At 35.5% G+C, this 144,179-nt stretch overlaps 1 long non-coding RNA gene across 1 annotated transcript; it reads right to left on the bottom strand.

Moving 5' to 3' along the window:
* Positions 1-66,628: 66,628 nt before the first annotated feature.
* LOC131048160 (uncharacterized) lies at positions 66,629-104,500 on the bottom strand. Its single transcript, XR_009106369.2, has 5 exons — positions 104,110-104,500; positions 103,420-103,830; positions 103,185-103,293; positions 102,568-102,712; positions 66,629-66,808 (listed from the first exon to the last, which is right to left on the bottom strand). It is a non-coding gene; the product is annotated as an uncharacterized LOC131048160 (long non-coding RNA).
* Positions 104,501-144,179: the final 39,679 nt, after the last annotated feature.

The following is a 144,179-nucleotide window of genomic DNA, read 5'->3' as shown; positions in this document are numbered from 1 at the left end:
AAAATCATCATTTTGGGGAGGGCACTTTGATTGATTGAGATTAGGGGGGTGTCTTGTGTTTTTGTGCTCGTGTTCCTTCATTTTTTCTGCTATGATTTCTTCTAAGTTTCCTCTCTTAACTCCTCATAATTATCCTACTTGGAAAATTGATGCATGGAATAAACTTATGGAAAAAGGACTAACTCATTACATTGAAGGAACTATTGTTGCTCCCGCTGATCCTAAGGCTGATCTTGTTGGTCACTTGGATTGGCTCACTAAGAATATCATGGTAATTGGTACCTTAAGAAAGTATCTATCAAAGGATCTCATTTTTCATATTGAGAAATGTACTCTAATCAAGCATGCTTGGCAAAAGTTTCAAGACTTCTATAGTCAAGTTGATGAGATTAGGGGATATTAGATTGATAGTGATCTCACCATGTTATATCCCGAAAAATCTACAGTCTTGGAGACAATATTCTGAGAAAAAAATAGTTTTCAGAATATGCATGATTAATCTATAAATACAAATATATATATATATATATATATATATATATATATATTTTAAAACAACCAATGCATTTCCAAAACCATATAACCAGGAAATGGTAGGGAGGATGAAAATAAGCAATCCCAGCAAGTTAAAATTGGGGAGAAATTAAACAGCATATCCAAAATGCTCAAATCTGATTTTATTTTTTTGACAAAATTAAACTATGAACAACCAACCCCCAATTTGAATTTTAAAACAACCTAAGTAACCAAAATAAAAACTTGAGGTTGGAAAAGAAGACAAGGAAGGTTGAATTGGAGATTTAACAACTCCTCCATTGTTTTCCAAAATATATGAGATTTTTTTTTAACCTTCCCAACCAGATTTCTAAAAAATCCAAACAATTTCTTTTAAACAAAGAAACCAATGAAATAAACCAGAGACCTACCTCATTCAACATTCCTAGAAGGTGATTTGATGTAGAACCCAATTGCCAGCTCTAGAAAATCTTCCTTTCCCCGAAATGCCCAAAAATTTCTCCAAATTTTTTTTTTTTCCAAAAAATCTCTCAAAAAATAATCCTCTCCATATTTTTCCAAAACCTAGTTTAAATGGGAGATTGTTGACCAAAATTTCATTTTTAGATTTAAAATATTTTTATTTAAAATAAAATTCCAAAATTCATTCTTTTCAACAAATCATATATATTAAACTTGCTTTTCTAATTAAAATTGATTTTCTCAAATAATTGAATTTACCCTTTCTGTTTCCAAAATGCCAAAGAAATTAACTCATTTCTATTTCGAATAAATTTACATGTTTCATTTCAAAAGCATACTTGAAAATATTCATCATTTAAAATTAACCATTTAATTGAACTTGCTAACAACTTGCATTGAGCAATTCTAATTAACGATTAATCGCATAAAAAGGGAACCTATTTAATTTAGCCCCCCAAAATACTAATGCGTAAACACACATTAAATCAAATTAAATATTAAGGATTAATTACTCAATTTAACCACAAAAACACACAACCTAAGAAAGCCAAACAGGCAGACGACCTCCATACCCAACCAAAGGGAATACCGACGATGCTCACTTGAGCACGACTATGGTCAAACGAGGGTCTTACGACCACCTAATCCAAACTCTAAGGGCCAAAGAGGTACACTCAAACCTACAAATCTATAGCTCTGCTCTGCGATTTTTCGGCACTTTCATCTACAGCTTGAAGATTGGATCGAGGCTCGCTCGCGGGAGTACTATTGCGTCTACGTGGAGGGGTTTATCTCCTCCACCTGGTTTGCACCTCCTAACTCACCCATCTACCTGTTCTTTTTTTGTTCTTTCTTTCTTTCTTTGCGTTGTATTTATTTCAATTTACTCCACCCTATCTACCCCACCCAGCGCGCACTAACCCTGGTCTTTGATGGAACCAGAGTCTGATGGTGCTAATACTTCTAACCCTAAACCCCATCCGCATACCACTCCAGCCCTAAAAAAATCCTTCGCCAAGATCGTCGCTCTGCTTGCAGATGGAGTCTGCACGTCGGCGCACTTCATTAAGGCTCCTGCAATCAAAGGATCCAATAAGGCAGGTATGTTCCCTTGCAACACCCTGGACCCCTTCGTTGTTTCACCAAATTCTGATATGATAAGTGAGATTGGTCTCGAAAAACAAAGACTATGTGACATTGCTATCTTTTTCGCTTGTGTAGACGCTCAAAAATGCCCACCTAGGAAATTTGTAGAGGACTGGTTTAAGAATCTATGGAATCTCAAACTAGGGCTTAAAATTACATTTTGTAGACAAATACAGAGGTTTTTTTCTCATCTTTTTCAACTCGCATGAAGCCCAAATGGCAGCACTTAATCACCAGTATTGGACTGTAGGGAACACCTCTTTTCGAGCCCTCGCCATGTCTCCAGAGGCGGTTAATGAGGAAGTCCTCGCATTGTCCTCTCTCAGATGGGTAATCCTTAAGGACTTTCCCCCCTTTTTTGTGGTGGTTCCTTCTGCAACTAAACCATTTGGTAAAATCATTCGTGTTGATGAAACTGCTAGGTTGGTGCCCAACCTAAACGCAAGAATGCTTGTCTCAATCAAGCCCGAAATTGACATTCTGCCTTCTTTAAACCTAGGTATTAATAGAGACACATTCGTCTGTCCGATTGAAATGCTTGGAGGCTTGAATGCTTGTTTTCTCTGCAAAAAAGAAGGGCACATTCACAAAAATTGCCCAATTATCAGTCGTAGGAAGCAAAAACATAATTCTGATAAAGCGGCAGTCAGCCCTAAAAAAGTTAGTGATACACATCCCCCCCTCCTGTTATTGTTAAACCTAAAGACGTGGTGTCCGCAGATCCTATTCCCGCTCCTGATGAGGCTATCCCTCTCATCCCCAACCTCGCACCCTTAGCCTCCGAGCTCCTCATTCCTAGGTTCGACCCCTCTCTTAATCTTGTAGAATCGACCGCTGATTGTTTTCAACTTGTTACCTCAAGAAAGCGAAGGCGTAAAATCACCCCCCTTAAAGCCCCAAATCTTAGCCGCTCCTCCTCCAGCCAAATGGCCGCTTCTCCTAAGCCCCAGGTTCCTGACCAATCCCCTCTCAAATCTGTGGTTAGAACTATGGTTAATAAGTTGGAAAACCCCAGTCTTGGTGTCGATGGTGCTAGCATTAGCAATAACCCTGCAATGATCCTCAGATCTGGAACCCCCATCCAATCGATCTCCTCTTCATCTGCAAGACTTATCTCTGATTCTAACACCATCGATACCTCGACTCCATCTTCGCTCAAGGAACTAGAGGACGGTCATATCATAGAAGTAATATATGCCAATAAGGGTCTAGATGAAATTAGGCCTAGCACTATGCTCCCTAACTTTCCAGGCTCCCAGTTGTTTGGGTCAGACACAGGCGGAAATGCAGTTGATAGAGTTGAACGTCCCGAAACCAGTGAAGATGATGAGGATTCCATGAAAGGGCACTCCCTTAATTAAAAATAAGGTAGGCTTGTGGGCTCCAAAAACAAGAAGAAATCTGGCGATCAACAACGATCTCCCAAACAGCCCCCCGTAAACCCTCCTCTTCGATGAAATACATATCTTGGAACATTCGAGGCCTTGAGTCGCCCAACAAAAAATTTGTTATCAAAAGGTTTTTGGACTTGCATAAAAACCTAGATTTTCTGATGTTACAAGAGCTTAAGTCTGTTGGGTTCTCCCTCGACACAACGCTTGACTTCATTTGGCGAGATGCTATTAAAGTTTGTACCAACCACCCGAGAGGTAAAGGAGGAGTTGGGCTCCTTATTGCCCCTAAATGGGCAATGTACCTGAAGGATAAGGGGACTTCCCCCTATAATAGAGCAGCCTGGGCTACCTTTGAAGTTAAGGGCTCTCGTTTCGGTGTATGCTCCATTTATGCATCTAACAATTATAAGGAAAGAATATCCCTCCGGAATTGGCTAACCTCCCTCCCAAATCTTCCTTGGGTCATGGCTGGGGATTTTAATATGACTGAATCCCAGAATGACAAGACTGGGGGACTTCCGTTTGAATGGAAAAGCGCAGAAAAACCTCATTGGGATAGATTCAAACAACATATGCAATTATTTGACGCCCTGGAAGGCTCCAAACTTGATACCCCCAAGCTTTGGCACACTTGGTGCAATTTTCAGCAAAACACTAATAGGATCTAATCTAGGTTAGATAGGTTCTATGCTAATAAAGACTTCTTCTCCTTTTCCCCCAATCAACTTGGAAATGTGGTTGCAGTATTACCAACTGCACTGTCTGACCATTTCCCCATTCTAGCCATTATCAACATCACGAACTCCATCACCCCTGGCCACCCTCGCAATAAGAAGTTCTTACTCAATACCTCTTTGCTGCAAGATGAGGATGTCCTTCATGCTATCAAATTAATTAAACACTTCAATCTGCAACCGCATCTCCCCCAATCCCCAACAATCAGATGGCAGAGAAACATTGCCTCCTAGCAGAATCTTCTCCAGACCATTGGCCAAAACAAAGCCAAGGACTTCGGACGCATAGAAAAAACTCTTACTCTTCGACTCCACTCCCTAGAGCATTATATTCAACTTCAACCTTCTTCCCCTACTTGGGCAAAGCAGGTCGCCGAGGCTAGAGATATCTTGAGAAAGCACCAGCAGGTCAAAATCAGAGGTGCCTTCATTAGAGCCCGCAACCACTGGCTTCAATTTGGTGATAAGGGTTCTAAAATATTCTTTAAATTACTCAAACAAAAACAAATCAAAGAAAAATTGATAGAATAACTATAGATGACAAGGAACTCCTAGATATCAAGGACATCAAAGAAGCCTTTGAAGTTTTGTACAAGACTCTGTCCATGCCAGGTGTAGAACCATTATTCCTAATAGAATCTCCGAGGACGAATCCACCCTCCTCAAAGCTAAGCTAACCGTCCAAGAAATCAAGGATGCCATTAAAACTCTTAAGGATAACAAGGCCCCAGGCCCTGATGGGCTCCCTGTTGAATTTTACAAAGCCAACATTGATTGGATCTCCGTCGACCTCTATGATATCTATAATGAAGCCCTTGCCATTGGCACCTTGGGGAATCCATAAATAAGGGTATTATTAAACTTATCCCTAAAGAAGGGGATAAAGCCCTGATTAAAAACTGGAGGCCAATTACCCTCCTTAATGTCTCCTACAAGATCATGGCCAAAGCCTTAGCTTCCCGCCTTGAGAAGATCCTCACCAAATTCATTTGCTCCACCCAAACAGGCTTCATTAAAGGCATATACATCTTGGAGAATCTTGTAACGAGTTGGGAATCCATGGAATGGGCCAGAACCGCAGACCAAGACACCGCCATGTTCCTTGTCGACTTTGAGAAAGCATATGACAGAGTAGAATGGAACTTCATCCTCATGATGCTCTCGGCCTTTGGCTTTCCTAGCGAGTTTTGTGACTATATTCGAATCCTCCTCAAGGATGCATCCACCTTGGTTCAAGTCAATGAAAACCTCTCCCGGCCTATTCCCTTGTCTAGATCAATAAGGTAGGGCTGCCCCCTTGCCCCTGCTCTGTTTGTCATCGCTTTTGACGCCCTGTACTATCTCCTTAGAGATGACAACTCTCCCCCCGTGTCCAAGGCATTACACTGCCTGAGGACTCTGAACTGATTAACATCCAGTTTGCTAATGATACCTTGTTCTTCTTGAAGCTCTCAAGACATAAAATATTGACTCCCTCAATCAAAAACTTGACATTTTCCGTATAGCTTCCGAAGCTCGGATATCCAAGACAAAAGCCATACTGCTTGGATGGAAAGATAATCCCCCGGAATGGCTTCACCAGTTTGGCTATGAGTGGGGAGGACCCACTAAACTAGTCCGTTATCTTGGCATCCCCTTCTCGATATCTCCCTCTCTTAAGGACATGTGGGGCTGAGTTAGGGAAAAAATAGATAGTAAACTCAACAAGTGGGACGATAGGATCCTATCGCTTGCTGGCAGGATTCAAGTTTGCCAAAAAATCCTATCTTCATACAACATCTATTACTCCTCGGTATGTATGTTTAATAACTACCAAATTTTTGAAATCCAAAGAGCTATGATACGGTTCCTTTGGTCGGATGGGAAGGGTAAAAGGAAAGCCCACGCGGTCAAATGGACCTGGTGCCACTTGGATAAAAAACTTGGTGGGCTGGGCCTTAAAGATCTTAGGCTGCAAGGCATCTCCCTTGATGCCAAATGGATATTTCACTCATTGGAAGGACAAGAACCCTGGAAAATCCTCATCAAAAACAACATTCAAAATGCTGTTCCTAAAAATGCGAAATCATGAAAAGCTCTCCCACTCAGCGACCTAATAGCTAGCAGTTTTCCCGTGGCTATTTAAACTTAACATTGTAGAACGGTTCTCATGACAGCTTTTATATTTGGATATGGATTTTTTGCTGCGCATTGATACATGTATCTAGCTTTGTCTGACACGTAACTACAACTAAAGTCAACAACATTCTGTTCTTTGCCTATTTATTTATTCATGCTTGAAGGATTATTTAAAGGTGGATATAGTTTCCCTTATTTTGATGCCTCCAGTTTGACCTGTCAATGTTAGTCCACCCAAACACAAAGATACGGATTTGAATAATTTGGATGTTAAGCTCTAAATCATGAAAAAAAATGGACCAATCTTAATTCGACTAGTGCTTTTACGGTATAGTACTGATATTTCTTCATTTCCCACATTTCCTCTTCTCCCAGTGCCAGAATCTCAAACTTCCCCTAATCAGATTTAGCAGAAGGCAGGGACTCTAGCTGTCTATCACAGCTCTTGTTTTTTTATGATTTTTTATTTTTAAATGTATGTTGGTTATTTTTTAGTTTTTATTATTTTTGTTTCTTGGCTCTTTAATAGTTTTTGTTAACATGTTCAGACTATTACACCTCACCTCTTACTGTCTAAAACTTATTGATTCAAAATTCACCATTAAACTGTGCACCTCCTCTCCATAACAGTTAATTTACAGCCATAGAGTTTCCTTCTACTATCAAATTGAACTGATTTTGAGAAACTGCAGCTACCAATCCAGTAATTAAACAGCTTCCAGTCCAGTAATTAAAGCTTCCAATCAGCTTTTCATTATATAAAGGAACACTGAAAAAATGGTGTCCACCATATATCATTTGCGCTGAAAGGTCCTTAATCACAAAGCCCCCTTCCAGAAATGCTTGGGATCTTCTTCGCTGCACGAAGTTAAAGTTTGATAAACCCCTTGGGAAGGATTTCACTTAATTCTTTGGAGGAATTATTGTAGTGTAAGTTGTGAAATTAATCTATAGGCTCTCTGTGGTACAATCATAGTAAGATGTACAAGCAATGCAATCTAATATCAATATATGAACAACTGTAGCCAAGTACAGGTAGATCTTTGTGCTAAATGTGAGGGTTTAACAAATAGGGTGAAAAGGAGTGACATAGCGATCTCCCTAGATACAAAAGAGGAGAAAAAAAGGTTTTCCATGTTTTGCCCTCGTGTTCTAGATTCAGGGCTATGTTTTTGCACCTCTTGAGTTTTCATGTTATTCTTGAAATGTTTAAAAAAAAATTGATGTCATAGTTCGTAAATATGAACCTGATCCTTAATGAATTAACCCAGGAGGCTGAACTGGGAGGTAGAAGTTGTAAATTATTTTTGAACTCTGCAACAATATGAATATTTGAAGTCAATAGAAGCCTTTATATTAATTGGGATATCCACACAAGATCTTCTTCCCTGCATTGCTTTCAAGCATCCTCCTATACATATTTCTTTTTATTTATCCAGGTAAACTTCTTATGGATTCCTTCTCCATGTTATCAGATGATTCTCTCAAATCGAGATTCTTTGCTCTTTGTCACTACCTTCCTCATAGTGAGGTTGTTCAATTTTATATTTCTAATTTCTCATCTCATTTTTCACCTTTAATAACTGTGGTTTGCTCACAAAGGTAGTAAAAGAAAAAAGTGAAGGGAGAAAATGGAAAGAAATAAAATCATAAAAAATTAGAAATCTCGCAAAAGTTTGAGAAAACTGCAAGATGTAATTCTTCGCAACCCTGGATAAAATGATTGGAAACTTACCTCCAATTATAAAATTAAATAGAGATTTTCGATACTTACTGAATGAAAGACTTGGTCACTCAGCATGGCCAAATGAGATAATTATAATTAACAAGATAGAAAGATTTGTTTTTATGATAGCTACTGATATTTAGGGAACTTGCAAGTGAAATAAAGACAATGCACACATACATACATAGAAAAGAGAGCAACATAATGCTCTATATTATCTTAATAGTGTCACTTTTAAGGGGCAACCTCCCAATGGAACATATGGGTGGCTTATAAAGCACGCACACCTAACATTATGCCATACTTTTAATAATGTTTGTAAAAGAAATCCACCATGACATTCTCTACAATGAAGACATGCATGACATAAAATAAGGATGCTCTTATATGAGCTTGTCATACTTCCCAACTTTAAAATTTGGAAAATCTTTTTGCTTTTCTTATAGTCAAAAAATGGAGTCTTCCTTACAGAATTACCATCTGTTGTAGTGCATGAGATTCGAGATATTTGAAATTAGGATTGACATATAACGTCATTATCTTGCAAATTACAAGATAATCCACAAATAAATTTATCTATATTTCTCACATATAGTAAGTCATACAAGTCACCCTACTAATATGTTAGTGACACAGTTTTTTAAATTATATATTGATACTGAACTGTATCAAATATGGCAAAAAAACAAAACGAAGTCCCTTTTGTTCCAAACAAGGTTGATTTGGGTGTTCACAACCCATCGAAAACCTTGATTAAGTTCTCAACCACTGGACACTGAACTTTGGAGCTGAATTTAGCACTACATTGTTCACCTTTTGTTCGCAGATTAATATTTATTGTACACTACTGGTATAATTAATTTTGTTGCTGTTATAGACTGACATGATGTATTTATTGCAATTTATTGCTTCTCTATTACTGTCGTTGCCTTAATTTTGATATCATTTTGCTCAATATCAGTTTCTCTCTTTCATCCCCCAAAATACCTCCAGACTGTTGTCCTTGAAATGCATCCACTGACATTTTGTTGTCCACATTTTCTCCCCAAAATGCCATGGAACATATACTAAAACACTTTCACTAGAATGAGCGTGAAATTGTTTGGCATTTCTTAAAAAGATGAATTTCACTTCATCTGATATGGATAGTTCTGTTCGGACTCTTGTAGCATACGCAATCACTTTATTGAGGTTTAATACACATGAAAAAATGGGTGGATATTTGAAGAGGTTAGGAGTAGAAGTTTTTATGCAAACTCACTAATGCATTGCACAACTTGACGAGGGCTAAGAACATTTTTGTCTCAACTTATGACACATGGGCAAAAAAAGGAACATGGACTATGGCACCACTTGACAAAAAAAACCACTTGCCAAGGTGCACTATGTCCTATGTTATTCGACTTGTTTCATGTGATTTTGTGCTCGATATTTTTTTTGTTTGACTCAAGAAAGCATAATCTATTCTCTCTCCCATTTTGCAAGGGAGCTGTCAATTGCTTCAAACTTGAAAGAACCCAGGGTTCGAGTAGCCAAAGAAGGTGGGGTGACCATAAGGGGTCTCAATGCGGTCATCTTGGAGGCACCATGATAAAATGATATTTTACCACTACTTAGTGATAAGAAACCATTTGATCCATTACATTTATAACTATTTATGCATTTGCTGACAACCTTAGTTTGACTATCAATCATGGGCTGAACTCAAGTTTCAATTTAGTGTCCAACAACTTAGTTAATTCTTGCCAGATGTTGGTGAAAGCTAGATCATGATCATTGAAAATGGAATGGGAACATTGTGAAGCTTGGAAGGTTGAGTACATGAAATATTAAGCTACAATAATGAGTGTGTAAGGGTAACACAATGCACACAATGAGCATAATTAATCAAACAATGCACAGAATGAGCATAATTAATCAAATGGTCAATGAAGACAAAAATGACTTGTTTACCACTCGACTTTAGACGTCCAACAATGAAATCCATAGAAATATCTAACCAAACCATGTTGTTGAAATATGGAGAAGAATGTTGGGAATATATTGATCTGCCCTTGCTGCATTAGCACACATCACATTTTGCTACAAAAGTTTTTATGTCCTACTTCAGCCAAAAGAAATCTTGCTTGACACTCATGTTTTAAAAAAACCTAAATGACTTGTAGTAGGAGAAGGATGAAGTTCCACGACCAGCCGAGGATTGAGTTGGGAATAAAGATGGTCATCATACTGTGCAATAGTTGTCCCATCCGTTGAAACCTTGACACAAATTGGCAACAGATTGGGGGTTTTGTTTCAATTATGATAGCTTGAATTAGGTGTCTTGACTAACATCTTAAATCCAAGAGGTACTAACATTGAAATAGAAAATAATATGTCTACCTCATACATGTGTGAGAGAGCATCAACTGCAACATTTTCTTGCTCTTCTTAACGATAATCTCATACATAGCTACAAGACTTGGACTCAAAAGGCTGATTTTTACTTGGATTTGGACTCGATACAAAAACTCCAGAAAGACATGACACATTGAAAAAGTCATGTCAAACAATCTTTTTGAAGTTTGTTTTTAAATTATACACTTGAGCATATCAACTTTAAAGACAATAAATTAATCAAATAGAAGTTACTCCACAGCTATACATCAATCTAATGAGTGAAAAATTGATTGCTCAAAATAATCGGATTAATTAATAACGAAAACATAAGCATATATGAAGGAATTACAAGATGGTGTTCTAAAAAGAACAAACCGTTAAACCAAACCTTAAAAAAGCTTAAAACGCTAACTAAAGCTAAAAGTCTTAAAACTAAAAAACAAACTATGCTTTCTTATAAAAGAAGCAATAGTTGACTAATGACTAACTAAATGACCATTAATAGAAGCACAAAAGAAGGTAACTGAGTAAAAGAATTAATTATTCTAATACCCTTCCTTAACGGTCATTGTATCGACTAATACTTTTCTTTATGTTGAGCATAGTATTCTCAATTTCTTTTTCGTTTTTGTTGTCTCACGATCTCTAGTCGTTGCATGATAGTATGAGTTTGTCGTGTGGAGAGATTTGCCATCTATTTTTATAGAAATACCAAACCAAATTAATAATGAGCACAACAAACAAACATTACAATTGTACATGGCACCTAGAAAACAAAGGTGAAGCTTGCAATGTTGTAAGAAGCACATTCTACATATTTATATATTAATAAAAAAACACAAACACTCATAGACACATTGTACGATCATTCTAACTGGATCTTTCTGATAGAATTCAACACACTTGCGCGGAAAGTTATTCTAAGCCATAAACATATAATATATTATTCGAGGCACCCAATTGAATTACGAAAAAATAATTAAAGGGCATTAATGTCCCAAGGGAAGAAGTCCAAAAAGAAAAAGCATATATTCAGATACATGGTCACTTACAGAGTTGAAAAATTAGCTTTTAAAATTAACAACTATAGATTACATCGTCTAAAAATAAATGAGATCTTCAATGTTGGAAAAAATCAATTCTCTAGACATAGTTTAACATGAACAAACATATACACATTTCTTAGAATTTCTTTGTTGGGATATAATTATTACGATTATAAATAGAATGTCCAATATTCAAGAGAGTAGACTTCACATTTTATAATAGTAGTGTATATTACATGTTTTTGAAAATGTAAACATAGCATCTTACATATTTCTATTTTGAAATACAAACTGGACGTGTTTGGAGCTTTACATATTTCTATTTTGAAATACACACTGGACGTGTTTGGAGCTTTACATATTTCTATTTTGAAATACACACTGGACATGTGTTTGGAGCTTTGCTCTTAGCAATCGGCACATATGTACTTGTAAGTAAACTTTTACATGTTTGTCGTTTGAACAAAATCATCTTCTATGGTATCATCATACACCAATATCTTCTAATCTTTGGGTTGGTCATTCTTCTCATTGCATATTTCATTGACGTTGGAAAAAAACATTTCAGTCTCTATACTGAAGTTGATTTGCTCAACGTTAGTGATAGTCACCTTCAATCGCTCTTTATTGTTGTATGTTTCATTTTTGCATGTTATGGTGAACAAATATTGCTTGTTCCACACGTCTCTAATTACTTGTTGAGTATCCCTTTCTACGTCATCCTCGAACTGCAATAAAAATAACTTTTCTACGGGCATCCCTATGAGTTGTCTTGCTCCATCATCAAATGCAACTGCCCATTGTATATCAGTGTGGTCCTGTAAGTTTAATTGTAGTATGTACCTATAATCACAAGAGGTAACTTCTACATGACACTTTGAGCAATACCACTTTTTATCTTTATTTTGCACCAATCTTTTCTTGTTCAGGGTAGGCGATGTGTTGTATGCAGGATGTGCCCTCGAATATCACTAATTGACATTCTTTTTCCAAGTGCAAGTGTGTCGATAATCTTTGATGAAGGTGATTGAATATTAGCCCCACTTTTCTCGAACCAAGCTTTTAATTGTTCTGTCTCTTTTACATCAAGGTCCATATATAAGTTTGAAGAGCTTGATGTGCTAAGCAATTTTCCATTGTATTCACAAACTCGAGCATTCATGATAACAAGAATAGTTGCTTCTTGTCGGTGATACTTTTCTAGAAGCTGGCTACCTTACTTATTTGTTATTGCACCCCACAGATTAACATGTCCAACAATGATATGGTACATCTCAAAACCTATGTTCCATGTCTTCTCCTAAATGTGGAGCTTGAATTGACGCAAGTGACAATGCCAGTAACATCGCTAGTTGAATTGCTACTCTTCTTTATAATTTCCTTGATAAGTGTAAATGAAAATTGGTACTTTGAAATGGAAAGGTCATCTTCACAAAGAGAGACCTTTGATTCTAATGATAAAGAAAATATCTATCCCACTATTCAACTTGTTGTAAAGTCTATTAACAGTCTTCACTATTCCTCCAAATAACGTATAGGTTTCTCCGATATGAATATTTTAGTAATGAAGATCAACGCCTTCATTGAAACAAGTAACACATGTTTCAATTCCTTCTTTATCCATGAAGTCAAAGCTAAAAAAGTGACGAGTACCTCTTTGGGTGTTGTATTAGCAAATTTTTTTTTCACAGTCACACAACCTTTGATAGTCCATCTTGTTTAAAATGGGTTCAGACTTTGAATATGTGTAAGCATGATTGGTGTCTCCATTCTATTTTGAGGAGGATTCACTCCAAATAATATCTTATGCTGAGTCACCACTTTACTATTGCTTCCTCTATCAGGTTCCACATGTGTACCCGATAAATTTCTATACCCTGTTCAATATGATGTTTTTTCCGATAAAATTTGGAACAGGTTCACCAATTATATCCTTGCATATAGAGGCTATCTGAAGGCTCATAATCACAATCCCCCTTTAATTCTGCATCTCGAGAGTAAGAATCAGAAATAGAAGATATAAATTGGTAAGCAAATAATGATTTTTGATTTAAAAAGTATTGAAGCATTTAATCACCGAGAACTGTTTGTTTTGGGACAATTATATTTTGTTAGTCGTATTATTGTTCCAACTGCAATCTCTTTAGAAACTATATAATGATTGTATTTTTGTGCCAATGATATCTTTTGTTTGTAGATCCCACCAGATATTTCAACCTTTTATCGACTTTTGCATTCATGCCCTTTGCTGAAGTTTGAAATAGATAGTATTTGCACGTGAGGTTGGATGCCCAAATTTCCATCATGGATAATCTCAATTGCATCTGCAGTTAATTGTGTAGTCATGTCCTAAAAAATTTGACTATTCCTGCAAAATGCTTTCACAAGTAAGTTTTCGGTCGACGTCAACAATTCTATACGACGCATTACTATATATACAGGAGAACCGTTTTTTTTATGAGAGCTTGACAATATTATACGCACGACTATAATATTTTTAAGAATTTAATAGTATATATACAGGAGAACCGTTTTTTTTATGGCTCTAAGTGATAAGGGTGAGGGCGTTCAACAACCGTTTACAAAGTTCAAACCAACAAAAAACTTCATAGGTTCAATATTACAATCAACAACCACAATGTGAATGCTACAACAGGCGTGCCTTCTATTACTAAATTTTTTCAAAGAGAAAGACAGTTTACTTACTTGAATGAATCTTTACATAGTATTATGTCTCAGTTGTTGCACATAAATGTTATCAAACTTCCTCCTATAAAATAAATTTATCCTTCTAAACTTGCATCTCTTTAATTTGATAGCAATTCCTTTTGTCAATTTCATCGTTAGCTTGGTCATGATACTAAGAAATGTTTCGCATTCAAGAATAAGATTCAAGATTTGATTGATAATAATACTATATCTGTGGCACATGTGAATGACAAAGAGAATAAATCAATAGCTCCTCCTAATCAAAATCTTAAGATTTTCATTGATCCCCTGGCTTCTCATACCTCTAACGTTATTGAGACTGTGCCTAATTCATTCTCTTCTGAATAATTCACCTCTATGACTCCAAACTTGGTTAATATGGTAGAAACACAAGATACGCCTAAGGATCCTTGTATTAAATTTGACCCTAGCGAGACCATTAGAGCACTTGATGGCCCTTTATACATAGTTACAAAGGTTAAAGATATCTCTTGTTGTTGTGCCCTGATTGATCGCTCTTGCATGGTTAATGTCATAACTGAAGAGTATCTTTTCACTTTACGATTGCATAAACCAATATATGATGCTTCTAAAGTGGTTGTGAAGTTATTTTATGGCTTCTCTTGTCCTACCATTAGTTCTATCACCTTCTTGTTGAAGTTCATACTAAATCCATGGATGTTGACTTTGTTATCATACCCTCTTATGAGCAATTTCCTGTGAAGTTGGGTTATCATTGGTTATCTTCCATCAAGGCTATTGCTTCTCCAATACACTAGTGTCTAAAATTTCCCCACAATGGGGAAATCGTAACCGTGAACCATAGCTTATTCCGTCCATCCAAAAGAAGCCCCGGTGTTCCTATTGATTTATTTTGGCCTAAACAATTTCAATCTCCTCCATCAAGGAGCGATGCTCTTTTTCAATCTTATCAAAAATGGAAGAAAGATATGATCTTATCCTTAAGTCAACCTAGATTCCCAACACTTGATATTCCTATTATTCTTCAAGATGAGGTTCTTCCACTCATGATGGATGTGGTCTCCTTCCTACACCTAATATTTCTCCTTTTTATGGGGCAGTTCCGCATCCTTCGTCTTATCAAGAGAGGATGTCTGCTTCCTCTTGTTCAACGAAAAAGACCTCAACCTAAACCTTTAACCATCAAGGAGAGAAACATTCCTACTTTTTCAAGAGTTCCTTCTCCCTCTCAACCTTCCACCAAGACTCGACGGAATCGTTGTGTGAGACAACACCGACAAAGACATTGTGTTGGAGCTCATGAAGCTATTCCTCAAAATACTCCATCTCCTCAAACTTTGACAGTTGACATGATTCCATTTTCTCCCAAGCAAGATGTTTAAACTGCATCTCCAAATCATAAGTTGCACAAAACATGTGGTGGTTTTACTCCTATTCGTGTTCTTGCTCCTCTTTCTCTAAACTTTGATGCAAAAATAGGTGAAAATGTTATCCATAATGGCAATACAACTCCTAATGCTTCCGATAGTGAGTATGACTGTGTTGATGTGGATACGCATTTATCAACTGAATTTTCACAAACCCTAATACTAGCTCCTAGAATCGAACAAAGTGACTTACAACATGAGCATAGTCCTTGTTGGATCTTGTGATAGCTCCATCTGTTATGCTCGATATCGCTCCTTTGGCATGTTACTTGCCTTCCCGAAATATTGATCAGCAAGATCAGGAGGCAAATGTCATGCTAGATTAGCAATATTAGCATTGTAGATCTTTTATCTCTCTCATTTCTTGCTCATTTGTGACCATTCTTTTATGTGTAGCCATATTCTTCTATTGTTCCCTTAATGTCAACTTGGGGACGATACAAAGCATTGAGATCTTTTCTTGGTTTCTTACATGTTGACTCAAAAGACATCTCATCTTCACTTTCTTCTAAGGTAGTGTCCTTTGGAGAATGACGATTTTTATATGTACATATACATACATGATATACATGAATTATCATACAGCATACTGACACCGAGGAAAGCAACACTACGTCATGTTTTGTGTTCATTATCCTTGGGTTTATTCCTCGATTGGCGGCTAAGGCGTGTGCAATCGCTTTAACATGGGGGCATACACTCTTTTCATATTTTCCTTCTTGATACTTAGAATTACTTATTGAACTTTGTTTTGCTTTGTAATCTTTGGTATCCTTGCTTTCATGACTCAATGAGGGGAACTTTGCTACTTGCAATCATGGTTCTCCCCTTCTCAATCTTCCCTTTCACTTTGTCAATTGAAGTCGTAAGACCCTAAGTCAATTGAGGGCTTGGTGCATCTTGCCTACTTGACGTGGTGAAGGTCTTTCAATCTTGTTTCCTTGTACCTTACCGACAATATTGGCATATGCTCATACTCCTGCTAAAGTGGGGATTGAATGTAGTGTCATAAAATTGTGACCCTAACAATTTTTGACTACATTAAGGTGCTCACACATGCAAGATCGAATCCTCTAGCCAGATCGGAGACCCGAGACTGCTCAACCCTCGAAATCAGCTTCTTTCTTGGCCTCCACACCACCCTGTCTACACTTTACCCTGGAGAAAAGTGTAGGAAAGGAGTGTCGCACCCTTGTTCCTACCCTATTGTGGGGCAAGACCCTTCCTAAGGTTGCATTGTAGGTTGTTCTGTGAGCTAGAAAACTCCCCCGATATCTACCTATCATGAATATCAAATTCGTTGACATGTATTTAAGGGGCATTTGTCCTCTCATTTGCATAGGTTGGATGAGTGGGAAGTTCACATGAGATCAAGCATTCAAGAGCATTCAAACATTCTTTTCCAGCATTAAACATTCTCAAGTCTCCCTTCAAGGCTAAGTGTTGCATTCAAGTCAAGGATTCAACAATTAAAGAGCAGATTGATTCAAACATTGAATTCTACACAAACATTACTATCAACATTGCTATCGCAACCTCCTTTGAGGTGATTTACAATCCCAACCCATTTTCCTCTCTTTTATTTGTATAGGTTGCAAGTGCACAACGGTACTTTCAGATTTGGACTCCATTTGTAGAGGCGGCAAAACCATTTTCATTTCACGGATTTTAGAGGACCGTGTACATTCTTGCTACGGTTCGAGCAACTATTCCTCAAATTCACAAGGTGACTTTGTCTCGACATATTACTATCGAATCTAGGTGCACAATTTCATCCTTATTCCGATCTCAAGTTATAATCAGTTCTTTGTCACTTTTTCACTACCTAATTCAATCAATTCCTTTTCATTTCAAATATGGAAGAGAGGATCAACTTATCATTCTCAATTCATTAAGAATTTAATATTCATCTTTGAAGGTTGAATCTAGTGAGTTCTCCTCTCCTCTTCCAATGTAACTAGGTGAAAAGTGTTCGAAGGGAAATACGTAGTGAAACTCTCATCTCTCCTTGGAAGAAAAGGGTAGTTTTCCTCTTGACCTCTCATTCACATTTCATCACATTACATGTACAAAAATAGAAACTTATGTAGAATGATAATGCATATATTGCACTTCATTTTAAGGTTGTAGAGTATAATTTTCAACAAAATTAACAATAGAAACAATGGTGCCAAGAGGAAATGTGTCCTTACATAACTTGAATTGCTCGTCTAACCATCAATCTGTATGTGTATGCATTATGTACTCATTAACTAGTTTCTTTTGCAATATTTTCATAAATTCAGCTACACATATATCATTTTTCACTAGTTCACATCTTTTCAAATCTTTTCCATCTTTAATTCAATATGTGACTGTCTTATATTTTCAACAAAAAAACTAGTTTCCTACCAATTTCATGCATTCTCTCCAAATGTACACATCTTGGTAAATATTGCAAACCACCACATATAACACAAGAACCTTCCAAACAAGGCATCTTATAATAAATGCAACCATCATGTCTATCACATAGCACACTTGAAATAAATTTTCCTATTGACTTAGGAGGTGTTTGTATATTGCATTCCTGCAAAACATCATTATTCTACAAAGTAGAACAAATATGACAAAAAATATCATAATGCATGGAAAATTCAATATGCATTCTACAACAACATGTGGTGCGTACATGATTAATCTTAATATAAAAAGGTTTTGTCATTTCAAAATATCTTTGAGAAATTCTTATTTAAGAAAACTTTTCAAGGAATTTTTTATAAAATCTTGTTTGAGTCATATCTAAATAGTGGTTGGCATGTGGCTTAGGATTTGAAAACTCGATTCATTTTTTAACATCTCTTTGGTTGGGCGAAACTCTTGTGTTATCATGCCAAAAAATTTCAATTAATGTTCTGAGTGCATCAAAAACCTTGTCTTTGCTTGGTAGTCTACCCAAGAATGCCCAAAGAGAATTATTGTTAGATTTCTCTATTTTTTATTGCCTATGTAGTGTTTTACTCAATGTTGTTCTACTAGCCTTTAATAACTTATTTTGTTTATCAAACGATCTTTTTTTTATTTTCTTGCTCATTATGGTTTATGTAATAACACCTTGAGTAGCATTAAAATCTTTAGTACGTGATTTTGAACCAGTACCTTGATATGCATCAAATAGATTTCTCACAATAGTTCTTTCATTGTTACTTTCAGATGATCTTAGGCCTAAAATTTTCATTCTCTCTAAAATTTAAATTTTTAATCATTGGAACAATTAATTGACATCTTGCGGTTTGATTTAAGTTTTCAAAATAGTTTTGCCATATTAGTTTATCCATTCTCCTACAAATTCGTTCATTCATTTTATCGAGCATTGGCTTCAATATATTTCTCATCAATGTCAATTTGATACTTTGGTTTCTTACGAATGATTCTAGGAGGTGCTAACATCGGTGCATTGCATAAATTCAATTCATCAAATAGAGCAAGTGTATGTTCATCATTTAATTCATTATTCAATGCGGTATCTTTTTCAATTGCATTAAATTCATACGGTGAATCAAATGTGTATACTTCAATTACATTAGGTGCAATATGTTTGTTTGGTAAATTGAATTGACATGTTTATTTCTTCTCTCATTTTGTTCTTATATTACGTAATTTCTTCATACGCTTTCCTCTCTTTCTTTTTCAACCTCTCGTTGTTCCGCCGTTCCTCACTTGCTATTTTCCATGGTTGATATCGATTGTCTTACATAGAATCATATCGCATATATATATGCAAATAAAAGTTCATAAACAAACAAATAACCATAAATATGCATCTTATCGTTATTTTTTTAAATCAGAACTATGAAACAATCACATTAATATTTACAAAACTAATAAGAACAACAATTCAATCATTTAAAATCATGCAAAAACAAAACAAAACTTACTTCTATGTATAAAACAGTGATAAAAGTGCAGACACAGTTGCCATGGGGCCTTCAACGACTTCAAAAAGTGTTTTTCAGGTTGTAAAGGCTCATGGGCAAATAAAACTATGTCTAAGTATCGCGTACACGATATATTAATAACCATGTGTGCGCTATTAGTCCCTAAAATGTTGGCAAGCCCAACGGTATTTTTTTTCACTCTGTACGCGCTTAGAAAAAGGGAGGGAGAGATAGGGAGAGAGGGAGGGACAGAGAGATAGGGAGAGAGATGGATGGGATATGGAGGAAGGGAAAGGGGGAGAGAGAGAGAGGGAGAGGAAGAGAGAGAAAGGGACCAAGAGTGGGAGAAATGGAGAGAGAGAGAGAGAGAGAGAGAGAGAGAGAGCAACAGGAAGAGATGGGAAGCGAGAGAGAGAGAGAGATGGATGGGGTATGGAGAGAGGGAGAAGGGGAGAGAGGGAGAGAGAGAGAGGGGGGTGGAGAGATGGAGGGGGAGAGAAGAAGAGAGAGAGGGATGGGGTATGGAGAGAGAGAGAGGGATTTGGTATGGAGGAGATAAGGAGAGAGAGAGAGAGAGAGAGAGAGAGAGAGTGGGATTTGACTCCCTTAACTATCTTTCTCTCAAAGGATTTGTCAAAAGACTAAATCTAACTATAACTTTTTTGATGCGCACATCAAATATTGTTCTATTTTTCGAAAAAAATCAGGGTTTGTTTTTCATGCGTGAAAGATTTGACCCCCTTAACCTTATCCAATTTTGAAAAAGTTTAGTAGTTTGGAAACTAAATTCAGAGTACTACAATATTTGTTCTTTGATTATCTTCATATCTTGAGTTGATGACTTTCAAATTTTGCCTCCGTGTTCAAAATCTCCTGATTTCTGGAAAAAAAAAGAAAAAAAAAGTGGCCACTTATACCCCTCTTTTTGACCATCTTTGTACACTTACCCTAAGAGGAAGCAGAACGTGTTTCACAATTTTAAGGTTTGTATTGCACATTAAAATTAGACTGTGAAATGAGCCACTACAGAAGTTGTTGAAATCTAATCTATACGACAACCTTTATTTCTTACATGTAGAAAAATGGGTAAGTACGGTGTTTACCTTACTAGTATACCAGCTACAAGAACCAACTACACGAATAAAAAGTAAAAAGAACACGAACCGTCTCCAAAATATATTAAATGTAGGTATTGGGCATTATATTGTTGTGGAGTGCACGCCAAGTTACCGCAGTCATCGCCTTCTACTGCACGGCCTCATATTCTTTAAATGGACAAAGCCAAACATATGGACTCATCAGATTAATAGATAGATTCTTTATAGTAATTGTATACTTGCATATAGACTATTTCATAATGTAATATTATACTTTCATAAATATCTCTTTAAGAATGAAATCAATTACTAAGCAACAAAACCTAATGAAGTCCTAATGGAAACCCTAACCCTAATAACCAACCCTTAACACTATCCTTAAACTGACATTTTAAAATATTTATAAATTAAATCTATTAAGAAAATCATCTAAATTATTATTTATTAAAAATAAAATAGCAAGACAGTTCAAATATTATATTGTAATTTTATATTGAATAGTATTATTACATTATATGATTTTATTATGTTTTAATTAATATTACTTCTTTATTATATGAATTGATTATACCTTATTACTAAAATAACATTTTAATTTATCAATTCCTGAATTTTTATAATTAACTATTTTAACTAATTCATTTTTTATTATATTCATTTATTCTATAGTCATATAAATAACAAAAACTATACCAATTAACAAAAAACTATATTCCCTACAAAAAAAAATCCAATGTATTTTTCCACTTCGCCTAAATATTTGTATTTAGTATAAAAGCTAAATACTTTTCTCCCAAAATAATATTCTAATTTTTTTAATCATTTCTGTATTAATCTATAAAATTGTCCTTATTTTTTATTTTTGTTATTTTAATGTATTATTGTTTTTTTCTTATTGAAATAACTTAAAACAAAACTTTTAAAATACAATAATTAATAAGTATTTTATTAAAATTGTAATAAGTATTCTTAATATTGTTAAAATTAATATAAATTTTTAATTATAAATATTAGATAATCAAGATTCCTAGCACGAATAGAAAAAGGAGATATTTTTTTTAATAGCCAAGAAAAAGTCAATTATTCCCTCCAAAAATTATGTAAGAGAACGAAAAATTCTACTAAAATTAAATAGAAAATAAAAGTGTGGTTGCAAAAGTTATTTTTTGTGAAGGCAATTAGTATGTGATGCAATAAAATAATATTTGAAAGATAAATGATAGTTGAAAGAGAGAGAGAGAATTGATTTAAGAATGATGTAACTGAATAAAATAATATCTTTGGAGATTCAAGTCGTGTGATTTTGTTGGACAATTAACAATTTCAAAATAAGTAAGAGGTATTTTCCACAACAAGTCATAGTTGCTATCAAAGTTCAACTGTTTAGTTTTGAGTCAAACTCATTGACCCATGTTTCATGATTAGTGGTTCACAAGAACCCATCTCTCATGAAAATGAATGGTCCACTTAGCACTCATTGACCCATGTTTCCCAAGATGTCACCGATTCAAACGTGCTTAACCACGAAGTTCCCTCAAAGGTTAAACCCACTTAACTTGCAACTCCATTTGTAAAACGTTCAGCAAGTGTTGTGCCTTATGAACCATTCAATATCATAATTTCAAAATAACCCATCCAATATACTAATAAATATCTTAATTAATTATCAAGAATACTCACTTCCATACAAGAGTACTCACTTCGAGAAAAGAGTGGCTCTCTTGTGAAACAAGTCTCTCTATAACTATTGTTTCAATCTATCCGAAGTCAGTCTAAAAATGGATGGGTTTTAAGGTTTAATTCTTAAGCTCGCAAGGTGAGTGAAATCCGATTTGATTTGGAGGATGGTGAATTTTTGCACCCTTTTCAACGAAAACATTAATTGCGAGTATGCGTCAAAACAACTTCAAGCATGTGAATTCAGTGCTTTCTACTACTCAGTAAAGTATAATTTGATACTTTTATTTCACATTTCATATAAACCCTTTTAGATATTGAATTTACAACTATGCGCAACAATCAAAATCATTTACAATGACAACACATAATTTGCAATCAGGTGTTGATTTTACATTATAGATTAGGGTTAGGGTTTCAAAGTTTCTATGACATTAAAGCTTTATATTGAACTTTTAAAAGTTCAAAAAGGAAAGAGAAACTTTTGACATTTTTTTAAAAAAGTTCCAATGTTTTTTTTCCAAAGTTATATTTTTTCTTTTTAAGATTAAATGTTAATTTTGACACTTTTCAACAATAATTTATCAATAGTTAATTAGTTTTTTTTTTTTTATATGATTAATAAAATAAAATAAATATATTTATTAATTATAATAAGAGATAAGATAAAACTTATTTTAAGCGATTAATTTTGTAATAATTGATTTTAAAATAATAATAATTGGTTTTAATTTTGTAAAATATTTGTAAGGAGATAATAATTCTTAAACATAAATTTTGTAAAATCAAATACACATAACAATTTTAATTATTTATTATTAATTGTTAATTATTCATTTTATTTATTTTTAATATATAAAACAAGTTTAAGCATATTTATATAAATATGACATCCATCTAATAAATTTTAATTAGTCATTCTAATTGATCAAAAACAATAAAAATAGCATTCTAAACGAATGTATTAGTAACCTACCTATTGGCATCAACTAATAAATTTTATTAAATATTTTAGATTGGTCAATAATTTATCTATCCAATATCAATTCATTTTTTCTACTATATTAATATTCACTAAATCTTAGAGCTAAAATAAATCGAATATAAGTTCCCCTTCATCGCTAAATTTTTAAATATGTATTTAATGATTTTCCAAGTCAGTGATCACCTCAAATAGAGTGGACTAGTATACATGTTAGTGGAATACTATCCTTCACCTATGCCCTTGTAGGGTCCTACCTCCATCCGTTGTCGTAAAAGTCAACACCTGTACTTAGCTCAACACTATAACTAGAAGAGAGTTTCCTAATTCAGAACAAATAGATCGTAATCAATTGATCTAGGATTATACACAAAGTCTTATAGGTCTTATATTAAATCATACAACTACATGAGATTACTTGGATCCAACACATGACAACCTCTACTCCATAGACAAATAAATCGACCATAAGGTGGTCTACCCTTTCACTATATCTAACTCATCATTAAAAAATGTGCAATAAATATTGAATATGAGTTATAAGGCTTTCTTAGCTTTTTCATAATCTTCTAGTGCTTATTCGACTCATTTGAAGCCTACTAAAGAGGAAAGTTCGATGAGTTAGGAACAACCCTATGCCTTGGAGTTATCCCCTATGGACTTGAAGTCACACGAGCATAGTTCACCCAATGACCGCCTACGTTCCCACTTCCTAATGGGTCAAAGTCACATGTAGTTCTCCTTACAAGGTTTCTTATTGGACGCCTACACTCAAGTTTCTCATAATCAAAGTTTCATCTTTATTTCCTTTCCCCTATTAACACTTAGCAATAAATAGGAAATCATAAATAAGTTCATAATTAGTAACTGGTACAATACCACTCCTCTAAAGATATCAAGGTTTGATTCAAAGTCCTCCATTACTATTCATTCCAATTTGAATGTTTGAAGGTTTGTTTTATCATCCTAGGGCTAACATTAATAATCAAACATTATCACCTTAGTTAGCATAAACCCACAAGAAAACAATGGCAATCAAAATTCACCTAATAGGTTTAGTATAGATGTTCTACCACCCGAGGGGTAAGTATATATGTTAAACCTCATAAGACTTACAACATAGGTGTATCTTTTCCTAAGCCACGATTCCTTCACAAACAAATAATCAACTAACACAACCATTTTACCCTTCCTTGGCTCCCATTATAGTCCCCCCCTCAATTTTATTGTATTTAACAAATCAATATTTATTGTGTGGTCATAGTATCAATATGATACAAGAATACTGCAAAACCCTCGATAAGGCTTTGAATGGCATCCCCTTTCTATATGATATCAAGCATCATAACAATATATGGCATCATCCTACTAAAGCTACATAAATTTCTTCTTGATCCCTAAGACATGTCCATAGTTTACAAACTTTCATCAAGCATGATCAGTGTTTGTATCGCACTTAGGGAAACCGGAACACTGTGCTTTGTATATTAATATAAGACATTTCTACCTAGTATTAGGGGTGATAACATTCTTAATGTTCTAGTTTCATCTTCCTAATTGTGTAACCCATGGTGCCTATTATAGCATGGTTCTAAGACTAGACAATTTGCACTTGACATTTATAATTAAATGCTAGTAATTTTAGGTACCACGTGTCAAGAGATGCACTATATCATAATATGTTTCTTTGATATATTTACCAAATATAGAGAGCTCGGGTTTAAAACTCAACCCCTAATCTTCTTTGATTGGTTAAACAATGTTTGTAACTATTGTCTTCAAGATAAGTATGCCATGTATATTCTAGTGTGTTATTCACCTATATAGAAGCATACATCAATAGTGGTGAAATTCCTTTAAGTGTAATTATTGTCAACTCCATGCTCAAGATAGGTGAAGGCACTATATTTGTTGTATTCATATAAAGATATAACCATCATAATAATCGATACTCTACACTTATGATTTTAATTACTGATAGAGTAGATCAGTAATTGTCGTAACTCATGGTTAGGTTCTACTAGATAAGGTTTAATGAAAAATAGTTGTAAAGATATTAATAATCAATACTATATTCAATTCTCATGTGTCGTAGTTTTCCTAAATTAAAGGACACATTGAAATTGATCCTAGGAAAGATGAATAATAGATTTTGGGATAATTTTGAGTTTAATATAACCCAACATACTTAGCATCGCATATTATGAAATATGGTTATCAGCAAGAATTTATTAAAGTAATGACATGCATTAGTATGGTTGTGGTTGCATATTTCGCAAGGCTGAGATCATGAATTGCATTATCTTCTTTAAAATTTATAAGTATTTAAGCTATAAATCAATTAATATCATATTTCCTAGTTGCCTTTAATTCTAAATAAAATCAAGAAATGTTAGTTTATACTCATTATTTCGTAGGTTGTAAGCTCCTATGTACAAATGATCCGATTTCATAATTGCTAAGTGAGGGACAATCACATAGTGCATTTCTCCGGGTCCCAATTAATAAGTCCATTAACATTACATTCAAGCTAGGTTTTCTTGGCCAGAACAAATAACATTAATAAATGATACTCATAATGAAAAGGATCACAATCACCCTATCCTTCTACAAACCGTAGAAAACAGTTTAATTATTAAACAACCGGCATCTTGTATAAGAACTCCATAAAAGTTACTTTAGCTATCATTTTTTCCAGAACATATTCTTCCCTAAAAATCCTTACATGACAGCAAGAGAAATAGATATCCTAAACCCAATAGTATTGAGAGATGTTTATACTTATATTTTGGGATGAAATTGTAGTTATTCCCAATTCAAGTGTTAAAATTTGCAATCTACAGCCCTTCCTTCTTGTATCTCTATCGCCATGTTTCTTCCACGTTGAACCATGAGGTAAGGTGGCACTGAGGAAATAAAGAAGCTGGCCTTTGAAATAAAAGATGTGTAACATAAACAAAACATCGGTGGATATAAATTCAAAAGCAGATTATTAAAAAGACAGAATTACAATGTCCTGACTTTAGAGAAATCTTATGTATTTGATCAGATACTCATTTCCAGATTGGAGGACGCATTCAAGGCTTGTTTGATGAAGTCTGGAGGTAGTTTTTTTCTTATGATTTATGATTCATAAAATTCTCTTTTCAGATTGAAGCTCAATGAATGGATAATAGAGCAGGGCATTTCAAAAGAAAGTCAGAAACAAGATACAAAATCAGATCTGCAATGCTAAACTCTGGCCTACAAGAAATCAAATCAGACCTGGAAGATCCGAGATCACACCTACAGGAGATTAAAACCAGACTTGGAAGTGAAAATTAAGTGAAAAGACATGTAAATCAAAATTGAAGTAAGGGTTTTAGATCTAGGAAAGCAGGTAATCAGGCCTAACGTAGTGAAGATAAAACCCAAATCAGAACGTGGCTGGAGGCAAATTCCAAGGGCAGAGAATGATTACAACATTGCAGAAGTGAATAGAAACAATAGGATGCATGTTTCAGATTACATCAATGAAGCCCTTAAGACCGATTTGAATGAGTTGCTGCAAAGTGACCAAAAGATCAAACGTGCTCATACAAACGAGGGCAAAAAATACCGATTGGAAATGAAAGAATTGATGTGAGAGGAGATAAGCAATGTGTTTGTAAACTTATGTTTGGTACAAATAAGGCTTCAAAGACCGATTTGTTATGTTAGGGAGAGGCAAGCAAAATTTGATTGATCAATCATCTGCTACAAATGAAGCCCTACTGACCTATTCAGAAATGAAGATTTTTGTTCATACAAGGATAAGTAATGTTTTTTTAGCAGATGACTTTGTGCAAATGATCCTATTAAAAGCCACCACTTAAAGTTTGGAATTGGCAAGATGAAAATGATGCAAATGAAAGACAAAACCCCACCTAGTTAGGGCAAATGATGGATAAGATGCCGACTTGCTGGAAGCATGTATTGGTACAAATAGAAGTGAAAATGCCGCCCATGATTGACAGTGTACAATTGAAGAACAAAACACCGATCTCTCATCAACATTTAATCAAAGGTATAAGCTAATACAAACGAAGACAAAATCACCGATTCTCAGAGAAAGAATTGATGCTAGAGGATATAGGTGATTTGTTGGACAAATTTTTTGTCCCCTGCAAACGAAATTCAATAAACTGATCTGTTTGATGAATGAAAGCAAAATAATAAGTATAATTGAAGGTGCAAATGCCGATCAAGATATTGAAGTACAAATGAAAGGGGTAAATACCGGTCAAGGTTTGAAGTCCAAATGAAGGAGAAAAGGCTGCTCAATGTACTAAGTCCAAATGAAGCTTGAAAGGCCGCTCAATGTACTAAGTCCAAATGAAGGTGAAATTGCCGTTCAATGTACTAAGTCCAAACGAAGCTTAAAAAGCCGCCCAGTTCATGAGGTGCAATCGAAGTCAAAAAAGCCGTCCAATTCATGAGCCGCAAACAAACCTTGAAAAGCCGGCCAATTCCTGAGGTGCAAACGAAGCTTGAAAAGCCGCCTAACTCATCAAGTACAAATGAAGCTTAAAGTTAAATACCGCCAAGGACATAAAGTCCAAATTTAACAAAAGGCCGCCTCAATCTACTAAGTCCAAATGAAGATGAATTTGCCACTCGAGTAAATTACAAACCAAGCTTGAAAAGCCGCCAAGTGGTCTAGGTGCAAACGAATTTAAAATGACCGCCTATGAGGATAAGTGCAAATGAACAACTATTTCGCCACCAATGAGATGTGAAAATTTGATTCGGCATAAGACCAAATGGAGCCTAAAAAAACCGAAAATGATGTGTAATTCAAAAGAGAATCAATAGGAAGGAGGAGTCAGCCTTGAACGACAGGCGCTCAGCAAAGGATGAAGTAAAATGTTTTATTTAGAATGGAAAGTCGCCCTAAGAAGAAGTTGTGGTGACTCTAAGCCCTTAGCGCCTATATAAGGAGGCATTTGTAATTCATTCTGTCACACACTAAAACATCATTCAAGCAAAGTCAGATCTGCATTTCAAAAGAACCAGCGATTTATATCTCCACAGCACAATGACATACAGCCAAGGTGATAATTTTGAAGGGCGACTTTCATCATCAAGACATCGATTTCACAAAGGGGATCAGCAATTTGGACAACCAATTTTAATTACCGCATTTGATCAAAATACCACTAGCAATTTGTTTATTATAAGTTTGCCTTGTGTGGTCCACTAGAATCCTTAAATGAGCTTAACTTCAATTGCTATTCGTAACATGATATGCATCACCTTAATGGTATCCTTGTTGTTGATAGTGTTTGGAACATCACTTGCTTTCCTTAGAAGATTGCATTAAGCTTTGCAAACTTGTTGCTTTGCATGTCGAAGCAAGGTTTAGTCGAGTTTCACCAAAGGTTGTTCATTGTTCTCAAATTCTTAATAATTATATAGACTTCTTAAACACCCTATTGTTTTGCCAATTTAATCTCCAAGCCAATAGTTCAAATCTAAGTTCCAGCAACATCCAAACGTTCAACATTCAAGTATTAAATGCAAGTCCCCTTGGGTTACCAACAATCACATCAACCATTGAAGTGAAGACCTGACAGTAGAAACCTTGAAGTTGTCTCATTTGATCATGAAGCATAGCATTTTAGAGACTTTATTCAAAAGAGGATGAGATACTTTTGGTATTTGATTCCATGTTTGAAGTGTCTAAAAAAACACATCAACAAAACCTAGGACATCTAAAGTCTTATTCACGAGTCTAAGATCTAAAGCAAAAATTCTAATATTAAGGGTTAATAGTCAATGCTCCAATGTATAATGTCCATAGACAAGTCAAGTATCCATTATCCAAGGTTTAGGATTTCAAATTTTGGATGTTGTATAAGGTTCAAAGTTTTTTAGTCTAGCATCTAAAGCGAAAAATCTAGGATCCACCATGCACAATCTAGTTTAAGGTTTTAGGTTTCAACCCTTAGACACAAGACCCAAGATTTAAAAATAGTTTGCACAATCTGGTTTTAAGTATGATGGTTTCAATGAATGATTCTATTCTAAAATAATAGGAGATTCAGAATTTCAAGATGATTGGTGGCCCTTCTATTTAAGAGATACTCAACACAAGGGTTTTAATGCAAAATTTTAAAATTTGATGAGTTTGAAAAAGGGGTTGACAATCCCACATAGTAGAATTTGTACATTGAAATCTAAAACATTGACCTTAGCCCTTACAACTTATATCGAAAACAACAGATCATAAACTTAAGATATTGAACCCTACACTAAGGACACTAGACTCTTAGACCAATGGCCTTGCACTTTAGATCTTAGACCAAAAAAACTATAACTTGAACAATACTACCCAACACCATAGATCATGCAAATAACGTATGGGACCCTACGCTATGGATATTGAACTACTAGAACAATAACTTTGCACCATCCACTCTAGACCAAGAAATCTATATCTTGAACCCTTAGACCCTGAACCAAGCTCTAGGTTTCAATGTCTATATTCCAAAATGTGGGATCATCTTCAAATTTAAAAATTTCTTGTCATTTTAGAACAGAATCATTTATTGTATCAATTAAAATCCTCAAAAGAGTTATCCAACTCATCAAGATTTACAAAAAATATTAAATCTCAAATTCCCAAATACATTGTACATAATCCTTTATTGGGAATGTTCCTAGTTCTACTTTACCAAATTTGGCAACTTTTTAATGTCAAAATACACTTTTTTGCATTGGGAGATTTTAAAAGTTCGATTCTTTGTCAAGAGATTTATGAAAATAATCAATGTGCAAGTTTTATTAGATTTAGAGTTGAATTGTTTGGCAACGAGATTTATAGAATCATCATGTACAATGTGGTATGGTTTCACAATAAAATATGCATCCTGAATAAAGCTATGAAATAATCTGAACATTTTTCAAGTTGACAGATTTATTTGATAAATTTTATAAAATTTTCAAACATAAATTAATGCATTTTCCAAAGTTTCTTTTCTCTTTTCCAAATTGTATAATAAAATATTGATGATGCCCAATGCCCAAGATAAATCATCATTATAAGATATCTTATTTTGTGCTAAAACCCCTGTTCTAATCTATCATCCATTGTCAAATCTCGGTATTTGCATGTCTTGTTGTGACGTTATCACAAATCACCCCATTCCAAATGGGGACCACCTTGTTTTCACTTTTTAAGGTATCGTCTTGAGTCGTCAATCTTTGGAACTAAAAAGGTCATACATTTGAAGGTGAAAAAGATTTAGAACCAATGGTAGACAACAAATACAATCTGTCTCCAACACTTGTTGCTCAACAGAATCAAATTCTCAGTGATTCTAAACAAATCAAGTTTTTGAAAAACTTCAATGGCAATAGGTAACTTGCTCCTAATAAATTGCATCCTTCGTTGCTTCAAAAATTGCAGAGATTTAAAATAAAAAGACTACGGAAAGAATTGATTTCTTTGAGAGGGACACAATTTCAATTAGAAGTATTGCAAACCAAGTATTAAAAAAGGTCCATCACGACATGCATGTGTACAACAAGACGAAGATATATTCGCTCATAAGAATACAAGTCAAGAGAACGATCAAAAGGAAGTGATAAAAATAGAAAAAGAAGATTGTCTTGCAACATGTCATGAGAATTATGGAGATTGTGATAGCAAAGAAGAAATCTTTCAGTCACCTATAAAAATAAGGAGCTTGATGGACAGATCCATCAAAATGAATCTCATGTAGTGTTTATTTCTAGTTGATGTTTGAATGCTTTTGATTATCATTTTCTATGTGAAGAAGATATTCCAATTCATCCATTACCAATCATTAAAGAGGAAAGCTTTGTCGATGAAATCAGAGGTATTACATCTAGTGGACAACCTTGTATTGCTATGCTTGATGGAGGGTTTACCAGAAGTTAACTCGTGCCGATATCTTCTTCTCCTTCAAAAGTGCTCCTTAAAATATTGATAAGCTTTCAATTAATGGTGTAATTGAAATAGAAGTTGAAGACCAACTCCAAGAGGGAAAGGAATCGTCAAGCACACACTAGTTATCATACAGGCAACATGAGTATGAATTTTTCCAATTTCCTACTAATGATTCCCAAAGTACAAATGTTTTCTTTTTCAATTTCATATCCTCCAATAGAGAATGAATTTTATGATATTTTTATAAAAAAAGAGTAATAGAATGTTTTGAGTAAATATGACCCTATGTTATTGAACGTTGGTATTGAAAAATCAGATTAAACACTTGCATCAACACAAGTTCCTTCTCATCACAACTTGTATGAAGGATGTCCACTTCGTGGCTTGATTTATTGCAATCCAAACTATAATAAGGATTTTCAGACAGAGCATATCGATATGATTGGCAGGAAAGCTAGATTTGTAACAAACATTGCAGAAAATCGTGCTAGTTTGATTCAAGAGGGCTCAATGATGAGAAATGGTTATTTCGTTTGTTGGTTAAAGATCTTTCTCATCCCATGTATGGTAGTTTGGTCAACCTACTGAGCTCACAGGTGCTATGCAAATGCACTCGTTTTCACACATGTTCCTATTTCTCTCAGCCTGTTAATGGCTTTGTATGATCCTTGTGTAGCCACTTAAGGTAGAGATACCTACCATGTACATATTTTAAGTAGGATTCTTTTGTTGCGTTCGTTCAGTTTTTTGTTTGTCCTATTTTTCCAATTGTTTCTCATAGTATCTCCTCTTTTTTTACATAACTCTACTACCTAATGCTTAATGTACTAATCACTGTCCTTGTCCCCAAATAGAGCTAGTTGTTATCCTAATTTTCGGTTAAAGCAATTTTCAAACTATTTGATATATGTGTTTCAAATGCTTCTAGACCATTATTTGTGAAACTTATTAACAATCAAACATTAAAATCCAATTAATTATAATAGATTGATGATGTCAAAATTGCCATGTCAAAGATTTATCATTCTTCATCGTGGGAACCTACCAAGTGATCAAAATTCTGGTAATGATTAAATCAACAGTTTTATTCAACCTACATGGAACTAGTTTTACTTTTTAGTGATGATTATGGTTGTCTTATCAAGAACATTGAAAAATTTCATACCAAAAAAACATCCTCAACAGAGTCATACATTAGCTCCATTTTCAAACACACAATTTATTAAAAAAGAATAAATTTCAGCTTTGAAGCATCGATGGCCACAATATGGCTAAACACACTATATATTATTGGCTATTAAGATATCATCACGCGTTTATGTGATCGGACAAATTACCGAAAATATGAAGGTCACTGAAATAAGGAAAGATTTGGTTTGCTTTAATCACCATTCAAACAACATCAATCTATCGGCAAGTTTACCCATTTCTAAAAATCACCAAATGAGAAGTTAGTTTTCATTAACGATCAAAATCACTATCGGAAAATAAATCAATTTTGAAAAGTACAACGAAGCACAGATGTTTTCTCACACATTGAAAAGTTATTACAACTCATACATCGGCAATTTCATTGCAAAGGTTATTCAACTAAATTTGCTGATTAAGCGCAAAGGTAAAAGACTTTCGACAGATGTGGCAATTATTGTTTCCTAGGTAGACATACACGCAAAACGTCCTAGTGTGGACACGACTGTTGAACTGCCAAAAAGAAATGCTCCAAAAGAACGTAATCTCATGACTACCACGATTGCAAGATATGCACATAATGGGTTTGCGTAAGAGATTCAAGAAACTTTCAAGCAAATGCAATGAATGAAAGTTCAATCAAATGTGGCCTCGTGATAAAATATTGCTCGATATGCACAAACTCACCTACAACATATTTAATAATAGCGCCTTAAAGAGAAATAAAAAAATGAAATAGAATCATATCGTTGTAAGCACAAATCGGATTTAGCATAGATGTTCTCTAGATATTTGAATCAATGAAGCGCTCTGGAGCATATCGTAACATTCTAAAACATTGTTTATGTTTGTAAAATTTTGCAGTTGTAGCTGCACAACACAGGATAGATCTACCTAAGAAAATAAAAGCAAGACTTGCAGATCCAATACACAGAAGATGAAACAGAGTAGTTAAGATAATGAAATGTATTAATTCATTGTACCAATTACATTATGCAAATACATTCTTTTATACAATAGTAACCACCACATGATCACATAATTTATGGTGGAAACAAAGACATAACAACCATATCAAAATTGGCAGTGAAAGGGGCGGAGATAACAAGTGGTAGTTCTCTTTAGTTAACTTACATGCAAGCATGCAATCTGAAGATCACCGAGATAACTGTGTTGCATGACTATTTTGCATGCGCTAACACTCCCCCTTAAGTCTAACTAAGGAGAGATAAACCTAATGAAAGGAAAGAGGAAAGAGGGAAAGCCCAATGGGAACAAAACCCCCTTCAAAATAAACACTAACTCTGCATGACACTTAATATGCTACAATGCCTCTTCCTTTTGGAAGATAGAAACCTCGAGCTGTCAAACTGTTGAATTCCCACTCAAGTGAAATGTATGAAGGAATCAAGATGAATGGTTTTCAAAAATACTCATGTTTCTCTAATCCAATGCTGAACTGCGACTCTACCATACAAAATTCCAGAACAGTGACCACTGAAGTGTCAGATTCGTTCAGCTGTGAATCCGGATGTGTCAAGATAGTAGCATGGAGTGGTTAAGAGAGAACAAGAGAATCCAAACCAAAAGAAGATGCAACTTGATGTGATCTGACATCGGAGAGAAGACATGTGTCTTCAATGTTGTCATTATGATCAGAGAGAGATTCAACAAACAAATGATAAATGTCTAATAGGATGATATCTCGCTCATTAAGAGGACAACAATGAACCTGCTGAGAAGAATCTGAAGTAGCTTTCGAAGAAGCCAAGATCTCTATCAAACTCATAGGTGAAGGTGAAGGTACATCAACTATTTTTGTAGGTGGAGAAGGAGCAGCTTGCGATTCTGATACATTCCCAAAAAAGAGTAGAAAGGCATTATGTGAGAAATGTGGACACCATTCATGTCCATGTTGATTGCTCCCACAATACCTGCATCTGCAACCCTTATACATATACATCTTTCACTCCTTAAAAATATATCCAAAAAGATACAAAAACAAAACCTTCACTACAATGGTTATTCCAATCTAAAACAACTCTATCTCCAGTGTTTGCAAAAAAAAGTGTTTAGCTTCTTCTTCCTAGCAACCTGTTGTGATACCATGTAAAATTTTGCAGCTGTAGCTGCACAACACAGGATAGATCTACCTAAGAAAATAAAAGCAAAACTTGCAGATCCAATACACAGAAGCTGAAACAGAGCGGCTAAGATAATGAAATGTATTAATTCATTGTCCCAATTACATTATGCAAATACATGCTTTTATACAATAGTAACCACCGCATGATCACATAATTTATGGTGGAAACAAAGGCATAACAACCATATCAAAATTGGCGGTGAAAGGGGCGGAGATAACAAGTGGTAGTTCTCTTTAGTTAACTTACATGCAAGCATGCAATCTGCAGATCACAAAGATGACTGTGTTGCATGACTATTTTGCATGCGCTAACAATTATTACATTCCCAGAGATGTGATTTCGTGACGATATTTTTTTCATCATTTCAACTTCTATGTCCGTTCTCTATAGGCTATGGTTTTGGTGTTTTTTGAGACCTTGACCAACCGTTCAGTTGCCATATTCCTACTTCCAGATTTCTTTGAGAAACAATTCAGATTTGTTTGTCTTTTGTTCCACATTGGTTTTAAGACTACTGTCAAGCTGGCCACATGCCCAAAAATGACATTCTTTTGGTGAAAATTTGTCAACGAGTTCGTTATCTTGAAGAATTTGGATTTAGACCAACTAGTTGGATTTTCTTGAAAATTCCTTAAAACTTTTCAACAAGCCATTATTGTTCATAACCTGCCATCATTTCATTTTGTGAGAACAATGCCATTAATGTTCTCTATCGATTAGCATACCTGCACCTACATGTATTACATGTTTGCATAGGCAACTCAGTATCTCAGTCCTTATTCATATATGACCTACAAGCACCAAGAAAATAGGTCTGCACAGCCACCATAGGCTTGTCTCTCATCTTAATAATATGGTTTAGGACGTCCACAAGATAGCTACAATAGCCATGAAAGTCACGATGCACACTTAGTTGTGTACATATAGAACACAAAGCAAGCTTTATGATGTTATGATATGCTACATAGGCGTTTCATTGATTCAAATATTTACAGAACATCTATGCAAAACCTGATTTGTGCACATAATGATATGATTCTATTTCATTTTTTTGACTTCTCCTTAAGATGTTGTTTTTCGATATGCTGTAGGTTAGTTTGTGCATATCGAGCAATCATTGTTCTAGATGAGGCTGCATTTGATTTAACTTTCATTCATTGCATTTGCTTCAAAGTTTATTGAATCTTTTAAGCAAACCCTTTATGTACTTATCTTGCAATCGTGGCAATCATGAGATTACATTCTTTTTGTGCATTTCTTTTTGAAAGTGGAAAAGTCGTGTCAACAGTTCCACATTTTGCGTTAATGTCTGCCAAGGAAACAACTTCCACATGTATCTGACAAAAGTCTTTAACCTTTGTGCTTAATGAGCATATATGGTTTAATAGTAGCTTTGAAGTTGGTTATAATAACTAATTAATGAGCATATATGTTTAACAGTAGCTTTAAAGTTAGTTATAATAACTTTTCCATGTGTGAGAATACATCTATGCTTTTTCGATCAAATTGTCAATAAATGAGTTAAAATAACTTTTCCATGTGTGAGATTACATCTGTGCTTTGTTGTACTTTTCAAAGTTGGATAATTTTCCAATGGTGATATTGCCCGTTAATGAAAACTAACTTCTTTTCATTTAGTAATTTTAGAAATTGGTAAACTTGTCGATAAATCGATGGTGTTTGAATGGCGATTAGAACAAACTAATAACTTTCCCTATTCGGTGACCTTCATAATTTAGGCAATCTGTCCAAGCACATAAACGTACCGAGGATATCTTAATAGCCGATAACAACACCAAACAATCAATTCACTAGTTTAGCCAACCAGTTCCTTTGATAATATATGGTGTGTTCAACCATATTTTGCCAACCCATGCTTCTAAGGTTAATTTTTTTTCCTTTCGAATAAATTTTGTGAATTTGAAAGCAGAGCTAATGTATGACTTTTTGTGGATGTTATTTTTGTGTGAAATTTGTTGATGTTTTCGATAAGATCATCACAACCAATACTCAAAAGTAAAACTAGTTTCTTGTAGGTTGAATAAAACTCTTGATTTAATCATATCTAGAATTTTGACTAGTCTGTAGGTTTTCCAGTTGAAGCATGATAAATCTTTGACTTGGCACAAACTTTGAGTTTTGACGTCATCAACCTATTATAATTAATTGGACTTCAATGTTTGACTAATAATAAGGCTTACAAATAATAGCCTAGAAGCATTTGAAATACATATATCAAATCGCCTCTGAGTTTGAGGCCAAGTTCAAAAATTGCTCCAACCTAAAATAAGGATAACAACGAGCTCTAGCTGGGGACAGGGACAATGAGACACACAATAGGAACCCAAAAGTTTTGTAAGTAATTAGTGCATTATGCTTTAGGCAATAGAGTCATGTAAAAAAAGAGGAGATACTGGCAAAAACAATTAGAGAAACAAGACACAGACGAAAAATGGCATGAACACAAAAAAAACTCCTACTTAAAATATGTAAATTGTCGATATCCCTACCTCAAGCGGGTCAAAAATGATCATACAAAGCCTTTAAGAATCTAAAAGAAATAGGAACCTATGTGAAAAAGAGGAGTACATTAGTGTTGCACTTATGACCTCAGTAAGTTGACCAAACTGACATACATGAGATGAGAAAGATTTTTCACCTAAGAACCAGATAACCATTTCTCATCATAAATCTTTGAGCCCTCTTGAATCAAACTAGTACCACTTTCTGCAATGTTGGTTACAACTTCAGGTTTCCTGCCAATCATATCGATTAGCTCTATCTAAAAATCCTTCTAATAGTTTGGATTGCAATAAATCAAGCCACAAATTGGACATCCTTCATATAGGTTGTGATGAGAAAGAACTTGTGTCGATGCAAGTGTTGAATATGATTTTTGAATACGAGCTTCCAATAACGTAGTCTCATCTTTTCTCAAAATATTCTCTTCTTTTTTTTCATAAGAATACCATAAAATTCATTCTCCTTAGGATACGAAATTTGTACCTTGGGAATCATGTATAGGAAATTGAAAAAATCCATACTCAGGTTGCATCTATGATAACGATATTTTTAAGGACCTCCACTTTTCAAGGAGAAGAAGATATCAGCAAGAGTTCACTTAGCAATACAAGGTTGTCGACTAGATGTCATACCTCTAATTTCATCAACAAAGCTTTCCTCTTTAGTGATTGATGATGGCTGAATGGTAATATCTTCTCCACATAAAAAGTGATCATTGGTAGCATTAAGAAACCAACTAGGAACTAAGTTACCGAATTGTGGGAAAATAAGGCCTATTTCGGGTACGAAACGTCCTGGAATCGGAAGCGGCTTGGAATCAGTGGAAAAATGGCCAGGATTCACTCACTCTGTTTTGCTCACTTCTCGACCTCTGAAAACCTAAACAAAAATAAATTTACAACCAAAAATAATAAACACGGATTAAACTTGACTTTGAGGGCATTACGGCGACGATTTCCATATGTTGGCTCCAGCTCAACGCCCACAGATATCTGCATCCAAACTATTTACTTTGCCTAAACAAAAATGTTTTAGACGAATATAGTTTGTCCGAATGGTAATAACCATGATGGAATCCACGGATGTTGTCGCAAACCTTCATGGATTAGTAGTTTACATTATCTTAACATATTTTCCCGTAAACTATATATTAGTACTTATATAATTAGATTACAAATTTAAAATAATATAAATTTTATAAGATGTATTTAATATTAATTTGTAATTAATATATCTAATTTTTAATAATGAAATATGTAAAATAGTTTATTTTAAAATTATTATACATTATATTAGTATATTGTTCGTAAAAATTATATCTTAATAGTTATATAAATATAATATTAAATTTATAAAGTATATATTTAATATTAATATATAATTAATATATGTAATTTTTAATATATATAAATATTTTTTTAATTTATAATTAATATATTTAAATTTTAATATACATATTTATAATATTTATATGTTTTTTATACTAACGTACCCAGCTCCCTCAAATTTTTTTTACCGAACCTGCGTACCGTACCCACGTACCCGATTCCGATTCCGATTCCGATTTGGTAACTTAGACTAGGAATAAACAATTGGTACATTTTCTTTAAGCTTAATGAATCTGTCCTTCAAGTTTTGGCTGTATGCATTTCTTTGTTCAACAATTGGTACATTTTCTTTAAGCTCCCGGTTTGCAAGTTGATGTAAGATTTCTTCTTTGCATTAACAATCTCCATAATTCTCATGATACATTGCAAAATAATCTTCTTTTTTTCTATCTTCCTCACTTCCTTTAGACCTTTCTTTTGACTTGTATTCTTATGACCAAATATAACTTCATCTTGTTGGACACATGCATGTCGTGATCGATGTTTTTTAATACTTGGATTGCAATGTTTCTCAAAGAAATTATGTTCATCACAAAGAAAATAATTCTTTCCCTCATATTTTTGTTCAATCTCTTGCAATGTTTGAAGCAAAGAAGGATTCACTTTTTTAAGAGCAAGTTGTCTATTGCCATAGAAGTTTGTCAAAAAATTGATTTGTTTAGAATCATTGAGAATTTGATTCTGTTGAGCAACAGATCTAGGAGACAGATTGCTATTTCTGACTATCATTGATTCTAAGCCTTCTTTACCTTCAAATCTATAACCTCTTTTTGATAAAGATTGTTGATCATGAGCACTAGGAACATTCCCATAAAATGATTATATACCATCTATAGGGGATTTTAAAATTTAATATTTTTTTTGTAAATCTTGATGAGTTGGATAGCTATTCCCAAGATTTTAATTGAAACAATGAATGATTTATTGTAAAATGACAACATTTTTTTAAATTTGAAGATGATTGAGGACCTTTTGTTTAGGAGGTACTCAAAACATGGGTTCTAGTGCAAAAGTTTAAAATTTGATATATTAAAAACTGGGGCTAACAATCCCTAATTTCAGAGTTCAGACATTGAAACCTAAAACTTGGTCTAGCATCTAAGGGTTCAAGATAAATATTTGATGGTTTAGGATCGATGGTGCAAAGTTCGTGTTCTAGGAGTCCAATATTTGTAGTGTACCACCCAATATGTTATTTTCAAGATTTATGGTCCAGTGTCCTTAATGTAGGGTTCAATATCTTAAGTTCAGAGTGTGTGGTCTTCGATATAAGTTGTATGGGCTATGGTCAATTTTTTAGGTTTCAATGTGCGAATTCTAAGATGTGGGATTGTTAGCCCCATTTTCAAACACATCAAATTTTAAGCTTTTGCATTAAAACCCTTGTGTTGAGTATCTCCTAAATAGAAGGGTTGCCAATCATCTTGAAATTTTGAATCCCTTGTTATTTAATAATAGAATCATTCATTGAATCAAGCATACCTAAAATTAGATCGTATAAACAATTTTTATGTCTTGGGTCTTGTGTCCAAGGGTTGAAACCTAAAACTATATTGTGCATGGTGGACCCTAGATCTTTCACTCTAGATGGTAGACTAAAATTTTCACCCTTATACAACATCCTAAATTTGAAATCGTAAACCTTGGATAATAGACGTTGGACCTAAGATTGGAAACCATTGATCATGATGCTCAACCCATTTGTACCCAAGATCCTATAGACTTATTTGTGTACATTATACCTTTTAGATTATATATTTTACTTTAGATCTTAGACTTGTGGATAACACTCTAGATGTACTAGGCCCCATACATTTTGTTCTATTGTTCAGTCTATTTTTTCTTAATTCTCTCACTTTATCTATCTTTTTCCCCTTTCTCTACAAGTTTATTTATTTTTATTTTTCTTTGTCCTTTCGTGAATATTTATATTAACTAGGAATATCTTTGTATTTTTATTATTTATTTTGTCTTCCTTTCCTTTTTATTTCTCTCTCTCTCCCATTTTCATGTTGTAATCTTTATGTTTTTCTTTGTACATTTTGTATCATTTAATCTTTTTATTATTCTATTATCTGTTTTTCTATATCAATTAATATTTTTAGTTTTGTTTCTCATTTTTGAATTCTTCTTTTCTATTATTTTATTAGCCCTTTCTCTCTCGTGAATTCTTTTATTATTTATTTCTTTTCTTTTCATTTGTTTTATTTGCTTTTATTCTTATTTCTCTTATCCTGCATTTCTTTCTATGATTAGTCGTCATTGTGTCATTAGCAGTCTCAAACTTCCCTCTATTGATGGAGAAACCATTGTGCTTTTTCTTTGGTTTTTCTCCTGATAAATATTCATCTAGTTAGCCATCTAAAGAAATATTCTTTGAACCATATAAGTCATCATTTAGTACATCATCAAGATTTTGTTCATCACTACTCGAGTTGCCCTTTATAAATGTCCAATATTTTGGTTATCTACATATGTGAAAATAATCTAGTGCTACTGCCTTTATCACATCGCGTAGACCTAATAAATCTGCATTACATTTTCCTGGGATAACTATAAAATTGATTCTATTTACAAAAAACATTATTTGTTAATCTCTGTATTTTCAATACTGCTAAAAAGTACTTGGCGAGAATTTTAATATTTAAATTTGTTGGGCATATATATATTCAAATATTCTAAATAACACAAGCAAAGCATATATATATTCGGTAATCAGTTTCTCTTCCAATTTCTATGAATCATAAACAACACATCACCCATCCTTTACTTAGAGAATCCATAGTTAGATTGTATATGCTAAACTAATACTAACCATACACACATCTTCAATTCCATGATCTAGTGGAGTGTTTTTTATATTCTTGGAAGGCTTTAGAGCTTATTGTATCATCAATACTCCTATTACTCCCATTGTGAGACATTTCTGTGGAAGATAATGAATTTCTAGGTCACCCACACCCTTATAATCAATCTCAAAAGGTATCTTTTTGCCTATCTGAACTATTTGTAGCTACAAGATTTAATTCTTTTTTATATTTGCTAATAACAAATTATTTGGTACTAAATAACGAAAAGCGCACTTGAAAATCAAACTCTAGATGTATCTATGGCAATCAGTAGAGTTGCTACAACTTTTACTATGATATGATCCTTGTTGAACAGACCATAGATGTGTTTTCTTTAGCAACATTTACTTTAATATAATCTTCGTGATCAGTTAGTTTATTCACTTTGGAAGGAATGCATGCAAGTCAGCTTGCATTGAATTTCAAGAGAACAAATATCTTGGAGGTTTTTTTCCAATCAAAACATATTTCTTGTCAATGCGTCTATATTTTGCTTAGAAATTTGGCACATTATTTTAGACCAAAAAATCTTTCAAAACCCTCATTTAGTTTATGTCTAGATAGACATTCACACTTTACTCGGAGGACTCTCTTTTAACACAGGCGTTGAGGATAATGGGAATGACTGTTAAAAGTCTAAATCCTTCCAACGAATATGTTTTGTGGATACCCTGCAAACAGATTTTTTTGAGTCAATTTTTTAAGTATCTTGCGGCCTGTCCCTATTTCACATTTTGAAATGTTGGCCTTTTGTAGAAATCATACCTCAATGCAAGTGCTCAACAATGAGGGACTCAAACCCAACCACGACCTGCGTCGACACATTCACCAGTAGTGCATCACTAACTCCTATGTTTGTATCCCACCCAATACACATTAAAATTTAAAAAAATGATAGAAATTATAGATTACAACGCCAGTTTGTTAGAATGTTCATATTGTAATGGATGGTTAGCAATACGTTAAACATAAAGGGTATCTTTTTTCTATGTCGAGCATATCTTAACTAAAATAAAATCTACAATCAAAATTAAGACAAATTTGAAGTCAGGCTAGAACAAACCACAACATGATGGTGGTAATTGTAGAGATCTTGAATCTCATTCTCGTTCTTACATATGATAGCCCGAGGCTAACCCAGTGGCAATTTTTAGCATTCACCAAAGAATGATACACGACTCTAATACCACATTGTGAATTTATAGATATTTATGTAATTGATATTGTGAATTGAAGCTTTTTCTATGCTGCTCTATCCAAATTTCAAATAGATCATAAAGGTGGTCAAGTTGGGTTTAGTGAATGTGATCATGATGGCTCTATAATTAAAAACATGAAAACGGCATTGAAATATTGACCAAATAGGGGAGTCCTCAATACCTTCAAAAATCATTGATGTTTTCTTAGTTCCCCTTGAAATGGTTTAACGTGTGTAAGAGATATGAGAAATTAGCTAAATGTTTGTTTGAGTTTTTAAGACAACTCGTATTTTTAAGGTGTTACAAGAAATTTTCTATGATATAGGATGGGAAATCTTATATATACTTATGTGACGAATATTGTGTAACTGTAGCAAATTATTTTTACACAAATTTTAAGCTTCTATTTGGCTCTCCTCAAATTTCTAATAGATAGTGTTAGGTAAATATGGTGTTAGAATGTTGACTAAACAATAGTTTAGGGAAAGGATACATTTAGGATCTATGTGGGTGTAGAATTGAACCAATTCAAAGGAAAACAAGGTTCTCGATACCTGGGGAGGTTAAAATCTGTTGTTAGTTCCTATATAATTCTTATAAGTAAATTAAAATGTTTAAGGGGCCCACCTATAAATATCAAGGCTTTTTGAGGTAGAACTTTTGATAAGTTCCCATTTCTCCCATCACTTTGAATTTTTATTTTAAAACATTTATTAAAAACAAGAGTTTTAAGGTCATTTTGAATAGTTAGTGATCTTAGTTAGGGAAGGAACCTATACAAATTTTCAATATTTTACTACAATTTGGATCTTAAAATGCTAACAAGGAATAATAACATTACGTCGATAATTCCAAGAACTGTTTAGCTTTTAAAATCCAATAAACATCACCTCAAATATTGATGAAGATTTATCTTCAACATTGGGCATCATCATTTTAAAAAAATTTCAACCTGGAAAAGAGAAACGAAATTTTGAAAAACGTGTGAATTTATGTTTGCAAATATTATTAAATTTTACTAGATGAATTTGTCAACCTGGAAAGTAAAGATTAATTGAATGCATGAAGTTTCCACAATCCATATTGAAATGTTTGTAATTCTTTTGGATTCGATTGTGTAAGTTTTTACGTTGCTTACGTTTCGAATCAAATATTGTGATCCATCATCAAGGCAAAAGAGCAAGTAAGAGAGCAAGAGAACAGAAAATTAGAGAGTATAGCTGATGTAGTAGATTAAAAAGATGAAAAGAGGCACAAGGATAAGGGACACAACAACCAAGGGGAGGAAATGAAATAAAATAAGAAAAAAATAATAAATTGAAATAAAGAAAAATAAACAAATAAAATAAACTAACAAAAAAAAACTAGAACATACATAAAAAAGCACAAAATCTAAGTAAAGAACCAAGTAAACACAAGGGAATGAAAATGAGCAAAAAAGCATAAAAGAACCGCTCTCGAGGTACACAAATACAAAAAAAGAAAACCACCATGTACAACAAAGTGTATGCATATGTATAACAAAAAAAACTAATAAGAATATATATATATATATATTTTGCATGTGCACATGTATGTGCAACCTTATATATGTATATACATCCATCCATATATATGGACACAAGAATACATGCACGCACTCACTTAAAAAAAGAAAACATACATAAACATGTAACAATGTACATACATATATATATATATATATATATATATATATATTTTTGTGTGTATGCATGTGTATATATATGAAAACAAAAACTACAAAGGATAACACTAAAGACAAACCGAAGAAAGACCAAAAAAGAATTTAACCAAGAGTAAGGCCAAGCGTCCAAAACCAGCACACTCAAGAAGAAGAACCCTTGAAAAAAATGAAGGAAAGGGGCCAAGGAATGGGGGCGAAGGGAGGAAGAAAGAGGAACGACGAGGAGGAACGAAAGGAACAAGATCAAGTGGAAGGACATGGGGAGGACAAGAGACGGGAGGGAGTGGTACAAGGAGGGGTGGGAGAACTAGGTATCTTACAATGATTTAGAAGGGTTAGAAATCGGTATCTTACGATTGTGGATTTCAATGGCTTCTTTGAGATTCCTTTTAAAGTAGTTGTGCTTAATTGCAACAATTTGAGTGTCTTCTAAGGGGATGTGGTGTTTAGTGTTGAAAGAGTTCTCTGCAAGGGTTGATTTCAGGATCCTTTCATGTCTAATGTCAGCCCAATGTTCTTTAATTCTCATGCTAATCAAGCAACCAGACTCACCAATATACAGAGTACAACATGAACAAGTAACTTTATAAACACTTGCGCCGAGAAAGAGGTCTTTGGGGTCTTTGGAACGGGGGATGCCATGCCTAAGGATTTTGAAGGGTTTGAAATAGCAACGAACGCCTCTTTTTTTCAGAATCTTGGCAAGTTTTTGGGAGTGGCCTTCGACAAAAGGCAGAGAAGCACAAGAAAAGGGTGGAGAAGGATTAGAATTGGGAGTACTCCAAGAATTGGCTTGCTTAATGGCCCTATAGATGTGCTTCCTTTGGTAACCATTTAGTGTGAAAACATTGACAAGGTGAGCGATCTCCTGATCAATGTTGTCGGCATCACAAATAAGAAAAGAACAAGAAGCCCCTCTTTTAAGGTTTTCGGTTTTTTTGTCTTTCTTCGGTTTGGCTCTAGTGTTATTCTTATTAGTTCTTTTTTCTTATACATATGCATTCACATTGTTGTGCATGGTGGTTTTCTTTTTTCGTACTTGTGTACCTTGAGAAGGGTGCTTTAATGCTTTTTGCTCTTTTTCAATTATATGTATGTTCATTCCCTTATGTTTATTAGGTTCTTTGCTTAGATTTTGTACTTTTTTATGTATGTTCTAATTTTTTTGTTATTTTATTGGTCTTTATTTTATTTATTTGTTTGTTTCTATTTTTTTTCCTTATTTCAGTGTATTATTTTTTCTTATTTTATTTTATTTGCTACGCTTAGTTGTTGTGTCCCTTATCCTTGTGCCTCTTTTCATCTTTTTAATCTACTAGGTTTGCTATCCTCTCTAATTTTCTGCTCTCTTGCTCTCTTACTTGCTCTTTTGCCCTGATGATGGATCATGGTGTTTGATCTGAAACATCGGCAACGTAAAAAATTACACAATCAAATCCAGAAGAATTAAAAAAAAGTAAAGATTAGTACATAACTTTCATTTCAATTCATGTTTTGTTGTGAAACCTTACCACATTGTATATGAAGTGGTATAAATCTTTCTGTCAAACAATTTTAACTCCAAATTCAATAAATCTCTCACTTTGATTGTTTTCCTAAATCTCTTGACAAAGAATTGCACTTTTAGTATCTCCAAAAGAAGAAATTATATTTTGCCTTGAAAACTTGCCAAATTAGTTAAAATAGCACTAGGAACATTCGCATAAAAGGATTATATACCATTTGTTGTGCATTTTGAGGTTTAATAATTTCTTTAAATTTTGACGAGTTGGATAGCTATTTCGAGGATTTTGGTTGATATAATGAATGATTTTGTTCTAAAATGACAAAGGATTCAAAATTTGAAAATGACTGAGGACCTTTTTATTTAGGAGGAACACAACATAAGGATTTTCGTCTAAAATTTTAAAATTTGGCAATTTCAAAAATTGCTCTAACAATCCCACATCTTAAAATTTGGACATTGAAACCTAAAACAAGGTCTTGGGTCTAAGTGTTGAAGATATGGATTTCTTGGTCTAGGGTCAATTGTGTGAACTCAATGTTCTAGGAGTGTAATATCCATATGTATGGTCCATGGTCATGGGTATTGTGCTTCAAGTTATATCTTTCTTGGTTTCGGATCTAAGGTAGAAGGTCGTTGGTCTAAGAGTCCAAGTCGCTAGTGTAGGTTTAAATATCGTAAGTTTAGGGTTGATGGTCTTCGACCTAGGTTACAAGGGCTATGTTGAAAGTTTTAGGTTTCAATGTCCAAATACTAAAATTTGGGATTGTTAGTCCCATTTTGAACTTGTCAAATTTTAAGCTTTTGCATTAAAACCCTTATGTTGAGTATCTCCTAAATAAAGGAGTATCCAATCATTTTAAAAATTTTAATCTCTTTTTGTTTTAGAACAACTGTATCAGAGAAACCTAATACTATTTTGTGCAAACTATTTTATAGGCCTTGGGTCTTGTGTGTAAGGGATGAAAACTAAAACTAGATTGTGTATGCTGAACCCTAGATCATACACTCTAAATGCTCCTCTTAAACACTTTCACCTTTATACTACATCCTAAATTTGATATCCTAAACCTTGGATAATGGACATTTGACGTAAGATTCCTTGAACTATAGAAGGATTAATCTAGTTTGTCATCTATATAAGGATCACTTGAACTATAGAAGGATTCATCTAGTTCATCATCTATATAAGGATTCCTTGAATGATATATATCATAATTTAGTACATCATTAAGATTTTCTCCATCACTACTCGAGTGCCCTTGATAAATGTGCAACCTTCTCATTAATTGTCCTACAATGGTTACAAAGAGAAAACATTTTGATAGTTAGATAAAGTTGAACAACTCGTCCATGTATGTTGGGCTTGTAACATAAATGCTAAGAATTTCACATAAATCATAAACATGTTTGCGGAAGAATAGAGCGAATTAGTGTAAATTTTTCTCGAAATAACTAAAAACTGATTTTGTTTAAAAAATCATTATTTGCCAATCTCTATATCCTTCTCTTGGCTAAAATGTTCTTGGCGAGACTTTTAACATTTGAAATTTCTCGAAATGGATTAGAATAACACAAGCAGTTCTTATATTTCTTGTAAAATCAATTTGTCTTCCAGTTTCTATGAATCATAAACAACCCATCACCAATCCTTTACGTAGAGAAACCATTTTTAAATTATGGTGCTATACTGATTATAAATACATACATCATAAATTCCACGATCAACAATTGTATGACAAAAAAAGTAAACAAAGTTTGTGTAAAAAATATCACACTTAGAAGCATGCTTTATTTCTTGAAGAAATTCCTAAATAATTTGGAGTATGCTCAGCAAAATTGTCAAACAAAATTTGGAGTATCCTCAACAGAGTTATACAACAAACCTAGTGCATAATAAGAACTAGTGTTTTTATATCCTTCAAAGGCTTTGGACCTCATTTGTTGGAAATATAATCCCAACTACCCCACTTAACATATCAAGGCATATATCATCTGTATGCATAACCTATCTGCAGACATGACACCAACAAATTTTCCTTAGATTTGGATTGATTATCATGTACTCTTTAGCCTGTCTTTCTACCAGATCACATGCTTTTTGGGCAGTTAAAAATATCTTATTTTATGTATGCCTTCTCCCCTCAATGATGTGTAGAAGGTCTATATATTTCTTAGGACTTCTTTTTTGTAAGCACTCTCTTGGTAGAGCAGAGTCTAGCTCTCAGAGCTGAAGTATTTAAATGTATGAATTTGTAAATACAAATGTTTATGTTTTTGGCTCTGCTCTATTTTTGTTCAGTCTTTCACTCCCTTGTTCCTTCATCATTGTATCATTGTATCATCAACAACAAGCCCACTTCAAAAACAAACTCTACACGTATCTCTTGCAGTTGGTAGAGCTGTTGCAACTTTAACTGTCATAGGATCCTTTTGATCAATTTCTTCGTTAATAGATAGTAAGTGAGCTTGATCAACAACAAATGTAGTTGAATAGACCGTAGATATGGTTTCTTTTGTAGCGTTTATCATGCTGAAAGCTATGTTATCTGGGAACGCGTCCTCAGTTTTTTTCCCAGCCGTCCCCATCCCCCGGTCATCTCGGGGATAGGGGGATGTCATGTCCCCTCCTTGACCGCTATATATATATATCTTAAATGAAGTAATTATTACTATTAACAACAAATGATTATTTGAAATTTATTTATTAAATATTATTATATATTAATATTTATTACACACTCAAATACTTTTTGATAATATATACATCAATATATAATAAGACCATTATGATATGCTTGGTATTATATTATGATATGCTTGGTATTATATATACCTGGAGTAATATACATATACAGCAAGCTACGTGATGAGTAATATACATATACAAGAAGCTACAGCAACTCGCCATCCATTGTATTCATGTATTCATACATAAAATAAATATATACCAAGTCATCGAATTTATACGTATTGCGTGACGGAATATTAGACGTGTCTTACATTAAGGGTTTGAAGCACTGAATAAGCAGCGAAACAAAGACTTAAGCATCTAACAATCGATTAAGTTATGTTCATCAATGTTAATAGCCTACCCTCCATACACAATCGATAAGGACTAATATGCATATCGATTAGTCTAAGAAGATATCCAGTATGGTGGGATATTCAGCAATCATATAACAGTAGTTATGAAATGAACAATACAGATTTCAATTAAATATTAATCATCAAAATAGATCAACTGTGCTAATACCGTAGAGGCGGCAAACAGAACGAATTAGTGTTATTGCAGCAATCATGATAATCATTGTCGGCGGTATATAGAAGACACGAATTAAGAAACCAAAGACAGCGATTATAATCACAAGAAGGCAGATCGAATAAGACAAGATAACATATAAGATAAGATTGGATAAGAGTGCAAGCATAATCGTTAACCAAATAGTAATGAAGTGATGCGAATAGTAAACGAATGAACATAAGGCATGACTTTTGGCAACATAACTTATCATTCCCAAACAAGATATAAGAAGGCATTTACAAACATTCCCGAAGGAGGGGGAGAGGTTATCCGGAACCATCTTATAGATGGGGTGATTATCGTATAGTATGTACTCACAAAAGGAGGTCAGACGATAGATCATATAAGATCAGAACCATGATTAAATTACAGGCAGTAATATCCTTTTTCTTGGGGGTTTGCATAGTGATGTGCTTAATACGTATGATTAATATATGAAGTCTGATGATGTTTTTATGCAATGGTAATATTCGTATAAACTATGACAGTCATCCTTAATTCCATATGCAGTGGCACATCAGATCTGACACATGTCAGACCTGTCTGCCATTACCAGCCACCAAACATATTACCAACAAGTAATGTTTAAGTAGTAGTATTAGTAATTTATATAATAGGTGGTAATATTACTTAATTTACTTATTTATTTATGTATATATATATTCAAATCAGAGGAAGGAATAATATAACGATTGTAAGTATATATATTGATAATAATAAATGCTAATATAATACCTTTAGAAATTAGTAATAGTTCATAGAAATTAGTAAATATCTAACGATCTAACGATCTGTGAATAAATCAGAATAAGATTATCTGTTTAGTATGGTAAGATAGCTAGTACTTGATGGACTATAGAAACATTGAACAATCCAGATTTGATTCATGTTAAGGTAGTCTTGACTCTTGATCAAGTTAGTTTAAGCTATAAGTAATTTGAAATAGATTAATTATGGTTGAAATAGACCAAATCCTAGTAGGGGACAATACAAGTGGTATCAGAGCTATGATCTTGCCATCCTGCAGGGTAAAGATGAATCATTGAATCATTCTAGTCAATAAGAAGAAATCTGACAATACGTGTACTCACGTGTACGCTTGGTGTTTGCAAATATCTATGTGTATACTTTGTGTATGCTTTGTGCCTTCGTACATTCATGTGTATACTTTGTGTATGCCTTGTATGTTCATATATATACTTTGTGTTTTTATTGATAAATGACTGTAATTTCCTCGAGGACAAGCAATTTTGAGTGGAGAGGACTGTGATGTCCCCGTAATAGTGATTGATATCTGAATATACTTACGCATCAGTTATTTAATTATATGAATTTATGACTGAAACTCTGTAGTATTATGTAATCAGTTTCATAAACATAATAAATGGATTATTACACATATTTACATTAATAATACATATTCATTAAATATTACATAATATTAATATTCTTATTTACATGGTAATCATAATGTAATATTGACAAGGCAACAATAACTAATAAGACTAATAAAACATTAATAAACAAACAATATAGTGGCAGACAAGATCTAACACATGGCAGATGTGTCTAAGGCAGCACCTATATTAAGTCTAAGATCAAAATGGTAATGTAATTTACTCCCACCGATTAGGTTAATAACTAATCACCGATAGAAGACGCCTCTACATAAAGATGTGTTTCTAATTAGAGTCACGACTTATGAAAAAGTCGTTGGAATTCATATATCTTAGGGTTAGGAATCCGGAAGTAATTATTCTGGATCATACCGACTGTTATCCATAACTAGCAAATGGAAGAGATAGAACAATTAAACAAAAAATAAACAAATTGTTAAATCCTTAATATGAATGTAGTTGGAAGATTGTATGAATGAATAGGGAAAGGCCCGTGTAAAACCATCGGGCGCCTATCCCAAGATGGGTGAGATCAGTGACCCGTGTAAGATCTTGAGGGTGTTGTCCCAAAATTAGGCAAGGGCTTGGATCCAAAAACTGCGAGGGAAGTTGTCACAAGGGACTCCTAGGGGATGTCTCCATAATTTATGCATATAGACAATGAATTTTGACACGAATTTGCCATAAGAACTTTGCAAGTTCTTATATGTTAAGGTTCTATATTGTATATAAGCATGTTTTATCCATGTTTTCATATGAATATTCTAAATTTCCCTACATATTTTAATTTTCCAAATTTGTATATAGCCATCCCTTTTGCCGTCCCCTAGCCGTCCCCAAAATCACCAAAAAAATCACCATCCCAGAAATACATACCCCCGTCCCCTACCGTCCCGTCCCAAAAACTTGGGATAACATAGGCTGAAAGACACTGCGTGCAAGTCAACGTCCATAGCACCTAGGAGACCAAATATCTTCCAGGTTTTCAGCCAATCAGAACAAATTTATTATTTAAACCTCTATATTTCGAATATGAATTTTCCACAATATTTTCAACTAAAATATCTGAAAAAAACCTTATTTAGATTATGTCTAGATGGACATTCATGGTTTGTTCGAAGGGCACCCTTTTAACATAGGCGTTGAGAGTAATGGGAAAGATTGTTAATAGTATTGTAGTCCTCCTGACAAATCCGTTTTAGGCATATTCATCAAACATATTTCTTTAAGGCAATTTGTCAACTGTCCTACGACATGCCCTTGTTTGTAGATTTTGTAGATTTTGAAACATTGGCCTTGCGTACAAATCCTGCGTCAATGCAATTCCTCAACAATTAGCGGTACCCATCTAACCACAACCACCATATCCACATTTAATACCAATGGATCACTAACTAGTATGTAGGCATCCCATCCAACAATACACACACATTAAATTACAACAAATGTAAAGGAATTTTAAAGTGCAACTCTGGTTATTTAGAATGTGGACACTATAATCAACAGTTAAGAACATGTGCAACACGATGGGTTTCTTTTATCCTTGCATATAATCGTACTGAAATAAACGAAAAAATGAAATGACGATAATTCTGAACTCAGTCTAAAGCAAACCACAACATGATGGTGGTAATTGCAGAGATCTCGAATCTCAACTTGACATGACAAGAAGAAGATTCCTAGCATTCACCAAAAAATGATACACGACTTTGATACCACATTGTGAATTTGGGCAGGGTTGAATAGAGGGATAAAATTATGTTATATTACGGGAAGTGTTTTTTAAGTAGTTCTTAAAGAAAAGACTTAACCAATTTTTCATCTACTCACATATGTTAACACATTATTAGAAATTGATTAATATTTGGTTTCAGTAATTAAAATAATTTATATATAAATTATTATAAGAATTTTTTATGATACATTATATAAATTTTTTATATATATTTATATAATTGATATTGTAAATTGAACTAAGTAATTTAAAATGTCTATGTGCCAATTTGTAAGCATTGAGTCTTTGGGTGGTATAACCTTCGACAAGTTCCCATTCATTCCAACAACCCTTCTGCTTTAAAAAATCTACCAAAAGTAGAGGTTTGAAGGTCATTTGGAACAATCGGGCACTGCATGTAGGGTAGGAATTTAAAATGGTGACAAGGAATTACAACACGAAGCTGATGAATCCAAGAATTGTTTAGGTTTTAAAATCCAACTAACATCATCTTAATTTTTCATGAAAATTTTGATTGGGAATTGTGAATAATCAATTTTTTATTTTTCAACTTGTAAAGGACAAATTTAAATTTGGAAAATGAGCGAATGTGTTTGGAAATCTTGTAAATTTTACCAGATGAATCTGTCAACATGAAAATGAAGATTAAATTGCCAAACAATTTAACTTCAAGTTCAATAAAACTCACTTAGACTATTTTTGTATATCTCTTGACAAAGAATTGAACTTACCCAAAGTAGAAATGGTATTTTGACCTTAAAAACATGCAACATTAAGTGAAGTAGTAGTAGGAACATTATTATAAAAGTATTATACACCTTTTTTGAGGATTTAAAGATTTAATAATTTTGGAAAAAAATTTAAATTTGGAAAATGAGCGAATGTGTTTGGAAATCTTGTAAATTTTACCAGATGAATCTGTCAACATGAAAATGAAGATTAAATTGCCAAACAATTTAACTTCAAGTTCAATAAAACTCACTTAGACTATTTTTGTATATCTCTTGACAAAGAATTGAACTTACCCAAAGTAGAAATGGTATTTTGACCTTAAAAACATGCAACATTAAGTGAAGTAGTAGTAGGAACATTATTATAAAAGTATTATACACCCTTTTTTGAGGATTTAAAGATTTAATAATTTTGGAAAAAAATTTAAATTTGGAAAATGAGCGAATGTGTTTGGAAATCTTGTAAATTTTACCAGATGAATCTGTCAACATGAAAATGAAGATTAAATTGCCAAACAATTTAACTTCAAGTTCAATAAAACTCACTTAGACTATTTTTGTATATCTCTTGACAAAGAATTGAACTTACCCAAAGTAGAAATGGTATTTTGACCTTAAAAACATGCAACATTAAGTGAAGTAGTAGTAGGAACATTATTATAAAAGTATTATACACCCTTTTTTGAGGATTTAAAGATTTAATAATTTTGGAATAATTTTATGTGTTGCATAGTTGTACCCAAGATTTTGATTGATACAATGAATGATTTTGTCAAAAATAACAATAGATTGAAAATTTGAAGATGATTGGGGACCTTTTTGTTTAGGAGATACTCAACATAAGGGTTTTAATGTAAAGGATTAAAATTTGCCAAATTAAAAAATGAGTCTAACAATCCCACATCTAGTATTTGGACATTGAAACCTAAAACTTGGTCTTAGGTCTAGGTGTTCAAGATATAGATTTCTTGGTCTAGGATCGATGGTGCAAAGAAGATGCTCTAGGAGTAAAATATTCACAGTATAGGCTCCAATACGTTATTTTTAGGGTCTATGGTCTTGGGTCTTATGGTTCAAGTTATAGATTTCATCGTGTAGGATTTGAGGTGCAAGGTCTTTGGTCTAAAAGTCCTTTCCTTGTAGCGTAGGGTTCAATATCTTAAGTTTAGGGTTCATGGTCGTTGATCTAGGTTGTAAGGGCGTGCAGTGTGGGTTGGTTGGGGTAAAATATTCATAGTATAGGTGCCAATATGTTATTTTTAGGGTCTATGGTCTTAGGTCTTATGGTTCAAGTTATAGCTTTCATGGTGTAGGATCTGAGCTGCAAGGTCGTTGGTCTAAGAGTCATCTGCCTCTAGCAAGGGTTCAATATCTTAAGTTTAGGGTTCATAGTCGTTGATCTAGGTTGCAAGGGCGTGCAGTGTGGGTTGGTTGGGTTAGGGCTTGCGGGCCTTGGCCTCTGTTCCAATTCTTCTCTGTGTGAACTAGGGTGGTGTTGTGGTGGGTGGGGGTCCCTCCTTTTTTTTTGCTTGTTTTTGTTTTGGTTGCTAGACATTGGAGTTTCGTGGGCAAAGTTTTTTGTTCTTTTGAAGGCTCCACAAGGGTTTCCTTTTTTCCTTGCCCTGTTTGGGCGAGGTTTGTGTGTGAGGTGTTGGTATGGCTAGGGCTTCAAAAAGCCTCATTTTTGTTGGTGTGCAGCTGTCTTCGGGTCTCTGCTGATTTACATGCACAAGGTTTGGATTCTTCTTTTGTGGGTGAGAGTTCTAAACTCGAGAAAGTGAATGGTTGTTTGCCAAGGAGTCAGGATCAACCTATTCTGGTCATATCTTTTGAATCGGTTTAGGAGGATTTTTTTGTATTGGAGCCAGCATGTCTTGATTTGTAAGTTCTTAGGCATTCGCATCCCTCTTTCAGCTTTGGAGTCTTGGATGCGTCAATCCTAGCAGATTGAGGGTGATTTTGAGATTTTTGTAGCCAGGAATGGATATTTCTTGGTTGATTTCTCGTGTTTCGAATAGAAATCGAGTCTTTGAGGGAGGGCCTTATTTTTATTATGAGGCAAAGGATTTTCCTTCATGGGTCCCTGTGTGTGTTCGTCTGCCAAGGTTGCCCTTGGAATTTTGCAGGACAATATTCTCCAGTGAATTGCAACCTTGTTGGGGAAGTCGGCTATCATTGCACAACATACTCTATATAAAAGGGTACTTTCTTTTGGTCGTATCTATGTTGAGATTGATTTGAACAACTCTTTGTTGCATTCTTTGGAAATTTGTATTGGCAATACTTCACAGGTCCAACAGTTGGATTGCAAGTGCCTCCACTTTCAATGTCGTCTATGTGATGAGTATGGGCACCTTCAACGTCAATGTCCTCAAACGTCTAAAAAGGCTGGGGTTTCTTCTTCACCTTCATCTGAGCCTTTGGAGGAGAGCAGTGCTAAAGGTAAACCGTCTATGGCTGAGGGGGATCCTAATAAGGAGGGCTTTATTCTTGTTAAGTCGAAGGCTAAGGGGAGGTGTCAGAAGCGGTCCTTCAAGGATAGACAGAGTGATCAGGAGTTCAATCGTTTTGACATCTTGGCTAATTACGCCTTGGAAGAGGGGATTCCTGTTGAGATTTTGTTTGGGGCTACAGGGATGGATAAAGTGTTGGAGCAGGCAATTGTGGTGAAGGATAATTTTGGGGTCTTGGTAAAGGGAGGGTCTGGGCTACCTGATGCTTCTGTTGTTTTGGAGGAGGATAATGTTTTAGCGGACCTTGCTAAGGAAGCGTTATCTTCAGCTCACAATCGGGGATCGGTTCTTGATTTGGGGTACTACAACGCCCTTTTAAGAAGGGGCATTTTGTTCATTCCTCTAAAGTAGGGCAAAAGAAAGATGTGGACAAGATTAAATCTACTAGGGATTTGTTGGTGGAATCTTGGTCTATTAAGACCATAGATGCCCCACTTTGCTCAACCTTCCTCATGATTATTCTTTCTTGGAATGCAAGGGGGTTGAATAGCGCCTCCCGTGAAAAGACCATTCATAATTTTTTTGTTGTTCATTCACCTGCTATATTTTGTGTTCAGGAGACTAAGGTTCAGGTAGACCTTATGTTTCAGTATACTCCTCCCATTTGGTCTTTCAGTTAGTGTCAGTGTATTGGCTGCAAGGGAAGTTCAGGTGGTGTGGCTCTTTTCTAGGATCCTCAGAAGATTGTTCTTCGCTGGTGGATCTCTAGTTAGTTCTTTCTCTCCGTAGCGGCTTCAATTTTGAAATCTGGTGAGACTATTTTCATTAGTTATGTTTATGCTCCTATTGACATTCGTGGTAAAATTCAACTTTGGGCCCATATCTGGTATGTTAGGTCTTGTGCTCCTTAGCTGCCTTGGACTTTTCAATTGTATTTTGTGCTTGGAGGAGAAACAAGGGGGGCTACCTAGCCTGGGTCTTGCTTTAGATCTTTTTCGGACAATTTTGACACTCTTGGTCTTTTTGATGTTAAACCCTCGAATGGTATTTTTACTTGGACCAATAGATGGTGTGGATCGAAAGCGATATCTGAATGGTTGGACAAATTTTTTGTCTCTTCTCTCTGGGTTGGGGGAAGTGTGGTCATTTGCTCTTAGAATCTTGATTGGTGTGGCTCTGATCATTGGCCAATTATTTTTTCCAATTCTTCTTTTCTTATTCCTAAGAATCCACCTTTCAAATTTCAACTTATGTGGCTTCGCGATTCTTCTTTGCATGATCTTGTTGCTCAGTGGTTTCAGGATGGGGCCCTTGCGTATGGTACAACTATGTATTCCTTTATCAAGAGGCTTAAGTATGTCAAGTATCATCTTAAGCATTGGAATAGGTCATGTTTTGGCAATTTAAGGGCTAGGAAAAGAGAAGCACAAGACCATCTAGGTGTTATTACTTGCCAGATAAGTGATCTAGGATTTTCAGAGGCTTTTGGGCAAGCTAAGTCCTAGGCTCTTAAACTGGTGGAGTGGGAGCTTCGGGAAGAGGTAGTCTGGAAACAAAAGGCTAGGATTGAATGGTTGCGTGAGGGTGATAGGAATACTGCCTTATTTCATAACTCTGTGTAGGCTCGAAGGAATAAGTGTTATATTTCTTCATTAGTTAATTCTGAGGGTGGTATGATTTCTTCACAACAAGATATGTCCAGAGAGGCTCAAGAGTTTTATTCGCTCTGTTTATAGAGGATTCTCCTCCCACAGAGGTTGCTTAAGACAAGGTTTTGGCTTGTATTCCTTCTTTGGTCTTTGATGATTTGAATGAGTTGCTTACTCGTCCAGTAACTTTGTCAAAGGTGGATGAGGTTGTGATGGGAATGAATAAGGGGAAAGATCTTGGTCTTGATGGTTTCCTGAATGAGTTTTTCCCAGATTTTTGGGATATTGTAAAGTTGGACTTGCCAGAGGTTGTGCGGGAGTCTTTTAAAAATAAAGACATGCTTTGTGCCCTAAATGCTACTTTTCTAATTCTTATTCCTAAGAGAGACGATGCTGATTGGCTTGAATTCTTTAGATCTACTGCACTCTCTAATGTGGCATACAAGATTATTACAAAATTGATTGCGGAGAGGCTTAAATCTTGTTTGCCAATTATTCTCTCTAAGGAGCAAGGTGGCTTTGTGGCAGGTTGTCAGATTTTGGATGGGGTGGTGGTTGCTTCTGAGGTCATTCATTTCACGGTGACCTCTAAAGATAGGTCTTTGTTCATTAGGTTGGATATGGCCAAAATGAATGACAGGGTTAAATGGACTTTTCTTCAGAAGATTTTGTTGGCTTTTGGTTTTTTTGCAGATTGGGTGGGTTGGACTATGAGCGGTGTGACTTCTTCCTCTTTTTCAATTATTGTGAATGGGGAACCTTTAGGGATTTTCCATGCTACTAGGGGTCTTCATCAAGGGGATCCTCTTTCTCCTTATCTGTATATTATTCTAGCAGAGGGGCTGGGCAGGTTTCTTAAATTTCAGGTCTCTCAAGGTTTGATTCATAGTTGGTAGTGGGAGTTGGGTTTGCCAACGCTTTTTCATCTCCAATTTGTGGATGGCACTCTTCTCATGGGGTTGGCTCGTATTCGGGAAGCAAAATCTTCTAGGCAAGTTTTGGATATCTATCTTGCTGCTTCAGTTTAGAAAGTGAATGAGCGGAAGTCTAGTATTTTCTTCTTGAATACTCCTCACCCTATCCAGCGGCGGATTGCATCTATTTTGCGACTTCAAATTGGATCTACTCCCTTTGTCTATTTGGGTATTCCACTTGCAGTTGGTTGCCAACCCAGGTCCTCCTGGCAGGTGTTGTTAGATAAGTTGAGGAAGGTAAATCATTGGACACATAGGTGGTTGTTTATAAAAGCTAAAAGTAACTTTGCTTGTCTTTTATTCAAGCCCTCCCCATCTATAGGGCTTTGTTCAAGCAGCCTCAATGTATTTTCTTAGGAAGTTTGCTTCTCTCTATCGTCAACTTTTTTGGAGTGGTAATTTGTTGGCTACTAAGTAGAGCTTGGTTAAGTTGTAGATGGAAGAAGGAGGGTGGTCTTGGATTGCACTCTTCTATCTTGAATGGACAATTTCTTGCTGCTAAACTTTACTCGCGATGGTGTACTCGACAACACCAATTATGGGCACGCATTCTCAACCACAAATATCTTAGAAGTATTACTTATTTTGAGGTTATGCGCTATCCTTTGGAGGGAAGCAGTTCTATGATTTAGCATACTCTGAAAGTGGGAGCTCAATTGATTAAGCACATGCTTTTTTAGATCTGTCACTCTGGATCACATGCGATTTTTTGGTTAGATTCTTGGGATGGTCATGCACCTATCCTCTGTTCATGCCCTCATCTTCAATCTCTTTGCGATGTTTTTACTACGACTGGTTGGGATATTGTTGAGAATTACAAGACTGCTGAGCATTGTGGTTTGGTTGTTTCCTACCGTAGGAAGCACCCTTCTAAGTGACCAGTGGGGCGTCTGAGGATCAGAGGCGTGAGCTAGTTCAACTTTTGGCTTCCCGAAATTGTAGTTCTTTTAGGGGTTGTGATGTCTTGGCGTGGAATGGTCTTGATGTATCTGGGAAGTACTACGTGTCTGCTGGTTATAATCAGTTGGATAGGCAGTTATTTGGGGATATTGAGGTCTTGTGGTGGATTTAAGTTTGGCATAAGCTGCCTTGGCCCAAGTGTAACTTTTTCTTATGGTTCATTGCTCAAAACCGGTGTCTCACTTGGGATAATTTGTGCAAGCGTGGTTTAAATGATCCCTCAATCTGTGCGCTTTGTTGTGATGCTGCAAAGACTGTCTCTCATCTTTTTTTCCAGTATTCTTATGCCAGGGAAATCTGGCATTTTTGGTGGAGCGTGTGGAATTTGCCCTGTAGGCATGTTTCCTCATGGATTGAGTTTATGGATCGGGGTGCCGGAGCCCTTGTGTCTACTTATTTCCTTCAATCTGCTTGGGAGATTGAACCTTCACTCATTATCTGGAACCTTTGGTTGGAGAGAAATCGTCGGATTTTTCATGATGAGCGGTTGGTGCCCCCTCACTTATGGTGGAAGATCTTGCATTCTCTGGGAGAAGCTGTAGCGGCTAAATATGACATGACTGAATCAGTGGCTCCTTGTGATTTTGGTTGTTTTGATCATCTTCATCTCCCTCTGGTGCAGAGTTAGTTCATGCGTAATTGAGGTAGACACCCTACTCTGAAGGTGAATACAGAGGGAAGATTGTCAACTCCTCAAGGAATTCTTAAAATTAATACGGATAGTTCCTCCCGTGGAAACCCTGGTCGTGCTAGCATTGGTGGTGTGGGTTGGCATAGTTCTGGCGAAGCTTAGTTTATATAGGTTTTCATACTAATAATTTAATGGAGGCTCTGGCTATTTTATTTGGTCTAAAGTGTGCCAATAAAATGGGATGGTACAGGATTATATGTGAGTTTGACTATTAGTGGTGGTTAACTTGTTGAATAGGCGGCATTCAGATGGAGTTAGTTGGCATTTGGCTTTGATTGTTAATTAGATTCTCAATCTTGGTGCTTCTCTTGAGTTTGTTTCTTTTACCAATATTCCTCGTGAATGGAATGAGGTTGTTGATTGTTTGGCCAAGTGGGGCTCAGTTCATATTCATGATTGGAATGTTGTGGATTGGGATCAATTACCCCCTGATTTGTCTCAACATTTGTCACTTAGTTGATCTTGATAGGGCTATGTTGAAAAATAAATTGAATGAATGATTCAATAACCGGATAATCTATTCAACAATATACAAGCGTATATAAAGAGATTACAAGACCACGTTCTAAATTAAGAACAAGTCGTTTAAAGTAAACTACCAAAAAGCTAAATGCTAAATAAAGCTTAAAAGCTAATTAGATAAAAAGAAAAAGCTAAATGCTAAATAAAGCTTAAAAGTTAATTAACTAAATAACTAAATGATCATTAAACAAGGAACTAAATATAGGCGACTAAAATATAATTAAATATTCTAATACCCTCCCTTAATAGTCATTCTATCTACTAACTACCCTACAAAAGACACTGCAGGTCTTTTGATCACAAATGAAAAGAACACTCTGTTGTGGTGGAGACCCTCCCTAGATCTGAAAAGTGTTAATGACCAAGAACACCAAAAGCCATCCAAGCTAATGTAGCCTTCACACGCAAATTAGAGATCTGGCACACGAATTACTAAAGCCTGAAATAATTATTTTGAGGAAAAACTCAACAAAACCTTTTGCAGAAGAGTACCAACTCCAAAACTAACTGCAAGATACCACGGTTGTAGATGTTCGCCCTGGCAAGTGCGACCCAAATTGACTGCAACAAATCACGATTTTGAGGAAAAAAACGGTCAAACCCTGAAATAGGAACCCTCGAAAAGAGAATTTACGATTTTGAGGAGAAAATCGAAAAACCAAGAAATCTGAGGTTACAAATCATCGTTTTTGTGAAAAAAATAGTAAAACTCAGATAACTGAAATCTTACACGAATATCGCAGATTACAGATGAGATAATTTTTAAGGGAAAATTATAAACCCTGCGAACAATTTTTGAAGAAAAAATCGTGAAAACCCTCTCATGATTTTTTGTGGAAAAAATCAAAAAACCAATAGACAATTTTTCGGGAAAAAATCGTGAAACCCCTGGGAGGTGTAAGACGAGGTCTGGCCTAAATCAATTTGATCAAGGCAACGATATTCAGATATCATGAACATGCACTATTTCCAGGTGTTGTGGCAGCTGTTGAACTTTTGACTGTGTTTCAACATGATGTTGGTCAAAGATGCCATCACGAAAATGGAGGTTGAACGAGGTCAACCTAGTGAAAGCATGAAACATATGAATCTGATTCAAAAATCAGAATAGAAGCTGCTAAAAAAATTGAAACCCTGGAAAAGAATTCTCGCACGATATCCAAGGCACGAATTTCGAGGTTTGGAAAAAACCCAAAAATTAAAATTTTTTGCAAACTAAAAACTAGAAAAATATTGACGATTTTTTTTTTGAAAAAAAAAACGCAAAAAAACTAGGGGTAGAAACCCTAGGTCAGATGTATAGCATAAATGCCCAAAAGACACCAAAAGTCCCAACGTCCACAAAATTAGCAGAAATCGCTGACTATTTTTAAATTCCAAGGCAAATTCGCTGGCACAAAATTTAAGGCACAGAAAATGAGGCACCCAAAAAACTCTGAGACCAACTCAAAAAAGCTCTCGAAAAACCCACCAAGAATCTGAAATATGAATGCAAATGCAACAGCTCAAAAATTTAGGCACGGAAAATGATGCACCCAAAAAAATCTGACTACGACCTAGTTAAAGTCTTGAAAAACCCAGCAAGAATCTGCAAGCAGAATAAAATTTCGACTTGAACTGAAAGGTCAAAACGGTAGTTGAAAATTGCAGAAACCCTAGGAAACTTTTCAACCTGAAAAAAAAACCTCCAAGTTGCAAGCCCAAAAATCTCCAGAACCCTAAAAAAACATGAACTGCTTCCCAACACAAAGAAATTCGCCCACGAACCAGAAACCCTCAAAACCCTCAAAAAGCTTTAAAAAAAACAAAATCATTTTTTATAAAAAAACAAATAAAAAAAATCTAAAAAATATTCCAGAAAGAAGGCCATGAATTTTTATTAAAAAATTCACCAAACTTTAAAGAATCCCATTGATCCGCTTTGATACCATGAAAAATAAATTGAATGAATGATTCAATAATTGAATAATATATTTAACAATATACAAGCGTATATAAAGAAATTACAAGACGACGTTCTAAATTAAGAACAAGTTGTTTAAAGTGAACTACCAAAAAGCTAAACGCTAAATAAAGCTTAAAAGCTATTTAACTAAAAAGAAAAAGCTAAATGCTAAATAAAGCTTAAAAGCTAATTAACTAAAAAGCTAAATAACCATTAAACAAGGAACTAAATATAGGTGACTAAAATATAATTAAATATTCTAATATATGTAATGCCCTTGCTTTGTACTTCTTTCCGTCTTTAAAAAAAATTTACCCCTCCTTTATTTTAAAGTTTTAGGTTTCAATGTCCAAATTGTAAGATGTGGGATTGCTAGCACCTTTTTTGAACTTGTCAAATTTTACTTTTTCATTAAAACGTTTGTTTTGTGTATCTCTTTAACAGAATGGTCCCCAATCATCTCCAAATTTTGTATATTTTATTATTTTAGAGAAAAAACATTCAATTGTATTTGAAAACCTAAAACTAAATTGTGCAACCTATGTTTAGGTCTTGGGTGTTGTGTCCAAAAGTTGAAACCTAAAACTAGATTGTGAATGTTGGACAATTTTGGTAAACAAATTTGTCACTACGAATGTTTTTTTCAAACTAATTTTGTTTGCTCGAAGAGCAGTGACAACCTTTCCAATAGTTGGAAAGATTTTTGTGAAACCACAATCTTCCTCTACATTTGAGAGGGCCAACTCTCTCGTATGATGGAGATTTTTCAGATTTTTGTGTACTTTTAACCTGAAAGTACATAATGGATAGAAAAGTAAATTAAAAAAAGATGAATAATAGAAACCCCAAGGGTAGACATATGAATACGAACTAAGATTTCACAAAGGATGACAGATTACAAGGGAGTTTTTTAAGTACAAAACAAGTTTTTGTATCCAATGGTAATGAAAGAAACAAAACATATTTTGGCATACAAAGAAATAAGTTTTACCTAAGCACATTCATATAGATATACCAGGGTATGATTGTGTTTCATCAATTACATATATATTTGAATTGAAAACTAAAGGATCACACAAATACACAAAGAGTTTATCTATTTTACATATAGGAAATCGATAACAATAACTCATCAGAACATTCATTATATACAAATCAAATGCATTCTTTATTATACTTTTGGAAATATACAAATTCAAATGCTCTTAAATACAAAAGTGTGAACACCAAAAGTCATCAAAATGCCTCTCTAAAAATATATCCAATGTTTTCCTTTTACAAGAGTTTTCTTTACAAATGAAAATGTCTTGCATTTATAGGTTTTAGAAGATAACTACTTTGTAACCACTTAGCCTAACCAACATTAGGTACCCACTTAGGATAGCTATCTTAGTGACCACTTCTGATAATTAACTTTTAGAAACAGGTTAGGTTTTAACTAACTTTTACAAGAAATAATTTAAAATTCTAACTTATCTTGTTGAAGTAGTTAGCAATCTTCACTCACTTTGTGATTGATATTTATGAGGATCTTCTTTGAACCGACCATTGTCTGAACTTGTCCTCTTAGTTAAATAGCTTGAACGGATACACTTTTCACATAAGTGAACACAAGATGGTGCACAATAGGAGATGGTAAGATATTCAAAGTCAAATCTTCTTCAATCAAAACTTCTTGCACGTTGTAGTTCAAAAGTTGAAATGCAATGCAATATTCAAATCTGATAGACCTTTATTGAAAATTTTGCATAATGAGTTTCATCTTTCAAATAATTTATAAAGCTTCACGTACATCTCTTGTAGTTGTAGCAAGATTTATCTACATCTGAATCTTGCCTTAATGTGAAGAATTCCGGTCACTGAATGTTGAATGTACATTTTGCTGACGAAGTTCAAGGTTTCATTGCGCTCTTATTATATATTTGTTCCATATGACAACATGCAGCCAAAACATAAATAAACATGATACTAATATATCCTTCAACTTTGTTGTGATGACACAAGCTTTATCATCTAGAAACATCATACTCGATAAGTGAAAATAATAGAAAATATCTTTCGTCGTAATCAAAAATCTTCCTTATTCTTGAATGTTTGGACCATCCTAGAAGAGTCTGCAAGCCTATGTTTAAACAATAAAGGAACTAGCCTATTAGGGTCCTCAAGTTCCAAGTAAGTCGTTGGTAGAAAAAAAATTTCCCACTGAATTTTCCATTGGACACATTTAAGATCTCTGTCAACGTCAAGTAGAAGAATTCACATTTCTTGAATGATAAAAATCTTTATGATTGTCTAAACAAACTTTGTTAAAACACACTTCATTATGGTCAAGGGCATTCCATAATAATACATCGAATGAAAGCCTGCTTTTAACTACACTACCATGAATCTCCATCTCCTTGCGACAAGTGCATTTGTTTCGAAGTTTCAAAAGTTTTTTCAACATACCATTTTTTGCAAATCTTGTAGTTATTCCATTGAATGAGGTGGCATTTCTTTAAGACGTTCTGTCAACACTTTGTCTGTATCAAATAGATCGGCGTAGGGGAACACGTTTATTCTCCCTTAAAGCACTAATTTGGTTGTAGCCAGAGAGTAATGGCGAAATTTGTGGAATTTAGATTTACGTATGCCAGTCGCATTTGCTTGAAAGTTTCTAAGACTTAACAATGAATCCATTTTGTGCATCCTCTATAATTATTATATTTACATGCGATGAGATTTTGTCATGACATTTTATTAATTATTTCAACTGCTATGTGCATTCTCTATAGGTCGTGGTTTTCGTATTTTGAGAGACCTTGCCCAACCGTTCACTTGCCTTATTTCTACTTCCAGATTTCTTTTAGAAACAATTCAGGTGTATTGTCTTTTCTTACACATTGGTTTTTAAGACTTCTCTCCAGCTTCCCACGTGCTATGAAATGACATTCTTTTGGTGAAAATTTTTCAAGGAGTTTGCAATTTTGAAGAATTTGTATTTAGACCAACTAGTTGCATTTGCTTGAAATATCCTCAATCCTTTTCAACAAGCCATTATTGTTGATAACCTACCATCATTTTATTTTGTGAGATCAATGCCATAAAAGTGCTCTATCAATTAGCTTACATGTGCCTCCACGTTTTGCATGTTAGCACGACCAACTCAGTAACTCGGTCGATAATCCTATATGACATGCAGGCACAAAGAAAACACGTTTGCGCAGCCAACATAGGCTTAACTCTCATCTTAATAATATGGTTTAGGACGTCCTCAAGATAGCCACAATAGCCTCCATGCACGTCCAGTGATAAGGGTTGTTCGCAGGATTGAAAGAGATACATCAGCATAGTTAACATTGTAAAATTTTCTAACCTGCACAGTATGGATCTAGCAAGAAGAGAAGAGAAAAACTTGCAGAAGCAAAATCAGGAGAATAAATGAAAGCAATAAAATCATTTTCGTTATTACAAATCTCTATGATTACAAATGATATATAGATCATTGGAGCAGAAATTATGCACAAGATGCATGAAATTTCTGGAGATCAACTGAAATGGTAGAGAGAAAAATCCTTGGTTACGATTACATTCAAGCATGCAAACATACTTCTCCATAAGTTATGGAAGCAAACAAAATGTGTAAGCAAACAAGTATGTATTCATGTTTCTCCGTAAATCACATCTTATAAAAGAGAGCATGTGTAATCTAAGCTTCGTGGATCACGATAGGAACAAGAAGTTAACTGCGTTAACACCCCCCCTTAAGCCTAACTAAGGAGAGATATGGGTCTTGGCAACAAAACCTGATTAAGAACCCAATTACAAAGAAGAAAGGACAAAACCCAACTAAGAGAAACTCCTGACCATTATTCGAATTATAGAAGAAAGTATTATCGATGAAGAAGAACTGCAAATGAATCCACACTGCAACAGGATTGTACAGAATCATAGAAACCACTGCATGAGTACCTCTGAGATACTTTGGAAATGCAGTTGTACATATTCTGTATTGCTCAAATGGATGAACAAACAGGTACACGGTCTGTGAATGCAAAAACTGACCATCTGAAGACAGGTAGATATGGAATCTGCAGAAATGGCCTTCAAACTGAAGAACTGCAAAGATGACCTCCACTTTGGATGATACCATTGTTTATCCATTGCTCATTAATGTCCCACTAGAAAGAAACTCTGGAATCACTGAAGGATGGGACTCTAGAATCTCATGTAGTTAGGAACCCCGCTAGAATGAATATATAGGAGCAAACAGATTTGCAACATTGGAATCTCATGTAGACAAGAATTTAGAACAAAAGAATACTTTTGACTATCAATTGGAGGAAAACTGCATAGCAACTTTAATCTTCTATTTTATTAAGGAAACTTATTAAAAGAAACCTATACTAAATGCATTAAACAAAACTCCCATGCAAACTTTCTAAAAGTTCAATTTTTACAAAGCCCCAAATTTTCCAAATCTTTATCATATGGTGCTTTCAAAGCACGTACAATTTTAAACAATCAATATAGGCAAAAAACAAGGAGCATGCAAAAAATGAGGGGAAGAATATGCATGCATTTAGAAATAGAGATCTACATCAGCTTTTGTGATCATGGTAATCTTCAAAAATCTGCCTGCAAATAATTGTTGTGGCTCCTTCCTTCTAGCTCCAGGCTCTGATACCATGTCAAATTTTCTAACCTGCACAGTATGGATCTAGCAAGAAGAGGAGTAAAACTTGCAGAAGAAAAATCAGGAGAACAAATGACAACAATAAAATCATTTTCATTATTACAAATCTCTATGATTACAAATGATATATAGATCATTGGAGCAGAAATTATGCACAAGATGCATGAAATTTCTGAAGATCGACTAAAGTGGTAGAGAGAAAACTCCTTGGTTAGGATTAGATTCAAGCATGCAAACATACTTCTCTATAAGTTACAGAAGCAAACAAAATGCGTAAGCAAACAAGTATGTATTCATGCTTCTCTGTAATTTTTATCACATCTTATAAATGAGAGCATGTGTAATCTAAGCTCCGTGGATCACGATAGGAACAAGAAGTTAATTGCGCTAACAATAATTACAAAGGGTGCATAGAATGTATTTGTTGTTAAAGTTTTCGAAAATGCCAGACGTAAACCTAAATTCCACAAACTTTGCACTTTTTACGCTTTGCCCCAGGAAAAATGCACAAAAATAAAGCTTGTGATCCGCTTGATACAAGAAAAGTGTTGACAGAACGTCTAGAAGAAATGCTACTTCATTGAATGGAATAACTACAAGATTTGCAAAAAAAATGGTATATTGAAAAAGATTTAGAAACTTCGAAACAAATGCAATTTGGCAGCTTGTTGCAAGGAGATGGAGATTCATTTTAGCGTAGTTAGAGGCAGGGTTTCCATTCGATGTCTTTGTATAGAATGCGCTTGAACATAATGAAGTGTTTTTTCCTCAAGTTTGTTTAGACAATGATAAAGATCTTTATTATACAACAAATGCACTTAATGGTGACAGAGATCTTAAATGTGTTTGATAGAAATTTCAACAGGGAAAGTTTTTCTATCAACGCCTTACTTTGAACCTAAGGACCCTTATGGGCTAATTGCATTGTTGTTTGAACATAGGCTTGTAGTGTCTTCTAGTGTGGTCCTAGCATTCAAGAATAAAGGAAAACTTTTCATTACGACTAAAAATGTTTTCTACTATTTTCATTCATCGAGCATGGTATTTCTACATGACCAAGCTTGTGTCATCACAACAAAGTTGAAGGATATTAGTATCATGTTTATTGATGTTTTTGTTGCATTTGTCATATGGAACAAGTGTATAATGAATAAGAACGCAATAAAACCTTGAACTCCGTCAACAAAATGTACATTCAGCATTTAGTGACAATGGAATCCTTCACATTAAGGCAAGATGCAAATGGTGATAGATCAGACCACATTTACAAGAGATGTACGTGAAGCTTTAGAAATTATTTAAAAGATAAAATTCACTATGCAAAATTCTCAATAAAGGTTTTATCAGATTTGAATATTGCATTAGATTTCAACTTCTCAACTACAACGTGCAGGAGGTGTTGATTGAAGGTCATCTGATTTTGAATCTCTTATGATCTTCTATTATAGTACCATCTTGTGGTTACCTATGTGAAAAGTGTATCTGTTGATGCTATGCAACAAAGAGGACAAATTCAGGCAATGGTCGGTTCCAAAAAGACCCTTAAAAGTATCAAAGGCAAAGTTGCTGAAGATTGCAAACTACTTCAACAAGATATGTCAGAATTTAGATTTAATTTCTATAAAAGCTAGGTAAATTTTATCCTACCTTGTTTCTACAGGGTAGTTATTAGATGTGGTCAGTAAAGTAGTTATCTTAAGTGGGTACCTAATGTAGCTTAAGCTAAGTGGTTGCAAAGTAGTTATCTTCTAAAGTCTATAAATGCAAGGACACTCTTGCAAAAGGGAAACTGAGGAGAAATTCCTAGAAAGACATTTTGATGACTTTTAGTGTTCACACTTTCTAGCTAAGTCCGATGTCCCCATCTATTTCGGCAAACCTAGCTCCCAAGAATGCCTAATATGAAGGACAAAGGGGTATTGATCAGGATGATAATAAGTGGAAATCACATTGATGTTAAGGAGAGTGTTCTCATTAATATATGAGATTAAGACAGCGATAGGTAGCAAGTAGAAGATGATGAGTTCATGGGTATAAAGATCTTGACATCGAGCTTATCAATGCACATAAACAACGACGATTCAAAGAGATAACATATCGCTATCATAACTAGGCCAAAAGATAGCAACAGGAGAAGCGGACTATACAGCATCAGTTATTAGCATCGCTCAAGAACTGATTATGGTCAGCAATCTGTTGATTAATTATTCAATGCCTTGACAATCATATGTTAGGGCACCGATTAAAAGAATTATGGAATGATGCAAGTATGAAAGGTCATGGGACGTGTCTTTCACCAAGTGTCTTATCATTCCACAAATAAGATATAAAAGGCATTAACAATCTCTCAAACATTCATCAGGAATTCCAGAAACTTCAAACTCTTCTATAATCTAGCTATGATAGTATTGTTGGGTTTCCTTATATCATCACTGCTATTACTATCTGTTGCGAACTATGGAAGGTCAATACAAAGTCGAACAAACATTAAAATCAATATTAAAGAGACAGCACAACTGTGTGGCTAAGGAGAGATTCGTATAAATCATGAAGTAGTGCGATTAAGGGGGATTAAGGTTAAAATTTGAAGACTGCAATTACTAAATGAGAAACATAAAATTGACAATGGCAGATTTCTAGTTTGTAAGAAGGCAAGCATTAAGCGCATATGCAAGGGAAACATATTTCATAGAGCATAACGACACCGATCATCACAAAGTAACGCTAAACATAGAGCAATTAATAGTAAATTTAAAATCGGTGACTACTTTGCAAAAGGACATGTCTCATTTAAGGAGAGATATCTAATTGCATAAGGATGTGACTGTTCAATAAATATGAATATATAGAAGGAGAACTAGGGCAGATAAGAAAAAGGCCTTTGAAGACTTTTATTACTTATTTATTTCCAGATTTGAATCTTTCTAGTAGAGCAGAGGTTTACAATATAGCAGCACATATTTCAAGTATATACTTTAGAAAAGCTATCAAGATAATTTCTACTTTACAAAGTATTCTTAGAATTTTAAGTTGAATATTATAATGAAATGTCTTGAAATTTGATAAGATTATATCCGTCAATGTATTACAATTCTCACTTTAAGTTAAAATTGTGTTCTCGGGACTACATTAATGCAAATCCCAAATGGGGACATTATACTAAGAGCTTTTGAATGTGCATATATTGAATGTGCTTATGAGTTCTTGTTATCAATTTCTCCTATGCTAAATTGATAACCTCTCTGTATATTTGTGTGATCCATTAGTTTTCAATTCAAATTTATATGTAATTGATGAAACACAATCATACCATAGTATCTTCATTTGAAAGTCCTTAGGTAAGTTGTTTCTTTGTATGTCAAAATATGTTTTCTTTCTTTCATCAATATTACATACCAAAACTTTGTTTGTGCTAAAAGCCTCTTTGTAATCTGCCATCGTTTGTGAAATCTTGGTATTCATATGTCTACCATTTGGTTTTCTATTATTTAATTTACCTTTATTTAGTTTAGTTTTCCCTCCTCTATGTACCTTCATTTTAAAAGTACACAAATATCTGACAAATGCCATCATACGAGGGAGCTGCCCCTCTCAAACACAGAGGAAGATTGTACCTTCACCAAAATCTCTCCAACTATTGACACGTTTGTCACTAGTCTTTGTGAAAACAAGGTGTTTTAGAGAAACATTTGTAGTGACAAATCTGTTTACCAAACGGCTCCAACATTCACAATCCAGTTTTAGGTATCAAACCTTGGACACAAGACACAAAACCTAAACATAGGTTGTAGACTCTAGTTTTGGGTTTGCCTAATACAATTGTATGACTTTGTTTCAGAATAATAAAATATTCAAAATTCGAAAAATGATTGGGGACAATTTTTTTAAAGAGATATGCAACACATGGGTTTTAATGCAAAAGAATAAATTTTGAAAAGTTCAAAAATGGGGCTAAATCTACCACATATTAGAATTTGGTCATTGAAACCTAAAACATGCCCCATAACCCTTGCAACCTAGATCAAAGACCATGAACCCTAAACTTAAGATATTGAACCCTACACTAGAGGCAGTGGACTCTTAGACCAAATACCTTGCATCTCAAATCCTAGACCAAGAAAGCTATAAATTGAACAATAAGACCCAAGACCACGGACCCTAAATATAACATATTAGACCCTATACTATTGGATATTTTACTCCTAAAACATCTACTTTGCACCATCAATCCTAGACCAAGAAATCCATATCTTGAACCCCTAGACCTAAGACCAAGTTCTAGGTTTCAATGTCCAAATTCCAAGACGTGGGATTGTCAGCCCCATTTTTGAATTTGTCAAATTTTAAACTTTTACACTAAAACCGTTGTGTTGAGTATCTCCTTAACAAAAAGGTCCCGAGTATCTCCTAAACAAAAAGGTCCCCAATCATCTTCAAATTTGAATCTCTATCAAGTTTTTAACATAATCATTCATTGTATCAATCAAAATCATAGGTACAACTATCCAACTCATTGAAATTTACAAAAAATATTAAATGGTTAAATCCACAACACATGGTATATAATACTTTTATGTTAATGTTGCTACTACTAGTTTACCTAATGTTACATATTTTTAAAGTCAAAATAGCATTTTTGCTTTCAATAAGCTCAATTCTTTCTCAAGAGATTTACAATAATAAATTTAGAAGATTTCCAAAAACAAATTCACTCATTTTCCATATTTTAGTTTATCTTTTCCATGTTGAAAAATTAAACAAATGATGATACACAATGCCGAAGATAAAAAAATTCAAAGTTAAGGTGATGTTAGTTGGATTTTAAAACCTAAACAATTCTTGCAATCATCAGCTTCACGTTGTTAATCTTTGTCGTAATTTTAAAATCCAGACTATAATAAACTATTGAAATTTTTTATAGATTTCTATAGATATTTTAAAGCTAAAGTTAGAAGTGTTGGATGAATGGGAACTTGACAAAGGTTCTACCTCGCCAAATCTCCATAATTACAAGTGCATCACTTACACATGTTTTAAATTACTTGTCATAACTTCAACATGAACTAACAAATTTTAGGTTTCCAAGATATCCAGAACATCCTTTGCCTCTGAATCACTTCTATTCTACACCAAAATGGATCCTAAGCGCATCTTTTCCCCAAACACTCATATTTGGTCAACCTTTAAAATATTTCTATTCTATAGTTTTCATCATCACAAGCATAAAACCTAACACTAAGTATTGTAAATTAGCGTAGGAAATTAATTATTATAACTTCAACACAAACTAGGTACAAATTTTAGGTTTCCAAGGTATCCAGGACATCCTTTTCCTCTGAATCACTTCTATTCGACACCAAACTGGATCCCACGCGCATCTTTTCCCCATACACTGTTCTTCGGTCAGCATTTCAAACATTTCTATTATAGAGTTTTCATCATCACAAGCATAAAACTGTAATGAAAGGAATTTGCCACCTCAAGGATGACGAATGCTCAAGGACAAATTATCCTTCCGAATACCTCTGTGAACTGGCACTAAGATGAGCCAGTGGATAACAGATTTATACAAGGAGCGTTAGCCACCCAAGAAGCGTCTTTGAACGAAAGCGTCTTTGAACGGCTCTACAAAACCTCTGTCTACGAGACGAGCACACAGAGCTAGGACACCAACACCGTAGGTTGTTGTCCTGTACAAACGAAGTGTAGAGTCCAAACAGAAAGTTCTGGATGCAATGACAGAACTTATAAAGTAGCTAAACAGTACTGAAAACTATGAAAAATATAGATTACGAAGTAGAATAGAGAAAATACTAGAGAATGAAGAAATCTCACAACCCATCCACGTTGTGAAGCCTCTGGCAAGATAATCTTTCCTTCACGGAGTTGTGCCTACACACATGCAAGAGAGAATATGTTGCGGGTTGTGTTTTGGAGTCTTCCTAAGTCAAACCCCCATTTTGGTGTTTCCACCTCCACGGACAACCCAAAAAGCCACGAAAAAGGAAGATGATGAAGAAGATAGAATTAGAAATGAGATAAATAAATGCAAGATAGAGTTAGACTACTGCCCTAGTGCTTGGAAAATATTGGCATGCTTGGTAAACTTGGTAGATGACGGTGCTGCAACAATGGTAGTGGTGTCTCCAAGAGCTTCAATCATTAGGAGCAACTCTCCAATCTGCCAAAAGATCCTCCGAAAATATCCCAAAACCAAGGATATAGGCTAAGGGACGAATCTAAATATTTGTGGCCGCACAAGGAGGCATTACGATTCCTTCTTGGCGTGGCTCGTAACATCCCAACGGCCACCTACTACCTGGCATGTTGGCGGCACGGTAATGCACGGCAGAGATGTCTCCACACCACGTCTTCGTCCTGCAGATCTGTCAGATTGGCAAAGTTGGTAATGCCTCCAGGGAAGCTAACATGGACTTCTTCGGTAGACAAAAGGACAAATTGGCGAACCTGTCCTCCCAACAGCATGGTGGAGGCACGGCATGTCGCTAAAGGTGATGAGGGTGATATTTTTGACTCTACATTTTGCCCCCAATTTAGCAAGCATACCTACATTAAGAGATGCAAAGCTAAAGTAGGAAAGATAGAAAAGGTGAAGAGAAAATATCGCGATAGGGAAGCAAATGCGCATTGATCAGACGAAGTTGGCCCCGACAATATGATGTTAGAATTTTGGAATAGAAATCAATACTTGGAACATCGGCAAGACGGTAGTTGTAGTCTAGCCTGATGGATGATAAGATATGATAAAGAAGTTGGAACAAAGCACAACAAGAACAAGCCTCGCCATAGAGGAAATTCCCTGATGACGAAAAGATACAAGATCGGGCGGTCGCCATTGGTACAAGATATGCCGATATGGTTGGCATGATGCACCATGCTGAGAGCCATATGATAGGGCGTGAAAAGCCGATATATATGACCATACAATAGGACAAATTCCAACACTGATATGGATAACCATATGATAGGGCGAAATGATATACCGACATGGGTAGCTAGGGGCATGGGTAGCGACATGCTAGATTTCCATGTGATAGGGCAATTGGAATTGGAACATAATAGATTGGCCTCTACCAAGGCAAGAAAAATGATGCAGATTGGAAAGATGATTTATCCCCCATGTAGGAAATCTTTGGAACAGATCAAGTGGTTTGGCCCCCACCTAGGTGCACATGATAAAGCAAATGCATGAAAAAGCATAAAAATAAAGGCACAAATACAAAAATGATGATATGATGGGCCCCCCATAGAATGATATGAATGGAAGGCATGTCATTCTAAGGAGAATGAGGAGTTGTGGCACATCAACATAATGAGATGTTTCCATGGAATGCCACCAAGACATAGTGACACATAAATGCCGACAACATCAAAAGATGCAATGCAAGTGGATAGGGGGATTTGATAGTTTGGCATCGGAACCCATAGGAGTTTCAAAAAGACAGAGTATCACTACGAGATGGGTCTATAGTCGTAGTGCCAAAATTATCGGATCTGAAGAAGAGCACAAGAAGACAAAGATAAGAGAAAAATCCGGCATGGAAAAAAGCAAATAATGCCCCCAATGTTGTGCATCATTCCCGAATGTCAAAAAGCAAGATACAACCAATAGGAGGTAAACAAATACAGGAATGTGTACGACAAAAAATCCCCTGTAATCAAGCACCTACTAAGTAACTAGGGTCCTTCAAGAGAGCATAATAGAGAAAACAGTCAACCTCCCATATCCAAGTACCTACGAAGTGACCTAGGTCCTCCAGGAGAGAATGAACAAATAAAGTAAGCACGGGGGAACACAAACATACACATATGCAAGCGGATGGAGATGAAAAATAAAGGTCCTAACGATCAGCCCTTAGGAGGGGATCCTACTGCAGGAGATCATTGTCCTCAAGAATAGCCTCATCCTCCCAATCTAGATCATAGGGAGAGGGGAGCGAGCTCAAAGAGGGACTATTGCAAGGGTCGTATCGAGTGTCTCACCAGCAACGAGAGCAAGAGACAAAGCAGCAGCAACATCTTCGTCTTCAAGCACAGAGGAGGTGAGGGTCAACAATTGTGTGAAGATCGTAGACAAGATGGAACAAGAACAGGATTGTCGGCCTCGGGAAGAGGGGCAGTGACGAACTTGGGAGAAGGTGTGGCCTTCTCGATTATGCAAACGGAAACAAGAAAACCAATAGGCACTGAGGCTGAAAAAGGAAGGGATGAAGAACATACCTGTGTTGGCCGACATCGTCATAATTTTGTGACAAGGCTGATGTAGAGCATCATGGACCCTCCCACAATCACATTGCAACTTATCATTCTTTCTTCTTCAAAAACTCAACTCTTCTTGTTTCACCTTCCTTCACTAGGCTTCACCAAGATGCCCGAATAGAACTCAACCTCACCAACTTGTTCCAACACTTCCTAGGGTCTCTACATACCCTATTCCACTTTACCCAATAGGTTTCACTCACCCTATCAACTGGTTCTCTCACAAACACTTACTCGGGTCCCTAAATAGGCCAATTCCCTAGTAGCCCTATTCGGCTGGTAATCTAACCTTTACTCAAAAGAATCCCAAAACATTTGCAAAACAAATTACATATCCAGCACCTGGCTACACACCAACTAGGCCCAATTAGCCCACTTTTCCAAAGCAAGTACCCACAAATGGTACGACCACAACACCAAACCAAAAAACAATCTTGACAAATGTTTCAAAACAATAGATTTTCCAGGTTTCAAGGTGAGACTCACTCATTTGATAGGTTAGATACTAAACCCTCCTTTTTAGGCCTTCTAACCTAGGGCTTTCTCAAAACCACTCCTCCATTCACTTCCAGACTCAACCAAGGGTCATTTCACATTGTATTCAACCCCAGCAGACATATTCCAGCATAAAACACCACCTTGTTAAGCTACTTCTTCTGCAGCCATACTCATGCCTCCAATTTCATGTTTTTCCTCACTCAATCTCTTACCCTAGGGTATCAACACTTCATCTCTGCGTTATTCCCTGCACATGTAAGGTTAGAGACACATATAATACAATATTCCTAACCCATTCCACAAACCACATAAAGTGGAATGGGTCAAACTTCCATTTTGGCTGTCAAAACCCTTCCCAAAACTGTCAATACACTGCTGTTACAAGACAGCCAATAATAAAATACAAAAGAATGAAAGAAACCTCCAAAATCAATGCAAGAAGAATGTTAATGTGTTTCTCTTCCACAATCCATGCAAGTCCAATCAAATTTGGTATTGTACGGACTGTTGCTTATCAAAGCAAAGTTTAGATTTTACACAAAACTGCAGTTAAACTGTGTGTTTCTATCATCAGAGTGTTTTTTGTACATACATTTCACTTCTTCCCTCAACGTGTACATGGACATTAAAACACTTTTGAACCCTCTCTTTCCTTCCTCAAATGCCCTAACTGTCCTCTTAACTAACTAACCGTTGGGATGACAATTTTGCATTTGCCAACTTTTACAACTATAGACTTCTTGTCTTTATTTCTAACTCATGACCACAAGATGACTACATCTAACATATTTGAGACAAAAATGACTCAAATACATGACTTTTCCCTTGGTCTCTCACATTTGACCATATTAACCCAAATTGACAACTTTACATACTTGCCATCATTTTGAGCATTCTTGACAACATTTGAGTAACTTGACTCTAGCACTTTAACCATTACATTTTTTTCCTTTATAGGTCTTATGGCACCAACCTAGGTTATAAAATGACATTGTTACATTGCATTAGACTCATTATGACCATTTCATCAATGAGGTCTCATTGGACCTTGACGGCTCCTACACCAAAGGCCCTGCTCGAACTTGCGTTTACACGGGATAGAAGTGTCGGTCCTCCTGTCGACCATAGCAGGCTGAATGACAGGAGGAAAGCTGTGATGCTAAAGGGGCTACAAAACAAGTGGAGCAGTGAAAACTACATTGAAGACCAACTACACGTGCGGCATATCCCAAGGCACGGACAAGGGTGGAGTGTTCAGTACAGAGTTGATAAGAGGAGGCTCCAAGGAAGGAGCAATGAAGACCTGCACCCACTTAGGGGGAGGATCATCAAAGGTACCTCGAGCAGCAGTAAGCGAAACTGAAACTGATGCAAAAGCGGGAGCCGCCGAAGGAAAAGCTCTAATATAGAAACGTTGGAGGATGCACCAACGAACTGTAAGGCAGCGTCACGCACTCGAGCTTGGGCATATCGAAAGCGTTTACACTAGTTTCAATAGAGTTGGGGACCACCAACCGCACCATGAGATGAATCAGGAGCATCATGCTCCATAGGAGAGGCCTCTAGGATCAGCTCAAGGACAGCAAGAGGCCTAACCAATGAATCAGGAGGGACATCTTTAACAGACACCACATTCACAGTGACGCGCCCGACCTCGCTTCGCTCAAGGAGCGAGTGGAGGAATAGGAGGATTCGACATGGTCTGTGAGGTGAATGTGAGCGGAGACGAGGGAACCCGAGATGAGTGCTACCCCTTCGCATAGCAAGTGGCCTAGAGATATCGGCCATGATGGGAAGGTCAAAGGGTGGGTGGGGCGCAGACTTTGGCAATTGAGTTGTCTTTCATTTGGCTGCACTAGGTGCAACTGCAGGAACAGAAGACACCACTAGGGTCTTCATGCTCCTAGGCGGACGAGGAGGTCTCGATGCGGGAGCGAGTTGAGGCTCAACCCCCTGTGATGGAGGGACATGTGGCACAACCCGTTCCAAGACTGGGATCTCAGGTGCAAAGGTTGATGGAGGAGGCGTTATAGATACAGCAAGTTGCGTCGATGTAAAAGCCCACTCCACCGTCTTGTATTTATAATGCACACGGTATAAAACGTTGCCATGAGGAAGCATGGACCCAATCGGGGCAAGCAAGAAGTGATCCAAACAGAAGTCCCCACAAGCAATCAATGGTTGATAGCGAATATCCTGGACAACATGCACTGGGCCTTCGTGAGGAAACTTTAAGCACTTGTGGACCACTGAAGGAACCGCCTCCATGGCGATCAACCACGGGATCCTGAGTCTGCCTCGAAAGAGATCAGCTTCATGGATGATAGTAAAAACCAAAAACATCGCCTTGGGGCCTACCGTGACCATCAAGGTGAGGGTTGCCTAGTGGGTTGATAGAGAATCCATGGTGGGTCCGCAATGTAGTGCGACACTCATCATAGACCAGACTATGCCATCCATTTAGGAAGAGTGTCTCCTCTGTGACTACATCGACTCTGCTTGAGGGGTCAACCATCACACCCGTGACAATTTGACCATTCGATCAAGCAAGGATATAAAGAGGAGCAGGCTCTTTGAAATATGGGGCATTGAGCGGTGTGAATGAGATAAGAATGTCAGACACCTTCCCCTTCTGAGCAAGGGGGTAGACGATGGGGATGACGATCACCATATTGACATTAAGGGTACCATCCAAGGCCGGATCAGAGGTAGAAATCACATTTGTTGAGTGCAGAGGAAATGGGTTGGTATAGATCTGCAAGTTACTATTTGTTTTATCTACGAACTTGTTCGACTTGTGTTTCCTTGGATCAATTTTGATAGCCCCACTATTGATGTCATCTTGGACAATGTGTCGTGACCAGGCACACGATGGTAATGACAATACTTCGACCTATTGAACCAACAAGGGTAGGGTTGGCTATCTGACAAAGGTTTAGGCTCAGATGGGGTGATCAAGTTGTCTTGCAACAATCATTGCATGATACTCGAAAAAGACTCATTCAATTTTGTGAAGATTGAGAGGCAACAATTTGAGGAGTAGCTACTACATTAGCCATGACTTTATTCCTCTGAGACCCATCTGAGGATGTACCAAGAAAGGACCCACCACGAGGGTTTGAAGAAGAGTCTCCAAACTACGTCACAATGTGCTGATAATCGGTCAAGGTAGAGCACATGCTGGCAAATTGTTGGTTGCGGGTTTCCTATGAACATGCGCTGCAAGTCATTATCTGACAGGGCAAAGGGGATCTTAGTTGAGATCGCCTCATATCGTGAGGTAAAATCCATTACCTTCTCATTTGGTTTTTGCTTACAATGAACAAGGTCGGATATTGTGACCTTGCTGCCTATGTTATCTTGAAACCTCTTGATAAAGATACCCATTTGCTGGTCAAAGGTGCGAATGGAGTGGTCAAGCAGAGAATTGTACCACTCCAATGCAATCCCTTTGAGGGAACGAGCAAATAGCTTAAGGAGAACAAAGTCCAGATTGTGATAGTCATTGCACATGGTCATAAAGTAATCGATGTGAGTGTTTGGGTCACCATCGCCACTGAACCTATCAAATTTCAATGAATCAGCAACCGTTGGAAGGATGGTATTTAGGATAGTGATGTCTAAAGGGCTCTTCCTATAGTACGCGGGTGCAGATGATTGACTGGAAGCAGAAGCAAGAGAAGCGAGTTGCAACTGAAGTTGGCCCATGTTCTGCAGTATGGTAATCAAAACCAAGTTCATAGGTGGAGGAGGTGGTGGTGGAGTTGCACCACCTTTGCTGCTAGACATGTCGGCTAGCATGGCACTGGCAGAGCCAACCACAATATGGGTAGCAGCAGAAATAACAATCGAGTCAATGGCCATACCCGTGTAACCTAAGGGAATAGAGGAGGCACCGGTACTCGAGATGGTGGAATCCACCATGTGGGATCCCAATCCCCAACCCCGGGATGCTTACACCGACCTGGGGCTCGAATGGATCAAACTAGGTGTCCACAAGGGATATAACGGCTAGGGGCACATGGTTTTTAACAATCATGGATAGTGCCCTGGACATCTCTAGACCTCTCCTGTCGGATATCAACATGTCTCTCAATGTGCTAACGACATTCACGGCCTGGGGGAGGATGTTCTCTCGATTCAGGAACCCCTCAAAATCTCTCAGATTCTGCTCTAAAGAATTGACCTGCTCAAAATCAATAGGGACAATAGAATCATGATCGATAGCAGGAGGGGAAGACGGGGTAGAACTTGTAGGAGAGTTAGGTTGCAAATTAGAAGGAGAAGGCCCCCCAGTCAGAATAGATTTCAGACTGTGAGAGGTCAAGAACTCATTGGGATCGAATGACAGTTCACCCTACTTGGGGCCGGGTAGAGGAGGACTGTAGCGATCACGAGGGAAGCTCTTCCTCGATGACCTCCTGACTATGGCTCCTGTCGCAATTTGTGTCGTATCATAAGTTCATCGATAACCAAATCATAGAACAAGGACACCTATGCAAGTCTTTGAAAAAAGATGTACGACTATTTTGTTTTGATGTGTTTAAGATAAAAATGTGAAAGGGTAAAAGATTTTTGTTGTTCTTGTTTTTTGTTCTGTTTTTTATTTTCAAGTTTTGAAATGAGTGATGAAAAGCAAAACAACTATACCAAACTAGAAAAAGAAATCAAATAAAGCAACTAAGCTATACTAGGAAAAGCAAACACACAAATTCCCCTTTCACGTCGAGTTAACCAAAATGGGATGGAGGGAATTTGTCACCTCAAGGATGACAAATCCTCAAGGATAAATTATCCTTCTAAATACCTCTACGAACTGGCACTCAGATGAGCTAGGGGATAACAAATTTATACAAGGAGCGTCAGCCACCCAAGAAGCGTCTCTAAATAGCTCTGCAAAGCATCTATCTAGGGGATGAGTGCGCAGAGTTGGGACAACAGCACAGCGTGTTGTCGTCTTGTACGAACGGAGTGCAAAGTCCGAACAAAAAGTTTTGGACACGCTGACAAAACTTACAAAGTAGATAAATAATAGTGACAACTATGAAAAATACAGATTACGAAGTAGAATAGATAAAATAATAGAGAATGAAGAAATATCACAACCTGTCCACGCTATGAAGACTCCCGCAAGATAATCTTCCTTTCACGGAGTTGTGCCTACACATAGGCAAGAGAGAAAATGTTGGGGGTTGTGTTTTGGAGCCCACCTAAGTTAGACCCCCGTTTTAGTGTTTCCACCTCTAGGGACAACCCAAAAAGCAACAGGAAAGGAAGATGATGAAGAAGATAATAAAGAAGAATGTAAGAGCAAATACAAAGACAATGTTATGCTATTTAGTAATCGGAAAATAAAGGAGATATTGGAAATGCAAGATAGAGTTAGACTACTCCCCTAGTGCTTGGCAAATATTGGCATGCTTGGTAAACTTGGTAGCTTGACGGTGCCGCAACAATGGTGGTGGTGTCTCCAAGAGCTTCAATCTTCAAGAGAAAGTCTCCAATCTGTGAAAAGATACTCTGGAAATGTCACAAAAACAAGGATATAAGCTAAGGGACGAATCAGAATGTCGATGGCCACACAGGGAGGCGTTACGATTCCTTCCTGGCACAGGTCATAACGTCCCAACGGGCGCCTGTTGACTGTCAAGTTGGTGGGACCGTAGCGCCATGCCGCGTCTTCATCCTGCGAATCTATCAAATCGGCAAAGTTGGTAACGCCTCCGGGCAAGCTGACATGGACTTCTTCGATGGACAAAAGGACAAATTGGCAAACCTATCCTCCAAGTAGCGTAGGGGAGGCACCACATGTCACAATTGAAACTAAAGGTGATGAGGGTGATATTTTTGATTCTACAAAAACCTAACACTATGTATTGTAAATCTGGATAGGGCTGAATAGAAGTTTAAAGTTTATATGGAAAAATATTTTTCTTCAATTACACAATTTATTAATTACATATATATATATAGGAATTCACATGGGACATTATAGAAAATTTCTTGTAATATCTTCTTAAAGATACAAGTTGGTTTAAAAACTCAAACAACTACAACCAATTTCTCATATCTACTCACACACATTAAACTATTTTGGTGGGAAGTAAAAAAGGATTGGTTGTTTCTAAAGGTATCAAGGACCTCCTTCTCCTTCGAGTCACTCCATTTCTATGCCAAAAAGGTTCTTGAGATCATTTTTTATATTGACTCCCCTATTTGGCTAACATTTTAACATAATTTTCATGTTTTCTATTACAAAGACAACATAATCACAAGCATTAAACTCAACTTCACCACCTACATAATCAATCTAGAATTTGGGTAGAGCCAAATAAGAAAAATTTACATGCAAAATAATTGCTTCAATTCACACTATAAATAACATAAATATATTTTCAAAATTATATTTTCTATTATAAGAAATTTCTTGTAACAATTAAGATATAAATTGATTTAACTACTCAAACAAATAATTAACCGGTTTCTAATAATATTTATTAACATGTATGAATAGATATAAAAAATTTGTTAGGTCTTTTCTTTAAATTGTAGTTACAAAAACTTATTATAATATAATATACAAAATATATATATATATATAGATATTCATTTTAACACAATTTTAATACTCTATTCAACCCTACCCAAATACACAATGTGATATCAAAGTCGTATATCATCCCGTAGACGATAACGTTGCCATTTTGTTAGCCTCTAGATATCAAATTTAAGAAAGATAACGAGATTCGAGATCTCCATAATTACCACCATCATGTTGTGGTTTCCTCTAGACTGAGCTAAGATTTTTCTTCATTTTCCTCGTAGCTTTTATCTGAGTTAGGTTTTGTTAGACAAGGAAAGACAATGATACCAATCCTATTGGACGTCTTGCTAACTATCGATTATAGTGTTAACATTCTAAAGAACAACAGCCACACTCTAAAATTCCTTTAAATCTGTTGTATTTTAATGTCTGTACTATTGGGTGTTGAGCCCACACGGGACTTAATGATGCACTATTGCTAAATGTGTTGGGTATATGAATCCCAATGGTCACATCACTGTTTATCTTCCCCAGACTATTCATTTCATAACTGATATGTTTATATAAATGGCTTTGTGCAGCCCATACATGATGTAATGTAGAATTTATATCGGTTAATGTGATAGATCCCTGCTTTGAGAGTGGACGTAGGCAATTTGCCGAACCACTATAAATTCGTCTCGTGTTCTTGTCTGATTTTCTTTTCTGCTATTTTGTGTTTATCTTATGTTCTTCTCTGCTCATTTTAAACTAACAAAATGTACCGACAAAGGTTGTGATTGGGTGTGTGCCGCTGATTATTGAGGACTTAAAATATGCAAGAAGGGACAGACCGCGAGATATTTGACAAGATGCCTCAAATAAATGTGTTTGCTGGATATGCACAAAACGAATTTGTTGGAAAGACGTCGAGACTTCTAATAATCTTTCCCAGTATCCAAAGGTGATGTATTAAAAGAGACCCCTCCGAAAAAAGCATGAACGTCCACCTAGACACAATCTAAATGAGAGTTTTTGTCATATTCTGGTCGAAAATATTGTAGCAGATTTCTGTGCAAAATATAGAGGCGTTCACAATAAATGTGTTCTGATTGGCAGAAAACCTCGAAGACATTTGGTCTCTTCGATCACTCACTGCTTTCCAACGTGAATAAACAAATTGCTCATTTAGATCATATTAAAGTAAATGTTGCAAAAAAAAAAATCATATCTATTGTCTGTTCAGCTTGAAATAGTCCAAATAGGTAGGGAGACACCTTTTGAGAATGCTTATAAAGATAGTGATGAGCACAAAATTCGTTCATCTTCCACATAAATGTCTGATCATGGTAATCAAAGGAGAATTGATGATACCATGACCTGCGGAGCCTTTGAACGTTATAAAAACACTAGCTCTTCTCATGCGCTAGGTTTATTATGTAATTCTGCTGAGGATACTTCAAATTTTGTTTGTCAATTCTGCTGATGATACTCCAAATTATTCATCAAGAATTTCTTGAGGAAATTAAACTTGCTTCTAAGGGGGATATTTTTTACACCGAACTTGTTAATTTTTTTTTATCATACAATAGTGGATTGTTGAATTGATCATGTCTGCATTTATTATCAGTTTAGCAGCCATAATCTAACTGTGGTTTCTCTATATAAAGGATTGGTGATGGGTTGTTATTAATTCATAGAAACTAGAAGAAAAATTGATTGCACAAGAAACATATGCACTAGTTCTATTATTTTGGTGCATGTCGAACAAGTTCAAATAAATATTAAAAGTCTCGACGAGTACATTTTAGCTACAGAGAAGCATACAAAGATCGGCAAATTAGCTATTTCGAGAAGATGTGATCCAGATCTATTAGATGGAGAATGTGATAAAGGCAATAGCACCTCTTTATTTGCACATGTACACTAATTCGCTCCATTATTCTGCAAACATGTTTATCATTTAGATATTTCTTAGCTTTTGTGTTACAAGCCTAGATTACATGTATGGCTTATTCATCCTTATCTCACCATCAAAATTATTTCTCTTTGTAACCAGTTTAGGACAGTTAACGAGAAGATTTGAAATTTATTGAAGGCGACACACGTAGTAATGAAGAAAATCTTGATGATGTATTAAATGATGACACATATGATTCAAAGAACGCTTTTATAGATGACGAACTAGATGAATTTTTTTTTTAGAAAAGCCAAAGATAAAAGTGTAGTGTTTTCGTTATCAATAGAGGTAAGTATGAGAATGGTCATGGAACAAAGATTACTAATAATAGAAAGAAAAACAGAAAGAAATAAGTATGAAAATAAAAAAGAAAAATATAAACAAAGAACCTAACAATAAGATTAAAAGAATCATGAGAATATCTTTTAGTAGAAAAGTCAAAGAGAAACCGCAGTGTTTTCTTTATGAGTAAATGGAAGTTTGATAGTGCTCATGAAACCAAGACTACTAATCATGGAAAGCAAATCAGAAAGAATTTAAGTTTAAAAATAGAAAAGAAATATAGATAATGAAGCTAACAATAAGAATCAAAAGACTTGAGAGAGAGAAAGGGAAACAAAAATAAGAAGGAAGAGGGAAAAGAGAGTCGCAAATAGAAAAGCTAACATAAAGAAACAACATCATTAATTAACCAAAAAAACAAGTTAATAAATAAATATAGAGAGAAACAATTACATTTATCAAAATGAACAGAAAAAATAACAAAAAGAAACTAGAGAAATAAGATGAAGAGCAAATGAAATAAATAAAATGTAAGCAAATAAATAATGAATGAATACGTGAGAGAAAGCCTAATAAAATAATAGCATAAAAGACAATAAAAAACACGAGAGAAAAAAAAAAAAAAAAGATTAACTAATATAGAATTGGAGATAATAAAGTAATATAAGGATTCAATGATACTAAACATACACAGAAAAACAAAAAGATTACGAAATGAAAATGAGAGACAGAAAGCCAAATAAAAAAGAAAGACAAAAATAAAATAATAAAAAGAATATGAACTAATAATAAAAGATAGAGAAAAAATACAATAAATAAACTTAGAGAGAGGAAAAAGAAAGATAATGTGAGAGAATCAAGAAAAAAAAGAGTGAACAACACAACAAAATGTACAAGACCTAGGACATTTAGAGTGTTGAATACAAGGGAGAGTGTTGAATACAAGGGTCTAAGATCTAAGGTACAAACAATAAAATAAACGGTTAATTGTCCATGCACCAAGGTATAATTTCTATAGTCAAGCCTCTATGATCTTCAGTACAAATACGTGATGGATCTTGATGAATGGTTTCCAATCTTAAGTCCAATGTCCATTATCCAAGGTTTAGGATATCAAATTTAGGATGCAGTGTAAAGGTGAAAGTTTTTGAGAATACCATTCAGAGTGTAAGATCTAAGGTTCAACATGCACAATCTAGTTTTAGGTTTCAGCACTTAGACACAAGACCCAAGGCCTAAAAATAGGTTGCACAAAATAGTTCTAGGTTTGTCTGACACAAGAATGATTTTGTTCTAAAACAAGAGATTAAAAATTTCAAGATGACTAGGGCCCCTTTCGTTTAGTAGATACTCAACACAAGGGTTTTAATGCAAAAGCTTAAAATTTGATGAGTTTAAAAATGGGGCTAACAATCCGAGATCTTATGATATTTTAAGACCCAAATTGTAATTAAATATTGAAAATCTCTATAGATTCCTACCCTACCCGAGATCAATGACTATTCAAAATGACCTTAAAAAGCCTGATTTTAATAGATGTTTAAAAATAAAAGCTAGAGGTGTTGAGAGAAATGTGAACTTGTCGGAAGTTCTACCTCAACAAGCCTTGGTATTTAAAGGTGGACCCCTAACACAAACATTTTAATTTACTTATAAGACTTATATAGGAACTAACAACAAATTTTAGGGTATAGAGAACCAAATTTTCCTCTGAATCACTTCAATTCTACACCCAAATGGATCCTAACCCTATCTTTTCCCTAGACTCTATTGTCTGGACAACATTCTAAAACCATTTTTACCTCTTCTATTACAGAGTTGACATGATCACGAGCATAAAACATAACACTATCTATTGGAAATTAGAGCAAAGCCAAATAGAAGCTTAAAATTTGTGTAAATATAATTTGCTTGAATTACACAATATTAGTTACATAAGTATATACAGTAGTTCCCGTCCTATATTATATAAAATTGCTTTTAACAACTTCTTAAAGATACAAGTTGTTTTAACAACTCAAACAAACACTTAGCATATTTCTCATATCTCTCACACAGGTTAAACTATTTTAGAGGGAACTAAGAAAAGATCGATGATTTCTCGAGGTATAGAGAACCGCCTTCTACTCTGAGTCACTCAATTTGTTACATAAGTATATATAGAATTTTTCATCTTAGATTATATAAAATTTCTTGTAACAAATTCTTAAAGATACGAGTAGTTTTAACAACTCAAACAAACACTTAGCATATTGGTCATATCTCTCACACAGGTTAAACCATTTTAGAGGGAACAAAGAAAAGATCAATGATTTCTCAAGGTATCGAGCACCACCTTCTCCAAGTCACTCAATTTCTACACCCATGAGAACACCTTTTTCAAGGACTCCCCTATTTGACCAATATTTCAACACCATTTTCATGTTTACTATTAGAGAGCCATCATCATCGCATGCATTAAACCCAACTTCATCACTTTTATGATCTAATTTAAATTTGGATAGAGCATAATAGAAAAAGTTTGTATGGAATAATACTTGCTTCAATTCACAATATAAATTACGTAAGTATATACAAGATTTTTATAACTTTTATTATAAAATATTTCTTTTAACAATTTAGATATAAGTTTTTTTAACTACTCAAAAAAATTAATAACCAATTTCTAATAATATTTGTTAACATGTGTGAGTATATATGAGAGATTGTTTAAGTATATATGTGTGAGAATATATGTATATATATAAATACTTGCGAGTATGTATGTATATGTGTGTGTATATGTATAGACACACACACACATATATATATATATTTGGAGACAATTTTAATCTTCTATTCAACCCTACCCAAATTCCTAATGTAGTATCAGAGTCGTATATCATTCTTTGGTGAATGCTACGAAACTTCTTCCTATCAACGGAATGATTGCCACTGGGTTAGCCTCGGCTGTCACATTAAAGAAAGGGAATGAGATTCAAGATCTCTACAATTACCACCATCATGTTGTGGTTTGCTCTAGACTGAGTTCAAATTTGTGTTAATTTTAGTTTTAGCCTTTATCTAGTTTAGCTATGTTGGACACAAAAAAAAATATACCCTTCATGTTGAACCCATGTTACCCCGAGTTTTCAAGACGGGGACGGGGAAACGGGTTTCCAAAGCGTTTTTTTCGGAGCAATCGATGATAAGATACAGCTATATATATAACATTGTAACGCAAGAACAATGTTATAAATCATAGCAACATAATAAATTTATAAATCAAAGATTCTAAAATCATTGAATCAATGGCGTTTAGGGATAACACTGTCAAACGTGTTGCGAACAGTCAATTATAATCTGACTATTCTGAATAACTAGCGTTGTAATCTCAAATTACTGTAAATTTGTTTTATATTAACGTGTGCACTGTTGGGTGGGATACCCACATAGGAGTTAGTGATGCACTACTGCTAAATGTGTTGGAATGTGAAGGACTCTTAGCAAGCAGTGGTTGGGTCATCATGGCTATTCTAGCTAGCAATCATACTTACTATATTTAGTAAGTTGCATTCAAGTAGGACTTTGCAACTCGGTTGTTTTAGGCTGCTCGGAGTCATGTTTGATGTATAGTTTTGAGATTGTTGTAACTCTGTAATTCTTGAGAATCAATACGATAGACAAAATTTGCCCATGGGTTTTTACTAGTATATTTTTACCGGGTTTTCCCACATAAATCTGTGTGTTATGTGTTATTGTTCTTCTTTACAAATTTTCCGCACTTGTTATTTTTCTCATTAAATGTGCCTATGGAGGTCGTGGTTGGGTTTGTGTCACAGATAGTTGAGTACACACATTGAGCTAGGATTTCGAAGAAAGGCCAACATTTCTAAATGTGAAACGAGGACAAACCGCATGATATTTAACAAATTTCCAAAAAGAAACATGTTTGCAGGATATCCACAAAACATATTCGTTGGAAGGACCTTAAGACTTTTTCCAATATCCTCAGTGCCTGTGTTAAAAGAGATCCCTCCGAACAAAGCATGAACTTCCATCTAGACATAAACTAAATGAGGGTTTTTAAATTATTTTTTATGTGCAAAATATAGAGGCGGTGACAAGAAATGTGTTCTGATTCGCAAAAAAAACTCGAAGATTCTATTAAAGTAAATGACGCTAAAGAAAAAATATCTAAGCTTTGTTTAACTAGATTCGTTGTTCATCAGCATCGATTGAAGTCTAATGTAGAATAAATTGATCGAAAGGATCATATGATAGTAAAAGTTGCAACAACTCTATTGATTGTTGAGATACATCTAGAGTTATCTTTTGAAGTGGGCTTATCGTTAATTAGTACCAAACAATCTCTATACTTCAGTTAGCAAATATAAAACACAATTTAATCTCGAGGGTAGAAATAGTCCAAATAGGCAGAAAAACACCTTTTGAGATTGATTATAAAGGTGTGGATGACCTAGAAATTCATTCATCTTCCACAGAAATGTCTCACTATGGGAGTTAGAGGAGAATTGATGATACAATAAGCTCTAAAGCCTTGCAAGGATATAAAAACACTTGACTAGATCATGGAATTGAAGATGTGTATATTTATTATCAATTTAGCACAAACAAGCTAACCACGGGTTATCTAAGTAAAGGATTGGTGATGTGTTGTTTATGATGCATAGAAATTGGAAGAGATATTGATTGTCAAATAAATATATGCATTGTTTGTGTTATTTCGATGCATGTCGAGCAAGTTCAAATATGAAAATTCTCACCAAGTAGATTTTAGTAGCAAAAAATATATAGAGATTAACAAATAATGTTTTCTTCGTAAATAACATCAATTTTATACTTTTCTGAGGATAAGGTAATGCAAATATATCAGATGGAGGATGTGATAAAAGCAATGGCACTTGTTTTATATTCATATATATAGTTAAGAATATTGGGCATTCATAAAAGATGTCTTGAGTAGTTATGAACAAAATCTTGATGATGTACTAAATGATGAGTTATATGGTTCAAAGAATCTTTTTATAGACGAATAGCTAATGAATATTTATCAGGAGAAAAGTCAAAGAGAAAGCACAATGGTTTCTCCATCCATAGAGGGAAGTTTGGGATTGCTCATGGAACGAGGACGACTGATAATAGAAAGAAATACAAAAAAGAGAGAAATAAACATAAATATAATGAAAGTAAAGTAAAAAACAAAAAAGAATGGAGTTACAAAAAGCTAACAAGAAAAATTAAGGGAATCATGAGAGGTAAAGGGAAATAGAAATAGAAGGGAAGTGGGGAATGTGACTGGCAAAGAGAAAGGTTAAGATAAGGAAACAACATATAATAAATTTAGCTGACCAAAATAAGGCAAATAAGATACACAAAGAGCATGATGTTAAAAATGAAAGATTAATAAAGAGAAAGAAATAGGTATAGAAAGCAGAAGAGAAAAAAGTTAACAAAAAGAGACTAGAAAAATAAGAAAAAAAGCAAATAAATGAAATGAAAAGTAAGGAAATAAATAATAAATGAGTTCATGAGAGAGAAAGGGCTAACAAAATAATAGAAAAGAAGAATTCAAAAAATGAGAAACAAAAATAAAAAAGATTAACTAATACAGAAAAAGAGATGGTAGAGTAATACAAGGATTAAATGATACTAAACGTACAAATAAAAACATAAACATTACAAGACATGAAAATGGGAGGGAGAGAAATAAACAGGAAAGGAAGACAAAAAGAAATAAAAATAAAGAGATATTTTGAGTTAATATAAACTAGTCACAAAGGACATAGAGAAAAAGAAAAAAAAAGTAAACCTAGAGAGAGAGGGAGGGAAAAGATAGATAATATGAGATAATTAAGAAAAATAGTCCATGCTCCAAGGTATAGTGTCCACAGACAACTCTATGGGATCTTGGGTACAAATACGTTGAGCATCATGATAAATGGTTTCTAATCTTAGGTCCAATGTCGATCATCCAAGGTTTAGAATCTCAAATTTAGAATGTTGTATAACGATAAAAGTTTTTTATTCTAGAAATTTGGAATGAAAGATATAGGGTCCACCATTAACAATCTACTTTTTAGGTTTCGACCCTTAGATACAAGATACAAGACTTAAAAATAGTTTGCACAATCTAATTTAAAGTGTGCTTGATTCAATAAATGATTCTATTCTAAAATAACAAGATTCAAAATTTCAAGGTGATTGGCAACCCTTCTATTTTAGAGATACTCAAACACAAGGATTTTTTAATGCAAAAGTTTAAAATTTGATGACTTTGAAAATGGGACTTACAATCCCAAATCTTAGAATTCGTATATTGAAACCTAAAACATTGACCATAGCCCTTACAACTTATATTGAAGGCCACATATCCTAAACTTAAGATATTGAGCCCTATACGCAAGACACTGGACTCTTAGACCAATGACCTTGCACCTTAGATCTTAGACCAAGAAAGCTATAACTTGAACCATACGACCTAAGACTATAGATCTTGAAAATAACATATTGGACCCTAACTCACCAGATATTGGACTCCTAGAACACTAAATTTGCACCATCGACCCCATCGACCCTGGCCCAAGAAATCTATATCTTGAACCCTTGACCCTAGACCATGTTTTAGGTTTCAATGTCTAAAATCCAAAATGTGAGATCTTGTTTGCCCCACTTTTGAATTTGTCAAATTTTAAACTTTTGCAGTAAAACCCATGTGTTGAATATCTCCTAAACAAAAAGGTGCTCAATCATCTTTGAATTAAAAAAATCTTGTCAATTTAGAACAAAATCATTGAAATAACTATCCAACTCATCAAGATTTATTAAAAAAATTTAAATCTCAACATCCCCAATAGATGGTATATAATCCTTTAATGGGAATGTTCCTAGTAAATTCTACCAAATTTGGCAACTTTTTAATGTCAAAATACGAGAGATTTTAAAAGTTCAATTATTTGTCAAGAGATTTACGAAAATAATCAATGTGAGAGTTTTTGAAGTTCAATTATTTTACAAGGATATTTATAGAATCATCATATACAATGTGGCTAGGTTTCACAATAAAACATTAATCCATATGAAAGTTATGTAATTATCTTCATTTTTTCAAGCTTAGAGATTTATCTGGTAAATTTTGTAATATTTTCAAACATAAATTTATGCATTTTCCAAAGTTTCGTTTCTCTTATCCAAGTTGAAAAATAAAAAAATGATGATGCCTAATGCCCAAGATAACTCATCATCATAAGATAACTTTTTTTGTGGTGAAAACCCCATTGTAATCTGTCATCCATTGTCAAATATTAATTGGTATTCATATGTCTATCGTTGAGCTTTCTAATATCACCTTTCTTTAGTTTAGTCTACTCTCCTTTATGTACTTTCACATTAAAAGTACACAAAAATCCAAAAAAAGCCAGTCATATGAGGGAGATGCCCCTCTCAAACACAAAGGAAGATTGTGGCTTCAACACAATCTCTCCAACTGTTGGCACGGTTATCACTGCTCTTCTGCCGAACAGAGTCAGTTTCAGAGAAACATTTACTATGAAAAATATGTTTACCAATAGATTTTTAAGGACTCTACTGGAGTTTTGAAATACCAGTGTGTCTTGTTCCTCGGAAATTACAAGGAGCCTTCTTCAAAATCAAGGTTGGAGACTCAGTCTGAAATATCAAATTCAAAACAATGGTTTGGTACAAAGGAATCAAGTTCAAAAGTGATAGTAAAGTGAAGATGAATATTGATCATATCAAAACAGCTAGGTTCCTAATGAGCCCATACAAATTTAATTCTTGAAGACCTATGGTCACATGCGGTTTACTTATGATAAGATTCACCCTTCGTTACATCAAGTGTTGCAAGACATTGAAGAAAAGAATGGAAAGTAGACTAGTTTTTTTGCTTGTGGTCATTTACCCAAATCAACAACGACCAACAATGATGAAGAGAAAAGTTAGAAGACTCATTGGACTCACCAAGACTCACGATTCTTTTGGCGGGTCGAGTCGACTCGTCAAGGACTCGCGAGCCGATTCTAGACGAGTCATGGCAGAAGACTCACAGTTCTGTGCCAAGGAGTCGTGTCAGTCCTAAGTCAAGACTTGCAACGCATAGAAACACTCCCAACAAAAGAGATAAGAACACGTCACAAAATTATTTCAAGTTTTTTCGTGTCAGTCTCATTCTCTTCATTAAATTATATATATGAAATATAGCATTTAAGTATAAGTCTAATACTTTATTTTATATTTCATGTATATATTGGTAGGATGTTTGAGAGTTGTTTCAAATCTCTAGGAGTTATATTACAAACTCTAGGTTTTCGAAGATCTTTTAAATTTTCAAACAATCGAATTTCAGTAATCAATAGGCTCCTATTAGCATTCTCTCGCTCTCTCCATCTCACTCAATTTATCTCCCCCAAATTTTAGACCTATCTTTCTCCCTATCACTCATCCTCTATCCCCTCACTCTACCACTCTCTATCTCGCTCTCTCCTCTCTCTCCCCAAGATCTAGACCTATCTCTCTACCCCTCTCTCTATGTCTCCCTCAAACCCCAACAAGTGGTGCTACCCTCAATGTAATTTTGGCAAGCTAGAGAAGCCACATTTGACTCCTAGAACTAGACCCTCTAGTTCTATCTCTCCCTTGGTTTCGGCTAGAGCTGGAAAGAGGAAGATGTAGTCTTTTCTTTAGTTTGTCCATTGTTGTTTTGCACATTTGGACATATAATTATATGTAATTTTGTAAACATTTATAAACTTATGTTGTAGTTAAACATTCGAAGTTTGAAACTCGGTATGAATGATGAAATTTCAAATATTGAGTGTTTAGAGATCATATGACGTGTAATGTTTCAAATATGGCTCTTATATTCTCTAAATGGATTAATTTCTTTTTGCTTTTATTTTGAAAAACTACGATATATTTTTTTGCCAAGTCCTTTCTCAAGTTTTTGTCAAGTCCGAGTTTGAGTCCAATTTTTTGGGCTGCCGAGTTTGTGGCAAGTCTGAGTTTTCCAACTTTGATCTTGAACAAGTCAACTTCTCGAAGAGTTTCTATGGTGGAAAGCAACTTGATCCTAATAAAATTCATCCTTCTCTACTCCAAGCTTTGCAAAAAACTGAAGAGAAAGATAGAAAAGGGAACCTAATTCTTGCTCATGATCAATAATCTTTGTCAAAAAGTGGTCATACATTAGAAGGTGAAGAAGATTTAGAATCAATAGTAGACAACAATAGCAATCTATCTCCTACGATTGTTTCTCAACAAAATCAAGTTCTCAATGATTCTAAACAAATCAAGTTTTTAAAAAGCTTCTATGTCAATAGGTAACTCGCTCTTAACAAAGTGCGTTCTTGTTTGCTTCAAACATTGAAAAAGTTGTCGATGAAATCAGAGCTATGTTGTATCTAGTGGACAACCTTGTATTCCTATAGCTGATAGAGAAGTATCCACAAGTGAACTCTTGTTGATATCTTCTTCTACTTCAAAAGCATCACAGAGAGAAATTTGTTTCTGGAGTCTCATATAGAGCAAAAGCTCCATTGGAGATTGTGCACACTGATTTGTGTGGACCAATGCAAACACCATCATTGACTAGTAATATTTATTTTTTAACTTTCATAGATGATTATAGTCAAAAGACTTGGGTTTATCTTTTGAAGCACAAATCTAAAACCTTTGACGTATTCAAAAGGTTTAAAGCCATGGTTGAAAAGGACAATGGCAAATATATTAAAGTAGATCAAATAGAAGCGATCAATATATGCTATATGATTTTATAGAGTTTTGCCAGGATCATGGAATCAAGAGACAATTTACTACTCATTTTACTCCACAACAAAATGGAGTAGCTAAACAGAAGAACCAAACCATTATGAACATGGCTCAGAGTATGTTGAAGGAGAAGCATCTATCAAATGAATATTGGGGAGCAGCAGTTATTTGTTAAGTGCATATACTAAATAGGAGTTCGACTACGAGTGTGAAGGACCATGTTCCCCAATAAGCTTGGAGTGGTAGGAGTTGTATCGTATATCATTTAACGATCTTCGAGTGTGTAGCATATGCCCATGTACCTAAAGAGATGAGAAGGAAGCTAGATGACATATGTGAGAAGTGTATTTTTATTGGACACGGTGAGGAATCTAAGGCATATAGACTCTATAATCCCATCACTAAGAAGTATATTATTAGCAGAGATATTGAATTCATGGAAAATGAGGCTTGGGATAGAAGCATAGATAAATATGTTGTAGAGGGAGCAATATTATCCCATGGAAGTGATGATGAAAATGAGCAAGGCGTAGAGGATGGACAATTGATTTCACAAGCACATACACCTCCAACAAGTACTCCAGGAAGAAAATCTCCAAGAGTTAGCTCATCACAGCTTAGAACCCCTAGAACTCAAGAGTGTGGTGAACCATTAGGTTATGGTGGACAACAAACAACAAAATCAGAAATTAGTAATGAATCAAATCCCACATTAGCTACATTAAGGAATAGAATTAAAGGTCAGAAGAATAGAAGATAAAGAACATTATACAAGCCAACTGAAGAAATAGATCAAGTTTCAAATTTTGCATTGATTGCATATGATCTTGTCAATTATGAAGAAGCTATTAAAGAAGAGGTTTGGGTAAAGGCCATGAATGAAGAGATTAATGCCATAGAAAGAAATAACATGCGAAATCTTGTAGATTTTCCTAAAGGTAAAAGTATTATAGGTGCTAAATGGATTTAAAAGACTAAGTCAAATACTGGAGGAAAAAGTTGAGAAACACAACGCAAGACATGTAGTTCACGGATTTAGTCAGCATCTTGGCATTGATTATAATGAAACTTTTGCACCTGTTGCCAGACATGACACGGTGAGGATGGTGTTGGCTATTGCAACATAAAATAAATGGAAAATTTATCAGATGGATGTAAAATCTACATTTTTAAATGGATATTTGGAGGAAGAGGTTTAAGATTGTCAACTGTAAGCTCAATAAGAAAGATCAACACTAATGGTAACTTGTAAAAAGCTCAATAATAAAGATCAAGGGTCAAGTATTGATCCAAACTTTTTATAAGAAATTCGTTAAAAGTATCATGTATTTGACAACATCGAAGCCTGATTTAATGTATTTTGTAAGTTTTATTTCCAAATTTATGGAGTCTCCCATGAGCACCCAATGACAAGTTGGAAAAACAATCCTAAGATATATTGTTGCAACAAGAAGTTTTGTCCTAAAAACCCCCTTGTAATCTGTCATCCTTTGTGAAATGTCAAGCGGTAGTCATATGTCTACTATTGGGGTTTCTATTATTCACCTTTCTTTAGTTTAGTTTTCTCTACTTGACGTACTTTCAAGACAAAAGTAGACAAAAAACAGAAAAATTCCCATCGTATGAGAGAGTTGCCCCTCTCAAACGCACAAGAAGATTGTGGCTTCACCATAATCTATACTACAATTGGCACGATTGTCACTAGTCTTTGAGCAAACAAGGTCAGTTTTAGAGAAACATTCGTAGCGAAAAATCTATTTACCAAGTGGTTCCAACAATCACAGTCTAGTTTTAGGGTTCAACCCTTCAACACAAGACTCGAGACCTAAACATAGCACAATTTAGTTTTAAGATTACCTAATACAATTGATTGGTTTTATTCTAAAATAATTAAATATTTAAAATTTGAATATGATTGGGGACCCTTTTGTTAAGGAGATACACAACACAAGGGTTTTAATGCAAAAATATAAAATTTGACAAGTTCAAAAATGGGGCTAACAATCTCACATCTTAGAAATTGGACATCGAAACCTTAAACTTGGACCATAGCCCTTGCAACCTAGATCAAAGACCATTCACCCTAAACATTAGATATTGAACCCTACACTAGAGGCAGTGGACTCTTAGACCAACAACCTTGCACCTTAGATCCTAGACCAGGAAAATTATAACTTCAATCGTAAGACCCAAGACTATGAACACTAAAAATAACCTATTGGACTACATACTACATATATTTGACTCCTAAAACATTTACTTTGCACCATCTATCCTTGACCAAGAAATTTATATTTTGAACCCTTAGAACCAAGATCAAGTTTTAGAATTTGATGTTCAAATTCTAACATTGGAGATTCTGAGCCCCATATTTGAACTTGTAAAATTTTAAACTTTTACACAAAAAAAACCTTGTGTTAAGTATCTCCTAAACAAAAAGATCATATACCATCATCAAATTTTGAATATCTATATTATGCACACAAGTATGCAGATGTACCATGGCCTATAGAGAATGGACATAACAGTTGAATGATTAATAAAATGTCGTGACAAAATCTCATCTCATACAATGTAATAATTATAGAAGGTGCACAGAATGGATTCATTGTTAAAACTTTAGAAATTTACAAGAAAATGCAACTATCAAATGTAAATCAAAATTCCACAAACTTTGCCATTTCTCTCTGGCCAGACGAAAATAGAGCCATGCAACACCTACGAAAAAATGCACAAAACAAAGCTTGTGATCTGTTTGAAACAGCAAAAGTGGTGAAAGAACATCTTAAAGAAATGCTAGCTCATTAAATGGAATGAATAAAAGATTTGCGTAAAATGGTAAGTCGAAAAAGGTTTATACATTTTGAAACAAATGCAATTTCACAGCTTGTTGCAAGGAGATGGAGATTCGCGGTAGTGTAGTTAGAAGCAGGCTTTTCGTTCAATGTCTTGAATTGAAAGCAATTGAACACAATGAAGTTCGCTTTCCTCAAGTTTGTTTAGACAATGATAAAGATCTTTATGATTCAAGAAATATGAATTATTCTACTTCATGGTGACAGAGATCTTAAATCTGTTCAATGGAAAATTCAATGGGGAAAGTATTTATACCAACACCTTACTTGGAAGTTTGAGGACCCTGATGGGAAAGTTTCATTGTTGTTTGAACAAAGCCTTGTTGTCTCTTCGAGTGTCGTCCAACCATTCAAAAATAAAGGAAGACTTTTCATTACAACTAAAGATGTTTCCTATTATTTGCATTCATCAAGTATAGTGTTTCTAGATTGATTGAGCTTTGGTCATCGCAAAAGAGTTGAATGATATTAGCATCATCTTTATTGATGTTTTGGCTGCAAGTTATCAAATGAAACAAGTGTATAAAGAATAGCAATGCAATGAAACCATGAACTGCACGAACAAAATGAACATTCAACATTCAGTGACTGTGGAATTCTTCACATTAAGGAAAGATTAACATTGAGATAGATCATGGCTCAACTAAAAGTGATATACGTGAAGCTTTAGAAATTATTTGAGAGATGAAACTAACTATGCAAGGTTCTCAATAGAGGTTTATAAAATTTGAATATTGCATTGGATTTCAACTTCTTAAGTAGAACGTGCAAGTTAAGCAGGTTTTGATTGAAGAAGATGCGACTTTGAATATCTTGTCATCTACCATGCACCATCTTGTGCTCATGTATGTGAAAACTATATCCATTCATACTATGCAACAAAGAGGATAAGTTGAGACAATGATTGGTTCCAAGAAGATCCTCGACTATCAGAGGCAAAGTGGGTGAACATTGCAAACTACCTCAACGAGATAAATAAAAATTTGGACTTAATTTTTTAAAAGTTAGGTAAATCCTATCTTATTTCTAAAGTGTAGTTATTCGATGTGGTCACTAACATAATTATTCAAAGCGAATATCTATGGTTGGTTAGACTAAGTGGTTACAAAGTAGTTATCTTATAAAGCCTATAAATGCAAGGCATTTTTATTATAAAGGAGATTCTTGCAGGGAGGAAACTCCAGAGAAATTCCTAGGCAGATATTTGCATGACTTTTGGTGTTCACATATTGTACCTTAGACATTTTTAATTTGTATATTTTCAAATGGATAATTAAAAATGCATTTCATTGTATGTCTTGAATGTGCTGATGAGTTATTGTTATCCATTTCTCGTATGTTAAATTCATAACCTCTTTGTGTATTTGTCTTGTTCATTAGTTCTCAATAAAAATATATGTAATTGATGAAACACAATTATACCCTGGTATTTTCGTTTGAATATGCTCAAGTAACTTGTTTCTTCGTATGTAGAAATATGTTTTCTTCTTTCATCAGCATTGCATACCAAGACTTATTTTCTGCTAAAAACCTCTTTGTATTCTATCATCCTTTGTGAAATCTTAGATGGTATTCGTATGTCTACCGTTGGGATTTCTATTATTCACCTTACTTTAGTTTAGTTCTCTCCTTTCTGTACTTTCAGGTTAAAAGTGCACAAAAATCTTTAAAATCCCCATCATATGAGAGAGTTGCCCCTCTCATATGCACAAGAAGTCTGTAGCTTCACCAAAATCTCTCCTATTGTTGTCACGGTTGTCACTAGCCTTCGAGTAAACAAGATCAGTTTGAGAGAAACATTCGCAGGGAAAAATTTGTTTCCCAGAAGGGTCCAACATTCACAATCTAGTTCTAGGTTTTAACCCTTGGACACAAGACTCGGGACATAAACATAAGCTGCAGAATTTAGTTTTAGATTTTCCTAATACAATGGAATGATTTTGTTCTAAAACAATAAAATATTCAAAATTTAAATATGATTGGGGACCCTTCTGCTAAGGAGATACACAACATAAGGGTTTTAACGTAAGAGTATAAAATTTGACAAATTAAAAATTCAGACTAACAATTCCACATATTAGAATTTGGATATTGAAAACTAAAACTTAGACTATAGCCCTTCCAACATAGATCAGAGATAATGGACCCTAAACATTAGATATTGAACCCTGCACTAGTGGCAATGGACTCTTAGACCAACGACCTTGCACCTTAGATCCTAGACCCAAAAAGTTACAACATGAACCGTTAGACCCAAGACTATGGATCATGAGAATAACATATTAAACTCCATACTACAGATATTTGACTCCTAGAACATCTACTTTGCACCATCAAACCTAGACCAACAAATCTATATTTGGAACACTAGACACAGGACCATGTTTCAGATTTCAACATCCAAATTCTAGAATGTGAGATTGTTAGCCCTATATTGGAACTTTGCCAAATTTTTAACTTTGCCCTATATAGTTTTAGGTTTGCTTGATGCAATGAATGATTCTATTCTAAAATAACAAGAGATCAAAAATTTGAAGATGATTAGAAACCTTTTTATTTAGTAAATACTCAACACAAAGGTTTTAATGCAAAAATTTTAAATTTGATGAGCTCGAAAATGGAGTGAACAATCCCACATCTTAGAATTTGGACATTGAAATCTTAAACTTGGAAATAGATCACAAGCCATAGAACCTCAAGTTAAGACACTAAACCCTACACTACAGACATTGGATTCTTACAACAAACACCTTGCACCTTAGATCCTAAACCAAGAGAACTACAACTTGAACCATAAGACCGAAGACCATGGACCCTGAAACTAACATTTTTGACCCTAAGCTATAGATATAGGACTCCTAGAACATTGACTTTGCACCATCGATCCTAGACCAATAAATCTATATCTTGAACCCTTAGACCCAAGACCAATTTTTAGGTTTCAATGTCCAAATTCTACGATGTGGGATTGCTAGCACCTTTTTTCAACTCGTCAAATTTTAAACTTTTGCATTAAAACCCTTGTATTGAGTATCTCCTAATCTTCAAATTTTGTATCTCAAGTGTAGAATGAAATTATTCGTTTTGTTAATCAAAATCCTAGCAATAGCTATCCAACTCCTTGAGATTTACAAAAATTATCATATCTCAAAACCCATAAAAAAATAGTATATAATCCTTTTATGGGGACGTTCCTAGTGCTAGATCACTAATGCGACAAGTTTTTTAAGGTCAAAATACCTATTCTGCCTTGGTATATTTTAAAAGTACAGTTCTTTGTCAAGAGATTTATGAAAAGAAATAAATTGGGAGTTTTATTGAATTTTGGCTTAAATTGTTTAACATGGAAGTTTCTAGTGGTAAGGTTTCAAAATAAAATATGCATCTAGGTAAAATTTATGTATTAATCTTTAATTTTTGGGTTGGTAGATTTATCTTGTAAATTTATAAGATTTTCAAACATAAATTCACACATTTACCAAATTTTAGTTTCTCTTTTCCAAGTAAATTAACAAAAAAATATGTTGCCCAAGACAAATCTTTATCAAAAGTTAAAGTGACATTAGTTGGATTTCAAAACCTAGATAGTTCTTTTAATCATCAGTGTCATGTTGTTATTCCTTGTCACCATTTTAAATCTGAATTTTAATAAAAAAATTTGAAAATCTATTTCGATTCCTACTCTACCTACAATCCTTGATTGTTCCAAATGATATTAAAACCACCATTTCTCATAGATATTTTTAAACAAAAGTTAAGAGGTGTTGGTATGAATGGGAACTTGTCAAAGGTTTTGCCTTCCCAAGCCTCAATTGTTATAAATGCATCACTTACACAGATATTTTAAATTACTTATTAGAATTTCAATAGGAATTAAGAATAGATTGCAGGCTCCCAAGGTATCGAGAACCTCTGTTTCCACTACATAACTTCATTTCTAAACCCATATTGATCCTAAGGGCATCTATTACCCAAACCTTTGAACCACCACTTCTAATAGATATTTTAAACACAAATGTTAAAGGTGTAGAGATGAATGGGAACTTGTTAGAGGTTCTACCTCCCCAAGCCTCAATTGTTACAGATGCATCTCATACACAAACATTTTAAATTACTTATTAGAATTTCAACAAGAACTAAAACAGATTGCAAGTTCCCAAAGTATCAAGAATCTCTCTTTCCTCTAAATCACTTCATTTCTACACCCATATCGATCCTAAGAACATCTTTTACCCAAGTTCTCCTATTTCGTCAACATTCCAACACTTTTTTACCTCTTATATTTGAGAGTTGTCATAATCACAAGCATTAAACCTAATACTATCTATTGGAAATTTGAGAAAAGCCAAATAGAAGCTTAAAATTTATATGCAAGAATAATTGGCTTCAATCTCACAATGTCAATTGCATACATGTATGTAAGATACTTAGGTTTGTGGTCCTTGTCTTGGTTTGAAGGTTTCCACACAGAGATTTCATAGTCTAGAATGTACACTCTTGAATCAAGTGTTAGTGTCAAGGATCAAATTTCCAAGGGCTAAGCTTAATGTTTTAGGTCTCAATGTTCAAATTCTAAGATTTAGGGTATATGATCCACATTCTACACACTAGAGTATAAAGTCTAGGGTTTAATGTCTAGTGTCACAAGTTCTAGTTTCATTGTTTCATTGTTTAGAGTATAGGCTTTCAATGGGCAAGGTTTGATTTGAAGGGTCCAAGTTCTAAAAAAGAGAGAAAGAAAGAATGAAAGAAAAATATATGCAAGGAATAAAGAATGAGGGGGAGATAGCAATAAAGAGAAAGATAGAAAAGAATAAAAGACACACTCAAGTAGAAAGGAAAAAATATAATAAAATATAATAAAATAAAATAAAAATAAAAGATGGAAGCTCAAAAAGATACAAGAAATGAAAAATTGAGGGATGGGTGGAAGAGAGAAAAAAGGGGATAAACCAAGAGACAAAAAAAATCATGAAAGAGAGAAGAAAGAAAGAAAGAAAAGTAGAAAGGAAATTAAAGAAAATGAATGTAAGGAACAAAAGGAGAGGGGGTTTACAAAAGATAGAGAACATTAATAGAAAGAGGGAAAACAATAGGCAGATGTTAGAAAATGAAAATAAAAAAGCAAAATTATTAAAAAAAAAAAAGACAAAAAAGAGATAGTAGAAAAAAGACTTGAAAACACTCAAAACAAAAACAAAAACAAAAACATTAAGTAATAGAAAAAATGAGATAATGTAATGATATAGAAATAAAATGATATTTTATTTAAAAAAATATATATATAGAGAAACCTAGCATTATAGTTTCAGCCATCAAGAACACTATATCAAAATACACAATTGTACTCTGTGCAAATACTAAAAGTACATCAGAGTTCAAAGTGAAAATTTGTACTCTGCAAATTCTCCTAACGTACATTTGAACTTAAACTTTCAATATACACGAATCATATAAATAAAAAAGGAAAATCATGAAAATTTATGCATACATAGGATAGTCTTTTCCCTTTATTACAGATGAGAGTACAAGAATAAATTGTTTCAGGTAATAATTATTTTGTCTGTATATTATCCTAAAAAAGATTGACAAAACATACCACATTGATCCGCTCCCCAGTTCCGCACCATGTGCCCATCAAAGGCGCCCGATTTGTTCTTCTGCATTCCCAGGTGGCAGGTCCTCTGCTTCGAAAATAGTGGCGTGGGCGAAAAAACTAAAGAATCAGTGTTGCAGAAACACTTCTGTAACGATAAATTGCAAATTAATAAGGGAAAGAAAGTCATTGGCAATCTCAAAGTTGTACAAATCGGCTGATTATCTAATACTGCAAATTAAAAAGGAACAGAAAGACGTATAATCTGAATGCCAATGATCCAGATTTAGCAGAAAATAAAATAAGCCAAAATATTGAGAAAGAAGAAACTATCTAATACTGCAATTTAAAAAGGAACAGAAAGACATATATCATATCAATGACAATAATCCAGATTTAGCAGAAAATAAAATTAGCCAAAATATTGAGAAAGAAGAAGAAAACGGATAATCGTAAAACCCTAGCACTCTAAAAAAACAAATTACAATATCGAGAGATTACAGGGAAATTTAAGGATAGATTTCCAAGAACAGGAATAGAAAGAACAGCCACACCCATAGATTATAAAAGAACGAAACCAGTCATTTGAATAAATATAAATGCACAAAAAATCTTCATACCAGATATCCAGAGAGGCCCCTTTGGCATCCTTGGACGCCCGGACTCCCTCTTTTACAGAGCAAGTCATCGGCAATGTCATAGTTGCACAAATCGGCTGACTATCTAATACTGTAAATTAAAAAGGAACAGAGAGACATATATCATCTGAATGTCAATGATCCAGATTTGACAGAATAAGATTAGGCAAAATATTGAGAAAGAGGGAGAGAATGGATAATCATAAAACCCTCGCACCAGTTAAAAGCAGGCAGTGCTGATGACCCTCTTTGAACGCAAACAGGACTGAGGGTTCCCCCAATTTGAATAATGAGTGCCGAAATTCTGGTGCTCTGCTGCTGCAGTTCGGACATTGCAATGAGCTCGGCATTCTGCTTCTCAAACCCTACTCAAGATGTTTCTTCAGATACATCTTGACAGAGATTATCCAGAAGCCGTGCTTGCCGTGGAGGATCTCAACATTTCTTCCAAAGCATTTTCATGTCTCACTGCACAGGCTAAACCCCGCCCGCTGGCTCGCACAAATTTGCTGAATGCACAGCCCGCACCGCATCTTCCGTTTTCACCTTATCGCCAATGAAACGGGCCTCCGTGCTCTCAAATTTTTGCGCGACCTTGCAAAGCATGAGATGCTCACGCAAACAGAGCCTCTCGAAAAGAAAAACAATGAAGCAATGTCAGTGGCCATAAATTATTTGGAAATTTAGCGAGAGATTTTCAGAGAACACAAATAGAAAGTAGAATAGCCATACCCATAACTTAGAAAAGGAAATATAGGCTTGTATCACAAATCAACTGAGGATGAAAAAGAAAACAGTGCGATGGAGAGAAAAAAAACTCATAAACCCAGATACCTACGACAACGAATCTAATAGGGAACAAATTCGATCTTTTAAATATATGTAAATATACAAAAATTATTCATACCTGATATTCAGAAACCTGTAAATGCTCCTTTGGCATTGTTGAAAGTGCGGTCCCCCTCTTTTACAAAGCAAGTGCGGAAGGGCAAAAAAGAATAAAATAGATAAACAGCTGCAGAACCTGCATCACGGAGCTCGGCGTTCGGCTCTTCAAAACCCAATTGAGCAGGTCTTCATTGGTTGGATGCCCTGGCAGCAACATTAGCAGAGATTATCCACATTCCTTGCAATGCATGAGGTGCTTTGCAAACGGGGCCTCAAAAAACGAGAAATAATTAGTGCTTGCCCTTGCCGTGCAGGACCTCAACATTCCTTGCAGGTACAGCATGAGGTGCACAAGCAAACGGAGCCTCCACAAACGAAAAAATTAATTCGAAGGCATTGGAAGGTACGCTTATAAGGATATGCAAATCCCCCACACGCGCCAGGTAGCCGTTCGGTTGGATATGAACTAAATTTAAAATTTTGAATAAAAGCAAAGGGCAAAAAGCAAAGATTACAAAGATAAAAACGTTTTGTTTGTTTTATATTTTTGGTCAGTCTTACAAGTTTAATGTCGCCTTTCAAAATTATGATTGCTCTTTCAAGGAATGAAGGTGATTTACGTCCTCCTTAGTGTTTTTCGGTAAGCATACTCAAAAGAGCTGTAATTTTCAAATAATCATCACTTTCAATAATATTTAGACTTATTGTTGCAATCATACCCTTAACCATTTTCATTCATATAAATACTCTGTATTACATAATTTCATAGGTGTGGAGGACAAGCCTTAGAAAGGAGACTTAGAAGATGAAAAAAATTCCAGGCAAAAATGATGTAATTATGATTGAAGATATGCATATCTCATCCACACATATAGGTAGTCATTTCACTTCTTCAATGCCAAGGCAGAAATGTTCCATTCATTGATTTTACGTAATCTGTTAAGAATAATTTCAGACGTTTTTTCTTTTGAATACGTTATTCAATATCTTCATTATTATTAAACTATTATTCTAGGTGATTAATGAAGTTAAATAGATTACACTTAAATAGTGCGATATTTATCGTTATTTATATAATTTATGGTAATTTTAATTCATTTAGAATATAATTATTAAGTTTTCAGTATTCTAATATATTAATAAATCTATTAAATTTGAAATGTATATAAATAAATAAGTCGTCCACACATATAGGTAGTCATTTCATTGAATATGAATAAGATCTTAAAAAAATTGATTACTTCTTTTTATTTGTTGTTGAAGGAAGTAAATTATTAAATAAAAGAATTGCATTTGATTCTTGTTATAATTTTGAAGTATATTTTAATTTGGAGGCGAGTACACAAGATTAATTTAATTTTCTAATTAATAGAGAAATAAATTAAATACAATATGATGATTTATTTACAATTATCATTTTTATCTAATGTTGCCTTTCAAAATTACGATTTCTCTTTCAAGGACATGAAAGCAACTTTCATGTCCTAGAGGGAGACTTTATAGACAGATAAGTGTTTTTGGCAATTGCTTAAAACGGGCATGCAAATTGCATTTGATTCTTCCAATAATTTGGATAGTAATTTTTTAGTTGGAGGGGAGTATATAGGAATAGTTTAATTATCTAATTCACAAATAAATAAAACAAATGTGAATATTTTTATAAGATAATGTGATATGATGTTACCATAAACACTTTATAACATCCATATTGCAACCCATTTTAATTTGATTTTTATTAGATTAATATATTATAATTATGACTTGTTGTTTACTTTTACATCATATTACATAAATATTTTTATTATAAAAAAGTAATAAGTCTATTTTTGTTCTACAATTAATCTTTTTTCTCCCCACACACACATGCATACATATACATGACACCTAAAAATGTCTCATTGATCATGTACTAATTATTCCTCTAATTGATTAAATAATTTTTTAATTGATTTAATTAATCTTATTCTTCTAATTTTATATTTCTTCATCATCTTACTAATTATTTCAATTTCAATTGTATCATCATTTAATCATTAAATAATTTTCCAATGTTAATTAAATATTTATTATTTAATTAATTGTGATTAATCCTTTCAAGCAAACTTATTACACATACTAGCTCCTTTCGAGCACCAAACTAGAAACAACAATTGGAAGACCAAGGGTCACAACTTAGAAATCCACTTTAAACAATGAGACAAATACAACCAATGGAAAACCAAGAGTCACAACTTAGAATTATACACAAAGGTGTCCCTCATGGGAGTTGAACTTGGGTCTCCACATTGAGAACTCAATGCTTTAACCAACTAAGCTCAACCCCTTGGACACCCTTTTCTAAATATTAATTAAATATTTATTATTTAATTAATTATGCTTTTAATCTTTTAATTTAAATAATTTTTATTATTTAATTAAATTCAATTTCTAAATAATTAAATAGTTTCTTTAAATTATTTAGTTAACTAATTTATTCTTCTAGTTCTATTTAATTCCAAATCCTCAAATTCTAATTCTTCTAATTTCTTCCGATTTCAAATACATATGCATGATTTCAAAAATCAAATTGAAAATCAAAGTCAAGTTCTAAATATATTCAAATATCAAATTGAATTAAAATAAATTCAATATTTAAATTAAATCTCATGCAAAGATTAAATTGAAAATCAAAGTCAAAGTGCAAGCACGTGCTACATTAATTAATTCAATTAATTAATTAATTGAATCAATCAATTAATTAATTAAATCAATTAATTAATTAATTAAATCAATCAATTAATTAATTAAATCAATTAATTAATTAAATCAATTAATTAATTAATTAATTAAATCAATTTTCTTCTCAATTCCTATTTATATCTTCTACTTTATTTTTTTCCAAAAAGCATTCAAAAAGATTTAAATCAGTTAACTATGTCATCAATTAATTATCCTCCAATCATTCTTTTTCATCTTTCAATCAACTTTTTTCTCAATCAGTTAACTCATTTATCTATTCAATCTATTATGTTCCACCTCCAAATCAACAGTTCAACTATCAATCAGCATATGAGCTCACATAAGTTCCACCTCTTGATCAATATGTTCCACCTCCCAATCAATCCTCGCCAAAAATCTATTGAGAAAAAAGTTGATTGAAAGATGAAAAAGAATGGATAATTAATTGATGACATAGTTAACTGATTTAAATCTTTTTGAATGCTTTTTGGAAAAAAATTAAGTAGAAGATATAAATAGGAATTGAGAAGAAAATTGATTTAATTAATTAATTGATTGATTTAATTAAATCAATCAATTAATTAATTAATTAGTTCAATTAATTAATGAATTAAATCAATTAAATAATTAATTAATTAGTTCAATTAATTAATTAATTTATTAAATCAATTAATTAATTAATTAAATCAATTTTCTTCTCAATTCCTATTTATATCTTCTACTTTATTTTTTTCCAAAAAGCATTCAAAAAGATTTAAATCAGTTAACTATGTCATCAATTAATTATCCTTCAATCATTTTTTTTCAGCTTTCAATCAACTTTTTTCTCAATCAGTTAACTCATTTATCTATTCAATCTATTATGTTCCACCTCCAAATCAACAGTTCAACTATCAATCAGCATATGAGCTCACATAAGTTCCACCTCTTGATCAATATGTTCCATCTCCCAATCAATCCTCGCCAAAAATCTATAAATTGAGCATTCAATCTCTATTTTCAATCATCACAAACTTTGAATCTTTGTGTCATTTGCAGGTTGCCAGCGCGATATCTAAAAGCCACCATACCACAAAGAAGAGAAGGACAATGGAAGCAATATGCAATCATGGAATAGGGAGAATTGATTGATTATTTTACATTCTTATTTGCTTGATTGTATCATTTCATTGAATTTGATTTGGATTCTTTGATTAGGATAGGGATTTGTGATTTTCCTTTTATTTCTAGTTGAATACATGATGAATTTTATCATAGACATTTTGGTGAACCCGACGTGAACAACAGCTAGTTAACCTCTATTTTTTGTGTGATTCTTGCAGGTCGTACGAATTTTTTTCATTTTTGTACGGATTGCAAAGTAGAATAAATTATCACGCAATCGCTCAGACATAATCATACAATCGCATGGAAAGATTTACGCAATCAATCAAATAGGGTCACGCATTCATGCGGAACCCATCACGCAATCGCCTTGATTCTGTCACGCATTTGATAGGGTTATTTCTACGTTTTATTTATCTAGTCTTTCTTGTTTCTTTCTCTTTGTTCTGTTAAATTCTGTATGAAATTCGTTAAAACTAAACATTGTTTACCCTTATTGCATGCTTTAATTATGATCTCTTATGGCACGTAAGGTTCAATTTAAGATTTCAGGCACTAGCAGGATGAAGGAACAAAGGAGACAAGCCAGATGTTATCAACAAATCTTAAAGGCAGAACATAAGATACAAGATCTAGAGGACCAGCCAGCTATTGATAGATACAATAGCCTAGTTCTCTCATACACCGTGAAATATGATTTGGTTAATATAGAATGGTTGATGAGGGATCTTACTAGGGCATCACAATCTGTTTTGCAGGTTCTGGATAAAAGTTAGACTTTTTATTTTTTCTTGTTTTGTTTGGTCTGTCTGTGATTTTCACATTCGCATAGATATTTTCACATATTAGCTCTGTCAATATACCGCAATCGATATATCAAAATTACACAATCGCAGAGTCAAGATCATGCAATCACTCATACAGGTTCACACATTCGCTCGTATCATTATGCATTCGTGTATTTCATAGTTAGGTTCTTTATTTTCTGTGGATTTTATTGGGTTACTGATTATCTGGCTATAGCATGTGGTGAATTTACAGAGAAGATCAGATTATTACTGAATCATAAACACTCATGTTCTCACATTTCAATTTTGGGCTTAAAATAAACCTGGTTTAAAATGGACATGCATATTATCACACTTTAGTTTTGGGATTAAAATAAACCTCGTTTAAAATGGACATGCATGTTATCACACTTCAATTTTGGGCTTAAAATAAACCTAGTTAAAATTGACATGCATGCTTTCACACTTCAGTTTGGTGTTCTAAAATTGACATGCACATGTGTATCTCACATCTAAGTTTGGGTTTTAAAATGAACATGAATCAGGCTTATCAATATAAGAACTCACACTTTGCTTTTCTTTAAGGGAAATAACTTTGTATCATGTTTGGGGTGGACCTATTGTTGCATCAACTACCTTTCCACCCACCTTCGGGGTCTTGGGAGAAAGGGAGAAGGTGATAACAACACCCAATTTTTCATTTTAGTAGTGAGGGGTATCTTTGACTGAGGATTTCATCACCCCATAGAGGTACTTCGAATTAGAATGTTTTGGGGATATCATCTCTCCCACTGTACTCTCGAGCGGATTTTTCCAGGTCACTATATAAATATACTGGCCAGGCGGCTAGAGTGTTGAGTGAATTTGACATATGTGGGGGTCTTCTCTGCACCGATAAGCTTAACTAAAGTCTTAAGTGGCTTGTTGTGAGAACCCATCATTGGATCGGGATCCCTTGAAACTTACAATAAGAACCAATTTAGTAGCCCCAAATCCCACATTCAGTGACTCCGGGAGTGCAGATCGCACCCCATAGATACCCTTCATGTGCCTTGCATTATGAGACATAAATCCCTTGGTGATAAGATCTTCGGATCTTCGGGGTAAGAGAAACTAGCATGCCCAAGAAGTGTGTGTCGTGGAGTGGAGCCAGTGCTGCCAAACTCTCTAGATGTTCATCTTGTTTTGGTATTTCGTAAGGGCCTCATTTGAATGGTTTCCACTTTCCAGCCTAAGATTGTCTTCTATGCTTTTATATGTATAGTTGTGTTAGACCAGTATTGAGTCAGTATTGGGTTATTTCAAGCCCTACCCTATGTATCTCTGAATTCTCAGAGTTTGTTTGAACACAGTTCAGTCAGCTATACCTATCTTTAAACAACTGTTATTAGAGTTGGAAAAACAACAAACTTATAAAAGTAGATTACCTCTCCCATTTTGAGATCCATGATTTTGCATACAAAATCTATAATTTGGCATTCATGAGCTATTTGCATCTCGATCTTAGTGTTATCAATCTTCATTCTAGTTTAGTTGGTTTTTGTATCTTGTTTATGAGTTTCCATCATTCATTTTGATTTGCATTTAAATATATCTCATAGTCCATTGCTTCATAGCATCTTGTGCAAAGTGTTTTTGAGAGCACCCATCTTGGCAATACAAGACCTTGAAGAATAGGACAACAATGGAGTTAGCTTGATTTGCATGCATGTGTATGAGTTTCATTTAGATTAGTTGTTTGAATGTTTCCATGTGTGTGTAAGGATCAGATTTTCATTGTGGGATGTTGGAATGCTCTATAATCTGAGATTCTGATAGCACATTTGCTTTGTCTACATTTGGCACGCTTGGTGGGACATGTACTTGTCCTTTTAGTTTTTTTGGTTTTTTGTTTGATAGAAGTCTTTTATTACAGTCGAACTTATCTTGTTGTAGGATTGGTTAATGTTTTGTTTGTAGTTTGTTTCAAAGTCGTATTGTAGGAAATATTATTTGAATTATAGTTTGACTTTGCCAACCGCATTTTGATCTTCTTGTTATCATTTTGTTCATTATGATTATCATTCTACCTTAGTGTTGCAACATATATTTTTGGTCATGTATTGTCTATGTTTCATTGCCTTTGTAGGAAAAGGCACATCTCAAGTTTGTAGATAGTATTAATTCATCATTGATTGTTTTACCTTAGAGTTTTTATTTCCAGTATCACATTGGCCGACACCATCTACATTTGTAACCTAGCATTATAACTGATTTCATTGACTCTTTCGCAACCTGGTATCTTGTTATTGCAACACACACAACCCACATTCATTACCCCACATCTTGTGTTATCTTTTTGCAACCCACATGCCTAGCATTGTGGGCATGCTAACTCACACACCTTACATTTTGTTTGAGGTATTCTATAGATATTTTATGTTGTCCTTCCTTACCATATGAGGCCACAACTCTTTGAGGTATTCTTGCATGATTGTTCACTTGTCTTATTGGCATTTATTTCCAGTTTGTTAGACTACATTTCAACATTTCTTTGTACATTTTAAACAAACACTATCGATAGTTCTTTAAAGCTTCTATCAAACAGTCCATGCACCTTATCTTTATCCCCACATTGCTTGAAAATAGTCACTTTTTTTATGCACTCTATCAAATGGGTCATGTTGCTATTTTTGCTAAAATAGCAACATGCCATTAAAACAATTTTTAAAGCCTTGTTTTATGCCCCACGTATTGCATTCTTCTCTCAAATTAAAAAGGTAATGATTGTTTGGTTTTAGGTTTTTTTTTGCTTTTAATCTTTCTCTAAAAGTATCTTTTGTTTTGAGTATGATTTTTTTTTTTTTTTTTTTAAATTAGCTTTTCAGCTTTTTATTTTTAGTTTTTTAGTTTTAAAGATTGGTTTTAGTTTTTTTATTTGGTTTTTAAATTTAGTTTTTGATTTGTTCTTTTCAAATTTAAATTTTTTTACTTGTCTTTTTAAATTTAGTTTTTGATTTGATTTTTTTAATTTTTAGTTTTTGATTTGGTTTTTTAAATTTTGATTTTTGATTTGGTTTTTAATTTGTTTTTTATTTTTTTGTTTTTCTTGGTTTTTGTTTTGGTCTTTAATTTAGTTTTTGTTTTTAATTTTAATTTCAATTTTATTTTAATTTAAATTAGTTAGTTTAATTTTAACTAATTAGATTTGTTTGTTAATTAGACTAGATTTGTTATATTATCGTTAGCTTAGTTTGTCTTGTTAGCTTTATGTTTGTTTTGTTACTTTTCTTGTTTATTTTGTTGGTTGGTTTCTTTGATTGAGTGTCAGTTTTAATTTCTAGACTAATCTTTTAAGGCTTAATGATTTGTGCAGGGCATCCATTCTCATTTGTCGAAGACTATAATCTTGAAACTACTAATGACAGTTGGTGTAGGACATTTGATGAAGACTTGATTTTGAAACCAAGCCCATCCAAGCCATTATAAATAGATGTCTCTATGAGGAAACTTGCAGACAATAGGTGCCAATGTGTCATACTAATGTATGTCTCCCTTAGTATCTGTTTGATGTGTAAAATCCCACATAGGCCTCATTAACTTGAGCTAAATGATGCATGTATGGCCATTCGAATGGACGCCCTTACTAGAAACTCATTGTTTTAGTGACCTTACCTTCTATTTTTTGACCTAGGAATTGTGATACATGCATACTGAAGAAACCTCTCACGTACCCTTCAAATTGAGATAGAAAAATTTGGTTGAATCTTTGGGTCTTTAGAAATTGGAAGCTTGGTATGCTTGAGAAGTGAGTGTCATGGAGTGGAGCCAGTTCTACCAAGCTTCTATCTATCCAATTGAATATGGTATTCTGGGCAAGTGGATTCAACAAGTATTGTCCTGGCCAATCTTAGGATTGTGCTTGAATGTTCTTTTATTTCATTGCAAAATCAAACAAACATTTTGTCTACCATGTTTTTGAGTGTGTGCAAAACAAACAAGAACATTTCACTATGATCAACACCACACTTAAAACTAAAACATTAAACATGCACTTCCATTGGTCTATCTAGTAGCACACTTATGTCCCACAAATTCATGAAGAAGTCCATATACTATCACCCTAGGAAAAAAGCAATCCAACCCAAAGGTCATTCAAAAGACAAGACACTTCTTATACAAAACCCATACTTTTTTTTGAAACATCACACATTTGTACATCGTTATCAAGATTTTTGAAATGGTCTTACAATAGAATTTGAACTTGAACCAATCACAAGCTTTCTTTTCTAGAAGAGGTTTATCACAAGTCCATAACAAAGGAAAATACATTCAACCATCTTATCTCCCAATACCAATAAGCTCAAGTAGTGATATCATTTTATAGTTCTTATCTTTTTTAGGTCCTTGCATAGTCACATCATTCTAGCTTTTCACACCTTTTAGGTCCTTGCATAATGTTTTTCATCTCATTTAGTCATGGCTAGTCCTTTACATCTTTTAGATCATCCCATTCAATCATACATTCAGTCCTTGTTGTTATTGTGAGGATTTGGTTATTACTAAGAGGTGGGGGGGGGGGGGGGGGGGGGGGGGGGGGGTGAATCAGTAATAACAGTAAACTAAAATATTTCACCAATCTGCAAATACTTCTCAAAAATAGTTCATAACCAGTACCGGTAGCCACTCAATCAATCACTTCAAACAAATTAATCAAACTACTTATTCATGTGTTCATCAACATGCATGTAAAGAAATGATATCAATTCACCACATTAACAAATCAACCACCATATGAACACTGTGATTTTTCACATGGAAACCTAAATGGGAAAAACCATGTTGGGAATTGGTACCCACAAAAATTTGCAGTCTTTCAGAATGCACCCTATTAGGAGCCTAGCCTGGTTAGGAGATTTATAATAATGCTCAGTTAAGAGAAAACCCTATTAGGAGTCACTCGATCAAGGGATTAACAACCTTAGCTATGTTAGGAGCTTTACCTTGTTAGGAGTAACCTTGCAAAAGGATTTAAACCCAATTAATGAGCCACTCGGTGAAGGGATTTACAAGATCAGGCCTATTAGGACCTACTTGGTTAAGGTATTTTAATATTTTTGCAACTGTTAAGGAACAACAGATAAATGATATGAATTTAGCACTTTCTGCTTGCTTGTACAGATCCTTTTCAGCTCCAACCCTCTTCACTCTTGCAGACTCTACAAACCGGTTTGATTATACTCTTCTCTTCTGACCACCAACACAATAAACCTTCTCAAACTTGACCTAAATACATTTTTCAACTCAATTGGTTACATAACCCTAGCTTAAAATGAATTTACATAATAGATCATTTCAGATCATTACAACAAATTTCAAGACAATTACAACTATTAATTTGATAAGTTGTCAAACCCTTATCACATTTTGTTAAGAACTTCGATGTTTCCTAAGAAATTTGCTCCTTGATCATGCCCAAACAACATCTTATCCTTTCACATAGATTCTGTCACGTCACCACTAAGTTATAAACATGATGAAATCCACCGTCAAATCATAAAACATTACCGGTTAAAGATCTTGTATACCGATTCTCAAACCCTACAAAAATATATACAACAGTCAATTACAAACATGACTTATGGTTCTCCAAACATGATGTGGCTCTTATCACAGACTCATTACAATGTCATAAGAATGCATACCAAACCGCAACACCTAACTCAACATAGATCTCTACCGCAACTATCTCCTTCTTTGTTCCTACTTACCAGTTCACTACAACTTAATAGTTTGACTATCTAATACATTCCATTATTATACTGGTAGACTTAGATGACTTAGATGACAAAGTAAACATAAGCAAACATGGTTGTCATCAATGACAACACAAATAACTAATCATCAATTCAACAATCTTCTCATCAACACTATTGAGCATCAACTTATCTCATCATCATTTCATCATGAGTTATGCCAACACTTGCATCCCATCTTTTAGAATTTGCATCCTTTAGGTTGATTAATCTCATTGCATATTTAGTCCTTGCACTCATTCATTGGTCAAATAAATCTTACCCTTGCATTTAGGTCGCCCTTAAAAGGTCTTGAAAAAAACATTGGTCATCAATCCTCCCATATCACTTGAGGCACAACATTTGTGAGTTAGGGAAAGATTTTAGCATCCTTGAGTTAGATGGTCTGCATCGAGTTCATCATCTCCTACTTAGCCTACACCCTCTCTTGATCAATTTTCCTTGTGTCTATCCATCATAGCACAAGTAACACCTTGCATCACAATTTCCTTCAGACCTAGAGTTTCCTTGAATCCTTGCATTTTATCATACTAGGTTCACCATTGATCATCGATACCTCATTTAGAGCCTTGTATCATAAGTATCCTATTGATGCTCTGCAAAAAGGATTAGAAAATCTGTTTGATGGCAACACACACAAGAGCACAAGAAAAAGACGTTAATGTTAGCAACAAAAGATTATCCTAAACAGGCATATCAAGAGAGATATTAAGCATGAAATAGAAAACATATAAACATAGAATGAAATAGCTAATCAAGATGCTCATAGTTGCTCCTCCCTTGTTCCTCTCCTCTCCAAGTCCCAAATGAGTGTAGCTCTCAGCTTTTAGCACTAGCCATGGATGCCATATGGAGATTCAAGATGGTTGAATATGATAAGAAAATACTATGCAAGAGTAGATAGTGATGCTATGAAAAAGCTCTATGCTAATGCCAGTATAACAACAATACTCTAAATGCTTCTCTTTTTGCTTGAGGAGAAGGGTTCTATTTATAGAAGAAATAGGGAAATGAAGGGTTAAGATTGAACAATCTTAACAAGGGTTAGGATTGAAAGTTGGGGATCCATGTGCACAATTGGCACCAATAAAATGGTGACAAGTTTCAACATAGGATTGGGTTGAGAGAAGAGGTTGGAGGCATTAAAGGCCTGAGAAGACCTCATGGTTATCTAGAAGGCAAGGGTCAAGTCTAAATTAAGATTACCCACTGGATTAAGAGTTAATCCAAGGATAAACCTTTGTGCAAATGTTTAAGAGATAATCAAGGTCAAAGCATTAATGGCCTGATGAGACCTTTGGGTTGGGTAGAGGTTGAGTCAAAACAAATGTTTTAACCATGTGGGAGGGTTTGAGGTAACCATTAATGGTTATTGGAGACTTTGGGGATTAAGTGGTTGAAGGTTGAAAGCCTTCAATGGTTATCAAAGACTTTGAGCCATTTAGTGGTTGAAGGTTGGAAGCTTTCAAAGGTTATTCAAGACTTTGAGGGTTAATTTGTTGAACACACAAAGCATTAATTGCTTTTCAAAGACTTTGGAGTCTTTGAGAAGTGACTCCAATTTGCTTAGGAATGTGACAATATTTAAGGGATGAATTTAGGCTAATTAGGAAGGGTTTAGAAGAATCTAGAAGGGGTTTAGGCATACAAGTGGATTTTGTAGGAAAATGCAAGTGGGAGAAATTTTGGTATTTTCAATTAAAATAAAATCATTTATTTCAATTAAATGGTGTAATTTGCATTTGGATAAATATTCAAATAAATATCAATTTATTTAAATGAGAAAAATGAAGATAAAGCATTAAAATGCTTGAAGACTTTGAGGGAAACCATTAAAGGCTTGAAGACTTTAAGGAAAACCATTAAAGTCTTAAGAAGACTATAGAAGGAAGCCATCAAGTTTGAAGACTTTAAAGCCATCAAGTTTGAATACTTTAAGGGAAACCATTAAAGGTTTCAAGTGGGTGAGGATAAATAGGATTTTAAATAAATAATTTATTTAAAATAGTTGTGCAACTTGCTTTTGTAGGAAAATACAAGTGGGTGGAGGATAAAGGTGTTTTAAATAAATTATTTATTTAAAATAATTGTGCAACTTGCATTTGTAGGAAAATACAAGTGGGTAGAGGATAAAGGTGATTTAAATAAATGTTAATTTATTTAAATGTGAGAGGTGGGATTTTTGGGGGATTTTAAATAAATATTAATTTATTTAAATGTGAGAGAATATTTAATTAAATAAATATGATTTATTTATTTAATTAATGGTCTGAATTTGGTTAAGTGAATTAAATCAAATAAATTGAATAATTTATTTAATTAATAGGAGAAGAGGGTTAAGATGAATTAATTAAATATTAATTTAATTAATTATTAACAGATTTATGTGACTACATTTGCCCCTCTTTGAGACGGTGCGGTTTATCGCGTCGTTTCAAAGAAAGAAAAATAGGTGTGAAGAAATGCCCCATAAAATGTAAATTTAATGGGTGGTATGCCCCCTCGAGGGATGGGCCGAATTTTTTTTTGAAAAATTGGGCGATCTCTCGAAAAAGAATGAAAAGTGGAGGGGAGGTAGAATAGAAGAAATTAGAATTAATGATGAAAGAATGGGAGAAAATGGAGTGAATATGAAGAAACAACAAGCCAGCGAGTACCCTGAGGTCATGCAAGAGATACATAGCAGATGTAGTGTGGGGTTTGGATTGATGCTATACAATTGATCAAAATTGGTTGGACAATCTGGTGCAATCGGTTGAATTGCCCCGGTCAAGTCAAAGCGTGACAGTTGATGTCAGTTGGTCGCTTGGACATGATAAAGTCTGAGTAAGTGAATCAAAGTGACCTGATGGTGACTTAGACAATTGATGTAATTGCCCGATGAAGTCAAGGTATATGAAGCAAAATACTCGTTGAGACGTAGACAATTGATGTAATTGTCCGTTGGATTGTGTTTGATTGTTTGATCAATTGATAGTGTGTGTGTGGGATGGATGGTTGTGGGGAATCATGACAACCCCGTTGAGACTAGGTCATTATGATAAATGCCTGATGTAGTCTAGGATTACCATAATCGATTACCTGTTGAGACCCGAAGATACTTGATCAGAGTATCTGTTGATAGTCTAGGTGTGTGGGAGTCGATGTATCTGTGTAGACAGAGTAACTGGCTTAATTTTGTGGATGAGTGAGGATGGGAAGTGATGAAGGGATTAGGATGATGTTGATGATCAAGATAGGGAGGGTGAGGGGGGATTCGATGTTAGATAGAAGATATGGAGGACTTATGACTCATTCCTATGGAAGAAGATGAGTAAAATAGAGTATGCATTATTATGACTACGTATGCATGATATGCAGCTATTATGAATGTATGGATGGATGGAATGCAACGAAATGCAATATATACAGATGAGATGGAATGACGATCCATGGTGCTTTATTTTTCATCATTGAGCTTTAAAATGTTGGAAGAGAATACACGCAACTTGACATAAAGATTCAAGATGACCAGAGTATTTCTTACATGGATTTTATATAGCAAGTTAATACAAGCAACTTGATATAATGGATCAAGTTGACCTGAGTATTGCTTGCGGAACAGACAAGGATTATCTCTATTCATGCATGACTTGGATCGTCCTCCTTGATCTTAGGCTGATCATATCCTGAGACAAGTTCATACCGTACTAAGAGATAAAAAACCTTTATCCAGTTTGGATGAGGTAGGAGGAACCAAAGGAAGAGCATTGCACCTGCAAACAAACAATATATACATAAAGAATAAAGAATAAGGATCCTTGGTAATGGTTCATGCTCATATGGTCGAGGTATACGCTGTAGTCAGCAAGCCGTAGTGATCTATGACTGCATTTTGCATAAGATCACGTAGCTTGGTGAACTTCCCACGTAGACACCATTAGTACATGCCCCAGAACTTCATCGGAAATAATGCACAAACGATACAAAACAATGTTGAAAAGATCCCGATACAGATAAACAAATGATTGTACTCATAAATCAACCAAGTATTTGATAGCTTAACATAATTTTCTTGTCAAAGAAAATGTCATCTTGTCTTTGTTTTGGTAAGGAAGGATGCATCCTTGTTTTAAAGACAGTTTTGGATTGTTGATGTGGATTGTGTGGTTGTTTGGTAAATGGTCATTGTGTGAGTAGTTTGTCGCAATGTTTGTTTTGGTATCTGCATGGATGAGTATGTACAAGGTGTTGCCATGTTTTTGTGTGATTTTTCAATGGTTTTGTCGATGTTTTTGGATTTTGAATTGTTTTGAATGTTTTTGGTATTTTTGCGAGATATTTTTGAATGTTTTTGGATTTTTGATGATTGTTTGAATGAAGAACTTAATGAATCATAAGACAATGTAGAATCCACTTCCATCAATAGGTTAAAGGCATTGCCCCCAGTTTTAGACATGACTATGAAAAAGCGGGATGCAAGATGTATGGAGTACTATCATAATTGCAGAGGAATAACAAGCCATGGTTGATGGATGGATGGATGTATGTATGAAGTAGATGTGATCGCCACAAGTCTGAAAAGATAATGGAGCCATAGCCTTTACGAGTGGCGCCTGTTTGCCAGGTTTTCACCATCGTTCTTACCCAAGGTGCCACCGGAGTGGTTGTTCACCGTTTGGATGCATGATTTTTCTTTACTTTTTTGAATGTTTTTATATTTTCTTCAGGACATTTTTCTGAATGTTTTTTGGTATTTTCTGATAGGCAGGGGAGCCTGATGCTCTGTACAGCTTATGTGTAAAACCGTTTGAGGTGCATGCTGTTGATTGGATCTGCGAGCGGTTCTCCGTCTGATGTAGCCAACTGATATGCCCCGGACCCGAATACAGCAGTGACAACATATGGGCCCAGCCAGTTTGATTCAAACTTGCCTTGATGTTCTCTATTTGGTTGGTTGCGAGGATTTTCTCGAAGAACAAGATCACCTACCTCAAATGTACGAGATCTAACTCGGTGATTGTAGCTTCTACTCATGCGCTGTTGATAGGCTTTGAGGTGATTGTATGCAGCTTGTCGCTTCTCATCAAGTAACTCTAAGTCCTGAAGGCGTGAGACTCTGTATGCTTCATCATCAATGAGATTATGCAAGGAAACTCGTAGTGATGGGATCTCGACCTCAATAGGTAAGATAGCTTCGGCACCATAGACCAATGAATAAGGAGTTGCACCTGTAGGGGTCTGAATGCTAGTTCGATATGCCCATAGTGCTGGATTCAATTGAACATGCCAATCACGGCCGGCATCATTGACTGTCTTCTTTAGGATCCTCAATATGTTTTTATTGGATGCTTCGGCCTGACCATTGCCTTGTGGGTAATAGGGAGTGGAAAAGCGGTGTTGGATATGAAATTTCTCACAAAGCTCACGAACATCCTGATTTTTGAAAGGAAGACCATTATCTGTGACAATGGACATGGGCACACCATACCGGCAGATGATGTAATTGAGGATGAATGAGGCGATCTGCTTGCCGGTGACTTGGGTAAGTGGAACAGCTTCGATCCACTTGGTGAAATATTCGGTGGCGGTAATAATGAATTTATGGCCATTGGATGAAGATGGATGGATTTTACCCACAAGGTCGAGGCCCCATTGACAAAAAGGCCATGGTGTTGTGATTGGTTGTAGTTCCTGTGCTGGTGCATGTATCAGGTCGCCATGAACTTGACATTTCTTGCATTTCCTAACAAAGTAGTAGGAATCCTTTTCCATAGATGGCCAATAGTATCCAGCTCGCATGAGTTTCTTGGCTAGTGATGGACCACTTGAGTGAGTCCCGCAAATTCCTTCATGTACCTCTTCCAAAACCTTTGTTATCTCATCCTGTTCCAGACATCGAAGGAGAGTACCATCAAGACCGCGTCGGTATAGGGTTTCGACAATAATGGTATATCGAGCAGTTTGGCGAATGAAGGTTTTACGTTGGTTATTTGATTGGTTGGGAGGAAGGGTGTGATCACGGAGATAAGTGTAGAACTCACCATACCATGGGGATTCAGAACCGACAAGGCGACATATCATTTCGGATTCGGGGATATCATAAGCGGGAATCCAAAGCTGTTCTACCAAGAACTCGTAGCGTGTTGAATTCTGTGGAAGATCTAGTAGAGATGCGATGGTAGCCATAGCGTCAGCAGCTCGATTCTGATCTCTTGGTATCTGCTCAAAAGTGATAGTAGTAAATGATGTCTTTAGATTGTCCACCATTTGCTTATATGGCATGAGTTTATCATCTTTGGTCTGATACTCATCTGTTGCTTGTCGAATGACCAGTTGCGAGTCGCCATATACTTGTAGTTCTTTTAGTTTCCATTGTATGGCTAGCCTAAGTCCTGTGATCAAAGCCTCATACTCTGCTATGTTGTTTGTGCATGGAAATGTGAGCCTGTAAGACTTCGGGATGCTATCACCTTGAGGTGTGATAAACAGAATGCCTGCCCCCGAGCCGTGCCTAGTGTATGAACCATCAAAGTATAATTTCCATGACTGTGCTTCTGTAATCATGAATATCTCTTCATCTGGAAAATTTGAAATGAGAGGATGATCGCCTATGAGTGGTGCATCGGCCAATTGATCTGCAATGACCTGACCTTTGATAGCTTTACGGTCCACATACTCGATGTCGAATTCACTTAGAATCATTACCCATTTAGCTAAGCGACCTGTCAATGCTGCTTTGCTAAGTAAGTACTTGAGTGGATCAATCTTTGCAATAAGTTGTACCTTGTGTGTTAATAGATAGTGCCTCAGTTTAGTGGCTGCCAAGATTACTGCTAGGCAAGCTCGCTCAATAGGTGTGTAATTGAGTTCATAGCCCACCAGTGTGCGAGAGATGTAGTAAATAGCACACTCTTTTCCTTCTGCATTATGTTGTGCCAGTAATACACCTAATGCTGTACTTGTCGCTGAGATATAAAGTAACAACGGTCTACTTGGATCTGGTGGCATCAGCAATGGTGGATTTATGAGATAGTCTTTAAGCGCCTGAAATGCTTGCTGGCATCTATCATCCCACTGAAAGCGGATGTTCTTGTGTAGCAGGTGTGTGAATGGGTGACACTTATCAGCCAATTGTGCAATGAATCTGCGGATAGATTGAAGCCGTCCTTGTAGTGTTCTTAGCTGACTGATATTCTTTGGAGGTGGCATGTCCATGATTGCTTTAACCTTTGCTGGATCGACCTCAATGCCTTTGCTTGAGACAATGTATCCTAGAAGCTTCCCGGAGGTCACTCCGAAGACACATTTCTTTGGGTTGAGTCGAACATGGTATTGTTCCAGTCTATCAAAGATTTTATCTAAGATGTGAAGATGTCCTTCTCTAGTAAGTGATTTTGCTAGTAAATCATCCACATAATCTTCCATTATAGTATGCATCATGTCATGGAAGATGGTGGTCATTGCTCTTTGATAGGTCGCTCCTGCATTCTTTAGACCAAAAGGCATTACATTCCAGCAGTATGTGCCCCATGGACATGTAAAGGTTGTCTTATGTTGGTCCTCTGGTGCGATCTTTATTTGATTGTATCCTGAAAAGCCATCCATGAGTGAAAGCATGGCATGTCCTGCTGTCAAATCTACTATGATGTCGATATTTGGTAGAGGGAAGTCATCCTTAGGACATGCCTTATTCAGATCTCTGAAGTCTGTACAAATGCGGATGCCCCCTTTTGGTTTGCCAACTGGTACAATGTTGGAGATCCATTCTGCATAATCAATTGGTCTAATGAAACCAACATCCAGGAGTTTCTTGAGTTCTGTTTTGACTAGCACGGCAATCTGAGGATGCATCTTACGAAGCTTCTGCTTGACAGGTTTGGCTCCTTTTGCTACTGTGAGATGATGCATGACTAAATCAGGATCAAGCCCAGGCATGTCTGCATATGACCATGCAAAGTTGATCTGGCGCTGTTGGAAGAACTCTATAAATTGAGGCTGTTCCTCTGGAGTGAGAAGAGATGCCAGATGTATGATATGAGGATTTTCAGGAGTCCCCACATTGTATTCATTGGTTTCCTCGATAAGAATCGTGGATCGTTCCTGTTGTGTACTAGCAGGGAGAATGTCAAACCCTTCATCCTTAGGCGCCTCAGAGAGGTTTTCACCGTTGGATACGCTCTTTCTTTTTACTTTTGTCGGATCAAACAGTGCCACAGTGTGGTTTTCACTGGAAGATCCATGTTTTATTGTTATATTTTTGCAGCTGAAGGATTTGGCATCCGCCCCGAAGTATGCTGCGCTATTAAGTTCAATGGCGAATCCAGCTTTGTGATCCCCGCTTGGTAGATTATCCCTTAATTCCAAAAAGTCAATGATAGCCTCATCGTTCTGGAAGAGGTCAAGACATGGGGGATTTGGTTGGTTCCATTCAATGAGTTCAGGGTGGATAATGGGCATTACGTCATCGATTAGGTTAAGTGCGTTAGAGGTATCAGTGAGGGTTAAGACAGTGTGGTGAAATTCGTTGATGGTACTCTCCCTGTCAGAATCAGGCGTAGGATGAGACGTAGGGTCTGTGGAAGATGTTTCCAGCTCAGGTACCCAAGTGGTCTTTATCTGTGCTTCTCCGTAAACAGGGATGTCTTTGCGGGGTGGAGGTAGTGACGTGTCTTCCTCATCTGAAGTGTTAAGCTGTACAGAATCAAATTCCCACTCATGTGAGTCAGTCTCTGAATCACTTTCCAGCATCCGATTGCTATACCATACTGGGATGTCGCTGGAGTTGAATACTGCAGGTGTGATTGGTTTATGTACCTTTGAGGTGATCGGTGCTGCAGGAACTGTGATGGGGTTTAAAGGTTTTGTCACTGGAAGTATCGACAGTGTTGATTTAGTGGCTTCTATTGGAACGGCTGGTGCCATAGATGCTGCTACGGGTTCCAATATAGTTGCTGCTATGAATGGTTTTATTGATGTGATGACTGCTGTGGATGGGATTACTAGTTCGATTGGTGGGATTTTTGGCACTGATGACGGTTGCGGTGGGTTTGTGAGCCTCGGTGGGTTTGTGAGCCTAAATATCTGTACACTACAGTTGGTCACAGCATTGGGATATGCAATAGAATCAGTGGATCCTCGCAAGAAGATCACCATCAAGGCCTATGATGATGCAGAGCGTTCATCCAAAGGAGCTGTAGTACTACCAATCCGGGTTGGCCCTGTGGTAAAACACATCATTTGCCAGGTTCTGGACCTTCCTCTGCCATATAATCTATTATTAGGGAGACCTTGGATACATGCCATGCAAGCCGTTCCATCTACCTACCATCAATGTATCAAGTTCCCACATAATGGTGCAGAGATCACAATCCTGGGTGATGCAAATCCCTTTGCATTTTGCCATAATATCAGCCATCAACCAGAGATTACTGTTCCTAATAATAGGGAAGCCATTTCCTCCACATCATATGTAAATCCCGCCTTTCTTGCCAGTTCAAACACCCCTATACCCAAGCAAGAAAAGCTTAAGATGAAAGTCGCAGAGGAAGGTCCTGGAGAATACAACTTGAGTCAGCTCTTTTGTGTGGGACAAATGCCCACTTCTCCTAGAACACATGGTAAACCACAGCAGTTGCTCCAGCAACCACTAATCACGCCAGCATGTGCCTTAACGCCTTTCATCCTTGGAAAGAGTCAAGAGGAAGAAACACAAGATGAGGACCTAGCGGACTGGATCTATAAGGATCCCATCACCACTGACATACCGCGAGTTACACTTCCTATGGAACAATATGGCAAAGGCCTCCTCATTATGCAAAGAATGGGATATGATGGTCAGAGTGCTTTGGGATACTGCAAACAAGGACGACATGAACCGCTGCTGCCAGAGTTCAAGCCCAAAGGTAATACAGGCCTAGGCTTTGAAAAAGAGATCCTTCCTAAACTCAGATTTAAAGGAAAACCTAGCAAACCATTTTGCCCACCTACTGTAAAGAGGACACCTTTCATAATCAAAGCACCATCAAGCAATATTGCCATTGCCCCATCGAGGCTCACAACCCCACCGCAACCATCACCAGTGCCAAACATACCACCAATCGAACCAGTAATCACATCAATAAAACCATTCATAGCAGCAACTATATTGGAACCTGCAGTAGCATCTATGGCACCAGCCGTTCCAACAGAAGCCACTAAATCAACACTACCAATACTTCCAGTGACAAATTCTTTTATCCCCATCACGGTTCCTGCAGCACCGATCACCTCAAAGGTACATAAACCAGTTACGCCTGCAGTATTCAACTCCAGCGACATCCCAGTATGGTATAGCAATCGGATGATGGAAAGTGATTCAGAGACCGACTCACATGAGTGGGAATTCGATTCAGTGCAACTTAACACTTCAGATGAGGAAGACACATCACCACCTCCACCCCACAAAGACATCCCTATTTACGGAGAAGCACAGATAAAGACCACTTGGGTACCTGAGCTGGAAACATCTTCCACAGACCCTACGTCTCATCCTACTCCTGATTCTGATAGGGAAAGTACCATCAACGACCTTCATCACACTGTCTTAACCCTCACTGATACATCTCCCGCACTTAACTTAATCGATGAAATAATGCCTATTATCCACCCTGAACTCATCGAATGGAACCAACCAAATCCCCCATGTCTTGACCTCTTCCAAAACGATGAGGCTATCATTGACTTTTTGGAATTAAGGGATAATCTACCAAGCGGGGATCACAAAGTTGGATTCGCCATTGAACTTAATAGCGCAGCATACTTCGGGGCGGATGCCAAACCCTTCAGCTGCAAAAATATAACATTAAAACATGGATCTTCCAGTGAAAACCACACTGTGGCACTGTTTGATCCAACAAAAGTAAAAAGAAAGAGCGTATCCAACGGTGAAAACCTCTCTGAGGCACTTGAGGATGAAGGGTTTGACATTCTCCCTGCTAGTACACAACAGGAACGATCGACGATTCTCATTGAGGAGACTAAAGAATACAATGTGGGGACTCCTGAAAACCCTCATATCATACATCTGGCATCTCTTCTCACTCCAGAGGAACAGCCTCAATTTATAGAATTCTTCCAGAAGCGTCAGATCAACTTCGCATGGTCATATGCAGACATGCCTGGGCTTGATCCTGATTTAGTCATGCATCATCTCACAGTAGCAAAAGGAGCCAAACCTGTCAAGCAGAAGCTTCGTAAGATGCATCCTCAGATTGCCGTGCTAGTCAAAACAGAACTCAAGAAACTCCTGGATGTTGGTTTCATTAGACCAATTGATTATGCAGAATGGATCTCCAATATTGTGCCAGTTGGCAAACCAAAAGGGGGCATCCGCATTTGTACAGACTTCAGAGATCTAAATAAAGCATGTCCTAAGGATGACTTCCCTCTACCAAATATCGACATCATAGTAGATTTGACAGCAGGACATGCCATGCTTTCACTCATGGATGGCTTTTCGGGATACAATCAAATAAAGATCGCACCAGAGGACCAACATAAGACAGCCTTCACATGTCCATGGGGCACATACTGCTGGAATGTAATGCCTTTTGGTCTAAAGAATGCAGGAGTGACCTATCAAAGAGCAATGACCACCATCTTCCATGACATGATGCATACTATAATGGAAGATTATGTGGATGATTTACTAGCAAAATCACTTACTAGAGAAGGACATCTTCACATCTTAGATAAAATCTTTGATAGACTGGAACAATACCATGTTCGACTCAACCCAAAGAAATGTGTCTTCGGAGTGACCTCCGGGAAGCTTCTAGGATACACTGTCTCAAGCAAAGGCATTGAGGTCGATCCAGCAAAGGTTAAAGCAATCATGGACATGCCACCTCCAAAGAATATCAGTCAGCTAAGAACACTACAAGGACGGCTTCAATCTATCCGCAGATTCATTGCACAATTGGCTGATAAGTGTCACCCATTCACACACCTGCTACACAAGAACATCCGCTTTCAGTGGGATGACAGATGTCAGCAAGCATTTCAGGCGCTTAAAGACTATCTCATAAATCCACCATTGCTGATGCCACCAGATCCAAGTAGACCGTTGTTACTTTATATCTCAGCGACAAGTACAGCATTAGGTGTATTACTGGCACAACATAATGCAGAAGGAAAAGAGTGTCCTATTTACTACATCTCTCGCACACTGGTGGGCTATGAACTCAATTACACACCTATTGAGCGAGCTTGCCTAGCAGTAATCTTGGCAGCCACTAAACTGAGGCACTATCTGTTAACACACAAGGTGCAACTCATTGCAAAGATTGATCCACTCAAGTATTTACTTAGCAAAGCAGCATTGACAGGTCGCTTAGCCAAATGGGTGATGATTCTACGTGAATTTGATATTGAGTATGTAGACCGTAAAGCTATCAAAGGTCAGGTTATTGCAGATCAGTTGGCTGATGCACCTCTCATAGGTGATCATCCTCTCATTTCCAATTTTTCAGATGAAGAGATATTCATGATTACAAAAGCACAGTCATGGAAATTATATTTTGATGGTTCATACACTAGGCACGGCTCGGGGGCAGGCATTCTGTTTATCACACCTCAAGGTGATAGCATCCCGAAGTCTTACAGGCTCACATTTCCATGCACCAACAACATAGCAGAGTATGAGGCCTTGATCACAGGACTCAGGCTAGCCGTACAATGGAAATTAAAAGAAGTGCAAGTATATGGCGATTCCCAACTAGTCATTCGACAAGCAACAGATGAGTATCAGACCAAAGATGATAAACTCATGCCATACAAGCAAATGGTGGACAATCTAAAGACATCATTTACTACTATCACTTTTGAGCAGATACCAAGAGATCAGAATCGAGCTGCTGACGCTATGGCTACCATCGCATCTCTACTAGATCTTCCACAGAATTCAACACGCTACGAGTTCTTGGTAGAACAGCTTTGGATTCCCGCTTATGATATCCCCGAATCCGAAATGATATGTCGCCTTGTCGGTTCTGAATCCCCATGGTATGGTGAGTTCTACACTTATCTCCGTGATCACACCCTTCCTCCCAACCAATCAAATAACCAACGTAAAACCTTCATTCGCCAAACTGCTCGATATACCATTATTGCCGAAACCCTATACCGACGCGGTCTTGATGGTACTCTCCTTCGATGTCTGGAACAGGATGAGATAACAAAGGTTTTGGAAGAGGTACATGAAGGAATTTGCGGGACTCACTCAAGTGGTCCATCACTAGCCAAGAAACTCATGCGAGCTGGATACTATTGGCCATCTATGGAAAAGGATTCCTACTACTTTGTCAGGAAATGCAAGAAATGTCAAGTTCATGGCGACCTGATACATGCACCAGCACAGGAACTACAACCAATCACAACACCATGGCCTTTTTGTCAATGGGGCCTCGACCTTGTGGGTAAAATCCATCCATCTTCATCCAATGGCCATAAATTCATTATTACCGCCACCGAATATTTCACCAAGTGGATCGAAGCTGTTCCACTTACCCAAGTCACCGGCAAGCAGATCGCCTCATTCATCCTCAATTACATCATCTGCCGGTATGGTGTGCCCATGTCCATTGTCACAGATAATGGTCTTCCTTTCAAAAATCAGGATGTTCGTGAGCTTTGTGAGAAATTTCATATCCAACATCGCTTTTCCACTCCCTATTACCCACAAGGCAATGGTCAGGCCGAAGCATCCAATAAAAACATATTGAGGATCCTAAAGAAGACAGTCAATGATGCCGGCCGTGATTGGCATGTTCAATTGAATCCAGCACTATGGGCATATCGAACTAGCATTCAGACCCCTACAGGTGCAACTCCTTATTCATTGGTCTATGGTGCCGAAGCTATCTTACCTATTGAGGTCGAGATACCATCCTTACGAGTTTCCTTGCACAATCTCATTGATGATGACGCATACAGAGTCTCACGCCTTCAGGACTTGGAGCTACTTGATGAGAAGCGACAAGCTGCATACAACCATCTCAAAGCCTATCAGCAGCGCATGAGTAGAAGCTACAATCACCGAGTTAGATCTCGTACATTTGAGGTAGGTGATCTTGTTCTTCGAGAAAATCCTCGCAACCAACCAAACAGAGAACATCAAGGCAAGTTTGAATCAAACTGGTTGGGCCCATATGTTGTCACTGCTGTATTCGGGTCCGGGGCATATCAGTTGGCCACATCAGATGGAGAACCACTCGCAGACCCAATCAATAGCATGCACCTCAAACGGTTTTATACCTAAGGTGTACAGAGCATCAGGCTCCCCTACATATCAGAAAAATACCAAAAACATTCAGAAAATTCCTGAAGAAAATACAAAAACATTCAAAAAAAGTAAAGAAAAATCATGCATCCAAACGGTGAACAACCACTCCGGTGGCACCTTGGGTAAGTACGATGGTGAAAACCTGGCAAACAGGCGCCACTCGTAAAGGCAATAGCTCCATTATCTTTCAGACTTGTTGCGATCACATTCATGCACACATACATCCATCCATCCCAACCATGGCTTGTTATTTGATCTGCAATTAAGAAAGTACTCCATGCGTCTAGCATCCCACCTTTTCATAGTCAGGTCTACAAACTGGGGGCAATACCCTTACCCTAATGATGGAAGTGGATTCTACATTGTCTTATATATCATTACGCTCTTCATTCAGGCAATCATCAGAAAATATCAAAAACATTCAAAAATGACTCTCAAAATACCAAAAACATTCAAAATTGTTTCACAAAATCCAAAAAACATCAGAAAAACCATCAAAAATCACACAAAAACATGGCAACACCTTGTACATATTTATCCGATCAGATACAAAATAAACATTGACAACTACTCACACACTGACCACTTATCAATCAAACCAAAACAATTGACATCAACAATCCAACCCGTCTTTAAAACAAGGATGCATCCTTCCTTATCAAAACAAAGACAAGATGACATTTTCTTTGACAAGAAAATTATGTTAAGCTATCAAATACTTGGTTGATTTATGAGTACAATCATTTGTTTATCTGTATCGGGATCTTTCAGCATTGTTTTGTATCGTTTGCGCATTACTTCCGATGAAGTTCTGGGGCATGTACTAATGGTGTCTACGTGGGAAGTTCACCAAGCTACGTGATCTTATGCCAAATGCAGTCATAGATCACTACGGCTTGCTGACTACAGCGTATATCTCGACCATATGAGCATGAACCATTACCAAGGATCCATATTCTTTATTCTTTATGTATATATTGTTTGTTTACAGGTACAATGCTCATTCTTTGGTTCCTCCTCATCCAATTTGGATAAAGGTTGAAACTAACTTATTAACATTGAACTTTGTTGTTGCCTTGTCCCCATTTCCATGACATCATTTGGTGAACCCGACGTGAATCCAAACACCAAAAAGATCATTTTTTTTTTAACCAATAACATGTTTGAATGTTGAAAATGTCACACAGGTTGCGATTTTGATTAGTGCTTGATGGTGCTTTGATTATGAAAGGTATCCTCTTTGCAGTAGGTGGGCAAAATGGTTTGCTGGGTTTTCCTTTGAATCTGAGTTTAGGAAGGATCTCTTTTTCAAAGCCAAGGCCTGTATTACCTTTGGGCTTGAATTCTGGTAGTAGAGGTTCGTGTCGTCCTTGTTTGCAGTATCCCAAAGCACTCTGACCATCATATCCCATTCTTTGCATAATGAGGAGGCCTTTGCCATATTGTTCCGTAGGAAGTGTAACTTGCGGTTTGTCAGTGGTGATGGGATCTTTATAGATCCAGTCCGCTAGGTCCTCATCTTGTGTTTCTTCCTCTTGACTCTTTCCAAGGATGAAAGGCGTTAAGGCACATGCTGGCGTGATTAGTGGTTGCTGGAGCAACTGCTGTGGTTTACCATGTGTTCTAGGAGAAGTGGGCATTTGTCCCACACAAAAGAGCTGACTCAAGTTATATTCTCCAGGACCTTCCTCTGCTACTTTCATCTTTAGCTTTTCTTGCTTGGGCATAGGGGTTTTTGAACTGGCAAGAGAGGCGGGACTTACATATGATGTGGAGGAAATGGCTTCCCTATTATTAGGAACAGTAATTTCTGGTTGATGGCTGATATTATGGCAAAATGCAAAGGGATTTGCATCTCCCAGGATTGTGATCTCGACCCCGTTATGTGGGAACTTGATACATTGATGGTAGGTAGATGGAACAGCTTGCATGGCATGTATCCAAGGTCTCCCTAATAATAGATTATATGGCAGAGGAAGGTCCAGAACCTGACAGATGATATGCTTTACCACAGGGCCCACTCGGATTGGTAGTACCACAGCTCCTTTGGATGAACGCTCTGCATCATCATAGGCCTTGATGGTGATCTTCTTGCGAGGATCCACTGATTCTATTGCATATCCCAATGCTGTGACCAACTGTAGTGTACAGATGTTTAGGCCTGCTCCATTATCTATCAAGACTCGCTTGATCCTGTGTTGGTTGACGAAGCCTTCAATGTGGAGTGAGGCGTTATGAGGTTGCTGGAAGGAAGAGTTGTCACTTTTAGAAAAAGTGAGACAAGGTGATGACTTTAGAGTTCCAACCATGGCTTGAAATTGGTCCGTGTTTAGGTTTGCAGGGACTGACGCCTCTTGGAGTGCTTGATCCAAGATTGTTTTATGAGATGGCGACAGACGCAAAAGCTCCAAGATGGATATAAGCGCAGGGGTTTTGTCTAATTGTTCCACAAGATTGTACTGCTTTGGGACGGAGGTGGTGCCTTGTGGAGCTGCCTTGATGGTGACCTTGCCACGACGTGTAACAACATTGCAATTTGAGGTGGGATTTTTGAAGGTTATGGTTGCAATTTGTTCACTGGCATCATACAGGTGATTTACAGTGTAGTTATACGCAGCCTGCGTATAATCAGTGGTATCAGTGCCTCGCCGGGAAGTGGAAGGACCCCTTTGATCTTGTGATGGAAGTGGATTCTTAAACATTAAATGATCATTATTTGTCATTTTTGGATCATGTCCTTCAATCTCAATTTCTCCTCGATCAATAAGATCTTGAATGAGATCTTTCAATCGATGACAATTACTTGTCTTGTGTCCTCGTCCTTGATGGAACTCACAATGTTCAGTATCTCTCCACCATGCTGGTTTGACCTGAGGCTCATAGTTGGATAGCTTAGGTAGAGTGACCAAATTCTGAGAAATAAGTTGTCGCATCACCGTTTCAATGGGTTCCCCTAAGGGAGTGTATGTGCGTTTTTGTTTTTGTGGATGGGGTCTTGGTTCATCATGAGATGTGATGCGACCTTGATTAGGAAGAACATTTGTGTTATTTTGAGGTGGAGGATTTTGTCCTGCAAATCGAACCACAGGTTGTGCATTTTGGATAGTCCGAGCATCCACAACTCCATCGTTGACGATATTCTTATTCTTGTTCCAGAAGTTCGGTTTATCGCTATTGAAGCGCGGGCGAGGACCATCTTTTGGTTCATTAAAGATTTTGATGAGTCCTTTTTTGATGAGTGCCCGTTCACATTTTATACCCTTGGTGATCATATCGTTAAAAGAATCTGTATCTTTGACATCCAGGTGAAATTCCATTTCTTCGTTTAAGTTGGAAATGAAAATTTCCACTAGTTCTTGTTCAGGTAACTGAAGAGAACGTCTGCTAGACATTTGGCGCCATCGTTGCAGGAATACTGAGAATAATTCACCTGGTTTTTGTTTGGTGTTGCATAGATCAGCCATGGTGATGTCGCGTTCAATATTATAAGAGTAATGAGATAGGAACTTCTGGATGAGTTCCTCAAATGTTCTTATGCCACCTGGTAGTCGGGAAAACCATGATGTGGTTGTTCCTCCCAAGCTTTGGGGAAAAAGGCGCATTAGGTATGTGTCCTCATAAGCGACTTCGAGACAAGCGGAATGAAATTCTCGGACATGATCACGGGGATCTCCCTTTCTTCTATATTTTTCGAATTTTGGTGTTTCGAACCTGCGTGGAAAGGGTGGCATATAAAGATTCCTATCAAACGGATAGGGACAGATGTCGTTAAGTGAGAATTGATTGGTCCTAACACCACTATGAAGTTGTTGGGCGAGATTCTCGACTTGTTGCCGCAACATCTCCATTTCATTTGGAGGAGGAGGTGGTGGGTTACCTCGAGGGATGTTATATCTGATGTGATTTCTACCTCTTTCCTCCTCATGGCGACTTTGTCTTTCTGATGCTTGTCTTAATTGGGCAAGATCAAAGTCTGAGGGGAGTTTGGCTCCTTCTTGAGCAAGTCTTAAGAAGTGAGCATCTGCGTTGCTCCTTAGTATTTCATCAAATAATCTGTTAAAATGAGGGTTATGCTGAACCCTTTCGATTGTTGAAGGAGTGGGTGTACCTGGGTTTTCATCATTCCCATTTCCTCCAAGTGCCTCTTGAAATTCATTGAGGTTGTCCTCTTCTTCCTCAATTTCTATTTCTCGTTGCCTTGATCGTGATCGGGTTTGAGCCATTTTGTTTGCAAGTTTGTTTTTGAAGTTGATTGAAGATGATGATGAGTGGTGATGAAATGAAAGATTGATTGGTTGGTGATTTGTGTTGTATGGGGATCTCTAGCACTTTAAGGTAGATGTAACCGAAATTCCTTCTTTGAATTGCTTGTTTGTTTTGATGAGTTTGGATGTGATAAGGTGTAGAGAAATCTGAGATGTGTTACAGATTTTGACTACCTAGTAATGAGAGGATTCACTCATGAACTAGTTTTAACCTGCGTAGATGTGTCTCTTAGGATGAGCTTATCCTAGATGTAGAAACAATCTAAAAGTGATGTGATGTGTTTGATTTCAAGCAATATCTAAAAAGGAATCTTGGGACAAGAACCTCTTAATGTTTTGAGAGTTGGGATGGATTGATGATGAAGTGATGATGTATGAGTGGGATGATGGATGAAAATGTTTTCAACTTTCAATAAAAACTTTGTGTCACAAATGGGACAAACTCTTCTTCTTCCCTTTCAGACGTTGGTGGCACTTCTCGAGCTGTGTTGTAGGTGATACAGATGTTTGGGAAGAAATTGGGATTAATCTTTCCTCCTTGATTTTTGTGATAACTCAGAGCTCTATATTGCATAAAAGCTCTGTGGTTCAATGATTCTGAATCAAACTCGTTTGTTTTACCTTGAAGGTATAGACGCATGCGATGTAGAAAGACTCTATGGGAGACAAAGATTTGTCGATTGATATAGAAGAATTTCCTCCTTTTGATTAAAGCCTTTGAGCTTAGTGGTCTCCTTTTCAAGGTGATACTCTGATGACACTTCTTCTTTCGCAAGATGTGAAGAATGGTCATAAATTTTTGACTCTTTGTTTGTTTGCACTTTGTTTTTGGTATTTTTGGTTGTGTTGACAGATGTTGGATGAATACTTTGTTTTTGGGATTGATTTTCTGATTTTTCTTTGACAAGAAAACAAAGCAAGCACACAAACACAAGAATGTTGCCTCAAAGGCACAAATGAGTATGGGTCTAGATCAACCCAATCCTTGGACTTGTTTTTGACCCTTCCTTTAGATGTATTTTAAGGTGTATTTCCAAAGCCTGAAGTCGGCTCAATTCGCACTAGGTCTGTAAAACGAACACACTTCAAACACTTTTTATCCCTAAGGTCAAATGGCCAGTTGTGATAAATTTAGCCCACATCTTGATATTTCTTCGACTTTGGTACTACATACCTTATGAATCCCGCCGTGGCAGGTAAGGATGTGATATACTAAGTCTTGCACGAGCATAACAAATAGATGATCCCTATGATGGGGGAGTCACCACTTTTATCAAGTCACAAGTGACCTTTCAAAAAGCTATGTTTCTACTCAAGGAAATATGTATGGTGAGTATCTTGGGAGCAAAACCATCTATGCTCTTGCACTAAATTATATCTCAAATATCCTCAATCAATAGAACAGGTGGGCTACTACTTAAAGGTGTTTAGTCATGTTCGATGTTTTTGGACATAAGTTCATTCTGCAGTGACTCACTTAAGAGCCTTGTAACTGGTGGTGGGGCCCATTTGTCCTTTCGGCCAGTTACACTGTAGGAACAGCTATACCCAAGGCTACAGCTTTCGCTCTCACCTGATTTCTATAGCGGCTCGAAGGATTTACCGCTCGAGGTCGTTCCCAAGAGTATCGATCCCTTGGCAGGCCTCTCTTAAAAAGATAAAATGTGAGTGTTACTAACACTTTTCTCTTGCACCTAGGACCACAAAAGCCAAGGGAGAGGATAGTGTGTGTTAGAAGTAGGACCACTCGACCAACTCTTTGCACAAGTGTGCCAAGCACGAAAAACACGTGTTCTTTTTAATCTGTCATTGCAATGTGATCTAACTATTTGGAGATGTTGCTCCAACAATCATGGTGTTTTTTTTAATTTTCAAAGGCAATTGTTTGAGTAAACTAGAATTTGAAAATCCTGGTCAACTTAATGAAAAACACGTTTGCATGAAGTAAAATTGCTTTGAAAATGAGACAAGTTGATTGTGAATTTTATTTGCACCAAAAATGGAAGTGTGGATTGTGAGTTTTATCTTGATGCAAGAAATAAAATTTGCCTTGTTGATTTTAAGCACCAAAACGAAGTTTGTTTCCTAACTTGCAAAAAAAATAAAGTTGTTTTTGTATAAGTTTGTGGTTCTTTTTACCTTTGAACAATGAAATTCTTTTTAAGAGCCCCAAACAAATGTGTGATTCTTTTTCAAAAGCCCAAATTTGAAATGTGAAGTTAATTTTAAACCAAAATAAAAAGTGAATTCATTTTTAAAACCAACTTCAAAAACAAGTTAGTAAAAAATATAAATCTACTCTTTAATCTAATTTAAATCTGCACCAAAGAGAAAAATAGTTAGTAAAATCTGCCTATTTGGTGGGCTTCTACAAGCCTAATTTTTTTTTTTTTTTTTTTGGTTACAAGGTGATTTGTACAACGTTTTGTTACAATAGCGCTAGTCTGCGTTTGAACAGAGGCACTATTTAACACAAACGTATTAAAAGAAAGGGAAAGACAGAGAAGGGAAAAGCACTGAAACAGGGGGAATAGCGCCAAAATAATGCCAAACGCACCAAAACAGTGTCAAAATCGCAACCTGTGTGACATTTTCAACATTCAAACATGTTATTGGTTAAAAAAAAAATGATCATTTTGGTGTTTGGATTCACGTCGGGTTCACCAAATGATGCTCTGCAAAAAGGATTAGAAAATCTGTTTGATGGCAACACACACAAGAGCACAAGAAAAAGACGTTAATGTTAGCAACAAAAAATTATCCTAAACAGGCATATCAAGAGAGATATTAAGCATGAAATAGAAAACATATAAACATAGAATGAAATAGCTAATCAAGATGCTCATAGTTGCTCCTCCCTTGTTCCTCTCCTCTCCAAGTCCCAAATGAGTGTAGCTCTCAGCTTTTAGCACTAGCCATGGATGCCATATGGAGATTCAAGATGGTTGAATATGATAAGAAAATACTATGCAAGAGTAGATAGTGATGCTATGAAAAAGCTCTATGCTAATGCCAGTATAACAACAATACTCTAAATGCTTCTTTTTTTGCTTGAGGAGAAGGGTTCTATTTATAGAAGAAATAGGGAAATGAAGGGTTAAGATTGAGCAATCTTAACAAGGGTTAGGATTGAAAGTTGGGGATCCATGTGCACAATTGGCACCAATAAAATGGTGACAAGTTTCAACATAGGATTGGGTTGAGAGAAGAGGTTGGAGGCATTAAAGGCCTGAGAAGACCTCATGGTTATCTAGAAGGCAAGGGTCAAGTCTAAATTAAGATTACCCACTGGATTAAGAGTTAATCCAAGGATAAACCTTTGTGCAAATGTTTAAGAGATAATCAAGGTCAAAGCATTAATGGCCTGATGAGACCTTTGGGTTGGGTAGAGGTTGAGTCAAAACAAATGTTTTAACCATGTGGGAGGGTTTGAGGTAACCATTAATGGTTATTGGAGACTTTGGGGATTAAGTGGTTGAAGGTTGAAAGCCTTCAATGGTTATCAAAGACTTTGAGCCATTTAGTGGTTGAAGGTTGGAAGCTTTCAAAGGTTATCCAAGACTTTGAGGGTTAATTTGTTGAACACACAAAGCATTAATTGCTTTTCAAAGACTTTGGAGTCTTTGAGAAGTGACTCCAATTTGCTTAGGAATGTGACAATATTTAAGGGATGAATTTAGGCTAATTAGGAAGGGTTTAGAAGAATCTAGAAGGGGTTTAGGCATACAAGTGGATTTTGTAGGAAAATGCAAGTGGGAGAAATTTTGGTATTTTCAATTAAAATAAAATCATTTATTTCAATTAAATGGTGTAATTTGCATTTGGATAAATATTCAAATAAATATCAATTTATTTAAATGAGAAAAATGAAGATAAAGCATTAAAATGCTTGAAGACTTTGAGGGAAACCATTAAAGGCTTGAAGACTTTAAGGAAAACCATTAAAGTCTTAAGAAGACTATAGAAGGAAGCCATCAAGTTTGAAGACTTTAAAGCCATCAAGTTTGAATACTTTAAGGGAAACCATTAAAGGTTTCAAGTGGGTGAGGATAAATAGGATTTTAAATAAATAATTTATTTAAAATAGTTGTGCAACTTGCTTTTGTAGGAAAATACAAGTGGGTGGAGGATAAAGGTGTTTTAAATAAATTATTTATTTAAAATAATTGTGCAACTTGCATTTGTAGGAAAATACAAGTGGGTAGAGGATAAAGGTGATTTAAATAAATGTTAATTTATTTAAATGTGAGAGGTGGGATTTTTGGGGGATTTTAAATAAATATTAATTTATTTAAATGTGAGAGAATATTTAATTAAATAAATATGATTTATTTATTTAATTAATGGTCTGAATTTGGTTAAGTGAATTAAATCAAATAAATTGAATAATTTATTTAATTAATAGGAGAAGAGGGTTAAGATGAATTAATTAAATATTAATTTAATTAATTATTAACAGATTTATGTGACTACACCTATCATATAGTTGAGTCTTCATTTTTAAGGTTTTCCTTCCATCTAGAGTCTCATGCATTCTCCTACCTATCAAAGATCAAAACTATCATAAATCCCCATGGCTACCTTGGCCCAACAAATTCAAGATCGCAAGAGAGAAATATATGATATTTGAGTCCAACAAAAAGATTCAATGACCCCTCTTGGGATAAATTTTCATGATATCAATAACAACAAACTTCAAGGAATGCTAAAACAATTATATAAGGTGGAATGACAAGTAATTGAAAATCAAAGGCCAAATCTCAGACAAGATCCCATGACTCCTTCACCAAGATAACAAGACATTTCATCCAAATATCCCTCAAGTAGACAATTTACACCTTTCGGAAAATCTATTAAGTTGTCTTTAAAAGAGCTTCTTGAGCACAATCTTATCACATTGCCTAACATAACCCCATTAGTATGTAAATTTTTGAGTCACTATATTTCTTATCATAGACAAAACAAACATAAAACTTTAGATTGCATAGAATTAAAACATAAGATTTAAGACCTCCTTGATAATGGTGTCATCGAAATTGAAGATTCAAATGAATCACCTAAAGAGAAACAAGGAACTGGTCCTAAAATTGATCAAAATCATATACCTATGTCTAACAAGGCTCCACATGTGGTCTCCATCTCTTCCACAATTCCTTCATCTCCGAAAGTTTCACAAGAGAAATTTCCACCATCTCTTCCAAATGATACACCTAATAATGCATCCTCCCAAGGGTTGTCTATGATAGAAATGCACACTAATCTATGTATTTACCCCTTGTACTATTTGAAAATGCAAGATTCAATTCCATCGGATGCTTCTCTTTTAGAGAGTCCCATACAAAGTCTATCGCTCTTATGTCAAAGCATTGATTATTTGCTAGAATTCCCCATGTGTATTGAAAGTCCAATCCCATGTCAAGCGGATGATTCAGAGAATGAAGAAATAAGTCTTGAAATGGATCAAGTTCGAGATACTTAAAATTTTCCATTTCATACTATGTTTGACCAAGATGTCATTTCCTTTGAAGATCCCCATATTCTTGTCCATTATATTCACAGACACAATACCTTTTCAAGTCCCATTGGTATTCCCCTCCTCGAGCAAGGTCAATATATCCCTTCCATTCTTCCTAATGATCCCATTGAAAGCCAGGAGAAGAGAACATTTAAAGAGGAATCCAATGATCTTCCTCCTTGTCTTGAGATTGACGTATCCTTTCAAATTCATGTCTACCACAAGACCCTATCATCCTTTTAGATCCTCCATGAGATCCCCTTGTTCCTCCATCTCCATGTTATAAACCTTCATATACACTCCAAGATCTCATTTATTTTGATGATTCCATTATTCCTCCCATTCCATCTCATGAAGATATTGTCATTGATCCTGATCCCTTTCATGACCATGATCCCCCTCATGATTCTAATATGTTGGCGCAAGATGTTCATGAATCCCCTACATGCACAATGAGTTCCTCCACCTTGGTCCAACCCGATCCACTTCATGATCCTATCATTTCTTTCATATCATATCCACCTCATAATGGATTCATGTCTTCTTCTCGAAGTAAAGAGTATCCTATGGGTCAAAATACTTATAAAGGCAAAGGGGTAGACCTTCACAATCAATAACCCCTACATATCAAAGATAATATTAGGAGTCATGGCCTCGGTGACATTCCTAGAGATGTTGGTATCCCTACTAAACCAAAATCCAAATACACACCTTCCCCTTCAACCCTTCCATTCATTTTAGGTCCCTATATCCCTACATCCCTTATGCAAGATCCACAAAGGCACACATCTTGGAGCACCTTTCATCCATCCAAAATACCTCCATATCATTCCTCTCCATCAACACATTTGTTTCCTTCTCCAATCAATTTGAATGCCAAGCATAAAAGTCATAAGTCAAGCAATCCACATGTATTGAAGGATCAACATGTTCCATCTAATTGAAATGTCACAAAGGCCCACTGAGTAAAAGAAAGAAAAGTCAAAAGTTATATGGGTTCCCAAGGCACTTGTAGAAGCAATGTGTTCCAAGGAACTACAAAAGCATGAAAAATAAAAAACCATGTGGATCCCTAAGTGGCTCCTTGAAGCACAACAGTCTAAAGGAAAATCAAAATTGGCATCCAAAATTGTTTTTCCTCCATCCAAACCTTCCAAAACTATTCCTGCATCACCTTGTTCATCCATTTTGGATCCTTATGTCCCAAAATTCATAGTTATTCCTTCATCCAAATCTTAAAATCTAAGATCTGCTTTTCCTCCATTATTCTATCACCCCTCAATGCATGTGTCAATGTTGATCTTGCCAGATTTCCATACAACCATGAACAATTCTTTCAACATGCTATCCATTATCCAACACCTCTTTTTCACCCTTCAATCCCTCTTATCCAATGTTTTGCATAAATCCTTACTCTAGTTCCATCCAATCATCCATCTCATATTCCTTTTTCATTATCCTACCAACGTTCTTGAGTGTACCTTGATAGCCATGGTCTATTGCAACACATATTTCAAGGGTACTGTAGACACCTAAAATTGTCATGTCTAATTAAATAAATAATTTATTTATTTAATTATCTAAGCCTAATTCTTCTATTAATTAAATAAATTTTTATTTATTTAATTAATTCATTTATCCTCTTCTAGCCTTATTTCTCATTTAAATAAATACATTTATTTATTTAAATTATCCCTTTCCTAAATTAAATAAATATTTTATTTATTTAATTGTCCTACTTCTTTTATTAATTAAATAAATCTTTATTTATTTAATTAATTCATTATCTTTTTCTACACATGACACATGTCATTCATCTCTTATTTTCTACACTACCTACCTCTTTCATTATTTTGGTATTTCTTTTACCTACCCTCTAATCCTAGCCGACCTCTCTTTTTACACCTCTCAATCTTAACCCTCCATTTCTTATTGTGTCTTCTATTTAAGGAGATGCTTTCTTCATTGTCAAAGGCTAATGACTAATGACTGATTTTGGAGTACTTGGCTACACTACGATCCTACTCGCAACCACATTTCGTTCTTTGTTGAGCTCTTGTGCATACAAAAATCTGAGAGCAAATATATCAAGCAAGATCAATGGAGATAGGAAGAATGGAGATCAAAACCCTATTGGACATGTGATGGTATAATCTTTGTGATTTTGAGTTATTTTGCATTGTCTTAGGTAATCTTCATATGTTATGGTGGATCTTTGTTCATTGTTAGGCTAGGGTTTGGTGGTTGAATTCATTTAGCCTTTCAATATTGTTGTTTATTGTTATCCATTTTCACCATATACATTTTGGCACGCCCGGTGGGACTCTTGTCCCTTTGCATTTAACATTTTTGTTGCAGAATTTTGCATTTTTGAAGTTGCAGATCGGACAATTTCGACGACATTTTAGGTTTTTTCCGCATCTGCGAGTGTTCAGATCGCGTTTTTGTGTTTCAGCAGCGTCTGTGATATCGTAAATCGCGTCTGTGTTTCTACCAATTTTTATTTTTGCAGGTTTCTGGAATCGCGTCTGAGAATTTTAACCGCGTCTGCGCTGGATCTTATCGCGTCTGTGTTCGGGAGAGGTGTCTGTGACCTCTGGTCGCGTCTGTGAACTACAGAACAGCGTCTGTGTCTGGTATAAAGGCGTCTGTGCATTCTGTTTTGCAATTTGTCAATTTTTCTTTGATTCGGGTTTTCGGATTTTGTACTTAGGGTTTCAGATCTAGTTTGTTTTCGGCTAACTCTTGCAGATCTAGCTAACCTGGTTTGTGCAGCTTGCTTTGGAGGCAAATACGTTTTTGTTGAAGGCCCCTTTTCACAAAGTCTTTTTGGGTTTTCTAAAAATTTACCTAACTTGTGTGCTTGCAGGAAGGGGTTATCATTTGAAACAACCCAAACTACTAACAATTTGTTGCAGGGCCTTAGCTAGGGTTTTGTAATTTTTATTGTGTGCCTTGTTTTCATAGCCTAGCAAACACTTCGATTGGTGCACTAAAATTGAATCATTGTCTTTTGTGTCTTGAGCAATAGGCTCTTTTTGTTTAATCTTTAGAGGGCCTGTCTTCCCGTGTGGTCATTAGGACTACTAGTGAGAAGAGAACGACCCAAGTGGTAGCGAGGAAAACCCACCTCATCCAAACCACTATAATCAAATGTATTCATGGTGAAAACTATGGATAACGTGTGCTGATTAGTTCATACCGACACTATGTCTCCCCATAAACCCGTTTGATCAAATTTATTTGATCATTTGTAGGGCGTAACCCCTACCGACTGGGAGCCTTCTGTATTTACAGAGCTGAAAGTGCCGCATGTATGGCCACACGAGCAGATGCCCTTACTAGCACCTCTTTGTTTTAGATGCCCAAATCCTTCTAGCTGTTGAGGCAGGAGGTCGGACCTCTGGTAGCGGCCCACACACATACGGTTCTTAGTAGAGATACAAAGTTCGCCATGGGGAGTTTTCATGGGGACTGATGCTTGGCTGACCCGAGAAATGAGTGCCGAGGGTGGAGCTAGTGAGGTCAAGCATCTAAGTATCCGCTCTGAATAGCGTAGCCTCGGGGGTAAAACCCTATGTGGGATCAACAACTATTGTCTTGGCCAGCCCTAAGATTTGTGCTTGTCTTATGCTAAACACTCAAACATTCAAGACAAAACAGCAAAACATTGTGTCTTTTGTGTCTTCAAGTGTATGCAAAAATTTTTTTTTACATCAAACAACACACTTTTGGAGTCTAAACAGTCTGCAAACATTGAGTCATCAACACTGTGTCCTCTTGTCATGAAAAACAGTCGAACAATCAGATTTGGTCACAACAAAACAACTTCACAGATAGGAAAAATTGCACTAAGGTTACAGAAACGCGTCTGTGTCTATTCAAACCGCGTCTGTGTCGGATAAGCGCGTTTGTGAAGTACAGAATAGCGTCTGTGTTTTTGTCAGCGTCTGCGTCAAACAAAGTAACGTCTGTGTCTGGAAAACGCGTCTGTGAAGTATACAGAGGCGTCTGTGTCAGGATTTGAAAACTTTAACAGTCAAGCAAACAAAGAAAATCAGTTTCGGCATATTTGAGCTTCTTAGGTTGTCTCTTCAGGTTTCATCTAGCATTCAGCCTGTTCTAAGGTCTTACACAGTCCATCATTGCTTCACATCTCATTTTACATTCACATTTGTCTAAAACTTGAGTCAAAAGGTCACTTGCTTGTCCTCAACATACTTTGTCAACACACTACATACAACTACACTTTGCTAAGTGGTCCCTCATCAAGGTTTCTTACCTTTGGGTCTCATTTGGTCTTACTTAGAGTCAAGGTCAGCTTACCTCATCAAGAGAAACTATCCTCTCTTTGGGAGTCACACCTACTCTACTACTTACATACTTGGTCTTACACTTTGGACATTGCAAGTACACCTCAAGATTCATTTACACTCCATACAACTCTTGGTCTTCCATACTCTTGTCATTTTCGTCTAGTCTCTCACATATTGCTAAACACCTAGTTCATGGTTGAAACCCGCCTTCAAAAATCTAGGAGAATAGCTAAAGAAGCTCAAGGATCCGTAAACATGAGTTCTTATGAGTATGACAATGATCTATTCTACAATCCTGAGCACACTACATTACCAGACATGGATGTTTATAGACACTGTAGTCACATAAATCTGTCCACTTAATTAAATGAATACTTAGTATTTATTTGATTATTTAACCATCAATTAATAATTAATTAAATTAATATTTAATTAATTCATCTTAACCCTATTCTCCTATTAATTAAATAAATTATTCAATTTATTTGATTTAATTCACTTAACCAAATTCAGACCATTAATTAAATAAATAAATCATATTTATTTAATTAAATCTTCTCTCACATTTAAATAAATTAATATTTATTTAAAACCCCCAAAATCCCACCTCTCACATTTAAATAAATAAATCATTTATTTAAATCACCTTTATCCTCCACCCACTTGCATTTTCCTACAAAAGCAAGTTGCACAATTATTTTAAATAAATAATTTATTTAAATCACCTTTACCCTCCACCCACTTGTATTTTCCTACAAAAGCAAGTTGCACAACTATTTTAAATAAATTATTTATTTAAAATCCTATTTATCCTCACCCACTTGAAACCTTTAATGGTTTCCCTTAAAGTAGTCAAACTTGATGGCTTTAATGGTTATTTGATCTGTCATCCAAGAAAGTACTTCATGCGTCTAGCATCCCGCTTTTTCATAAATCATGTCCAACTTGGGGGCAATGCCCTTACAATCTAGATGATGGAAGTGGATTCTACATTACTGGTGATTCATTGGCAAAAACATTCAAAAATGTCTCGCAAAATACAAAAACATTCAAAAATGACTCACAAAATCCACAAACATTCAAAAACTATTACACAAAATCCAAAAACATCAAAAAACCATCGAAAATCACCCAAAAAAACATGACAACACCTTGTACATATTCATCCGATCAGATACAAAATACTCACACAAATGACCACTTATCACTCGACCAACACAATCAACATCAACAATCCAAACTGTCTTAAACAAGGATGCATCCTTCCTTACCAAAACAAAGACAAA

This window comes from Cryptomeria japonica, chromosome 8 (genome assembly GCF_030272615.1).
Source record: "Cryptomeria japonica chromosome 8, Sugi_1.0, whole genome shotgun sequence".
Lineage (NCBI taxonomy): Eukaryota > Viridiplantae > Streptophyta > Pinopsida > Cupressales > Cupressaceae > Cryptomeria > Cryptomeria japonica.
The sequence above is the reverse complement of the archived record's forward strand: the minus strand, read 5'-3'. Positions and strand labels throughout refer to the sequence as shown.